At 34.7% G+C, this 135,062-nt stretch overlaps 15 protein-coding genes and 2 long non-coding RNA genes across 26 annotated transcripts; 12 read left to right on the top strand and 5 right to left on the bottom strand.

The window, feature by feature from the left end:
- Positions 1 to 16,533: 16,533 nt before the first annotated feature.
- LOC142533872 (uncharacterized) lies at positions 16,534 to 19,036 on the bottom strand. The gene is made up of 5 exons (XM_075640785.1): positions 18,643 to 19,036; positions 18,293 to 18,357; positions 18,005 to 18,180; positions 17,219 to 17,327; positions 16,534 to 17,073 (listed from the first exon to the last, which is right to left on the bottom strand). The coding sequence occupies exons 1-5, from the start codon at positions 18,893 to 18,895 to the stop codon at positions 16,765 to 16,767; spliced, it is 912 nt and encodes a 303-aa protein (XP_075496900.1). The 5' UTR covers positions 18,896 to 19,036; the 3' UTR covers positions 16,534 to 16,764.
- A 465-nt stretch (positions 19,037 to 19,501) lies between these two features.
- On the bottom strand, positions 19,502 to 24,764 carry LOC142533871 (zinc finger CCCH domain-containing protein 55-like). Its single transcript, XM_075640784.1, has 4 exons — positions 24,568 to 24,764; positions 23,064 to 23,472; positions 20,388 to 22,680; positions 19,502 to 19,836 (listed from the first exon to the last, which is right to left on the bottom strand). Exons 2-4 carry the CDS (start codon positions 23,447 to 23,449, stop codon positions 19,801 to 19,803), a joined length of 2,715 nt encoding a protein of 904 aa, XP_075496899.1. The 5' UTR covers positions 23,450 to 23,472; positions 24,568 to 24,764; the 3' UTR covers positions 19,502 to 19,800.
- Positions 24,765 to 26,177: 1,413 nt separating this feature from the next.
- LOC142533203 (uncharacterized protein C57A10.07-like) lies at positions 26,178 to 29,104 on the bottom strand. The gene is made up of 3 exons (XM_075639884.1): positions 28,098 to 29,104; positions 26,891 to 27,015; positions 26,178 to 26,730 (listed from the first exon to the last, which is right to left on the bottom strand). Exons 1-3 carry the CDS (start codon positions 28,684 to 28,686, stop codon positions 26,410 to 26,412), a joined length of 1,035 nt encoding a protein of 344 aa, XP_075495999.1. The 5' UTR covers positions 28,687 to 29,104; the 3' UTR covers positions 26,178 to 26,409.
- Positions 29,105 to 42,529: 13,425 nt separating this feature from the next.
- Positions 42,530 to 43,614, top strand: LOC142533807 (uncharacterized). Its single transcript, XR_012816814.1, has 2 exons — positions 42,530 to 42,941; positions 43,463 to 43,614. It is a non-coding gene; the product is annotated as an uncharacterized LOC142533807 (long non-coding RNA).
- A 4,610-nt stretch (positions 43,615 to 48,224) lies between these two features.
- Positions 48,225 to 59,660, top strand: LOC142532563 (peroxisomal ATPase PEX1-like). The gene is given in 18 exon segments (XM_075638859.1): positions 48,225 to 48,594; positions 48,676 to 48,849; positions 49,616 to 49,715; positions 49,966 to 50,042; positions 50,044 to 50,419; positions 51,609 to 52,376; positions 53,080 to 53,171; positions 53,925 to 53,998; positions 54,182 to 54,404; positions 54,822 to 54,915; positions 55,022 to 55,176; positions 55,292 to 55,522; positions 55,857 to 56,057; positions 57,699 to 57,824; positions 57,917 to 57,978; positions 58,285 to 58,402; positions 58,970 to 59,254; positions 59,370 to 59,660. Coding segments are annotated over 18 exon segments (3,381 nt in total). The 5' UTR covers positions 48,225 to 48,408; the 3' UTR covers positions 59,409 to 59,660.
- Positions 59,661 to 60,891: 1,231 nt separating this feature from the next.
- Positions 60,892 to 67,570, top strand: LOC142532939 (UDP-sugar pyrophosphorylase-like). The gene is made up of 17 exons (XM_075639492.1): positions 60,892 to 61,087; positions 61,197 to 61,301; positions 61,993 to 62,109; positions 62,467 to 62,607; positions 62,900 to 62,999; positions 63,412 to 63,539; positions 63,616 to 63,687; positions 63,812 to 63,876; positions 64,033 to 64,093; positions 64,186 to 64,303; positions 64,560 to 64,684; positions 65,146 to 65,222; positions 65,780 to 65,885; positions 65,971 to 66,030; positions 66,289 to 66,369; positions 66,685 to 66,927; positions 67,150 to 67,570. Exons 1-17 carry the CDS (start codon positions 60,971 to 60,973, stop codon positions 67,282 to 67,284), a joined length of 1,851 nt encoding a protein of 616 aa, XP_075495607.1. The 5' UTR covers positions 60,892 to 60,970; the 3' UTR covers positions 67,285 to 67,570.
- Positions 67,571 to 69,648: 2,078 nt separating this feature from the next.
- On the top strand, positions 69,649 to 70,479 carry LOC142532959 (putative calcium-binding protein CML44). The gene has a single exon (XM_075639518.1). It carries the CDS (start codon positions 69,749 to 69,751, stop codon positions 70,241 to 70,243), a length of 495 nt encoding a protein of 164 aa, XP_075495633.1. The 5' UTR covers positions 69,649 to 69,748; the 3' UTR covers positions 70,244 to 70,479.
- Positions 70,480 to 72,857: 2,378 nt separating this feature from the next.
- LOC142533796 (uncharacterized) lies at positions 72,858 to 78,363 on the top strand. Of its 4 annotated transcripts, none has more exons than XM_075640691.1 (5): positions 72,858 to 72,983; positions 74,804 to 77,003; positions 77,079 to 77,238; positions 77,494 to 77,576; positions 78,088 to 78,363. In XM_075640691.1, exons 1-5 carry the CDS (start codon positions 72,946 to 72,948, stop codon positions 78,160 to 78,162), a joined length of 2,556 nt encoding a protein of 851 aa, XP_075496806.1. In that variant the 5' UTR covers positions 72,858 to 72,945; the 3' UTR covers positions 78,163 to 78,363. The 4 variants fall into 4 exon arrangements, with proteins under 4 accessions (XP_075496806.1, XP_075496808.1, XP_075496805.1 ...); XM_075640693.1 differs by lacking the exon at positions 72,858 to 72,983 and adding an exon at positions 74,157 to 74,271; XM_075640690.1 differs by lacking the exon at positions 72,858 to 72,983 and having other exon boundaries at positions 74,278 to 77,003.
- Positions 78,364 to 79,198: 835 nt separating this feature from the next.
- LOC142533479 (glutathione S-transferase TCHQD-like) lies at positions 79,199 to 82,248 on the top strand. Of its 4 annotated transcripts, none has more exons than XM_075640275.1 (3): positions 79,199 to 79,531; positions 81,303 to 81,377; positions 81,473 to 82,248. In XM_075640275.1, exons 2-3 carry the CDS (start codon positions 81,304 to 81,306, stop codon positions 82,065 to 82,067), a joined length of 669 nt encoding a protein of 222 aa, XP_075496390.1. In that variant the 5' UTR covers positions 79,199 to 79,531; position 81,303; the 3' UTR covers positions 82,068 to 82,248. The 4 variants fall into 4 exon arrangements, with proteins under 4 accessions (XP_075496390.1, XP_075496388.1, XP_075496387.1 ...); XM_075640273.1 differs by having other exon boundaries at positions 81,204 to 81,377; XM_075640272.1 differs by having other exon boundaries at positions 81,073 to 81,377.
- A 2,201-nt stretch (positions 82,249 to 84,449) lies between these two features.
- LOC142532493 (ubinuclein-1-like) lies at positions 84,450 to 85,584 on the top strand. The gene is made up of 3 exons (XM_075638776.1): positions 84,450 to 84,782; positions 85,284 to 85,382; positions 85,504 to 85,584. Exons 1-3 carry the CDS (start codon positions 84,450 to 84,452, stop codon positions 85,582 to 85,584), a joined length of 513 nt encoding a protein of 170 aa, XP_075494891.1.
- A 155-nt stretch (positions 85,585 to 85,739) lies between these two features.
- LOC142532492 (ubinuclein-1-like) lies at positions 85,740 to 87,235 on the top strand. The gene is made up of 4 exons (XM_075638775.1): positions 85,740 to 86,127; positions 86,231 to 86,340; positions 86,478 to 86,564; positions 87,200 to 87,235. Exons 1-4 carry the CDS (start codon positions 85,767 to 85,769, stop codon positions 87,233 to 87,235), a joined length of 594 nt encoding a protein of 197 aa, XP_075494890.1. The 5' UTR covers positions 85,740 to 85,766.
- Positions 87,236 to 89,852: 2,617 nt separating this feature from the next.
- LOC142532491 (ubinuclein-1-like) lies at positions 89,853 to 92,225 on the top strand. The gene is made up of 6 exons (XM_075638774.1): positions 89,853 to 89,861; positions 90,016 to 90,141; positions 90,351 to 90,485; positions 90,578 to 90,625; positions 91,148 to 91,234; positions 91,691 to 92,225. The coding sequence occupies exons 1-6, from the start codon at positions 89,853 to 89,855 to the stop codon at positions 91,919 to 91,921; spliced, it is 636 nt and encodes a 211-aa protein (XP_075494889.1). The 3' UTR covers positions 91,922 to 92,225.
- A 133-nt stretch (positions 92,226 to 92,358) lies between these two features.
- On the top strand, positions 92,359 to 98,254 carry LOC142533097 (uncharacterized). 3 transcript variants are annotated; one of them, XM_075639722.1, is made up of 15 exons: positions 92,359 to 92,506; positions 92,769 to 93,046; positions 93,129 to 93,163; positions 93,261 to 93,339; positions 93,482 to 93,560; positions 94,584 to 94,667; positions 94,772 to 94,935; positions 95,142 to 95,186; positions 95,630 to 95,786; positions 96,242 to 96,461; positions 96,552 to 96,665; positions 96,993 to 97,118; positions 97,283 to 97,334; positions 97,725 to 97,882; positions 97,962 to 98,254. In XM_075639722.1, the coding sequence occupies exons 2-14, from the start codon at positions 92,789 to 92,791 to the stop codon at positions 97,875 to 97,877; spliced, it is 1,566 nt and encodes a 521-aa protein (XP_075495837.1). In that variant the 5' UTR covers positions 92,359 to 92,506; positions 92,769 to 92,788; the 3' UTR covers positions 97,878 to 97,882; positions 97,962 to 98,254. The 3 variants fall into 3 exon arrangements, with proteins under 3 accessions (XP_075495837.1, XP_075495840.1, XP_075495838.1); XM_075639725.1 differs by having other exon boundaries at positions 97,725 to 97,895; positions 97,974 to 98,254; XM_075639723.1 differs by having other exon boundaries at positions 92,406 to 92,557.
- A 9,752-nt stretch (positions 98,255 to 108,006) lies between these two features.
- On the top strand, positions 108,007 to 110,687 carry LOC142533336 (MADS-box protein defh21-like). Its single transcript, XM_075640076.1, has 8 exons — positions 108,007 to 108,104; positions 108,430 to 108,642; positions 109,329 to 109,416; positions 109,530 to 109,694; positions 109,785 to 109,826; positions 109,928 to 109,969; positions 110,084 to 110,308; positions 110,398 to 110,687. Exons 2-8 carry the CDS (start codon positions 108,455 to 108,457, stop codon positions 110,416 to 110,418), a joined length of 771 nt encoding a protein of 256 aa, XP_075496191.1. The 5' UTR covers positions 108,007 to 108,104; positions 108,430 to 108,454; the 3' UTR covers positions 110,419 to 110,687.
- A 2,070-nt stretch (positions 110,688 to 112,757) lies between these two features.
- On the bottom strand, positions 112,758 to 115,314 carry LOC142533280 (amino acid permease 3-like). Its single transcript, XM_075639994.1, has 6 exons — positions 114,909 to 115,314; positions 114,565 to 114,798; positions 114,383 to 114,476; positions 114,078 to 114,292; positions 113,824 to 113,963; positions 112,758 to 113,710 (listed from the first exon to the last, which is right to left on the bottom strand). The coding sequence occupies exons 1-6, from the start codon at positions 115,033 to 115,035 to the stop codon at positions 113,057 to 113,059; spliced, it is 1,464 nt and encodes a 487-aa protein (XP_075496109.1). The 5' UTR covers positions 115,036 to 115,314; the 3' UTR covers positions 112,758 to 113,056.
- An 8,398-nt stretch (positions 115,315 to 123,712) lies between these two features.
- Positions 123,713 to 125,585, bottom strand: LOC142533237 (uncharacterized). 2 transcript variants are annotated; one of them, XR_012816700.1, is made up of 6 exons: positions 125,357 to 125,585; positions 125,200 to 125,252; positions 124,491 to 124,915; positions 124,307 to 124,392; positions 124,112 to 124,220; positions 123,713 to 123,996 (listed from the first exon to the last, which is right to left on the bottom strand). It is a non-coding gene; the product is annotated as an uncharacterized LOC142533237 (long non-coding RNA). The 2 variants fall into 2 exon arrangements; XR_012816699.1 differs by having other exon boundaries at positions 123,714 to 123,996; positions 124,118 to 124,220; positions 125,357 to 125,584.
- Positions 125,586 to 129,390: 3,805 nt separating this feature from the next.
- On the top strand, positions 129,391 to 134,634 carry LOC142533844 (metal transporter Nramp7.2-like). The gene is made up of 13 exons (XM_075640752.1): positions 129,391 to 129,658; positions 129,971 to 130,049; positions 130,150 to 130,190; positions 130,315 to 130,393; positions 130,489 to 130,593; positions 131,061 to 131,170; positions 132,153 to 132,334; positions 132,419 to 132,488; positions 133,105 to 133,278; positions 133,362 to 133,466; positions 133,688 to 133,819; positions 133,895 to 133,990; positions 134,106 to 134,634. Exons 1-13 carry the CDS (start codon positions 129,512 to 129,514, stop codon positions 134,448 to 134,450), a joined length of 1,665 nt encoding a protein of 554 aa, XP_075496867.1. The 5' UTR covers positions 129,391 to 129,511; the 3' UTR covers positions 134,451 to 134,634.
- The last annotated feature ends 428 nt before the right edge of the window (positions 134,635 to 135,062 follow it).

Below are 135,062 nucleotides of genomic sequence, written 5' to 3'. Positions count from 1 at the left end.
GTTGCCGCGGGCCTGGGCTCAGGGCGTGACAGAATTGTATCAGAGCCGGTCACCAGCATGGAACACCGAAAAATAATTATCATTTTAAAATTTTAAAATGCGTATAGCAACCCATTGTGACGCGTTTTAAAGCTATGAGGCCTCGGGCCAAAGCGGACTATGAAAACCCAAATTTTTGGACAGATAATTATTTAATTATATATAGACATGTATAAGAATTTATTTTCGCGTTATAATAAATTCGAAATATTAAAAATACATGGTATTGGAAATTACAAGCCAATAAATACATGAAATTCAAAATTCAATACAAATCATGTATTAATTTCGAAATAAGACTGAATATCAATCAAATTTGAAAGGAAATATTGCATACAAGGCAGTTTTCTCAACAAGGAAGCTAGCAAATTTTCAGTATTGTCCAGATACATTATGAATCTGTACAAGAAAGTAGTCTACATTCAACCATCCAACCCAATATCAAATTTCAGTATTTGATAATATAATACGTATAGAAGGAGCATCTCGATAATTATGGAATAATTATTCCAAATTATGAAAGAAATATCAACTCGATTATGGTAGGATTTTTATCCACACCTATAAATAAGAGGGCCTATGCATTCAACCAAAACTTCAAATTTTCGAAAATTGCTCTCCAAGTACTGCTGAAATTTCGAAATTCTGCTCTCCAAAATTCTGCACGAGTCATCAAAATTCAGAAAATTATTTCTCTCGCTCGAGTTTTTTGAATCCGATCTCCACCGTTCAAACTATGATGTCATATGTTTTGAACAACATATCCAAATTTCAGCAAAATCCAACGGTTAGTATTTCGTTTATAGCATTCGCAAGAAAAATGCTCAGATTTTATCTAGGAACAGCATACATACGGTTTTTTGTCCATAAGCAGGTCAAAAAGACTTCTACACCCAATCATCCACCGTTCAAAATTTATTTTACGTACTTATGAACGTATTGTAAAAGTTTGAGCCCGATCCAATGGTTCAATAAGGCGCACCGAATTTTACAAGGAGGCTGATTTTTCGGTTAGATGTGCTGCTGCGTTTTCGAAGTATCGGTCGCATGATCCTTATATTCTGTGTGTCAGTCGCATGATTTTTTATTTATACTGTACTACGAGACTTGTTGTTTTCAATTGTGTAGTTGTAAAACAACGTCGGTGTCGACTAACCCCGGTCTCGGGGCGTGATACGGACAATTTCACAAGTGGGCTCGGCCGTGACATTTTGTATGAGAGCCAGCAGTGTGTGGATACCGCATGTTGTGACGCGTTTTAAAGCCGTGAGACCTAGGGCCAAAGCGGACAATATCACAAGTGGGTTGAGCCGTGACATAGAGTTTCTTGGGTTTCCTTCTCACAATTTCTCCCGCGAACAAAAATTCTTAGTTTCTTGGGCTTTTTTGATCGGTACATTTAAAGAAAATTGATTTTAATAGAAGACTTCGAATGGACAGCCCACACAAAAGGTACGTAGGAGTTCTTGATATTAAATTGATGATTTTCTTAGATATTTATTTTCTTGCGGAAGCACTGCACAACAATTGTATTTTGATTAGGAATTTCGAAGCAATGAAATTTCTTTTTTTGCTGTGTAATATTGAACTTGATGAATTGATGTATCCATATGTATACAATTTAATAGCTGGGTCGATAGCAAGAAAAAAAAGAAGCTAACTTGAGTTTTTGAAACTTATTTAGCATATTAAGGAAAAACAACGTAAACTAGTTCAGATTCATATGTCAAATTGTACCCATTTTTACTGGGCTCATTGTCAGTCAAATAACAATAAGATTTCTTGTCTTGATATGGATTTATTAATGCAGTTATACAATGTGGTAGCGAATGAACAATTTGAAGTGTTAGAGTTCCAATTTTTGAATCGCTTTCTGCCCTCGGTCCGTGACCAAGGGTTACTCCATGCATGCTTGCATATTTGAGCCACTGAGTCCATTGAAATGCTCTACCGAATATCAGGTATTCAAATCCAGGGTTTCACTTCCACCACATATCATTTTGATGTGTTAGATGTTTTTAATAACTCTCATTTGGGATCCTCGAGCTTCGAAGAGGCCATGAACTTAAGAGAAAAGTTACTTGGTGAAAATGGAACTCAGTTCCAAGTTGTCGAATTGTTTATCTTGCAATATGGATTGATATGCGTAGTATATTGGCAGAATTGATATGCAGGTAATTGTTTGTGCTACTCTTTAATGATAAAATAGATAATTAAATCATTATTAATTTAATAATTTTTGTGTGTGCAGGAAATAAGATATGACATACAGTCATTCAGAGAATGAAATCCCAAGAAGTGTTATGGTATTCTCAGTATCGGCCCATCATTGCTGGAGTAAAACCTAACGAGAGTTTAAATTTTCTTGATAAAATATGTTTGATGTTGGAAAAAGTTAACAAAAAAATATTATTATTTTTAACTCTTTTTTGGTGAATTTTGATGTACATGGATTGTATGATGGCCCAACTCAAAAAGAAGTGGCAGCTAAACATTCGATTAAAGTTCACCGTGACGTGTTGTTAGTCAGTTGTCAAAGGAAGAAAAGAGAAAAAAAGCCGATTGCATGATTATACAGAATAGCTACGGCTTAGGCTTTGGATTGTTTGGTTTCGTTGTTGTCCCGTTCGATTGTAATAATTTGTTCACGAGTTTCTGGACACTTGTTGTGTCACGTCTCAAGCCCGAGCCCGCGACTGCGTGACTGCACAACGGGTCCCTATAGCAACTACTTCGTATTCGTCCTCGTTTTACAAAAATGCTTAACTCAAGTTGCCATAAAAGTTCATTGTAGCTAATTATAAACTCATTTTAAATATTTAATTTTTAAGATGTGGGACAAGAAGTTTTATCACAATCACCCCTCCTTCAGAATGCGACGTCCTCGTCGCGGCCTGACTAATCGATCTACCGACGCCGAGAATCTAGAGGTGGCTCCTATAGGTTCAAGAGGTGGCTCCCGTTTTGGGGACCCGGACGTTAATCATAATCTTAATCATCATTTGTGACAATTTAATCAATTATAATAAACAGTGTCTAAATTTTTTTTTATACAGTATGAAATGCAGAACGTAATGGAATACATTTTAATATATATGTCAGTATTAAAGTACAAGTCTTGTACTATATACAATCCATAAGCGATATCCAACACAATCTGTAATCAATCCATAATTCAAATCTGTCCAATATCAATCGATATATTCTGAAAAATCATAACAATTCCATAATCAATCTGTTTCTCAATTTGACTTCCATTCTACGATGTTTAAAATGCCAAGAACATCATATATGAAGTGTATTCGATTCCAACAATATCATAATTTCAAATCTAAACAAAACGTAACAAAACTTACGTCCAGTTGAAGCCTGCGTCGATAGGAACACAGTACTGAAGTCGGATTCAAATTCTGATAGACGGATTTGCTAAAATCACAAATCTATGGTATGAAAAGTCTTGAGGGAATTTATTCTGATTCTCTTGATTTTCCTCTGACCTGGTGGAATGAAGTTTAACAAATTTATATATCAAATGCATGGCAATGTACGTGGCACGATTCTTGACAAAACACGTCTCGCGCTCGGGCGGACATAAAGTTCCGCCTGGGCGCGGAACTCTCGGCCCTCTCATTTTATTCAATCGCGCTCGGGCGGACAAACACTTCCGCCCGAGCGCGAGATGCTCGGGTTTCTGGCCTCATTCATTGGCGCTCGGGCGAATAACAACTTCCGCCCGGGCGCCCAGCCTTCGATCCAAAAGTTGTACCTTTCATATACTTGCCCAAATTGGTCTCGGAATGGCCCGGCTATAATCACATCAATTAATCAACAATCACATCAGATTACAGTAATCAAAATCTCGGGCATTATATTTCTACCCCCTAAAATACGGTTTCGTCCCCGAAATCACAGGCAGTCGAATCATATCGAAAGGAAATGTATATAAGAGAATACTGAATAGAAAACTCACATCAGTTAAATAATGATGGGAATTCCTGTCTCATATTTGATTCAGTCTCCCAAGTAGCTTCTTCCATACCATGACGAGTCCATTGAACTTTTACAAGAGGAATAGTCTTCGTTCTAAGTTGCTTTTCCTTACGATCGATAATCTGGATCGGTTTTTCGACATAACTTAGACTTTCATCAAGTTCTGCCTTATCTGGCTGAATAATGTGAGAATCATCAGGGAGACATTTCCGCAGCATAGATACATGAAAGACGTTATGTATCCCCGATAATGAAGTCGGTAATGCGAGTCGATAGGCACGATCTCCTATCTTCTCGAGAATCTCATATGGACCAACGTATCGTGAAGACAACTTCCCTTTCTTGCCAAATCTGACAACTCCTCTGAAAGGCGAAATCTTCAAAAATACTCTATCTCCTGCCTCAAATACCAACGATCTACGTCGAATGTTGGCATATTTGGCTTGTCTGTTCTGCGCTACCTTCATTCTTTTCTGAATCAGTTTCACTTTTTCAATCATATCTTTGATCATGTCAGGTCCAATCTCAGGAACTTCAGAGATATCTTCCCAATACAAAGGGAATCTGCACTTCTTTCCGTACAACGCCTCAAAAGGAGCCATCTCAATACTCGTCTGATAGCTGTTGTTGTACGAAAACTCACAAAATGGCAATGCATCCTGCCAGCTAGTGCTAAAATCAAGCACTACGGCTCTCAGCATATCCTCCAGTGTCTGGATAGTCCGCTCTGACTGTCCATCGGTCTGTGGATGATATGCGGTACTCAGATGTAACTTCGTACCTAGAGCCTGCTGTAAACTCTGCCAGAAGTGCGAAGTAAACCGAGGATCACGGTCTGAAACAATCGACTTCGGCACTCCATGTAATCTGACCACCTCTCTGACATAAATCTCTGCCATCTGGTCATGTCTGTACGTCATCTTGTATGGAATAAAACATGCAAATTTGATCAATCGATCAATCACGACCCAAATCGTATCACAACCTCTGGAGGATCTCGGTAACTGCGTTACAAAATCCATGGAAATGTGATCCCATTTCCATTCAGGAATGGACAAACTCTGTAACAATCCTCCTGATTTCTTTCTTTCTGCTTTCACCTGTTGGCAATTCAGACACTTGGTAACAAATTCAGTAACATCAGATTTCATCTGTTTCCACCAATACTGTGTTTTCAAATCATTATACATTTTCCTGCCACCAGGATGAATGCTAAAACGACTGCTGTGCGATTCTGTCAATATCTGTTGTCTCAAATCTGAAACATTCGGCACAACAATACGATTATTCACATACAAAATACCGTCACAAACCTGATATTCCGATTGATGTCCAGCTCTGACTATAGTAATCGAATTCTGTACATTATGATCAACTTTCTGTGCCTCTTTGATTCTCAATATCAATTCTGGTTCAACTCGAATCGCACATAATCTCAGAGGCTGACAATCTGTTTCAAAGGCTAATCCAGACAAACAGCAGTCTTCTATCAAATTCGAGACACCTATCGTCGATAAGGACAAAGAACATACATTTCGACTCAGTGCATCTGCTGCTGCATTGGACTTTCCCGGATAGTACTTAATCTCACAATCAAAGTCTTTCAATAAATCAAGCCATCTTCGTTGCCTCATATTTAATTCGGACTGTTGAAATAGATACTTCAAGCTCTTGTGATCAGAATATATCTCAAACTTCTCGCCGTACAGATAATGTCGTCATATTTTCAAAGCAAAGACAATGGCCGCCAATTCAAGATCATGAATTGGGTAACGAGTCTCATGTGGCTTCAGCTGTCTTGAGGCATAAGCAATAACATGTCCTCGCTGCATCAGAATACAACCCAATCCTCGGTGAGATGCATCACAGTAAACCACAAAATCATCTGTACCTGATGGAATAGTCAATATCGGTGCACTGGTCAGTCTTTTCTTCAATTCAAGAAAGCTGATCTCACAATCTTCAGACCATACAAACGGAGCATTCTTCTGAGTCAATTGAGTAATAGGCTTGGCAATACTCGAGAAATCTTTAATAAAACGTCGATAATATCCTGCCAAACCCATAAAACTGCGAATCTCGGGCACTGAATAAACAAGGAATCCATCCGCTCCTTTCTGCAATAATTGAGTCATATTCATAGCAGATATCAAAGGAATTCTAGCTCGAGAACCCTTACCATAAAACTTCCACTCATCAGCCATTTCAGGTCTGAATCTCACCATCTTGTGGAAACAATCAATAGTGGCTTTGTACTTGGTTAACATATCGATACCGATAATACAGTCAAAATCAGACAACCCAAGCACAATACATGCTAATTCAATCTCATGCCCATCATACTGTAAAATCACAAATCTATGGTACGAAAAGTCTTGAGGGAATTTATTCTGATTCGCTCGATTTTCCTCTGACCTGGTGGAATGAAGTTTAACAAATTTATATATCAAATGCATGGCAACGTACGTGGCATGATTCTTGACAAAACACGTCTCGCGCTCGGGTGGACTTTAGGCATGATTCTTGACAAAACACGTCTCGCGCTCGGGCGGACATAAAGTCCGCCCGAGCGCGGCACTCTCGGCCCTCTCATTTTATTCAATCGCGCTCGGGCGGACAAACACTTCCGCCCGGGCGTGATATGCTCGGGTTTCTGGCCTCATTCATTGGCGCTCGGGCGAATAACAACTTCCGCCCGGGCGCCCAGCCTTCGATCCAAAAGTTGTACCTTTCATATACTTGCCCAAATTGGTCTCGGAATGGCCCGGCTATAATCACATCAATTAATCAACAATCACATCAGATTACAGTAATCAAAATCTCGGGCATTACACCCGTCATGTAGCACTTTGCCCCACATGTTCAAGATGTGGCTCCCATACACGTAGCATTTTGCCCCGCATAACACTTATTTCTCGATGCTCCATACCGGTGACCGGCTCTGATAACATTCTGTCACGCCCCGAGCCCGGGCCCGCGGCTGCGTGACTGTACAATGGGCCCCTATAGCAACTACTTCGTATTCGTCTTGGTCTTACGAAAATAATTAACCCAAGTTGTCATAGAAGTCCATTGTAGCTCATTATAAACTCATTTTAAATCTTTAATTTTAAGATATGGGACAAGAGGTATCACATGTTGGTCCACTTCCGACTTGTTATCCACAAGGGAAAGAGCAACAGGCTACTCAATATCAGCCGTAAAATCTTTGTCATGCATGTCATTTTATTTTTTCTCGAAATGACAAAAAACAATTCCATCATTTTAAAATCTTAAAACGTGTGTAGCAATCCCTTGTGATGCGTTTAAAAGTCGGGAGGCCTCGGGCCAAGGCGGACAATATCATAAGTGGGTTGGGCCATGACATTTGGTATGAGAGCCAGTGTGTGTGGATGTCGCACGTTATGACGCGTTTTAAAGCCGTGAGGCCTCGGGCCAAAGCGGACAATATCACAAGTGGGTTAGGCCGTGACATTTGGTATCAGAGCGACTCCGCGTGTGTTTTGGATGGTGGAGCAAATCTCAGCGAGGACGCTCACATAGGCAAAACACAGAAGAGATGCTGGGCATTTAAATGAGCGTGTAGCAACCCCTTGTGACGCGTTTTAAAGCCGTGAGGCCTCGGGCCAAAGTGAACTGTGAGAACCCAAATTTTTGGGAAGGTAATTATTTAATTAAATATATACATGTATAAGAATTTATTTTCGAGTTATAATAAATTCGAAAATATTAAATAATACATGGTATTGGAAATTCCAAGCCAATAAATACATGAAATTCAAAATTAGGTACAAATCATGTATTAATTTCGAAATAAGACTGAATATCAATCAAATTTGAAAGGAAATATTGCATACAAATCAGTTTTATCAACGAGGAAGCTAGCAAATTTTCAGTATTTTTTCTCGAAATGACAAAAAACAATTCCATCATTTTAAAATCTTAAAACGTGTGTAGCAATCCCTTGTGATGCGTTTAAAAGTCGGGAGGCCTCGGGCCAAGGCGGACAATATCATAAGTGGGTTGGGCCATGACATTTGGTATGAGAGCCAGTGTGTGTGGATGTCGCACGTTATGACGCGTTTTAAAGCCGTGGGGCCTCGGGCCAAAGCGGACAATATCACAAGTGGGTTAGGCCGTGACATTTGGTATCAGAGCGACTCCGCGTGTGTTTTGGATGGTGGAACAAATCTCAGCGAGGACGCTCACATAGCCAAAACATAGAAGAGATGCTGGGCATTTAAATGAGCGTGTAGCAACCCCTTGTGACGCGTTTTAAAGCCGTGAGGCCTCGGGCCAAAGTGAACTGTGAGAACCCAAATTTTTGGGAAGGTAATTATTTAATTAAATATATACATGTATAAGAATTTATTTTCGAGTTATAATAAATTCAAAAATATTAAATAATACATGGTATTGGAAATTCCAAGCCAATAAATACATGAAATTCAAAATTCGGTACAAATCATGTATTAATTTCGAAATAAGACTGAATATCAATCAAATTTGAAAGGAAATATTGCATACAAATCAGTTTTATCAACGAGGAAGCTAGCAAATTTTCAATATTGTCAAGATACATTATGAATTTGTACAAGAAAGTAGTTTACATTCAACCACCCAGCCCAATATCAAATTTCAGAATTTGGTAATGTAATATGTATGGAAGAAGAATCTCGATAATTTTGGAATAATTATCTCGAAATTATGGAAGAAATATCAACTGGGTTATGATATGATTTTTATCAACACACATATATATAAGAGGGCCTATGCATTCAAAAGTTACACCATACCAAAAACTCCAAATTTTCGAAAATTTCTCTCCAAGTGCTGCTAAAATTTCAAAATTCTGCTCTCCAATATTCTGCACGAGTAATCAAAATTTTTCAAACTTCAGAAAATTATTTCTCTCGTTCGGGTGATCCGAATCCGATCTCCACCGTTCAAACTATGATGTCATATGTTTTGAACAACATATCCAAATTTCAGCAAAATCCAACGGTTAATGTTTTGTTTATAGCCTTCGCAAGAAAACTGCTCAGATTTTATGTGGGAACAGTATACCTACGGTTTCTTGTGCATAAGCAGGTAAAAAAGGTTTCTACACCCAATCTCCACCGTTCATAATTTATTTTACGTATTTATGAACGTATTATAAAAGTTTGAGCCCGATCCAACGGTGCAATAAGGCACAAGAAATTTTACAAAGAGGCTGATTTTTCGGTTAAATGTATTGCTGCGTTTTTGAAGTGTCGGTCGCATGATCCCTTTCTTCACGTTTTCTTCTAGTCTAATATAATTGGGCTTGTTATAAAGTTAAACTTTCGTTATGGATATTTATTTCGTTTTTTTGAAAATGCGGTCGAGTACATGTTCTTCTTCTACTCCGTTCTTGAGTTAGTTGTCATGTGATTTTTGGGCAATGTGAGGATTCAACTCGATATGGGAGGGAATCCTAACCATGATATGACCCTTATGCGGTGAAGATGTAACCTTTATATGGCTTCGCCCCCTTAGAGGAGTAAAAATTAGGGACTAATATCAGTAACCCATTGAAAGTAGAGGACTCTCAGTGTGGGGGCCCGTGCTCCTGATTAATATTTAATGACCAAACAACCAGGATTTATTAATATAAACAGCGAAAGCGATTAAAATTTTCCATTTTGGGCCTACAGAAATTTTGGCATGACCTATTCGTAAATATGACATCCCAAAAAAAATCAAAACATCACAAATAATATTTATATACTCGAAATAAAGTCATAACATCAATTCACAACATATAGCTGCACTGGCCAGGACTAAACACATGTAGAGCTGGCAAGGCTCGTTCACACAACTATTAATTCAAAACATCGTAAAAATAACAGTACAGCTACACGGGGCATTCTCCGGTAAATGTATGACTTCATAATATAGTATATATATATGGGAACTCTCAACCATGACTCGACGACTGGGCACCACCACCAGACGCTCCACCAGACGCGTCAAATCCTCCTGGATAACCTGCTATGGCAACAAAAACAACCACATCATAAAAAGAAACGAGAGGTCGGGCCCCGGTATGACGAACCAGTAATATTACGACAAATATAACTGACATGAAATAAAATCAAGTAAAATGCAATGCGATGCAATGCAATGTAATGCGTGAAAAGTAACAACCGATAACGGATACCAAACGGGGTCCAAATAAATCGCGTCAAACAGTAACAGTGGCCACCCGTGCCAGGAACGTAGCAACGCAACATCAAATCGCCACTCATCCATACACATAGCATCGAGGGTACGGGAGCTACCCGCTCAGTCCTCATGCAAGTCATCAGGAGTGCTAATCCTACCCACTCGCTCCATCGATGACGCAACAACTCGATAGATCAATATCAATATCAATAGCAATCAGAGGAGTCAAGGCTCGAAATGCTATGCACCAATAGTATCAACTCAAATAAATGCATGAATGCAATCACGTATTCACAGAAGCAAATAAAGCACGCCACAACTCATTACAAAATACTTAACGTCATTTCACGTCGCTATAGACGTCATAATAAAATAGTTCATGCGTACCTCAATTGAATACTTAATTTACCACTGAAATTTCTTAAGGATTTCTCGAAGAATCCAATCATGTGGCAAATAATAGATTTCATATCAAATTTCATTTATTTTTCCAATATTTGATAATTTGGCCTAAAATTCCAAAAATCCATAATTTAGGCTTTACAATTTCTAAAACTCAACTCAAAGTCAAATATAGCGATTTATTTAACTTAAATATCTCAATACCGGACAACTTGAAATTTCGAAAATTCAATCATATCGAATCTGAAATTTTCGATATTTACTAAGAATTTCCAAAATTTTTATTTTCTATTTTTAATGCTTTAAACGCATCTCAATAACAATTTAACATTTCAAAAATCATAAATTCCCAAATAATTAAATCAGAATTTTCGAATTTAATCCAAATAAATTTCGAAAATCCGTTAAATACATCTAATTAGCTCCAATATTGCACCTACAATCAATAATACAATATATATTAATTATTGGAGCTCAAATAAATCAAAATACCCAAAATTCGAAACCCTAAAATCTGATTTTTTACCTCAAACACTTCAAATTTCGGGTACAACTATACAATCAGTTGTCCTAGCTCGAAAGAACACGAAATCAAGGCGAAGAGCAGAATTCGAACGAGCCACGACCGAAGGGTTCGAACATGGTTGTTGAAAAACCTTGCAAAATGGGTATCAATAGGTAGCCCTTGTTGGGAGCTTTCCAAATATGTATTTATTTTAATTTTTTGATGATCGAAACAGCCACAATCGATGAAAAGAATTTCGAAATGGAAGAAGAAAGAAACTCGGCCGATGCAGCATACGGGGAGAGAGAAGGGAATTTGATGATTATCATTTCCTTTTTTTTTTCTTTTTATTTAACTTAATTTTTAAATGGGCTGGGCTTTGGGAACAAATAGGCTGGGCTCTCACACTCAGTGTGTGGTCAATGTTATGCATGTGTTATGAATGATGTTATGCAAGTCATGTGATTTTCGAAATTATGCATTTTGTTATGTTGTGCTCGAACTGCCCTCACTTATTGAGTAACGACCATATCACTCATCCCTCACTCTACCCTCCCAGATAAATCAGAAGAATAAATAGAGAAAGAATAATCATACACCATTTTTGGGGCTGATAGTGGACGCATTAAGAATTTTAATTAAGAATATGTTCTTGTGAGTTTTTAATTCAAGTTATAAACGCTTTCACAGATTTTTATCGTTTTCAGAGTTACTATTTAAAAAGACAATTCTATGATTGATAATAAATAATAAATTGGTTTTTTATTTATATTGTACTACGAGACTTGTTGTTTTCAATTGTGTGGTTGTAAAACAACGCCGGTGTCGACTAACCCCCGGTCTCGGGGCGTGACATAGACAATATCACAAGTAGGCTGGGCCGTGACATTTGGTATGAGAGTCAGTGTGTGTGGATGCCGCATGTTGTGATGCGTTTTAAAGCCGTGAGGCCTCGTGCCAAAGCGGACAATATCACAAGTGGGTTGGGCCGTGACATTTGGTATGAGAGCCAGTGTGTGTGGATGCCGCATGTTGTGATGTGTTTTAAAGCCGTAAGACCTCGGGCCAAAGCCGACAATATCACAAGTGGGTTGGGTCGTGACATAGAGTTTCTTGGGTTTCCTTCTCAAAATTTCTCACGCGAACAAAAATTCTCTATAAAAAATTCTTAATTTCTTGGGATTTTTTGATCGGTACATTTCAAGCAAATTGATTTTAATAGAAGACTTCGAATGGACTCTGAGATATTTATTCTCTTGCGGAAGCACTGCACCACAATTGTATTTTGATTAGGAAGTTCGAAGCAATGAAATTTCTTTTTTTCTGTCAAATACTGAAATTGATGAGTTGATGGATCCATATGTATACAATTTAACAGCTGGGTCGATATCAAGAAAAAAAAGAAGCTAACTTGAGTTTTTGAAAGTTATTTAGCATATTAAGAAAAAACAACGTAAACTAGTTCACTTTCATATGTCAAGTTGTTCCCCTTTTTACTAAGCTCATTGTCAGTCAAATAACAATAAGATTTGTTGTCTTGATATGGATTTATTCATGCAGTTATACAATGTGGTAGCGAATGAACAATTTGAAGTGTTAGAGTTCAAATTTTTGAACCGCTTTCTGTTCTCGGTCCGTGACCACGGGTTACTCCATGCATGCTTGCATATTTGCGCCACTGAGTCCATTGAATTGCTCTACCGAATATCAGGTATTCAAATCTATGGTTTCACATCCACCACATACCATTTTGATGTGGTAGATCTTTTTAATAACTCTAATTTGGGATCCTCGAGCTTCGAGGAGGCCGTGAACTTAAGAGAAAAGTACTTGGTGAAAGAGAAAATCTGTCATGTGAACCAACATATGAACATATCCAACGCCGATACACTATGGTATGGCCACCTTTCATCCTATATATCTCCTACTAGTGAGTTAGACTTTAGGGCTTCATAGCATATTCTCTCTTCTCACAAGATCATCATTCCCACCCCGAAGACCGACCCTAGCTCCCAAGGGTTTTTATACTTTTTTCCAACATCAGTTAGATGTAGGTCTCCGCTTTCCTCTATCCGACTTCCTCTAGGAGTTGAGCAGTTATTATCAGGTACACTTAGGTCAACTCACACTCAATGTCTTCCGTTCGATATGCAGCTTCATTGTACTACCTTGGGCTCTAGACTTTCCTTTAGATTGCACCACTTTCTCCTACTTTTTTGTCTTGGTCAAATCGAAGGAAAGGTCCTTCTACGTAACATCTCGATCCAGCCGTAAGCTTTTCGATGGGACTCCTAATAACGTGAAGGGGGCTGTGGCGAGGGCAGATGTACGAGTAGGCGAAGCTGCAGGCTGGAGTGCACGACAGGGGAGGGGAATGGTGATGGCGAGAGGAGGCTGTGGCTAAGGGGCGAAGAGAGGTGATGCGAGAGGAGGCTGTTGGCGAGGGAGAGGGGCGAGCTAGCAGAGGAATTGCAGGCCAGGGGCGAAGCGCGAGGCGTGAGGCGTGGACGTGGGCGCAGGCATGGGAGAGCTAGTGAGTGGGAGGAGAAATATTAAGTAGGGATAGAATAATGAAGGGAAGATGGAACATCTATTTATAGGGGAAGTAGGGAAAGAAGGCATGACCAACGTATTGTATGCCAAGGTTGGCGCAATTAATCAAACCTTGAACCTGCAATTCGGTTCGACTTGGGAGGGAGAGACTGGTGATACCCCATGAATGGGCCCATCAAGATCAGGCCTTTAGATTGCACCACTTTCTCCTACTTTTTTGTCTTGGTCAAATCGAAGGAAAGGTCCTTCTACGTAACATCTCGATCCAGCCGTAAGCTTTTCGATGGGACTCCTAATAACGTGAAGGGGGCTGTGGCGAGGGCAGATGTACGAGTAGGCGAAGCTGCAGGCTGGAGTGCACGACAGGGGAGGGGAATGGTGATGGCGAGAGGAGGCTGTGGCTAAGGGGCGAAGAGAGGTGATGCGAGAGGAGGCTGTTGGCGAGGGAGAGGGGCGAGCTAGCAGAGGAATTGCAGGCCAGGGGCGAAGCGCGAGGCGTGAGGCGTGGACGTGGGCGCAGGCATGGGAGAGCTAGTGAGTGGGAGGAGAAATATTAAGTAGGGATAGAATAATGAAGGGAAGATGGAACATCTATTTATAGGGGAAGTAGGGAAAGAAGGCATGACCAACGTATTGTATGCCAAGGTTGGCGCAATTAATCAAACCTTGAACCTGCAATTCGGTTCGACTTGGGAGGGAGAGACTGGTGATACCCCATGAATGGGCCCATCAAGATCAGGCCTTTAGATTGCACCACTTTCTCCTACTTTTTTGTCTTGGTCAAATCGAAGGAAAGGTCCTTCTACGTAACATCTCGATCCAGCCGTAAGCTTTTCGATGGGACTCCTAATAACGTGAAGGGGGCTGTGGCGAGGGCAGATGTACGAGTAGGCGAAGCTGCAGGCTGGAGTGCACGACAGGGGAGGGGAATGGTGATGGCGAGAGGAGGCTGTGGCTAAGGGGCGAAGAGAGGTGATGCGAGAGGAGGCTGTTGGCGAGGGAGAGGGGCGAGCTAGCAGAGGAATTGCAGGCCAGGGGCGAAGCGCGAGGCGTGAGGCGTGGACGTGGGCGCAGGCATGGGAGAGCTAGTGAGTGGGAGGAGAAATATTAAGTAGGGATAGAATAATGAAGGGAAGATGGAACATCTATTTATAGGGGAAGTAGGGAAAGAAGGCATGACCAACGTATTGTATGCCAAGGTTGGCGCAATTAATCAAACCTTGAACCTGTAATTCGGTTCGACTTGGGAGGGAGAGACTGGTGATACCCCATGAATGGGCCCATCAAGATCAGGCCCAAACTGGGCTTTGGACCCTTGACCCACCCTTAATCAAGGTAGAGGCCCATGATGGATCTCAGGTACTCTCCTATAAATATGGGCCCTAACCAAGATAGGGCTCACGATGGATTCCAGGCACTCTCCTGTAAATACGGGCTGAGGGTCCAAAGTCCAGTTTGGACCTGATCTTGATGGTCATTCATGGAGTGTCACATACTATTTTGCTTTAGAATAAGATTTCTTATACTATCCTCGTAATTTTAAAAAAATAAAATTTATTAAAATTCAAGTGCCTACTTTAAAAGATCAATTTAGATTTATGCTGCTAGTAAGAGAGTGGTGTGTAATGATGAGTGATTTGCATGCCAAAGTGAAAAGGTCATGAAGAAAAAAAGTTTCTTTCTTACGGTTTTTTTTCTTTTACAATCATCATTGTTCAATAAAGTTTAATGAATCGATACAAATATTAACCACAAATAATTCATTAATAATCAATTATAACAAACTATTAATAAAAGTATTATTTTTGTGGAAAAAAATTATTTTTCATTATAGATATAAGTCAAATCGATTAGTCTCATATATATAAATTCTTGAGATCGTCTCAAACTCTCACAAAAAACCTACTCATATGTGTTTTATTTTTCATTATAAATATAAGTTGGATCGACTAATCTCATATATATAAATTCGTGAGATTGTGTCATATATATATATATATATGATACATTGATATATATATGATATGTTGACCGCTTGTTTTTTTTGAACTTGTTGATCTCCGCGAGATGTTTGCGGAAACATCTCGCAGTAATTTAATGCTTTCTGCACAAAAATATCGCGACAGCCACAAGTGCCCAAAAATAAGCTTCATGATTACATGACTATGTAATAAACTAAGACAAAGCGACTTCGATTTAGAAAGTGAATTCACCTCGACTCAAATAGATAATCGTCTATGTGGAAATAGTGCTGCACCAAATAAACCGGTGAGAACCACCTATTTAGATAACAAATATTTCACACCTCGAGTCCTTAGTGTTATTTTTATTTATTATCGGCGGTACGAGTGCTCTTACGTGAATTGAAAAAAACGTGTTACACCAATAATACAACGGAGTCACTTATTTATCCCATCGTAATCATTAATAGAAACTTTACTTTGAACTTTACCTATGATTGTCTCTCCTGAAACTATCATATTACCTGGTTTGACTGAACTGTTAGCTGTATTTTCAGTCTAAATGGTTATTGAAATTTACTTAATCCACGTATTAATCTCATTAAGTTTTTAAATACTTGATACTTTGTTTTCTTTTATCAAAGACCAAATTACAGGATTTGAATCCGGAGGGTAAATACCAGAACTCTTGTTTTTACTATGGACTTCCAGAAAGGGACAAGATGTAATTCATCTCTCACAAAAATCAAACAAGCACATCCCAACAAAATATCATGTAGATGAATTTCTGCATTATACCGATTTATCATTTCTTCACTCCCACCCCCCCCTTCTGTTTTCATTGTCTTAGAAATCAGAGAGGAAACAAGGAAAATATTAACAAAATTTCGTACGTGACACCAACTACGTCCTATATGAGATGAGCAATCACACCATTTAGATTACAATAAAGAATCATATTTTATGTATAATTTATTCAGAAAATGCAGCTACTTCCCACAGATTTTGTGTCCTAGAGCTGAAGAGATATTACAACATTCAGCTGTTGTATAATCAAACAGAACATTCCTGGAGTAAAAACTTATATGGAATGATCATTTCAAATTTTCCAGTCATCGAAGATGTTCATATTTCAGAATAAAACCGAACTAAACTCACACAGTGTAGTGGTAATTCGAGTCGCCACTCTTTCTGCTTTTTGTTGAGTGGCCGGCCTCTACCTGATTTTTCTCTATTTACTCTGACATCTGCTAAGCCCCATGTGCAAGTGTTAGCCTCTGAATCAAAAGATATAAGTCTAAAGATTCCATCATGCTCGGATAAAGAACCAGTCTCCGCTGCTTCGGTAACATATTTTACATACATGTTACGCTCCTTAAACCGGACAAGATCTTGAGGAATTCTAACAACCCTTTCAACACCGGGTGAAGACACCTAAAAATCAAACAAACAAATAGGGTTCAGAGTGAAATACATTACATCGTGCCATATAGAATATAACCATGTTGAGGAATCATCGCTTTAAGAAATTTAATTGATGTAATAAGAGCAATATAAGAAGGTAGATAAGATATATAACCTCTAGCACTATGTTCTCAGGAATAGATCCAGCAGATTCTGCTTCATCGAGCCGTGCTCTATATTCATTTGAAAAACTTTCAATGTCCATCATAGTGGGCGAACCGGACCTGTGAAACATGTGACAGAATGGTGTTACATACATCAACAATATTGTTTTTAAGGAAGCATTTAGCCTTAAAAAACTGTAGACCAGAGATTTCACAAGCAAAGCATAGAGCGAGCATCCAAACACTAGTGGAAAATAAATGGGGAATGAAATTCATAATTAGTGGATATGCAATTACCACAAGAGGACTAGGATTAAGATGTAAAGGACTCTGCATATTGAAATAATACAAGATTAGCCTGAGAATTAGACAAAAATAGGGAAGAGGACGATCATCTGGATGTTGACCTCAAAGCATAGACCATGATGATTGACCTTATTTTTTATTTTTAACAGAAATTACACGTGATTTCCCAAGGCAGACATTGGATTAGTAACTTCATGGAAACCCAAAGTCAAATTTCTCTTGAAAATGTTCGCTCTAGGTAGGGCTGTGTCAATGTGAAAGCCCAATCCTTGTTCGCACAGTGGCTAAAGACTCCGGTCACAAAAAATGGCTACTGGAACAAGAACATGACGAATAGTTAAGATACAAAACTTCCACATGGATCCTCAACCAAGGCTGGAACTAAAGGATATGATTTGTTCTTGATTAAAAACCCCACTCTCTATTTTATTCCATCTACCCAGATTAAATAATATGAATCCTGGATAATCAGAAGAATTGTAGTTTCGTACTTATTTGTGAGCCTCTCGATTCGAACTTGGATACTTGCATTTAACAGAGTCCTAAACGCATATATACCCAGTTCTCCAACAAATGACATGGCAACTTCTTCAGCAATTTCTAAAGCTTTTTTATCCCAGCCAGTCCCAGCTAATGATATCCCACCTCCTCCAGCTCCATCTCCTACCTACAAGCTCTCAAAAATTTTTACAACGTAAATAGGTAGAATCGATCAAACCCCACAAAAAGGAAAGAGCTGATTACAATTCAGATAGAAAGTAAAAGGGTTTGACACTTACAGAAGGTTCGGCCTCTTCTTCAAAATACTCATCCTCAAAATAACCCTCGTCATCTACCATATCCTCTGCATAATCAAGAAATTCGCTCAAAATATAATCATGTGTTGAGCAATAAATATGAAAAAGGAAAAAAGAACTTCACTATTTGTCCTAGTATTTTGCTTTCAAAGTTACGCACAAAGCAACAAAATTATCTTTTGTATGAAAGATCAAGATTAGACCCAAAATGAGCCTAAAAAGTATTAATATAGTAGAATAAAAAAAATCAGTACATTTCAAAGCAAACAGCTCGGTTAACTGAATTTAAAATGAATGAGATAAAAAGAGAGGATTATTATGAATTAAATCACCATTTTCAAACTCATCAAGAAAAGAATCATCTTTTATATCATCGTAATCATCATCTTCGACATTGGATGGCTTTATAACCGGTTCGAACTCAGAATTCTTCTTCGCAAGAACAACGAAGGGCCTCGAAGAAATATTGAGGAATACTGACGGACAAAATGAGGGAAAAATATGACTGAAATCCATGGGTGGTCTCTGTGGTGCTTGAATCATTGCAGAATTAAGAAGAAAGCGAGTTGAATGAACAGAATTCATTGATGTTTTCAGAATATCACTGGAGTGCAGTGGACTGGACTGGAGGTGTGGAGAATTCTTCCAGGATGAAAAACGACATCGCCTGGTTTTCCCTAATTTGATGGGCTCGGTGTCTTGCACTGAGTGATTTCAGCCCAAACCTTTTGATCCATTTATGCTTGCTCAAATAATATTATTAAATATCCACTCAAAAAAATTATATAATTATATATAATACGATTTTTTAACAACCAACCAAAGTTCATATATCACTGTAATAATCCATATTTTACAACTTTTCTTAAAAATAAAAAGATCACATTAAAAAAAATCCACATTTTAACTATACACATATTCCTTCGAACTAGTTCTTGCCCAACCGATCTTTCTTTTATACAGATAGTATTATAAATAATGTGATGTCATTTGGAAGTAAATCAACTGTATATTTTAAGTTCTGAGATTAATTCTCTGCCGGATTTATTCTACTCTTAAGACTGTTTGATCCGTGGATAAGATGACGATGAATAATTTGTAGACAAAAACTCAATATAATTAGATTATCTGATAAGATAATGATACATAACATTCATCTTTTAGAAAATTTAACCAAACATTAAACAAGAATGAGTAATTATTATTCGCCGCAAAAAACGGTACTCCGCAAGTATTTACATGGATTATAAATGAAATATCAAGAAGCTTTGATTTTTTTTTATCACGATTGAAAATAATATTAAGAAAGCTAACATCTGCTAAGAGCTTACACATGCTGTTAACAGGCGTTGAGAGTAGCACAATATATTTTCCTGGAATGAAAGTGCAATCCCAGAAACACCGAGGAAAGAAATCATGCCAGTGCAACATACTGACTACTGGATCAAAAATTCCATGCCAAACTGGTACTTGTTAAGGATTCAATCAATTCAAGACTCCGCCTTTCGACAGCGCTCGACATAAGCCTGCAGAACGACAACAGTTGGAATATCATCATGTGAAACACCAGAGAGAATTTTATTTATTACATTGGGGTGGGGACTTTTTTCTTCAACGTATTTTGAACCAATTTCTCTTCCTTATTCGGACAAGTTTATGACACTACACAGCTTAGGACCCCTATGGCTGAATAGAGAGGATTTTAGGCAACCTCATTACGTATGATAAAACCAGATACTACGATGGCATGTTAGAAGAACGAGTCGAATACAGTAAGCAGCACAGACCATTTCGACTCAAAGAGTGAATTTCAGAGGGCAATGTTAAAGGGAAGAGAGATTTCACTGGAAGGTAACGTGACTCGTGAGGGGAACGATAAAAATAAAAAATGCCGCCTTTTACCTTTTGTCATGTGTTTGGGGTCATGCGCATTTTCTATTTAGGTCACAGTAAACGGAGGGGAACAGGGAAAGACCATAATAAAAAGGTGTGCCAAAATTTTCTCGATTAGGCTGACCAAGTTTTTTCTTCAAAATGACCACATACAACTGTTCAAGAATACATGGCAAGGACTTACTTGCACAAGTTTGGTAATTTTCGGTTTAGAGCATGACAAGTAATGTTCGACTTTTTCCTGTGTCTTTGGAACATGATCAGCTTGAATTGTACCAGTCACTTTGTCAACTACCTTTTTCACTACCGTTTTATGAGCCTCCCGACTCATTCGACCTTCCTTCCATGTAGGCTTCAAAATCTCCTTTACAAATTCTACAAGAGAATTTTTAAATAAACGCATTCCCTTTTCATCCTTCGTAGCATTTCCCACTTCATTTTTCACATGGCCATCCAGAGTTTCTGATGCCTTGTTCTCTTTATCGTCCTTGCTTCGCTCACCAAGGGCTTCATTTTCTGGTTTGGCAGTTACTTCATCTTGCTTCACCGTCACATTTTCTTGATGATTCACCTTTAAATTATCTTCTTCCATGCCAACAGATAAAGGAGATGATTGCTTCATATGTATCTGACTATTCTGTTCAGTTCTCGGGACTAAACGACGACTGCTGAGCTCGCCAGCATCGGTTCCATTTTCCAAGGGATTAAACATATCACGGGAAACCGTAACAGGACTCATTTGTGCATTCATTGTATTGACAAGGGGGGTATGAACCCCGACCCCAGTATCAGAAAGAGAAGGAATCACCCCACTAGAATTTGAGGGATCGATGCTTTGATATGCTTGTGCTTGTTCATTCACAAATCTTTGTCCCAAAAATATAGCAGGATTTTCAGTCACATGACCAACTGGTTGATCAGGGATAAAAATTGGAGAGTTTGTCACTTGAGTAGAGTGCTCATTGGTCAACAAATTTGGAAAAAATTGAAGGACCTTTGACTCTGACATTTTAGGGGACTTGATAGCTTTCTGATGGTTCTGCATCTCAGCTTGCAAATTCAAAGGTACGACTATCTTCATCTCAGGCAGATTCAAGTCGGTAACAACTTCATTTGATGGCATAGGATAGAGCATATTCCGCCCTCTTATAGTTTCATTTGAAATTGAAGAATGCCCAAGAAACATTCTCTCACCCTTTTCGTTCAAGCTTTGGCCCGAGAAAAAATCAGGATGAGTGGTTTTTTGGGAGTTCTTTACCCCATCAAGAACACCAGAGAAAAACTGATTCACAATATCATTTTGTAACATTTCCGGATGCTGCTGTTGAATATGTGAAGTGGAAGAAGAATTCTGTTGCAAGGCTTTGACAGAAAAGCTGTGACGTCCGTGCAGTGAATTTTGTTGTTGGATATTCAAAAATTCATCCTGGTTTTGTAACCGAGAGTTGAGTAAGATGAGTTGTTCTAGTTTGTTTGCCACACTGGCCTTAACCATATATTCATTATATCCTATGTCTTGGTCATGACTGCTACTTTCCCTGGGAGGAGAAGTTTGTTTCTCTCTATTCGAAAGTCTCTCTTTCCAATCCAGTACTCCCCAAGTTTTGTCCTCATTTTCCATCCCATTGCCCATTTCATTACTAAAATCACCAGTACTTTTTGTGTCTGCTACATTCTTTTCACCCCAACCAACAGTGTTCACAGCATTCGAGACTCTCATTGCACCATCCGACCAGTTACTCTTGTCATGCAAACTGCCTTTCTTAATGACTTTATGAGAAAACCTGCAATTATTCCTATCACACTCCCCTGCAGCAAAAAATTTGCAGATGGGTTTCTCGTAATGGTTCGACTGATGACCACTGTCCTTATCAAAAGATCTCACACTGCAACTTCTGCCAAAACTTTCACCAGAAGCAGAATGGTGAGAAAATCTGCAAGAATCTGCCCAACGACAATTCCCCTTCATGAAGTCCTTGCAAGGGAATGCATTTCTATTTTTGGTTAAGAACTGCTCATCCTTTCGACGATTAGGTTCAGAATCATCATCCTGCATTTCATACTCAGGACCTCTACTGTAAGCATGTTTTGAAGTACGGATTCGATCTACTTTACTCCTCCAACTTTCTGCAGGGTCATCTTCCAAGCGATCCCCATCCCTGTGGCTTACATTACTAGGATGAAGAAATCTACATTGGCTGCCTCTCCTGCAACTTCCTGAAACAAAGTCTCTACAATTTTGAGATGATTTATCAGGGCCTCTTGATCTGTCACTCCATCCATAAGACTGGCGTCTATAATCTTCGATTGGACTACGACTTCTGCTCAGACCCCTTGCACTGCCATTACTTCTGCTTCTACTCCTGCTCCAGCCTCTCCCCCGCTCCCTTTCCCTACCTCTACCCCTGCTCAAGCTCCTCCTTCGACTCCTGCCACTTGTCCTGCCTCTGCTCCGGCTTCTGCCTCTTGCTGGGAACCTATTTAATTACATTAAAAGAATACTCGCTTCATTTGAGATCCAAAACATGGAACATGCCTTGTATTTTTGGCTAAATAAGAGCATAAACAATACAGAAATTCAAAATAATTCATTGTTGTGGAGAGCAAACTGAAACTGAAACTGAAACTGAAACTGAAAGCCTCCTGCTATTCACTATTTTATGATTACAAATAACACTTCAGATTTTGGAGAGTATATTGTTCTAAATTATTCCAACAACAATATACATGGTAAGGGGAGCACAACATTACCATAATTAATACAAGCACGAATCATTCAAAGAAAACTCTCTATATCAAAATCACACTCTCATAAATTATTTACTTCAATAATGGCAAAACAAGATGCACTGTCACATACCTACGTGAATGGCTTCGATCATCTTCAAAACAGCTGTTACAGTTATGCATTTCCATTCCATCAAATCCTGGAGACATGTTCTTGAAAAATCTGCTAACCCCACCTATTTCCTTAACTTCTGAAGCATCTTGTCGTCTTTTGACAAAACCATCACCCAATAGTACAGTTGGGTTTTCTTCGTTGGTTTCCCAAGACGCTCGTCCAGAATTATCCAGAGACTTTTTTATGGAAGATGTTCCAGATGAAGACAATCCATGATAATGCCTGTCATCATAATTACAATGGTGTTTCTTTCCAGACCAAGAATTAGGAATATTCATACTAGACGGGAGTTTGGCCTCTTCTTCCGTATCCCAAAATGATTTACGTTTTTTCCTTTCACTCATAGGGAACTTAAACCAACTAATTCCTGCAATATTAACATAAATGTGCGCAGCAGAATCAGTCAAAAGCAACCACCAAAAGCAGCTTTTTTAAAAAAATTCATCACAAGCTTGTTGAAGCATATTAGCAACAGTACAAATTTTTTTGAAGTTATATAGAGGTAACCTAAAGAATAAAATAGCTAATATTGTCCAATACCAATCTAGGCACGAGAGTTGATTATAAAGCATGACTCCAACTACAAAGAGAAGTCAAATCACACCAGTTTCGAAATACTTGAGTTTCCATTAGATGGAGTGCTGGTAAGAAGTGAGTCGTTTAAGAGAGAGTTAAAAGATTAAGACTTCAAATCCTTAACCAATACGACTCTTCACAAACTGACAAACGGGCTCTAAATAATAGTAAACTTAGCCCAGAAGTGCCATCATATGCCACAAACACTCCTACATCACTCATGCTAACTCAAACATATGCAATAGCCTTGTGCCACCTCAAATCAATGAGGACAAAAACTACTCGAGCATGATTTATCAGAAAAATCACAAATTTACCCTGAGTTCACATAAAAATTACTATCAGTGGGTTACATTGGCTAACAATACTGTTATCAGAATCTTGAATCACATTCTTATCGATCAGAGAAACACAAGAAATAGCAAGAACCCTCAAACTCGTGCCATTGTAGAAAATTCATCTTCAACACACAAGAGCAAGTCTCCTTTGATTGCACAGCCAAACAAATTTATCGAAAAATTCATTATCCCCAGCTGCCTCTACATTTACATAGCTGCGCCTAAATACTAACTAAAAATTGTTACTTTGTAGGAGTGCAGCCCCAATTGAGTACCAAATATCACCGAAACGACGAAAAAGAATGAAAAGATGTTCATCACTATCAACAGTAAGGAACACATGGTGTCACAAGCTTCCGTCAATGTTTAACTAAATTGAACACCAAATTCAGCAGCAATCGACGCCAACAGAAAAGTGTAATCTTCCTTCAAAATTTACGATCTTCTTCACTCTAATTTTTTCAAGAAAGGACATAATGAAATCCTAAATTAATGAAATCCTAAATTACATAAACGGAGAGGGTAAAAAAAAAACTGAAAAGGCCAACCTTTAAACTGAGTCGACCAAGCCCGCCCACGCGAATGACTGATGCTGAGCGAATGAAAATAACAGGGAAAAAAAAATAAAAGAAAGAGGGGCTAGGTTTTCACAATGGAGTGGCGATTTGCGAGAATCAGAGTCGCTGGTCTGACGTGCGTGTTAAGCTGAAAATAAATCTGGCAAAAGTAATTAAGATCCGTAAATCGCATGACGTCATAAATCACGTCAGATGTTACAGATTGGTCTTTTTTTTTTTTTGGCGTCGCACTAGTTGATCGATTTCACTAATATATACACTTAATCACAAAAAATAAAATTAATTTAAAGTTAAATTATAAATCTAGTTGTAGAAGTTAAGGGTTTAGAAAAAGTAGTACTCTGGTAAAATAGTTTCGCATATTTAGATTTATAAGATATAAGATGAGTTGACTTAATCATATTTTACTCTCTTTATTTTCTTCGTCCAACTTCCAGAAAATATTCAACACATTAGGCGCCAGCTGGCTACGCCTAGATTTTGGGGATATAACCTCTTTAAGATAACTCAGATGACCACGAAGTTGTTCGACAAGTGCAGATAACTTGTCTTTTTCTTGCTTTAATCTATTGGGAAGCTAACTGGCTGGAATTATGTAAACTATATCTCTATGGGTGTACATTGCTTCTGGTTGTTTCCTCGATATTCAGGAGTTCTATGCAGACTTTGTTGCTGTTGATGCCTACCGTTTCACATATGTACATGCTCCCGGTGTTGTGGATCCATCAAGTTTACAGCATTTTTGTGATAGTGCAGTTGATGGAATCGCCACCATCTTCCTGGCTCTGGAACGAAGGCCCATTATTCGATATTCACGAACATCCGATGTTTCAAAAAGGATAGCACAAGAAGCATTGGTAAGAATTTAACTACCTTGTAGCTTCTTTGATTGTAATTTATAAATCTAATTATTTTTTTTAAAAAAAATTCACTTTATCTAAATAACAATTAGAAAGTTAACAAAAACAATCATAAATTTTTTTAATATAATTATTGGTAGTTTTATATAAAAAGTAACTGAACTCCAAAAATAAAACGAAAGCTCCAAGGTTGTGAAGGTTGAGTTCTTCTGTGGACTGTGACCGTGGAGAACTACTGTCAGGTCTAATGAAAGGCAAGAAATCTGATGAACCAGCCAGCGAAGTTCCCTCTGCTTCAGGTTGTCCCTTCATGGCTTAATCTAGACAGAGTATTTTAGCAGTTCGGGCATGGGCGTATTTGTGTTTCCACATTTGTATAATTATACTGTATGAATAAGTTTGATGATTTATATTTAGGTTGCGTTTACTTTGAATGAATTATGTAAAAATTATACCATGATGGCCGAAGTGATTGGATATGGTGTGAAATAAGCAGCAGTGACAGTGGCCAATCCACCTCACCTGTTTATATATCTAACCATTCTTGGTCCCATTTTTTCTCATTACAACTTGATTTTTCCAGTTATTGAAATCTAGTACTTGTCGACAAAAGTAGTTGGCAAAACAAGTCCAACTCCCAAATTAATTAATAATGGTACGAAAAGATAGCATATTAAAATCGGTGATATTTATCCTATTCATGTTGCAGGAATCCTGTCATTGGAACTACGAATTTTGAGGTCATAAAATTTCAGGCTGCCCTTTCATGGCTTAATCAAGAAAATTTGTCAAAAAACATAAGAAATATATTCTTTACAGACAAGACATCTGAGCAGATTTCGTATTCGAGTGGCGTATCTTCCACGATGATTGCAGGGAAGTGATAAGCACAAGCCTCGGTCCAAAAACAGTTAGAATAAAAAGGGCAAAAAATAAACGAAGTTGAATAAAATTATTGTGCCCAAGGGAGGGGGCCTGGATATGGATCAGTCCCACAATATCTGAACAGTCCTTCAATTTCTGGACACCCATTAGGATAAGGGACAGACCGATGAAAGGGGTCACGGGCAAGTTTTTTCCGGTGCAACATTCCTGAACAACCATAAGGATCTTCTTGAAATTGAGATCTTACCAATGCTTCACCTTTTAATGCTGCTTCCCTCGATTTTTGAGTGGATGGCGTGCCATAATACAAGAACCTCGATTCGGGAAATCCAATTGCCGAGCGGTGAAGATGAACAAACCTCTCCTCCTTAAAATCATATCCTACAACCTGAACATCGATTCAAAAACCCAAAACTAACAATATATAAGACCATTGCTATATGTCACTCTAAACATCAAGGTGTTACGAGTAATTACCACATCCTTAAAGGTACTTGAACTTTAAAATTTGTAGAGAACTGAAAATGCATGTAATCTTGTGTTCTTACTGTTATATTGTGAGGATACATGCCAGTAAGCTCCCGGAATCGACATATGCTAAATATAAGATTCTCAAAGCTGTCCCTCGCATGTTCTTCTGTAAGTGATCTCCCTCTCACTTGATCTTGCTTGCCTGCAGAATTTACCACATGTCCATTTGTATCGAGCTAAACAAACTTCAACTTTTCCTATAATGCCTTCGAAGGTATAAATAAAGAACTTTCGAACTTCACAAATCAGAAGTAGTTTTAGCCAAACTGAGTAAATTATAAGTAGTTCTTCATTCCCAATTTCTCAATTTTATCAATTTCTATCTTGGGAGAAATAGAAATTGATAGAATAAAAAGTGGAGCATTCAGTAAAGCATGCTTGGTTACATAAAAAATTAACTGATTAAAAATTTGGGATATATCTGTAAAAGCTCCAGATCAGTCAGCACCCAAAACAATTGGAGCTAAACTAATGTAATGAAAAATAATCTCCAAACAAATACAAATTTCATTTAAAAAAGTAACCTTTTTACTTGAGTTCAAAATTCAATTTCAGTAAATCACCATCTATGCATCTTTTAAAAGGGGAACTTCCAAGTTCAAACCTACTCATTGCAGGTATGAGGTCTCACAGTTTTTTTTGGAGAAAAACAAAAAAAAAATTATAAGATGCATGTACAATTTTTGTGAAAACCAAGTATGTTGCTTGAATTTTTCTGCTTCACATACCCTGTCCAAACTATAACTATGATCATATAAATTCACAAGACATCCCAAAAGCTAATGATAAAAGTAACACACTCATATCCAACAATGTGGTAACTGATCCTACGTAGTTCAAGCAACAGACCACATGAACATACGAGATTCAGATATGAATGGCTCCAACTGTCCAACAGTGGTCTAAAATTAACTACTACATCATTTAGACAACATAGAGAAATATTTATGGTATGGCAACAACAAAATAGAAACACACAAGTTCATGACTAGATCTACAACAAAAATAACTTTTCTCACTTTCTGTTAATGCACATAACAGATTTCTTGGCTCACATTTTTTGATATTTTGATGACATACATTACGCTCAACTGTCTATTGCTTTTGGATTAAGCCCTTTTACACTAAAATGCATCATATCTCAAAGATGCTACCATTTAAAAAGTTCCGAAACATTTTAAAGCATCAATAAAATCAGGGAAACACAACTGCAAAATCACTCACCAAACCATCCTTTGGACTCTGCAACAACCCAATAACTCTGAGCTTCACTCCTTGGTCCAGCATTCTTCCGAGTCTCACCCCCGCTGAACAAGAGTAATGCCGCATCATCATTGGCCGTGATCTCCACTCCATTCTGTATATGTGTAATAAAGGTAGCAGCTTGACCTGGATTCTTCTGATATAATTCCAAATACCAAGCATCCTCCTTATCAACCTTTTCACAACTACTACTCGTATAAATCGAATGGCCAGCTACCATTACAAGGTTTCTGAAGTTATGAAAAGGATAACTCTCCACATTCTCATTGAATTTGTCATAACCAGGCATCATTCTGAAACGGCCCTCATGCATGGATAATATAATAAGGATTGTAATCCCAATTGACAAGAAAATCAAGAAGAGCATAATGGGGTGAAGCTTTAAATAGTGTTGAATCTTATTCCCTACCGCTTTTAGCATCCTCAAAGGATCGTTTTTGTGCCTTCTTGATTTTTTACCAATCCCAGATTCTAAGTCAAAATCACCCCTTGGATAGGTCTTGAACGACTTGGGACTATTACTATACGAAAATGAATAATTTGTCTTCATAGATTACAGAATCTAACTCAATAATCACAGCAAAAGGCATAGATATCCGACACACAGACCATTGGATCTCAACACCATGCAAAGTTTAAATCATCCCACTCAAAAAATGAAATCAATCACGAACAAGCTGGAGGGATAATCGATGAAAAAAAGCTAAAAATGTCATTTTCAACCGAAAAAAGGTGGACCTGAAGCGAGCCCAGATCAGAAATTCAGCACAAGAAGACGAAAATCCTGTATTAAATTTCGAGCGGTCTGGAAATTTGAAGAATTCCCAGAAAAAAGTACGAGGAACTTTGATTTCCTCTAAACTTCAATTCAAGTTAAACGTAATACTTGAAAATAATACAAATCAAGAGGAAAATGTCAACGGAATCGAGCAAATCGCAGCGGGTAGGACTAGAGACTGGAATTTGTGATAACGGAGGAGTGTGAATGATTTTTTTGTGTGCTGTTGGAGATCTCTATTTACAGAGTAGATTTACAGGTAACAATATCAATAATCATTTATAATATCTTTTCTATAATACTCCCCCTTAGATGATTATCGACTCATTAAATCACTTTTAAGAGATGTGGGAGTTCAAATGCTGTCTCGTTAAAACCTTGTCATTAAAAACCCAATGAAAAAATCTGAACGAAGGAAAAATAGTACAACAATAGATACTCCCCCTGATCTCAATCATCTGAGATCCTTCAACTAATGCATCCCTATCTTGTGCACCAATTTCTTGAATGTTGAAGTTGGTAGTGCCTTTGTAAATAAGTCAGCTACATTGTCGCTTGAGCGAATTTGATGGACGTCAATATCACAATTTTCTCGAAGCTCATGTGTATAGAAAAACTTTGGTGAAATATGCTTTGTTCTATCACCTTTGATGTAGCCTCCTTTTAACTGCGCAATGCAAGCAGTATTATCTTCGAATATTACTGTTGGGTCATCTTTGGCTGTTGGGAGTCCACATGATTCTTGAATATATTATGTCATAGATCTCAACCACACACACTCCCGACTTGCTTCATGCATTGCAATGATCTCAGAGTGATTTGAAGACGTCGCTGTTAAGGATTGCTTCACCGACTTCCATGATATAGCAGTGTCTCCTCGTGTAAACACATAACCTGTCTGAGATTTAGCTTTGTGTGGATCAGAAAGATATCCTACATCTGCATATCCGACTAAAGGAGACTTTGATTTTGTCGAATAAAATAATCTCATATCAATTGTACCCCGAAGGTAACGAAATATGTGTTTTACACCATTCCAATGTCTTCGGGTTGGACATGAGTTATATCTCGCTAAAAGATTAACAGAAAATGATATATCTGGACGAGTACAATTTGCGAGATATGACAGTGCACCAATGGCACTTAGATATGGTACTTCTGGACCAACGATTTTTTCTCCATTTTCAGGTGGTCGAAAAGGATCTTTGTTAGCATCAAGTGATCGAACAAACATTGGTGATGCTAATGAGTGTACCTTGTCCATGTAAAAGCGCTTTAATATTTTTTTTGTATATGATGATTGATGAACAAATATTTCCTCTTGCAAATGTTCAATCTGCAATCCGAGATAAAATTTTGTCTTTCCTAAATCTTTTTGATCTCAAACTCATTTTTCAAGTAATTGGCAGTTTTAGTAAGCTCTTCTGGAGTGCCAATAAGATTTAGATCATCAACATATACTGCCACAATTGCAAAACCCTCATCTGTTCTTTTTATAAAAGCGCATGGACAAATAGCATTATTTGTGTATCCTTCTTTTAACAAATATTCACTAAGACGATTGTACCACATGCGACCAGATTGCTTTAATCCATATAAGGATTTATGGAGTTTTATTGATAACATAGCCTTGGGCGCTTCACCATTTTGTTTCGATAGTTTGAATCCTTCAGGCACTTTCATATATATATCACTATCAAGTGAACCATAAAGATAAGCAGTTACAACATCCATAAGTCGCATATCAAGAGTTTCTGATACTGCTAAACTGATTAGGAATCGAAAAGTAGTGGCATCCATCACAGGTGAATATGTTTCCTCATAGTCAATTCCAAGTTTCTGCGAGAAACCTTGGGCTACGAGTCGGGCCTTGTATCTTACAATTTCACCATTTTCATTCCTCTTTCGTACAAAAACCCATATGTATTCTACTGGGATTACATTTTCAGGTGTTCGTACTACAGGTCCAAACACTTTATGTTTTTCTAGTGAGTCTAATTCAGTTTGTATGGCCTTCTTCCACTTTGGCCAATCATCTCTTCGTTGACAATCCTTAACGGATTGTGGTTCTGGGTCTTCATTATGTATGATGTCAAGGGCGACATTTAGGGCAAAGACATTGTCAACAATTGTGTTATTTCGATCCCACAATTTTCGAGATGATATATAATTTATTGAAATCTCATTATTTTCATGAGAATTTGATTCTTCAGGAATAATATTATCCAAGTTTGGTTCATTGATCTCTCTTACTATATCATCCAAGATTCCTTCTTCGGGAGCTTTTGAATTTTCTTTCTCTTGTACCTTTCTTTTTCGAGGTACAATATCCTTTGAACCAATTGGTCGATCACGCTTCTGGCGTATTTTAGATTCATTTGCAGGTTGAATAATAGCTGGTCCTACGGGGACATCAATTTTTACAGGGGTATTCTCTGCATGTATATGTGACTTTGTCACATTCTTTGTATTAACAAAAGCATCGGGCAATTGATTTGCAATTCTTTGCAAGTGAATGATTCTTTTAACTTCTTACTCACATTGATTATTTCGAGGATCATAATGAGATAGTGTTTTCTCATTCCAACAAATCTTTTGTTGTTCTTCGGGACACAACTTTATTTCTCCTAGATTTGGAAATTCCAATTCATCGAAGTGGCAATCTGCAAATCTCGCAGTAAACAAATCTCCTGTTAAAGGTTCCAAAAATATAATAATAGATGGTGAATCATATCCCACATAAATCCCAAGTCTACGTTGTGGGCCCATTTTGGTTCGCTGTGTAGGTGGGAGAGGGACTTGTACTGCACAACCAAATACTCGAAGGTGAGAAACATCAGGCTCTCGACCATAAGCAAGTTGTAAGGGTGAGTATTGGTGATAATTAGTTGGCCTTATATGAATCAATGATGCAGCATGTAATATGGCATGTCCCCACACAGATGATGGAAGTTTGGTTCTCATCAATAATGGTCTAGCAATTAATTGCAAACGCTTAATAAATGACTCTGCTAAGCCATTTTGTGTATGGACATGGGCAACCGAATGCTCAACTGAAATCCCTATTGACATACAATAGTCATTAAATGTCTGCGATTTAAATTCAGCAGCATTATCAAGACGAATTGTCTTGATTGAGTGATCTGGGAATTGAGCTCGTAATTTAATCATTTGCGCAAGTAATCTAGCAAAAGCTATATTTCGAGTTGAAAGCAAACTAACATGTGACCATCTAGTAGACGCATCAATCAATACCATGAAGTATCGAAATGGTCCACATGGTGGGTGTATAGGTCCACAAATATCCCCATGAATTCTCTCCAAGAAGGTTGGGATTTCAACATCAATCTTTGTAGGGGAAGGTCTTATAATTAGTTTGCCTTGTGAGCAAGCTACACATGGATAATCAGTGTAAAAGAATCTTCTGGTTCTTTAGAGGGTGTCCATGTGAGTTAATTATTATTCTGCGCATCATTGTTGCCCCAGGGTGACCAAGTCGATCATGCCATAATTTGAAGCTCTGTTGGTCAACAAACTTCTGGTTTGTGACAATGTTTGCTTCGACTGTTTTTATTGTTGTAAAATACATTCCAGAAGGAAGTGCACATAATTTTTCTTTTATCTGCTTCTGGCCAGATATAATAGATGTTATGCAAAGGTATTCGAAATTATTTTCATTTAATGTTTCAATATGGTATCCATTTCGGCGGATGTCTTTAAAGCTAAGCAAATTTCTACTGGATTTGCTCGCATAAATGGCATTTTCAATATATAGGCTTGTATTATTTGGTAAAATGATTTTTGCCTTTCCATAACCTTCAATAATTTTTGATGCACCCGATATTGTTGTAACATTATTTTCAGCTAATGTTAACTCCAAAAAATACCTTTTATTTTGAAGAATGGTATGTGTTGTACCACTATCCACTAAGCATTCATCCTGACATTTCATCGTTAATCTAAAATAAAAATATAATTCAATAAGCTAAATTCAATAAATAATGTGTAAAGCTTTCAAAGGAAATATTTTATTGAATAATGAAAACATTTATTGAATAACAAAATAAACCTCCATGACAAATCCTAAACATGAACTGAACATCAAAATAAAAACGAGACCACGATAACCTAATAAACAATAGAAATTCAAAGTAGGAACAAGAGCAATGAAAGTAATTACTTATTATTTTCTAACACACCACCACCAATCAAATTATCTATATTTTCATCTGGATTAGCAAAGAAATCAGAGACGTCCAAGTGAGTTATATCAATTGGATCATCATTGTCCACAAAATTTATCTCCATTTTTCCATTTTTCTTGATTGATTTTTGGTATAGATCCACAAGATGTTTTGCCGTACGAGACCAATGCCCTTCCATTCCACATCTATAACATTTTTCTTCATATACTTTGGAACTCTTCTCATTTGCTTCTTCATTATTGGAATTCCACTGCTGGTGGCTTGTTTTATGTTTCTTTCCATTTTGTTGCTGATAGTATCTTCTTTGGCCACACCCACGCCCACGTCCACGTCCATTGTTATGATTTTGAGTGGAATTAGCATTCGCTTCAGGAAATCCAATTTCATATTCTTCAGGAAATGTAGTTTCATTTGCTTCAGGAAATGGTATGGATCCAGTTGGGCGCATTTGGTGATTTTTCATGAGCAGCTCATTGTTTTGTTCAGCAACTAGTAAGCATGAGATGAGTTCAGAGTACCTTTGAAATCCACGTTCACGATATTGCTGCTGCAGGAGCACGTTTGATGCATGAAAAGTGGAGAATGTTTTTTCTAACATGTCTTGATCAGTGACTTTCTCTCCACAAAGTATCAGTGTGGAACTAGTCTTGAATAATGCAAAGTTATAGTCACTTACGGACTTAAAATCTTGTAACCGTAGGTGCATCCATTCATATCGGGCTCTTGGGAGAATTACAGCTCGTTGATGGTCAAATCTTTCTTTTAGATTTTTCCAAAGCTCTCGTGGCTCTTTCACAGTGAGATATTCGACTTTCAACCCATCATTGAGGTGATGACGGAGAAAAATAAGTGCCTTTGCACGGTCCTGCTGGGACATTTCATTTCTTTCTTTTATTGTATCTCCTAAATTCATAGAGATAAGGTGGACCTCGACATCCAAAATCCATGATAAATAATTTTTTCAAGTCAAGTCAAGTGCTTCAAATTCAAGTTTAGTGATGTTCGCCATTGCAACTTAAAAAAAATTATATAATTAGAATCATGACATAAATAGAGTAAAATTGCATTATTATTATTGAAAATAAATATTATAACAAATTATGCATGTTACTACTTTTACTATGTAATTTTGAAATTTTGTTATTCTATTTGTTAAACTAACATCGATGCAGGTGTACATTGAGATGTGCTCAATTAATAATTTATGTATCTATTACAAATTGCACTAATTACAAATTGTAGTATTATAAACTAAAGAAAAAAATAAAACTCTTTTATGCACAATTATTCTAAATACGTAAAACAAATATCACAGAATCCTGCCCAACTTCGTAAACAAGCCATATATTTCTTGAAAAGGAAAAAATCCAACACTTTGGACTTAAAGAAATTATAATAAAATTTATGTCTTAAAAAAAATTACTCCCACACCAAGAATTTCTCACACCACTGCTGCGGTTGTGAAGAATTATTATTATTATTTTTTTTTGGTCCAATTGATATCAAAAATAGTGTTGTGATTGACTCAAAAATTATCATAAAACTAGTAAATACTAGTATTCACACAATATTTTAGCGACTATTTAAATCATCAAAATCCAAATAATATAAATCTTAAATAAGCAATCAAGATATGAAAAAAACTTAAATCAAAACAACAATACATTTATAATCAATATTCTTCAAGAATATTGTCGAAACATATGATAATTATCTATATTCTTCAGGAATATGATAACATTATATTTTATATCAATATTATTCATAGATATTGATAGATCTTTATGATTTTATATCAAGATTCTTCGGGAATATTGATAAATCTTATTCATCTATATTTTATTCATAGATCTATCAATATCTTCAACATAAAGTTGTGTTGTGCTACTTCAGGAGCATCAACATAAAATTAAAAGTTGTGCTTCTTCAGGAGCATCAATATAAATCTATAATTTGTGCTGCTTCGGGAGTATCAATATTAAATCTAAATATTGTGCTTCTTCAAGAGCATTCATACAAGAATAAGAATAAATTATTTATAAATTTTACCTTGAAGAGCACTCGTGCTGATAACGTGTTGTGAATAGTAGAGAATATAGAGAAGAGAGAATGATTTTTGTGTGTGCTTTATTCATCATTGGAGACCTCTATTTATAGAGTAGATTTACAGAACTTGAATAGGTAACAATATCAATAATCATCTATAATATCTTTTCTATAATATACTCTTCATAATTTAAAATTTTTGTTTAAACTTCTTAATCATGTCAAAAATACTTTTATATTTATTAATTATTTATAAATGAGTTAAAAAATAAAATTATTTCAAATATACAATGATATTATTGAGTGAAATTATTTCAAATATTGAATGATATTATTGTTATGTAATTAAATGTTTGAGGAAGAGAATATTTTAAAAATTATGAATACGGACATATGTTCGAGATTAATTATTTATAAAAAGTATTCCAACACTTTGTAATATTCTTAGGAAGATCTAACCAAGGTTAAAAATCAGAAACAAAGATGAACGTATCAGAATTCTAAGTTAAAATTATGATTCAAAGTAACATGTTCTTAGATATAGTCTCGGATTCTTCTAAACTCTTTGGACATTTTAGAGATATCCAAAAGATGGTGCAGAATATGCCAATCACATATATTATGTATCACAAAAATTGTGAAAATCCTTGAGAAACAAGAAGAAATTTCGCGGAACATTAAATGATATTCAAACAATAATCATAACTCTAGAACAACAACCAATTTCTAATAAAAAGATCTCGAAAGAAAGGTTATTACTAACATTTGGTACCGAACTCTTATTACACCAAAGAGGAACGGCCAAGGTAATTCCAAACCTTTTAACCTACAAATAAAAAATGATAAATCTAATTAAAATTGTCTCTTAAAAGAAATTATGTTGATGACAAATATAGAAATGATGCACACAACAGGGGTAAGCCTCCCTCAATAATTTGGTCATCTTTCCATGAATATGATAGGCTCGTAATAATTTGTACTTTTGTTGTCATATTTCTCATTATTGAAGCTTATGACATGCTAATTGATATACTTCTGTGTTATTTTGTTGTATGATGACTTTTTTTCTGTTATTGAAATAAATATGGGCTAAAAATGTGATTTTATGTCATAATTAAAGTTGTTGATATGAACTTTGTGGAGGACTTCAAGCAAAAAAATTTCAAAAATGGATTTTCCACAAGGCGTGATCACGCCTTGTGAATATTCTTCAGCTATCTGTACAACTGAATCTGAAGTTCGAAAATTGCAATGATAATACCAGATTTTAGACTGCTAATTATGGTGTGTGACTTGTGAAAAATATTTTGAAAGATATTTTGTTATGACAAAAACTTGTGTGAGACGGTCTCACGAGTCGTATTTTGTGAGACGGATCTCTTATTTGGATCATCCACGAAAAAATATTAGCTTTTATGCTAAAAGTATTACTTTTTATTGTGAATATTGGTAGAGTTGACCCGTCTCACAGATAAAGATTCGTGAGATCGTCTCACAAGAGACCTACTCTTTTGTTATTGGGAGAAATAAATATAAGATGGAGTTTTATTCCATAAAAACTCTATACTCCTTTTTGGTATTTTTTACACTAGGTTTTATTTAATTGGTGGGTTTTTCTCCTTGACCCAATAAACACAACACATGAAGCTCAAGGGAGGCACAAAAAACAATTTCAACCAAAAAAGAAAAAGAATTCCTTGAACACACATGAAGACCAACAACCAAGGCGTGGGATTTTCTCCAACAATTCTAATATTTTTTCTTTTCTTTATTTTTATTTATATTTACACGAAAATTGTAAACCGAGCCATGTTCGGCTAAGTTTTGATTTCTGATTCAAGAGATAATTTCGTTACTTCGATTTTATCATTGTGAGGTCTTGTGCTTAATTTAATAGTCTTGTTCAATTCAAGTATTTGTTGATTTATATTTAATTATGTGAAATTTTTATGTCGATTAATCTAACAATTTAATTTGATATATAATTTTTTTATTACTATCCATCAATTCAGTTATCAGTAATTATCATGAACGATTGATACATGAGTAACAATATATTATGTGTGTTGTGCTATCACATCATATTTAATCTAAATAAATCAACGAAACTAGATCTATCAATCGCAGATATCTCGATTGTTAGATTTTAGGATTAACTGTTTTCACAAAACAAGAATGCTATTTTAATTAATACGGAACACTATCTTGCCAAATTAGTAATTAATAAGTTTTGACTGGACGATGAGTTTGATCAATTAAATTAAGAAAACACAAGGATTTTAGTGACTTTCCCTATAGCCCTAAGGTTAATTGCTTGGAAATGCATGAATAAATCAAATGTTAATCGATGAACAGTGATATAATCGATTATTGGAACCTCTTGAATCAGAATATGCTCATATTGAATTCTTCATTTGATTTCATTATTTTTCCTTGCTTGCTAATTTTATTTTTACTATTTTATTTAGTTAGACTTTATCCAACAAAATCCCCCCTTTTATTTGTTTTTATTTTTATTCAAAAAAAAAATAAATTCTCATTTTCTGTAGATTCAACAATATTCACCATTACACTAGTTATATTCGGAAGTAGAAATTAAGTTTGATGGCTCAACGACAGCACATTAGAACCGCCAAAGGAAAATGTGGGATCTCATAATACAGATATGAGATAACCCCAAACAGATTTCCAAGTAGATAGAGAACAACTTTCAGCGGAAACAATATCAAGAAGAAGTCAAATTATCTTGTACCAAACACCATATGGAAAGTCTATTTTAGAATCAACACATCCTTATGAGGTTATGTTTAACCTTGATGCACTAGTCTTAAAAATCAGACAAGATCTCATAGATGACTGGACATCGACTATGAGAATCGCAGCAAAAACACTTGATCTCAACAAAGAAAGATTCATTAAATTTTTAGAAATAAGTCTGATGTGATTATTTTAAGTTTATATTTGTTTATATTGATGATGTTTTAATAACATCTAAAAATATGGATGAACATATTAAACATTTATATATTTTCTATAAAGTTTGTTAAAAAAAAGACTAGTCCTATCCGAGAAGAAGACACTCATTGCTACAAGGAAGCTTGAATTCATTAGAGTAGTAAAATCAAGAAAAATAATATATTAAAAAAAACTAAATATCGAACAAAGTATTGTTTGGCTCTATCGTGGTCTTAGTCTAAAGAGTTATTCCATGAATTCAAAACAGAAGTGAAAACACATATTTAAGTTCATAGATGAAAACAAAATTTAGAATGAGTGAAAAGAATTCTCAGTGATTTGTGGTGTGTGATGAGGAATTCCTCCAGCTTTTGCCTCTGTCTTCCTCCCTGTTTCTTTTCTCTTATTCCTCCCTAGTGTTGTCTTCTGTGTAGTATTCTATTTTGCACTTCCGTTTCTCTCCTCTGCCTCTCTCCTCTGCTGTTACGGATCTCCTCCCTTCTGTTCACTTCCGTTCTCTTTCCTTTCTTCTCTCTCCTCTACCTCTCTCTTCTTTTCTCTCACTGTTCACGTCTCTGTATGCTTCTGCCTCTCTCTTCCTCCTTGCTTCTCTGTCCTGTCCCTTCCGCGCTGGTTTTTTCTTTTGTTTTGCACCTCCTTTTCCTGTTACGCTGCGCCTCTTTTTATTCTTCTCAATGGGCCCTCATCTTTCAAATATTTTAAGCCCATGTCAAGTATAAAAAATGTAGATAAGATATTTATCAAGATTTGTATAGATTTTTCTAAATTTTCAATATCATCAAGGAGTGAAAATATTTTATTTCCTTTCTTTTGATATATCGTTTCCTTTGAAATCTTATAAAATCATCTTATCTCCCAATTTAGACATTTTTTCCTCTTCTATTCAAATTTACAATTATTATAAAATTAATTAAGATAAACACAAAATTAGGGATAATAATTCTAGATAAGTACAAATATTATAATAAAATCCCTAAAATCTCTATATGATTTGGGCTAGAAATAGATGAATCCAGAATAATTTTGCAAGAATACATAGTAGAAAATGTACAAAAATTTTCGGATGAACTAAAAGAAAAAAACAAGTTCAAAATTTCTTAAAAGTTGTTAATTTTGTTGAAATGTTCCTTCATGATCTAAGAAATCAGTGCCTTTGGAGACCAATCTTCCCAATAATGGGGTCTTGGACTATTAATTCAAATTGAGCCTAATCCAATGTACGAAACAGTGCCTTTGAAGAACAATCTTCCCAAGTAACTGAATACACACTTCTAAAAATTAAAGAAGTGTTTATAAAAGACATTTTAATATCAACCACAACTTACACCCCTCAAGAATGATACATGTTTTGAACACCAAGCTCGGACAGCAAGAACACATCTTTGCCTAAACTTTTATTAAATATGTCTGCAAGCTGCCGTGATGCGGAGATATGCGCTGTCTAAATCAGCCCTGCTATGATCTTCTCTCGAACCAAGTGACAGTCGATCACGGATGAGCTAGGGTTGTTCGTGATACATTGGATTAGCAGCTATTTTCATAGTCCCTTTATTATGGCAAAACAAAGTGGCAGCCGTTAAAATTGACTATAAGCTCTATTTCGTCTCAACAGGCGATCAGCTTCGAAACATTCTTGTGGTTTATGTGGGAAAAGGAGACTAGTTTCCTGATGAAAACCTTTATCTCTTGTTCCCGTACATGATAAATTGTTCCTTTTACAAGCTTGTTTTCTCCTGCATCATCAAATTTCCACCAATATACGGTTCCAAAAACACAACTGCTGCTGAGGATTCTACTCTCAGCATTATTATCTGTAGCCTTTTTTTATTCTCTTCTGCTGTAAAAACTCTAAGCTTGACTTTCGGCTGTGTGGAAAGCATGTATTCTAGCATTAAGCCACCGATGCTTTCAAATAAATCGCGTCTTAGTTTGGCTAGTTTCTTTAACCTGCGTCTCCGAAATAACCAAAAACTTCCTACTCCAGGAATCATTGAACCCGTTCGAGGATTTGAACCACTCCTAGTAAATCATATATTAATATTTATATACTTTCCCTCTATTCTGCACCATCAGTACCTATAACCTAAACTCTTCTAAGCATGCCATAAAGTTCATGTAATGTAAAGGGGACTGCATAAATGGTTTCCCTAACAATGCAACAGAAATATGTAAATCAAAGAGAGTTGCACGTATTTGAAGTTCATCATCAAGAAATTTACCATATGCAATATAGAACAACGTAGATCCCTCTATTTCATTTTTCGGGTGGTGACTTTTGCGATGGCAACCAGAACCATTTTTCTCTCCAACACCTTCAAACCCTTCGGGACAAGAACATAAATAGTTTCCATGCATCTTCTAATACACCAGATTAGACTTTTGAATTATACGCGACAATTACTGTTGTACAAAAATTACATCACATTTCACATTGACAATATATATATATATATATATATATATATATATATTATTTATTTATTTATTAATTATTTCTTATGTGTTTTTATTAATATTTGGAATGTTGATAAATACATGTTTAAACCCAATTGTCCCTGTCTCAGTACTGCCTCTATAGTCTTCAGACAGATACAAGGTGAAATCAACATTATACATTAATTAAGCGATGAACCATACATTCAATAAAATTTGTTTCAGTATAATTATAATTAACATAAAATTTCACTGCATATCTATGCTATAGCATTGATTTATATTAAAGTTTAAAGGTCTCACACGCATGGCCGGTAAATAGCAATAGTTAACTTTTGATATCAATAACAGACTGCAATATCCAGATTAGATATGTCAAAACGGATTAGTGAAGCGGGCTGCCTAACAACCTATCATTAGGTTGGAACGCCGGATTGGAGCAACACCAAAGGTTAAAAAAAAAACCATCATTAAGTTGGGTGGAGCGGGTCAACTTATGTGTCATTTTGTCGAATTAAAAAATTATTAACTCAACTTATTTATATGACCAACAATTCTAACTTATTTTGACAACCTCAATATTGATAAACTGTTGTGCTTTTAAGGCCCAAAAGATTAATCGAGTTAGTTAATCTTGCATGATTTTTGGTGTGCATTTTGGGGCTTATAAATAGTGTGTTCATTTCTTCATTTCAAATACATGAAAATCTTATCTCTTTCAAGCATTCTCTTGCATTTCATATTGTTAGCTTTCCATTTGGTCTCCGTTAAATTTTGGAGATGAAGTGAAGGTACATTTTCAGTTCGCAGTAGTAGTGCCTTGTGCTAAATCACTGCCGTTTGTTCCACTGTATCCTGGGAAACAGACGTCCAAGACGATCCTCGAAACACATACAGACATCGATTTGGTTTACTTTAAATTTTGCTCTACTGTGTTTTCTTCAACATTTAGTTAACTGATTTTTACGAAAGTTTGCTATATTTTATCGTTAAATATATTGTTAAACAATAAAGAGTTGACAATTACTATATATTTTACTAAATATTATAGCACATCGAAAAAAGATACATTAATTTCTTATTTTATACTTGTTTTACTCATATATCTAGTGTTGATAAAAATATGTATAGACCCAATTGTCCCCGACTCTATAGTTCTATAGAGATTTTTGGTGAATTGGCATCAATTACAATTAAGATAATTTTTGTTCTCTCAAAACTTTCGTTAAGATTTATTTCAATATAGTTATAATTCCCAAAACTACGCAACCTCATCACAACACCAGCTGAACTTCACACACAGTCATTTCTTATGCGTTGCTGGATTTATAACATTGGGCTCCATGGCCAATCTTGCCTCAGTGAATTCGACTGCCATTCAAAAGCTCGACCAAGTATTTTCCAAATCTCTTACTATATATTAAGTTTGTTCTTCTTAATCGAGCCAAAAAACTTTGTGTCATGATCTGTTTTTATTTTATTATATATTAATAAAGTATCAAGTTTTTAATTTATAAAGCCAGTAGCTGAGTATATATGACTTTATTTTCACGACAAATCATATGTTTCATTCCTTTCACCACGAGTTCTATCATTTTATTTATTTTCCCCTTTTCTTTTAAATTCATTATTTCAAATTATATTATAGCCCCTCGAATTTTTCATAATTATGATATGACCCTCATTTAAGTATAAATCAATTTAATTAAAAAAATTTGTACAAACACGCAACTCACGCCAAATGCCATTACTAATTAAATGTTTGCCATTCAAAATTTTCCAAATATAATTCAGTTCACACTAGTAGTCGTCGTCCATCCTTTGGATGACACATATAGATGCATTGTCCCCATTTTGCAGCTTGCAACAGCTCATATTTACCTGTATGGCAACACTACATATATTTTGTGAGAAACATTCATATTTCCATCGAAGTCTCAAATATTTTTCTTGATAATAATTTGAAAATTAAAGACTAATGATCCTATGACAAGTGTAATCCTCTCGATCCCCCGAAGAAAGCCTTAAGTCCTTAACCCCCAAGCTTCTTTTTTTCCCCTGCTTTATTTATTTCACTGAACCCATAGCACGTAGCACAATCACTATAAATATATATCCCTTACCATAAAAAGATAAAGAGCGGCAGAATGGTGGCGGAGGAGGAGGAGGAGGAGCAAGTCGCCGGAGCTGTCTACGTGATGAGATTTAGGCCTAAGAAAGGGAGCGTATTTCCCGCGAAAAGGAGGTCGGTGAAGTAAATGATGCTCGATTCGATCATCGCATCGTGTTTCAAAACAGAGCAGCGGCAGCCAAGCAGAACCTTGCATGATTTGAAGAGAAATCATGGAGCTGGCAGCAAGGAGAAGAGTACTGCTGTGTTTCCAAATTCTTGAAATACATATATATATATACATATATATATATATGTACATATATATATATATGTACATATATATATATATATAGCTTCTTATGTAGAATACTTGTTACGGTTATGAATTTGGATTTTTTTACTGTCGATTTAACTTGTATCTAAATATCATTACCTTACACTCATGCATCTAAATTTCATATTTGTTTACCAATAATTTTTCTATATACATATATATTCTTATAATTTATCTATACTGTATTTGATTTGTAGCCGGGCGCGGCATGAGTTTTTACCTGCTAGAAATGGTAATAATCTTTTCAGTTAAAAAATCATAACTGTTTAAGAAAAGATCATCACACTTCAGTACCATGTGTGTGTGTTAAAAATTAAATAAATAAAACATTTTACGTACACATGGCCCCACAAAAAATCTGATGGTGGCCAAGTCATGCTGAACAACCGGAGCATATACTTCACACACATGAACAAACCAAGTATCATATCGGCGAAGTAGAATTTAGATAAATGTCACTTTTCTTTCTTTTTTTATTTTTTATTCTTTTATGTTACATGCTATATGTTTTGATTTGTCACTTTTCTTTCTTTACTTCTTGAATGAAGTTAAAATTCGGATTTTTTTTTAATAAAAAAATCATTTGATATTTATCCAACCATTTCCACAATCCTGATATATGCCATCAGATTAACAGAATGGATGTCCAAAAACTTCACACACATATGATATGTTAAATCTAAGAACACAAGATATAGGTTTGTAAAAGTGCTAATTTTGTTGCCTTTTTTGTTTTTACCAATATTAGTACTGGGCTCCAAAAATATCAAAATTTTGACTATAATGACAACTTAAATGTAAGCTAATAGGAGACAGTGCAAAGGCTAGCTTGAATTGGGAATACGTGTTTATTGAGGTGACAAGTTTTGGTCAGTTTCGTAGTACTTATGTCGTTGCTATCTGATACGATAATGTAGGCCACTTTTTGACTCATTCAAAATCATGGTTCGTGGTAGAGCAAACGTCTCGGACACTATTGTTTCAATTTTATTGATATTTCACATAAGTATCGAGATTATAGTCGCAAAATACATTTATAATAAAAATAATAATCATATAATTAAAAAAAAATTAGTTTAAAACAATTAAGAAAATTTGAAAAATTACCGAAATATTATGTAATAGCAGCTGTGAAATCCGGGTTCTGTTCTGCGACGACCGCGAAATCGACAAAATTCAAAAAAAAAAAAAAAGGCTTAACAGTTACATAACCGTTTTAGCATGAAACTTTCTTGCGGTGGCTTCCGTTGTCGTTCCGAAATACCCGATCCGGGCGTTCCATGCTCAAAATATTATAAACTAATTGATTTCGAGGACTCAAATGGGTTCCCTTCTGGATGGATAACGTAGTCACAAAAGCGATTGATTTGGATCAAACCTATTGTCACATGTGGCTGTCGTGAGGTTTATCAAGTGCAAACCCAATGCCACGGTAAGTCCATTTCACTCGGATAGATTGAAATATTCGGATGCAATAATTATCTTGTCATCAGAGTATATAATCACTTATCTTCTATTTGTTTCTCCTTCTGCTGTACGTTATCTTTTCACTCAATTGTTGTAAATCTTTAAACACATTATTTAACCATATATATATATATATATATGCATAAGTATCAACACATATTAAATATGATTCAAATATTAGTTAACGTTATATATAAACAATTTATGTGTCCACAAGGTTCCAGATTAAAATAATGTATCATGTTCGAAATTTATTGTAACAAAATACTCCCTCGAGTAAAACAAATGAGTATTTTTTTCTAAAAATAATGTGCTATATAACTTGTCATTGGACACAAATATAGTTAACGAACTAAAAACAATTACACAAAATATCTATCTAAAATATTAATAAGACGGTTGAATATACGACCTTGTTATTCGACTTTGAACATTTTCAACCACTGGATCCAATGATGATGTTATTGTTTTTAAAAATCAAATTTAATGTCGAATCCAGTCTTATTTATATATAATAACATGAAATAAAATTTTAAAATATTTTAATTGGTGTAGGTCTTGAATAATATCTATATTTAATTGGTGCAGAGAATTTTCTTCTTGTTCTTTGTCACTTCAGTAATTTTTTCAAAATCTAAACTTATTTTTAGGACTGACCAGAGTGTGCTTCAATCAAGTAAATTGGAATGGATGGGGCAAGCATGTACTTCGCAATTAATTATTGACCGACCAAGCTCTCCCAAGTTCCCAACTTAGCTAGCTTATGACATAATATTATATTGGAAAGGGATAAATTAGGGTCAATGCGAATGATATTAAATGCTGGTAAGTAGTGTGAAAGGCGCTTGATTGACACTTAGCGTCGAAGGGGTGGACAATAATACGATTTCTTATTGGCTTCACAAGTGACAATGGGGTGGTTATAAATTAGATATCTCCCACCTAAAAAGACAGGTATATTTGTGGGTTTGATATTTAGAATAACTGGAGTGCTGTATATATACGGTATTAGCATGCATACTAGGTGAGATACCGGCGTTCAAATTCAAACACTAGTATACATTTGCGTGTAGAGCCAACATGGGAATTGTAGCAAGATATTTAATTAATTAGCCAACAGCTTTGAGATGTTGAGTAGAAACTGGGGAAGTGTTAACATGATTCCTTCTTAATGCATGGTTAGAAGATGGTTGATTTTGCTTTTGTATGTTCCCAGGCTTATAACCGCTATCGTTTCAGAACTAGGAGGTTTCTTTGTATCAAGAAACTTGATCCGTATTCTTATTTGGGCTATGTTGGTGTTTTAGATTTACTTTTTCTTTGTTTCCGATTATTAAAGCACCTTTACTTTGCTAATAGGAAAGCCTGAGGTGCAGCAGCTCTATCAAACTGAAAGGGAGGAATTAAAAACAAAGCTAAACATTATGGTAATGTATTAACAGAAACATACAATGATGCAAAGAAAAGCATTCTGAACACGACAAATGGAATTAAGAACTATGTAAGGACATGTAAGTTAGTTACCCTCTTTATATTATGACTCACAAAGTACATTAAAATTACATAGGTTTTATTTCTAAGAAACCAAGACGAGGATAATTTGATTACTTCCCAGGACTTACTTTTTGCCTTTTTTGATCTGATTCTCGAATGCACTGAAAGTAGACTTGGCAGCTTTGCTCCCAACCTCAAGAATTTTCTTGCCCATCATTGTTGAGACGTGTTCCCTATCTTTAGGAAAAACACTTCCTTTCTTGCTCGACTGAGTTTCATACTTGTTGCTGCTCTCTCCGTAGTTGGAATTCATCTTGATCTTGGCTTACAACAAAATTAAACTTCGTTTTATGTTACTGGAGATTTTGTATGTGAGCTTTCTTTACTGTGATCTTCTCTTACTGTGCTTGTGTATGATGGTGCTGGATGAAAGCTACCCTGCTATTTATAGGGAATGCTAGCTCTAGTTTTAACAACTCTCGAAACCCTCGTTTTTCAGTGATTATTACGTGTAATTTTGCAGCTAATTAATTCCTTGTGATTTCTTGCAAGTTTGCCCCAATGTGGTTTATTTGATATGCATATGTAGGGGTGTGTGTGTGTGTGGCCGGCCTTCTCTTCAGATTTTTTCACCTGTGGGTGACATATAATATATTGTTTATATACATATATGTGTGTGTGTGTACACGATGGTTTAGGACTTGTGGTCCTATGATTCTTGTCGTGTGGTTGTATGTGTGTGTATTCTTATTACAACGTTAATGCCAACAAATCGCGTGTGTTGGTGTGTGCAAATGTATAATATTATTATTATATACTGTCATATTTATTTTTATAAACATGTTATATTATTTTATTTTTAAGTTTTGGCAGCGGTACCGTGTAAATTTTCAATTTTGTAAATTAAAGTCAATTTTCCAATTTCCACATTGTTGTTTTGTAATTGACGGCGTATGCATGAGCTCACCCCGTGACGTATCAAATGATCAAATCTCACGAAACCCTGTTTTGTTAAGTATTGTCATGCCGCTTGCAACCGCATTTCTTTAATTTTGTTAAAATTGAAATTATATCCCCGGAAATTTAACGTAACGAAAATTCGAACAAATTTCGATAAAATAACGAAAAAAAATCTATATAATCACTGAGAAAATCATCTCCACTGTATATTAAATTTACAAAAGGTAATATTTAATTTATTTTGCGCGTTGATTAGAAATTTACGAGCATCAACTCTAGCAATGTTTTCAACAAAGAAGCGGCCGTGGCCGATGGACAAAAAGTGGTACCGCATGTTGACGTTATAGACATGTATTAATTTCATGACCACCTACATGCAATTAATTACAAAATCAAAGAATCAAATTAGTTAACGCGCTACGATGATTATTATATGATCGAGTTAATATTTGGAGATGTGAAATTTTTTTTGGGTTTCCAGTACAGATAAAACACACGTATTTTGTTTAGAATATCTGACGAGATGACTAAATGATATAATTATGTGATACGAGTGATAAAAAATACATTAGACATAAGGTAATTTATGTAGTTAATTAATTATATGATGTCTGTTGTGTGGTGTGTATGTTGAATAATGAGTTATGCAATTAGTGATTATTTTATAATCGTTTTTCGGAATTCGTCGTGGTTTTTATGATTTTGAGTTTCTAAATAAACCAACAAAAATTACTAGCTCTCTCTCTGTTCACAAGAAATAAAAAATGTCTTAATGAAAAGATTTTTATCTTTAGCTACTAAGTAATGAATTAGTTTGTAAATTTTCAGTTGTTATAAAGTTGAATGTATGCTTTGACTCTTTTTTTTTTAAAGGCAAAACCTCGTGTGAGACGGTCTCACGGGTCGTATTTTGTTATACGGATATTTTATTTGAATCATCCATGAAAAAGTATTACTTTTTATATTAAAAATAATTCTTTTTATTAAGATTCGTGAGACTGTCTCACAATAGACTTATGATTCTTTAAAAGTTTTATGTTCTAACAAGAAGATTATGATCTTGTGATTTCGAATAATTGAAGTACAAACGTTGTACGTCTCTCTGGACAACTCGAGATGCGTTTGAGTACTCTGCCTGTATTGGGCCGTTGGAACTTGTTACTACCTATGTTTGGGCTATGTACAACTAAATTTCGAAAAAAGAGAAAAAGAAGAGGCCCGATAATTTCTAGAATAAATGGGCTGGCAGCCAAACTACGCTTCCCGGTACGACAGGTATGTAGTTAAATGGCATATGCCTCTCCATTCACGTCGTCTCCATTGTCTCCGGTTGAAACTGAAATCTCATCTATTTGAGCTTTTGTTGCAGAAACGTACAAGTGATTCTGTACCTGTCTGAAACATCAGGGAATTCAATTCTTCAAAGCAAGAAATTCAATTGACTTCACTAACTAAGACACACAGTTATGGAGTTTGAGGTGAGAATCGTCGGAGCAGCAGAAAGCTGCTTCGTTTCGCTTCCCCTTTCACTCATTCAAACGCTTCAGTCCGGTTACCTTCCTCCAGTTCTTGCTCTTGAACTCCGCTCAGGCGCGCGCCACTGGCACGTGGCATGGTGTGGCTCCGCTTCCACCTCACCCTCGTCAATTGAGGTGCACCTACAAGTTTTTATTTTTATTGGCTTAATTTTTTAATGGGTGTTATTTTTATCTGAATTTTTGGACAATTTGCAGATTGCTGGGCGGTATGCGGAATGCATTAGCTTGAGTGACCGTACTTTGGTCAGAGTGAGGGTGGTTAGTAATTTACCCAAGGCAACTCTCGTGACTATTGAACCATTTACGGAGGATGATTGGGAGATTTTGGAGCTTAATTCAGAGCTTGCCGAAAGTGCTATTCTGAAGCAGGTGTGTTTATTTGAATTTATGAGCTTTTGTGACTTAAAATTATGTCAATATAGAGTTTAGCGTGGGTTTTGGCTTGGGGATGGAGAAGGTGAAAATCGTGTTTTGAGAGTTATGCGTTTATATGTGATATATTTTGGTTTTGTAATCTTAATGTAGTCTTGTGGCATAATCAACTGGGATTTGTTTGGTGGTTGGACTTCAAAGTGATTATTTTTTGTCCTTTTAAGCATGATTTTGAATTAAATACACAGCTAGGAGAGCTTAGAAAATTGTTTGTGGAAACTACATTCAGAACTAAAAGTTTGCATTGGATGGAATTCTGAAGTAGCTTTTGGCTGTCAACAGATGAGGTGATTTAGTTGAACATAAAATTATGTAAAATCAATTTTAACGTAATCTTTTTATTACTATCAACTTCTGATGGTCTTCAATAAAACTCACATATAGTGCACCATGGCATGCATTGAAGTAAAGTATTACTTGATTGCCAATTTTTTTGCTTTTGCAATAGCAATAACTGGTGATAATTTGGTTCGATTGGTTTGTTTCAGCATATTAGAGAACTTAATTTGATAAATATGCTTGGAGTAGGTTGGTATCCATTTTTACTTGTTTGTTTTCACCATTTCATGCTTCGAGAAAGATTTCCGGTTCCTTAGCCAGAAAGATATGTGGTTATGAAAGTGGTGGAAATGTCTCTCTCTTTAGACATGTAGCAAATTTCCGGAGTTTTGAGTGGCTGAAATTAATCTTGCGTTGCATGCAGGTTGGAATTGTCCATGAAGAAATGAGATTTCCTTTGTGGTTGCATGGGCAGACGGTTGTTACATTTATTGTCATGTCAACCTTTCCCAAGAAACCAGTAGGTAACAGCATGGCTATTGTTTTAGAGTCCTTCAGGTTATATGCCTGCTGGTACCCTTTATGTCGTGTTGTACTTGTTAAAATGCCGGTGTCTAATGAGCCTTTTAGGTATTTATCACCATTAATAACCCGTCTGGTAATATTCCCCTTTTCTTACAAGATATATTTAGGTGAATTTCATTCAATTTTTGGAAAAAATTTGTTCCTTTCGGCCTCGATCCAATTATATCTAACATGTGAGATTGTTTCCAGTCCAACTTGTGCCCGGAACTGAAGTCGCAGTTGCTCCTAAGATACGTAAAAATCGATCCCTACAATCTTCGGAAGCTGGCTAATTCAAGCTTTAAATTACTGTTGCGAGTCCAAGATTCAGACAGTGAATTCATTTATAAATACGAAGAGAATGGAGTGAAAATGGATGTGGTTTTCACTTCTGGCATTTTCATTCATCCAGAAACAGCAAAAAATCATTCATTTGGTTCTCATCAGTTGGTTGTGATATCTTCTCGATTGCTATCCAAAGAGAGCATGAATAACTTGCATTCTAAAAGCAGCAAGTCTGAAAAAGAAGCCAACAATGGACATCTTAATCATAAGAAGGATCACCATCTTGTTGTTCGTATATTATTGTCAGAGTCAGTGGCTATAGGACACATAATGCTGCCTCAGTCTCTTCGCCTCTATTTGGGAGCTGGATTACACTCTTGTATGTTGCTTTCCTTGAAGAGTTGATTGATTTGCTTTGTGATTAATTTGAGCTAAATTTCTGCAAATCAATTTTATTCTCGCGATCTCCTGCTACTCTCACTATTGTAGATAGCTTTATGTGGTGTTGTGGGTGATTTAGATAATTGTGCAGTAGTTATGAAATATGATTTCTCGAACTTGGACATGTTCATGCCCTAGGCTAGGAGTCACCATCATGGTTATCACGACTGGAAATGTTTGACCTATCGTGATGCATAATTAGATGACAAAGCTCTGAATTTCCTAGCTGGTGAGATTGCCTTTAATTCTGTTGTTTGTTATCATTGAGAATGGTTTGGTGTCTGCCACTCCAAAATCCACTTACAAAGTACCGGTCTGATGATTACAATGTTGGAGGGTATTATAGATTCATATTTTTATACTAGTAATTTGGTGTTATGGATTAGGTTTTGTAATGTTTTGGACATGTAGTGTGAGATACGTTTTTTACTTTCTATACCACCTAGGCACCTAGCACACGGGTTAGTTGGAAAAACTAATATCATTTTGAAAGAATGAACAAATTATTTTAAGTGATTTTTTTTTGATAGGAAATGATATTATATTTATTTATAAAAGTAGTCACAAAAAGCAAACCAGAGGTCCACGTAAGACGAAGTGAGATCCATATTCAAAATAGATTAACATAATACTAGACCTCAATTTCTATACAAATTTTTGACTGAGAAATATTTAAATTCTACAATAAATTTCATTTAAAAGGAATGCTGATGTGGTTCTTAAATCTTTAAGATGATCAAAGATCTGATCACATTCTACTTCTTGCTTTTCCTTTTTTTCTTTTTTTCGGGAAAAATCTGAGGATGTCTGTTTTCATAACCTTCATTTCTTATCCAAGAACTTGCAATAAATGGATGAATTTGACTTATAAGTAGCACTAGAGTATTCTTTTTGCAAGCAGTAAGGCAACTATGTTCAAAGCCAGAGTATCTTACTCGAATTTGCATCTTTCCTGATTTTGATGAATTCGGTGTGTATTTGAATCTAGTATTGGCTAGTTTCTATTCTTTGAAGATCTTAAGTGGCGGTTTATGACAGTTTATACTTCTTGGTGAGGTTGAGACCTAACTAATGTTATCTTTCCTGGGTTATTATGCTTGTGGTGATATTATTCATTTTTCTTCCAGGGGTACATGTGAAAACTTGCAACGTTAATGTCAAAAAAGATATTCCACAAGTTTCAATTTCACCTTGCCATTTCAAGATGTACCAAGATGATAACATTCTTGAGAAGAGCGCTACAGAAATCCTAAACAACCAAAAGATTAAACAAAAGGACCTGCTTCGAAGAATTAGTTCAAACCCTGACATTGGTGTTGGTGATTGGTCAATGCATGAGAAGATTGTTTCGATTCTTTCTTCCGTGTCTTCCCATGTAAAGTCCGGAGAAATAAATGCTAAGAACGAAGAACCAAATATGAAGGTTGGCTATAGAAATGGCGTATCTACTTTATTATCTGCATGGTGCTTAGCTCAGATTGAGACTGTCAAGTCAAATACAACAGAGGAAGTAAGTTCAATGGTTATAGGATGCAAAACTTTAGTTCATTTAAGAATAAAAAGTCCCACGCTGCAAAGACATGTAAAGGTAAAAACACAGAGTAGCAGATTTCCCGCAAACAGAAGTCAAGCTGAAGAACCATCGGTTGATGCCATATATCTTTTGTCTCTTTCTGAAGAATCTCAGCACGATGAAGATATTAATACATATGAACTTGCATTTGACAAAAACAGCAAAGCCAACTATAGTTCGAGTTTAGATGTTTTGCTTGGAAAGCTGCAATTTGATGATCTTGTATCCTTTCATGCATTCCATGAGACATCCCCAGACATCCTTTGCTCTGATATTTCTTCATTGGATTGGATGGGTACTGCTCCAGCTGATGTAAATAACAGTAGGTATTTTCTCACCTAATTTTGTTTTAGTCTGATTTACTGATCTCTCTGGTTCTTCTAGTGGATGAGCTAATGGTAAATAGAGTACATTTTGTCTGTTCACCTATTGGTGATTAGGGAAGTAAAAAATATTTAGTGTGCCAATAAGTAGCATACTACTGATGTTAGATGAAGCTCTAGGAAACAAACAAATCAAGTGCAATACATTATTCACTGATACATGCATAACGGTGTAGATTAGGTAATAGTTCGATGCTGTGAATGATTCAAGGATACATTAGCTTTTTTGTATGCAACACTAATTCTACTCTGGCGACGTCCCTCACTCTAAAACTAATGTATTCTCAAAATGTGAATTAATATTCCCTCGGAATCCTGCTCCATAGGTATAGAGTTTAGCATCCTCAATGCGTGGTAGCTTTCCCAATCTACCAAATTGCACATTACGTTTTCTCATTGACTTCACCTTTGTAAAGATGGTTCCCAACTTCTTAACTACTGAATATGCTTGAATGCAGAACGATATGCGTGAATTTCTTCCAAGCCATCACCATTTAGTTATTGTTTAATGGTTGTTTGCTGTCATTTATTTATGTTCTTCCAGCTTGATCGCAAGATAGTCATTTTCCTTGTAGCTGACTATATATACATATGTGTGTGCGAGCCTGACTGTTTATTTCTAACTTTGCTGATAACGTACAGGGTTGAAAGCTTTATTATCTCCTACTTCTGGAATGTTGTTCAGTAGTTATAATCTTCCGTGGCCTGGGCATATTCTAATCTACGGACCTCCAGTAAGTCTCATTCATTGTAGTTCATTTGTTACTAAGGTCAATGATCAATGGGAATTACAGTTTCTATGTAATCTGATATTGTTATCTTCACTATTTCCTATCTTCCTTGGTGGGTGTTTTGAGTTTATTGAGATAAAGTCAATGATCAATGGGAATTAAAGTTTATATGTAATCTGATATTTTTACCTTCACTATTTCCTATGTTCCTTGGTAGGTGTTTTGAATTTATTGAGATTGTTGTGCGAGAGTGAATGCTGAGAAATGAAGCCGGGGAAAGAAAGAAAAAGTTAAGCAAAGGACAGCTCATGAATGTGTTCACCAAATGTATACCACAGTTTTTTTTAACTTTTTTGGGTTGAACACTGTTTCCTGGACCATATGCAAAAGCAATAACAAATAACTTTTGAGCTCACTTTCTGGATTACATTGAAAGTGTCATGTAATTCTAGTACTTAGGATTTCTCTGTCACTGATGAGATCTGAAAGTTGTACTGATCAACAACTTATTTTATTTTACTTTACTTTTTAAATTTCTTTTTGGGCCAAAAAAATTATTTGGTGCATCGAGCTGGTTTGATGGCATCTGATGAAACAAAAAGCGGTGTACCTGAAATGATGATCATTATTACTCATATTCTATAACATTCCAAATTATAATCTTATCGTAGTGGAAAGAACAAGGATATGACACAGATGCCTGTACATGCTAAGCAAAGCTTTAGGATTTACTATTTAAGTTTTTGTGTTGTGTAGGGTTCTGGGAAATCATTATTGGCCAAAGCCTCTGCAAAATATATTGAAGGATGTAAAGATATTTTGGCACACGTGTAAGTCTTTTTCTGTTTGGGATTTAGACGTTTGTAGTTTGGGAGCATGGTATGAATGTTGAGATACGGCAAATTTTACTCATTTCTTTATGGGTTCTTTAAAATCTCATTTTAATTGTATGATGATTTAATGTTAAATGGTGAATTTGAATATTCTCTCAATTTGAAATTTTTATTTTGCAGAGTGTTTGTATCTTGTTCTAGACTAGCTTTGGAGAAGTCTTCAACTATACACAAAGCACTGTCTAGCTATGTTTCTGAGGCTTTAGATCACTCACCCTCTGTCATCATCTTCGACGATCTTGATAGCATTATTGCACCTTCCTCGGACTTCGAGGGATCTCAATCTCAAACATCTTCTGCAGCGCTCGTAGAGTTTTTTACAGATATTTTAGATGAATACGGTGTAAGATCTTTATGCTTTCACGTTTTCCTTTTGAGTGCTAATGTGTTGTCTTTTTGTTATCATTCTAAAACTTGCACCTGAAAAAATGACAACACTAAATTGTTTCTGGATGGATGGAAAATATCTGTCTGCTTTCCCTATCCTCGTTGGTGTTAATCGAGCAGTGTGCAACTGTCGATGATCTTTGTGACCTTTATGCTTTCTTCTGCTCCATCAGTATTCCATCGTCTCCCAACGCATACATAGTGTCTCATCTGGCATGTAATTTTTGTTATTTACAGCTGTCACAACTTTCTTCGGCTATAGTATTTTCTATTTAGGACATGTACACTGGACAGGGTATGATACAACTCAAATCAACCAAATTTGAACAGAAATTTACGTGTTATTTTAATTCGATTTTTTGGTTTGTATCAGGAAAAGAGAAGGGACGTGTGTGGAATTGGCCCCATAGCATTTATTGCTACTTCCCAGTCCCTAACTGGTGTCCCACAGAGTTTGAGCTCTTCTGGTTAGTTACCATTCATTTTGTTGACAGCAGTAAACGCCATGAAAAGTATTCTGCGAATTTCTTTTGTTGAATCGCTTGACCTTACAAATAAACAAACTGGATTCAGGAAGATTTGACTTTCATGTTAAGCTGGTGGTACCTGCTGCTGCAGAACGTTCTGCAATATTGAAATATGAGATCCGAAAGAGATCCTTGCAGTGCTCTGATGATTTGCTATTAGATATTGCGTCCAAATGTGATGGATATGATGCTTATGACCTGGTACTTGGTTGATACTTATTGGAAACAGCTTATATTACTGTAGTGTTTCTGTAAAATTTGGATTTGGAATTCTTACGAAAAATTATTTTACCGAACTAAAACTTTTCCACTGCAGGAAATACTGATTGACAGAACTGTGCATGCTGCCATCGGTCGATTATTGTCTGCTAACTCGAATTCTGTACAAAATGAGAAACCTTCTTTGGTCAAGGAAGAATTCATGCAAGCATTGCAAAATTTCCTTCCGGTGGCCATGCGTGACATCACTAAACCGTCTTCTGATGGTGGTCGCTCTGGTTGGGAGGATGTTGGAGGTCTTAACGACATTAGAAATGCTATTAAAGAGGTATATCTTTTGTACTGGTGGTGTAGAGTAAAATTGATTTTAATCCTGAAGTTGTATTCGAAATACTAGAATCATAAAGGAATCTTTTTTTCAGTCAGTATTTTACCCCTAGAAATTAAAAATTACAAATGAATATTTATCATTCTTCTTTCAGGCTACTTTTATCAAAACTTTTGGATCGTGTATAGAATTAATTTAGTCAACGATTTTAAATAGTAGTGGTGCAGTGCGTAGGTCATTACATTTTTTCAAGCCATGTGCTTTTGTTCAGAATGACTTTGAAAATTCTGAATTAATTTAAAGCATTTATAATGTTCCCTATTTCTGTCATCAGATGATTGAGCTACCATCAAAATTTCCGAATATCTTTGCACAAGCTCCATTGAGAATGCGGTCCAATGTTCTATTATATGGCCCCCCTGGTTGTGGTAAAACACATATTGTTGGTGCTGCTGCTGCAGCCTGTTCACTACGCTTCATATCAGTGAAGGGGCCTGAGTTACTTAATAAATACATAGGTGCTTCTGAACAAGCAGTAAGACATTATTTGCATAGTAGGGTTCCCATTATCTTCTTTAAGGCTATATTTTGAAAATTCTCTGGTAGGCATTCCATTTTTTACCTTCTGTCTTTTATTATTCATATTTCTTTATGTATTCTTTCTTCCAATGGTTTATGGGTTGACCATCAGCCACTGTGAAAAAGGTGAAGTCATTTCTAATAGAATCCCAGAAATATCATAAAACTGATTGTAGAACAAGTGTAAAGGAGTTTGAAAGACTGATTATGTTTAGTGATGATGATTTATTGGAGGGTGTTCCCCTGAAGTTTCCGGTGTGGAATTTGAATTGGCGATGCCAAGTCTAATCTAGTTACCATGTTTGGTAACATAATAATAATCCCATAGACCAAAAATAAGTGAATGTCATGCAAGTCAATTCTAGTTTTCTGTTTAGATCTTAAATCAGTTGGTACTGGAAGATATCGACTGTACTGGCTGACTGATGTGACTTCTGAAACTGTCTACAGCCAATATTATAAAATATGCTCTAGATCTCATTTATCACATATAAAATCATTTCGAAGTTGATCATGCTTGAAAGATGCAATAAACACAAAAACATAATCAAGTATGCTTAAAAACAAAATTTAATTTTACAAAATAAATCAAAACATAATTGTTTGGGGTATGATCACCTAAATTCTAACTAAAAAAATAGATAAAAAAAGAAAAAGCGGTGTTGAGTTCTAGTTCTTTGCTTGCTCTTCCCTTGTGCGATCCTTCCTCTTCTTTTGGCGTCTCTCTGTGCGGCTCCTTCTTCTTGTGGCTGTGTATGGTGTATCTCTTTCCTCTGCCAGGTCTTCCTCCTTTTATATGTGTGTTAGAGTCCTTAAAGTCTTCTTTCCTCGCCCAAAAGATCTCGTAGATTTGTTTTCTTCTTCGTGTCGCGCTGTCATTTCTCACCGTCCTAGTGCCCCCACTCTGTCCAGCACTTGTTTTTCTTGTGTGATGCGCTGGGGCGGTCATTTTTTGCCGTCCTAGCGCAGCCTATTCTTCCCGCAGAAGAAATTTTCTTCAGGTTGTGTTGGGCCATCATTTGTGACGGCCCTAGCACGACCTTTGTTGCACGGTTTTTGTTTCTCCATCTCGAGTTCGTCTTCTTGTCACTTTTGCCTATAAACCAAACAATTCAATTGAGGAGTGATCTAAACACACAAACTATGAAATAAATGAACACAATACGGACATGATTGGATAAAACATGCAACAACAGACTCAAAACAATGCGAAATGACTCGTAAATTCGGCACCTATCAATGACCTTATCTTAAAAAGAGCACCGAGAGGCAGAAAAATGCTTCGAATGATTTAAGAGCTAGGAGCCTAGGATATGAGGAAAACACAAACAATGATAACGAGCCAGTTCCTCTTTCCTTGTTTTCCCACAAAACTTAAGGATCGAAAGATTGATTTATGATTTGGAAGGAGAAAGATCATGTTTGGTGACTTATTTTGGTTATGGATGGACCATTTAGCATGCTTGTTCTGATTTGCTCTGGTTGAATAAACTTAAAATACCTTTTAAGTAGATTAGTTTTTCTTACAAATAGCGGCAACAAAGCATCCCATGTCACAATCCATAGGCAGCTGACTGAATTCTGTTAATTGTTGCAGGTTCGAGATATCTTCTCGAAAGCAGCGGCAGCAGCACCGTGCCTTCTTTTTTTTGATGAATTTGATTCTATAGCTCCAAAAAGAGGGCATGATAATACTGGAGTGACTGATAGAGTAGTCAATCAAGTTAGTTCTTTTTTCTCCTGTCTATTTATGCCACACTTTTCTGTCTATATTTTGCTTCTTTTCATTGACCTCATCATCGTACTTTTCACCAGTTTCTGACAGAATTAGACGGAGTTGAAGTCTTGACTGGAGTATTTGTTTTTGCTGCAACAAGGTGATCTTGCTACCCACTTACTGTATTCCATGTTTTTAAACCTTTCTTTATAGACTTTCCACAGGCAGGATGAGATCATTATTTGAAAATCACTTGCATTTTTGTTTTATTCATTTACTTGTTATGAAAATACACCTCCAGGCTTCAGTCCCAAGTTGAGAGTTATTCTCTTTATGTTGTTTGAGATTAATTGTTACGTAAATACATATTGAAGCTTCGATATCTGGTTAAGAGGTCTTTTTACACTGCTTTCTGATCGACGTTGACCCTTTTCACTTGATTAATCACTTGATTAATGCCAAACAGTCGACCAGATTTGCTTGATGCTGCACTTCTACGGCCTGGCAGGCTGGACCGCCTCTTTTTTTGTGACTTTCCATCACAACGAGAAAGGTTGGATATCCTAACAGTTCTCTCAAGAAAGGTCAGTACCTATGCTTGAAAAAGTCGATATACTTTTCTTCATTTTTTTTGTGTTTGGAAATTCAATTTTCATTCTTGGATCCAACTTAATTCTTATCCTCGTTGTTTGCCTACTTTCTGAGTTAATTTCTACAAATTACTGAGGTTTTTGAGCAATTATGGGACAAGATCATCTGGATGTTTCTTTCCTTTCTTTTCTTGCCAATCCAAGGACACGGACAAAATGTAGAAAGGGAAAGCATGGTTCGTCAAAAGCCATCTTTTTCTGGTGGAAATTGTTTATGCTGGCCTCTTGTCGTAGGAACTGAGTTATTGCCAGTATTTGCAAGGTTACCGTACCATCGAAGGCTCAAACAATTAACTAATTTCATGGATATGATCTCTCAACTCGACATCTTTGCATAGATGCCTACATAATGGCTTCATCAAGTGCTAGCATCATATGATGTTTCTGCACTGGGCATTAGCTTTCACTAGATGTTATGTTAAATAAGTGACGATTGCCTTATATTTAAACCGTTACAACCCCATTCTTCATGATCCCTGAATTCCATTTTCTCGATTGCAGTTACCAATGGCTGGTGATGTGAACTTGGAAGCTATAGCTTATATGACCGAAGGTTTTAGTGGAGCTGACCTTCAAGCTCTTCTTTCCGATACACAGCTTGAAGCAGTCCACAAGCTTCTGGACAGCCAAGGTGGCAACACGTCTGGAAGTTTGCCATTGATCACCAATACTCTTTTAAAGTCTGTTGCATCCAAGGCTAAACCATCTGTTGCAGATTCAGAGAAGCGGAGATTATATGATATTTACAGCCAGTTTCTTGATGCAAAGCGATCTGCCGTGGCACAGGTCTTTCTTCTCTTCCCACTACTCACACATGCACACACAGTGTGTAACATGCGGAACAAGTGCTGGTTGTGCAACCACAATTTACATGATTTTTCATTTGTCGCATTTCATGCAGTCGAGGGATGCGAAGGGCAAAAGAGCAACCCTGGCTTAATTATTTGAAGAACTGGGGAAACTAGAGCGAAAGTATATTTTGTTTATCCACATCCACATCCAGTGTAACTCGAACCGCCTATCGTTGTGGTAATTTTATCTTTGAAGTGCATGTATGTAAATTATTTTCGGTGGTTTTAGATGGGTAATTTTGGACTTGGGCTAAAGTATTGGTTGGGTGAGAAACTGTGTGAATTTGAAAATCATTCGTTCGAGACGTGAATAAAATATCACTAGAATCCCTTTACAAAAGCCGGAAATTGTGAAACTGTGAAAATTCTACTTTCGGGCAAAGCCACTTTTTATCCAAAAAGATAATAACAAATTGATGGCATAAAAATTTTGTAAAGAAGGGATGTTCCGAAGGAATATGCCGATCAGGAGAGGGTTAGTGAGATCCTATCTATGTGGGTATTACCCTCACTTCATTTCAACGGGTAAGATTTTATCACACATATAATTTCAAAAAAAAAGTGGGTCCTATATATGCATGTGTAAATTTTGATCATCCATCCTATCATGAGGGTAATGTCTACATGAGTAGGATGAAATAAACTCCAGGCAGAGGAGGGTTAGGGACTGTAGAATCCCAATCAATCTATTGTTACCTGTTTATTTTTATGTAACTTATTTTTCAAGTGGACCTCTTGTTTGGTTAATTATAATAATAATAATAATACATAGGGTATGGTAGGCTACCCTATGAGAATATATTTTTGAGAAATATGTATCATGATTGGTTATGTTTTCAGGTAAACATTTTTCATAATAGATGCCATTTAACCTAATAATTTATTTATTTAAATTGATAGATTCGGATATTAAATAATTATAAAATTATTATTAAGATGTATAAAGATAAGTCTGTCGATGATATACGAATCTGAAATTTAAGGAAGAGGCTTCGATTTCAAGATCTAATTATAATAAACTGGTCTTTGCACGGACTATATAAAGGCTAAATGAAATGCATTTTGGCAAAGATGATAAAATAATATAACTACTTCGGATTGTTGGTGTTTTCTGGAAATAAGAATAAATAAGCAATTTTTATTTTTTTTTAAGAGTAGGTCTTTTGTCAGACGATCTCACGAATTTTTATCTGTGAGATGAGTCAACTCTACCGATATTCACAATAAAAAGTAATACTCTTAGCATAAAAAATAATAATTTTTCATGGATTATCCAAATAAAAAATTCTTCTCATAAAATACGACCGTGAGATCGTTTCAATCAAATTTTTACTTTCTTTTAATTAACAAAGATATGCAATGTACCTTTTTACTACGATCTGATCTTATTTTAATTTTACGATTTTTTTTCAGAAAAAAAAGTGATGATTTTTTTTATTTAAAGAAACCATTTATATTTATCATTTAATTTTAATTTTAATTTTAACAAATACTAGGTACTTAAATGGCTTTACATAAATAATAATAATTAATATAATAAGATCCGCGCGACTATTTATTTCCGGAACAGACGTTTAGTCAACAATCACGTATATCAACCTCAACAATCGCGTACATCAACCTCCTCTCAGATTCACCGTGAAGTGACGTCATGGCATCCTCCGCAGTCGAATCAGCTGCCGGTAGCCTTTCCAGACTCAACATCGATGACTGGGTATCCGCTGCACCTAATCTACACAAGAATATTTCTCTCCTCTCCCCTCAGCAGGTTCTCATCTTTCTTAACTGCTGAAGTTTTAATCGTATACGTGCATGAGTATGTATGATCGAATTGTATTAGAATTGTGATTGGTAGCGTTTTGAATGTGTGTGGATAGGTGGAGTTAGCGAAGATGCTGCTGGGATTGAATCAGAGCCATTTGTTTGAACACTGGCCAGAGCCTGGGATCAGTGATGATGAGAAGCTTGCCTTTTTTGATCAGGTGATTTTCCGCTATTTTTTTTACATTAATTGCGCGAGGTCACTCATGTGAGCATCTGTGCAATTGCATCTATGTTTCAGTTGCATCTTGGTTTATAATTCTAATGAAACCTCAATGCTGATAAAGATTTGGAGAATTAATTACGTTTCTTCATGAGAATGCACTATTCTCTATCTTGTTTATTAGAAGGAAAAAAAACTGGAATTTAGATCAAGTGCGAGATCTTTGGTATCACCTCAGATCCATTGGATAAAGTTTCAATTTTAATTTTTGTGTTGTTCTTTTATTTTGAATATTTTTGATGGATTTTGTATATGTTTCTCCTCCTCCATTTCATTCACGAAATCGAATACGAGTATGAGAATAAAATTTCAGATATTTTCAATAATAATTTTATCGATGACTTCATAATTCAATAGTGTGTTGAATGGTCTAGGATAACGGAATCTTGATTACCATGGGAAAATTCTTTTGTGCGGATAAATCCGGTCACTAAGTTGATGACTTAGTGCATAGCAACCTAGCTTGATAAATGCGGCTTTTGTTTCATTTTCTCTGCGAGAATTGAAATCCTTATTCTTTTGTTTTCCTGGCAATTTATTTATTTTAGACGAAAAATTATTTCCACTTTGAGTAATGCGAATACACTTTTTGGCATGTGTTATTTTCTTTTTTCTTGTACTTTTTCAAGATTGCTCGGCTTGATGCAAGTTATCCTGGAGGCCTACCATCATACATCAAAACTGCCAGGGAACTTTTGGCAGATTCAAAAGCTGGGAAGAACCCATTCGATGGATTTACGCCTTCTGTAAGTTAGTGGTCTCTATGAGCTTCTTCTAATTTTCTAATAAGTTTATCGAAATACCTTGGATGACCATTTGTTTGTTTCTGAGATTAGAATTTTTAATTGTATCTCTCCCTGTTTTTTATCGACTTTAAATATCTTTCTTGAAATGAGTTTCTAGATTTTTAGAGAATTTTTTCCTGCTATTAATTTACTCCACATTCTTTTGGTGGCGTAACCTAAAATATCAATTATTCTGCAAAGTATTTGGTTCCATGGTTTATGCTGATTTCCCTTAAACGCATTCATATAAGATTTGCTCACTTCTTTAACTTGACCTACAGAATCATTTCAAGTGGAGTTCTGTATCATTTTTAACAGGTTCCATCTGGAGAAGTTTTGACTTTCGGTAATGATAGTTTCATTCAATATGAAGATGCTGGTGTCCATGAGGCAAGGAAGACTGCCTTTGTTCTTGTTGCTGGGGGCCTTGGAGAAAGACTAGGCTACAATGGTATAAAGGTAAGACAGTCTCTTGCATGAGTAGGGGGCATTTTTCACTGTAAAAATAAACTGTGATTGTTTTAGTTTTGATCTGATGACATGTTGATATTTGTGATATTCAATTGGTCAAGAATAAAATAAAAAATAACTAAATAAGTAACTGGTCACGAGGACCTGTCAGAATGTAGACTGTGTGGTGTGATAATTTATACAGCAACCTATCTAACGTCTTATAGCAGTAAAAGAATCAACTGTAGTTCAGTAAAAGAATCAACTGTAGTTCTTTGACCTCTATCCTTCCGCTTTGCAGGTGGCTCTGCCTCTAGAATCAACTACAGGAACATGTTTCTTACAGCACTACATCGAATCTATTCTAGCCTTGCAAGAGACTAGCTGTAGGCTTTCCCAAGGTTCGTTTATTGAGATTTTTATTCCGGTAACTTAAGTTGCCCATGAACTTCTATTAAGGCATGGAATGTTACTTGGAAGCATCTTTGGTGCTTGATTTGCATCTTGTATTGATGCCCTGCAATAATTTTTCCCTCACGCAGCAGTGTCACTCTCTGTACTTCTCATATTCTGAACTTCTTCAATAGTTTATTGGTTCTCTTTTCTGTATTTCATATCTACAGAAGCTCGTGAAATATAATACGATCATATCACAGAAAATTGGGTGAATCAGAGATTTCAGTCCTATAATGTCACTAGGAGGATCAGAACAATGTTTTATTTTGCCTTGAGTTCGATCATAACAGTTGTTCTTTAGAAAAAAGCAATTGATTTGGTCATATTTCTTTCTTTATCCTCTCTCCACAAATGTAGGTGGAGGACCGACAGAGATTCCTTTGGTCATAATGACATCAGATGACACTCATATGCGTACCTTAAAGCTATTAGAATCAAATGCTTATTTTGGGATGAATTCCAGTCAAATAAGACTGATAAAACAGGTATTCAACAGATCATGTTCTGGAATTACTTTAACGGTACTAATTTGACTACAATATGGCCTTTGCATTTTTACAGGAAAAAGTTGCTTGTTTAGATGATAATGATGCCAAGCTGGCCATGGATCCACAAAATAAGTTTAGAATTCAGGTAGCTTTTGTTGTCAATAGGAGATATGAACTCTGTCATATGAAGTGGTTGGTGTGAACCACATAGTCTCATCGGTGCAGAAACTCAGTCTGATTGTATGTTCTTGGTTCCCACTTTTCTGCAGACAAAGCCTCATGGTCATGGTGATGTTCATTCACTTCTTTATTCCAGTGGCATCCTTAAAGAATGGTAAGTTTCATGTTTGGATTTCTTGGCTTTCATGCTGTTAATTTGTTTAAGATAACTGGTTTTTGTGGTACTCCGCAAGTTATCATGCTATTTGAAGCTTGTTATTTTCTGCGAGTGTATCATGGTGTTATGATTTATATTCTGCTCTACATTCAGGCTTCATGTTGGTCGAAAATGGGTTGTGTTCTTCCAAGATACTAATGGTCTTCTGTTTAAGGTTTTGTTAAAACTCAATCATCCGGGATTCTAAAATTTAACATATGTTCCACAGAATTGCCATTTTTCATCCTTTTTTATGCTTTATAATAGGGAATTGCAGCTTCATTGGGTGTCAGCGCCACCAAAGGCTACCAAGTAAATTCTCTTGCAGTTCCGAGGAAAGCTAAGGAAGCTATTGGTGGAATTACCAAGCTTACTCATCAAGATGGTGTGTCTTATTGACAATAAGCCTATCCTCCATATAAATTCATGCACATTTGCAGAAAATTCTCCTTTTCTGACTTAGCCTTGAAGTTGCTAAAATTGTTTCTCACTTTCTTGTCACTGGAATATTCTTCTAGATTGATGCCACACTTTTTTGCAAGTCAGTAGCAGTTTCGATTTGTATTAGCTCTTCTTAACTTTTTGAAGAAGCTGTTTGTGCTATTGTATTTAATTTGTCACTTAGAAGATGTCTTGGTCAGGAAGGACAATGGTGATCAATGTGGAATACAATCAACTTGACCCTTTGCTGAGAGCTACAGGATATCCAGATGGTGACGTCAATTCTGAAACAGGCTTTTCTCCTTTTCCTGGAAACATAAACCAAGTACAGACTTTACAAAAAGTTGTTATGCATTTGTTTTGAATTTTCCCATTTGGTGATGTCCCATAGTTATTTTATTTTATTTTTGGTTCCTTCCACGCGCTAGTCTCGGGCAAGAGAGTATAAAAAACAATATTATATGTTTGCATCAGCATGTCCATATAAGTTCAGTGCATCTTTCGAACTGGAGTGGGTAATGCTTTTAGTTTGCATATCTTTATGCTGAATCACTTTTAGTTTCGTAGCTTTTTCCTCTCCGTGGCCCCATTTTATTGGGAAAAATTATAGTCTAGAGACTACTGCAGCAAATATTGATCCTGTAAATTTTTTTTTTTTAGATCATGGATTACAGGTTTTAGTTGATAGTATGCAATGAATTTACAATCTAACTGTTGACTGAACTGTTTGCATATATGAAGTTACATATTTTATAGGTGACTATTCCGTTTTTTTTTTTTTTGTAGTTGATTATTGAAATTCCACCTTATTTGGATGAACTTTCAAAAACAGGAGGTGCGATAAAGGAGTTTGTTAACCCCAAGTAAATTCTCTTTCATTGTCTCTGCATTTCTGTATGAAATTCATGTGCTGCTATCTGGAATTGAGGCAAATCTATCTGGAATCTCATGTGATCACTCTTTCTAGATCATAAGTCATAAGTAATGTCACATCGTTACAAAATGTTTCTCGGGAATTTTAACTCACCGCATTCCTTAATGATGGTACCTTTTTTTTCGCAAATCGATGGAAATAATATTACCTTCAATCTGAATCAAGTAGAAGAGTTTATATCCAATAAAATATGGGTTAACCTGATTTTTCATTCTGCTGGAGCGGGTAAAGCAGAATTCAATTCTTCATTTTTACGTTGTTTGTCTATTCTTGGAATACAAGCTGAATGATGGATGGCATTTATTCCCAAAATTAATAGAAGAGAAAACTCTAACAGCAAATGATTGCTAGTGATTCTTTTTTCAAGTACTTTGTTAGTTTTCATTTTCCTTAGGTCACCCCTGGTTGCCTAGGAATTCAGATCGATTTAGTTTTTACTTTGACTTATTACTTCGATTGCTTGCTAAAATTTCTCTCTGTATGCAGATACAAAGATGCCACCAAAACCGCATTCAAGTCATCTACTAGACTTGAATGCATGATGCAAGATTATCCTAAAACTCTTCCTCCTGCTGCTAGAGTTGGATTTACTGTAAGCAGAAACTGTGGTTTAATTTTTTAGAATATTTTGAATATATTTTTATAGTTATGAAAAAAATGTTTGGGTAACCACTCAGGTGATGGATACTTGGTTGGCTTATGCACCTGTGAAGAACAATCCTGAAGATGCAGCTAAGGTAAGGGTTGATGAGTTGGTACCTTGAGGCAAGTGAGCCCCTGAGATATTTTCTTATTTGGAGAAACCCACTCATGCAGTGCATGTGGATAAACATAATCGATCAGCTTTTATCAATGATCTATCGCAACATATACTGTTTGCGTCCTACCATTTTTCACGTGCCTGGGGTTTTGTAATGTCTCGTTTTGCATTTCATGAATATAATGTTTCGTAATACATTCTGGATCTCACATGTACCTGCATTCCTATATTGAAGGTTCCTAAAGGCAATCCATATCATAGCGCTACTTCTGGGGAAATGGCCATTTATAAAGTGAACAGCTTAATTTTGAGAAAGGTATTGTTTAAAACTCTATCAAGTTGAAGCTTGCAAGTTCAATCGAAGCATTTATGTGCGACTCTAATGGATTAATAACATGACTGAACTTGTATCAAGGAGAAATTGGGAACCAGTGTTGTTCTATCTTGAAAAGTAATGGGGAATCCATTTCGTATTTATAAAGAGAAATTAAACATCTGTTTGAAGTTGAAAATGAACGTAGAGGAGATGAATGAGGACGTGGTATACTCAAGTGGATTCATAAACCCCTACACCACAAATTCCTTACTGTTTTACCCAACCTAAAATCATTTCCTTTTTGTGTTATCACAGGCTGGTGTTAAGGTAGATGATCCAGTTCATCGCGTATTCAATGGACAGGAAGTGGAAGTATGGCCTCGTATCGTGTGGCAACCCAAATGGGGGCTCACGTTTTCCGACATTAGAAGTAAAGTCAGGGGGAACTGCTCCATTACAGCAAAATCTACCATTGTCATTAATGGCAAAAGCGTCTATCTTGAAGATCTTGCCTTAGATGGGGCTCTTGTTATAAACGGGACCAATGATGGTGCAGAGGTACTCTAATTATTTGCAATGACAGTTTGTGATCTGGTTAACCCTTGAACACGTGACTTCATAAAATCTTCTTTCTGAAATTTTGATCCTAGTGACCTGTTTGATTGAATCAAAACACATTTATTAGTTGTGTTTCAAAAAATAAACAAGCCATTAATCACATTAAAGGGCTTCTCTCTTCATTTGTATGTAATTTTTTTTTTTTTTGCATTTCATTGACAGGTTAAAGTTGGGGGTTCTGTACAAAACAAGGGATGGATCTTTGAAGATGTTGATTACAAGGATACTTCAGCACCAGAAGAAGTGAGAATCCGGGGTTTCCGAATAAAGAAAGTTGAGCAACTGCAGAAGCCATAAAATGAGCCTGAAAGTTTTTTGCTAAAGCCATAAGGTTGAATTTCGCAATAAAGATTGGTTCTTTTCATTTTATATTTACATTACAATAATCAAAAACTGCGAGGCAGCCCATGAATCAATAATGAGCAATCGATTGTTTTGTAGAATAATATAAATTCAACTTACTTAGGTAGTGTGAAATCTCTGATCAATGGAGTACTTGTGTACACAATGGGATTGATCGATATAAGTATTTACTAATTTCATTATCAATAATAAACGAAATTGAGTGGATATTGTTGATTGAGCATCGGAAACTCGTTCGGTGTTCTCTTTCGTTATTGATTACATATTTTTTAAGGATAAGTAGCAACTGACTTGTCATTTTTAGCCATTTGGTGAATTTATTCGAGTTTGTAGGTCTTGCTCGTTTAATTTCTTAATAAATTATCGTTTCTTGTATTTATAATATAGGTGATAAGATATTTAAAAATATAATTACAAAGAAAATCACTCGAACCAAATCGCACTACAATTAATTCACAATGCTGAAAACATATATTAAATCAGAATCCTATATATAAAATTTTTTTTAAAAAAAATATGGTGTCCTTTCTTCTTGGTTTGTGAGGTGGAGAAATGAACACCAAATTTTGGTGTCATGGTTTGATTTCCCTACTTCATTATGCCAAGACTCAAGAGCGGGTCTGAATCTAACAAAAAATAGACAGGAATGGTGTGAAATTTTTAAATATATTTATTTTAAAATATGTAATCATATCTCATTAGTCATAGATATCTTGTATTTAATTTTTTATACAAATTTGACTGTTGGTTTTGCACCATTCATGTCAGCCTCGGTTTTTATACCATCTCTGAAACATGTTACATTTTCCGAAATATTCCTTCCACATGATATCTTTATTTCCAGGAAAAAAACAAAACACGGCAAAATGGAAACTCGGAACTCAAGAATAACGTGAGAAAATTACTGCAACATAATTATATTTTAAAAAATAAATTAAATAAAATTGTTGACACATAAAATAATATTTGATTTTAAAATTTATGCATATATATGGTATATCGCGTGTCAAGGCCTTTAGTTTTTATTATTAATAATGGTGGTCTTGATTTTAGCTTGCCTGTTATGCTTGTTTGTTAGATATTGATGAGTTGTGAAATATATGCAAAAGATTTAAAAAAATTATATTACACTGATATAATTTTTATAATTCAACCGTGATTAATTAATTTTAATATAAAAAATGGCAAATATAAAATCGAATAAATCATTATCCAAGTGCAAGTTGAGGATTTGAATAAAGTTTCATGTAGATTTTGCTGTTTTAAGAAATTATTTTATATTATATAAATCGACTTGTAGTAATAATGGGATAATTAAATGTACACGAGATTAACATGCCGACCACTTCATACCGTTGAAGATATGGGAAGTGGAAATTAGATGGAAATTCAATGTAAAATAATTAAGACTCCATCGTTCCATTTTCTTTAATAATTACTCATTAACTACTTTATTGCCATATATTTTCCACTTTAAATTATTTCCTATCTAATAATCTATTATGTCAAAGCTAACACCTAATTAGCTGGATTGGCATGAACCTCGTTAAACAAATTAGAAATCCCTATCCCTACCCCCCAAAAAAAATTTATTATGTCAGAGAAAAATGAAATTAAAAGAATATAAGAAAGCTCTCAACTAAAATAGAACACCAAAAATTTAGTATATTGATACCCTTTTTTAAAAAAAGGACCGCGAGAAATTATTAATTTGAATTTAATAAATATTAGCGGCCGAAACACACACGCAAAACAATGATTTTGAACTATTGATCAAGAATTTGATTTTTCCTACTAATATTTTCTCTGACGATCCTGTGAGTCTGTCACACAGGGATTGCGTCGTGTTGTTTAGCTGATTAGCGTGTTTGCAGACCAATGCATTAGTCCGGAAGTTTATCCAGAACATAACGAAGAGTAACAACGGTGATTTTTATCGTAATAAAAAAACATTGAATTTGAAAAAGGAATAGACATGAAAATAAAATGGAAATGAAGAATGAATAATGAAGAAAATATGAAAAGATTAAAAAAAAATCTAACATTATAAAGTCCCTTGCCAAAGGTTATAATAAAGACTAAAAACACGAGCCATGGAATCTTTTTAAAAAAAAAAAAAAAAAACAAGAAGAAGAAGAAGAAACTTAGAACCCTCGCTTGTATTCATTTTCCAAACCATATGCTCTATTATTCGTCTTATTTAAAAAGAGTAATGGCCCTCCATTATTCTTCATTTGACCGTTAAACACACGCTTTCAACACAAAAATACCCTTCAAATACTCATCGCATACGAAATTAAACTCAACAAACACGACACTAAAATCAAATTTTCATATTGTATATATTTCCCCTCTTCTTCTTTTATTTCCTAACTAATAATAGTAAAATTAAAGTGAAATGTCTGCTATTACCATAGAAGACCTCCACAGGATTTTCGAGAATTTGGACAAGAACAACCATGGCCGGGTAAGCATACATGATTTGCACCATCTTCTTGAAAACAGCGGCATCCACGCGACGTTGGAAGAGCTCGAAAAGTTTGTCGGTGACACGAGTCTCGGTTACATGGATTTCTTGTTCTTTTACGAGGCAATAGTGAAGACCAGGATCGCAGAAAGTAAAGATAGTTCTTCCGAGGATCATATCGATCACGACATGGATCATAGTACTGACGTTCTTTTGAAGGCTTTTAAAGTCTTTGATTTGAATGGCGATGGATTCATTTCAAGCGAGGAGTTGCAAAGCGTGCTTTCGAGATTAGGTTTGTGGGACAAGAAACGTGGACAAGATTGCAAGGAGATGATTCGTGTTTATGATCAAAATCTGGATGGGGCACTTGATTTTGAAGAGTTCAAGGTTATGATGTCTCCTACATCGCATTCTCAAATTTAAATTCATTCTTTTATTGATTAATTAACTTTCCACACATATACCTGAAATCCATTCTCAAATCTGTATAATTTATCGCTCCACTTTGGGATTTGATTTGGCCACATTTGACCACTCATTTCTCGAGGAATGTTTATATATATTCTATTTACTGCTCTAGTTTTATGAGATGTGTTTATCTTGTTACATAAAATTTTATCACCATTTTTTATAGATGTCATTGTACGATTTTACGGATTTATATATGTGGTACATATTGGTTGAGTTTGATAAAAGATTTGTCTCACAAAATAAAATCATTAGTCGAAACAACTATAATATTTCTATGAACAAATCAATTCACTGTAGGTGCACCGACAAAAGAATTATTCAAACCGGCTAGATGAAAATGTCTCCTCCTTATTTTGTAATGTAATATCTAAGTGCACAGTCAACCTTTAATTTATTAAAAAAATAATAGAAACTATATATTTTTCTCATATATCATATATGTGTGTGTTTCAAATTAAATAAAAAATGATTAGTCAACATATTATGTCTAACCACGCATATAAAATTATGCTGACAATATAATTAATGAGAATCAAAAGTTAAATTGTTTACACCGAATCCTTCTGGAGAATAATTTTTGGTGCAAACCGGCGTATAATTTGTAATATATACAAATGAGGATGTAAAGCACGTAGAAGAATCATATCAAAATTTAACTATCAATTCAAGTACTTTGTGGGGAAAAAATAATTATCTCTATATGCAGAGAAATCGAGTGGTTTTTGAGCTGTATACGATTTAAATGATTTAAGTTGCACATATTACCATCAACTATAAATTTTGATAAAACGACAAGCTTTCGGTCCTACAATTGGTATCAAAATCAATATCACATATTCGATTGGTATTGATTGCAAAGAATATAATTATTGGGATGAAGATTCTTGAGTGCAATAATTGTCTCTGCTGGGTACACCAATCAACCTTATGTTTTAATTGATGTACGATTTAAAATATTTGAATTGCACTATTATCATCTTCTACTATTTTTAATAAAACAGCCAACGCATGTTTCCTACATCCTTAATTTCTCCATTTGCTTAATTATTTCTTATGGAAGTTTCTCTTTCCTATTTGCTAATTGGTCGACAGAATTCGCATTTACTGTTAAAAATCGTTGGAGGTGCTTATTTATATATATTTTATTTTATTAACGCGATCAAAATGAAGTCGACCTAGACGACAAGACCAGGAAGAAAAATTATTTTGGATATCAATTTTTTTAAAAATAGTATACATCATTATCGACAGAAAAATAATATTACTGAGAAATATCACGTATGACAAAAAACACGGTCTCACAGGTCGTATTTTGTGAGACGGATCTTTATTTGGAATAATCCATGAAAAATATTACTTTTTATGCTAAAAGTATTACTTTTTATTAAGAATATGGGCAGGATTGACCCATCTCACAGATTGAGATCCGTGAGACGGTCTCACATGAGACCTACTCCTCACGTATTTGTATTGTGAGACAAGTTAATTATGTTTATATTTACTAAAAAAGAAAAATTTTCATTTGTGACCAAAATAAAATATTTGTCTCATAAAATTGATATCTGATATCGTTTCATACGAGTTTTTTTAAATAATATTGTTTTTTCTAATATTTTTCTTAAATAAAAATATCCAATCAAATCGATGCTCTTAAAATATAAGAAAGAACTTCTCTTTTTTAATTGGCAAAAACTTGCGTGAGACGGTCTCACGGGTCGTATTTGTGAGACGGTTCTCTTATTTAGGGTAATCAATGAAAAAGTATTACTTTTTATGCTAAGATTACTACTTTTTATTGTGAATATCTGTAGGGTTGACTCGTCTCATAGATTAAGATCCGTGAGACGGTCTCACATGAGACACGTTCTTTTTAATTACATAGGCTGAGAATTTTCCGTCACCAGGGATCGAATTCAAACATATTCTCTATGTTGATAGGATTATATCTCAATCTGGATAAAAAATCAAATAAAAGAAAGTTCCTTTTCTTCAAAATAAAGAAAAAAAACTTGTGTGAGACGGTCTCACGGGTCGTAGTTGTGAGACGAATCTCTTATTTGGGTCACCCATGAAAAAGTATTACTTTTTTATGCTAAGAGTATTACTTTTTATTGTAAATATGGGTAGGATTGACCCGTCTCACATATTATGATCCGTGAGACGGTCTCACATGAGACCCACTCCAAAATAAAATGTACTCTTGTTTTTACTCATCCAATGCGTTTGGTCTATTTTTAACTAATAAGAAGCATTTCAAGAATCACAGAGTTGATTTTATTTATCTAATTTGAATATATCATAAATAGAAAATTATTCAAAATTCGTATATAGCAATAGATGAGATACACGTCTTCGTGTATATATTATAATATACAAGTTACGATTATATTTTGACTTTTCATGATTAATATAATTTTAAATTACTACAATTCATATGCATTTTGAAATTATTGATTAATTTTACAACACCACCGTCTCTTACTTTTAAAAAGGGACGCCCATTTTTCTGGATCGGAGAGTGGTTTGGATTGGTGACCTTTGAGACCAGTTTGCACGGTGGAACCGAAATCGAATTAGGATCCGAAACCAGATTCGAGTTCGGTTTTAAAAAATAGATTTATCGACGGAAAGTAGTTGCACATTATAGCCGAGCAATGGCGACTCCCAACGGCTATAAGTCAATAAATTGCAGGTTGATCCCATTTGTTCGTTGCCCATTATAGACGTTGGGTGACTATTTTCAGGGTTGGTCCAATTTTTCTTTTTATAAATAGTTCATTTCTTACAAATTTCACACCTCCCCAACTTTAATTCTCTTGAAAATTTGTTTAATAAACTCGGAGATATCAAAAGAAAAAAGAGGGGATTTTTTCATTCTGTTCAAAAAAAGAGGGGCATGCGAACAATTTTCAAATTACTATTTTACGTCTTTGAGCCCGCATAGAACCTTTGATTATACTTCGTCGAAAATCTGATTGTTGTGAATATCGCATTTCTACTATATCATTTATTTATTTGTTTTTTTTTTTTAATTTTACGGTGTTGAAGTAAGCATTTTCAATCTTTTTTGTGCAAAAAACTCCACACTGCAGAGAAATGTAAGAACAAATGTGAGTTTCTTTAATTCTTTGTCCTTCACAAAAATGTGTTCATTTATGTCTTCATTTGAATTCTCCAATCTTGCCCTTATGCCATTTTTCCCTCCTTTATTGATGTAAATTTGTTTTTTTTTTTTGCTGCCATATTTCCTCCTCAGCATCGGCCTCACATGTCCTCCAGCTTCCACTTTGTTCGTTTTCGAACCACACCGTACCAGGAGAGATCTGCTCTGATAACAAATGTAACGTCCCAAATTCGATGATTGTCACCATTATACCTAAACGAGTCTTTCTAGCGTGCTTATATCCTCACTTACAAGCACTATAGAAAACTTTTCAGGAGCCACCCATTCCAAAATTTTCTCAAGTCAAGCACGCTTAACTTTGAAATTTTTGTGTAATGAGCTTCCGAAAGAAGATGTATCTTCTTGATTGCACAGTCTCATAACTGATCAGTTTTGGAATCTCTCTCCTTCTGATGTAAGATCGGAGATCGGTTTATTTATGTTCTTTTCGCCTAAAAGTTTGTCAGGAGCTGTTCATTGTCCGTGCAACTTCATTGCACCGGCGCACTCCCGCCCTCTTTGGCCTTGGGCTTCACATGCATACCAACTGTAACTCCCTATATTCGACGATTGTCCCGAGTCTTTCCAACATGTTTATGTCCTCACTTATACACACCGTAGTAAACTTTCTAGTGGGTCACCTATCCTAGAATTGACTCACGTTAAATATGCTTAACTATGAAGTTCTTATGTGACGACCACTGTATCGATGATTCGTGATATTGTCGATGTCCTGGATCTCAACTTAAGTGATGACCAACACACACAGATGCTATGGAATACACATGCAGAATAAGGATTTCAAAACATTTACGTGGTTCGCCGACTTTATTGTCCCTTGATCTTCGCAATCTTTCTCAATCCCTTGTATCTCTTCTTCCCTTTTTTGTGGAGTGAATTCTCTGATGCAGATTGTAATTGAATGAATTCATCCTTCCTGACTCTTCCACATATATCTACATATACGTGTTACCGAAGCAGCCATTAACTTCCCTTCCAATCAGTTAACTGTTAAATTCCATCCCTTCTGCACATCACATGTTCGACAGAAGCCTATTATGATTTCTGGAAAAGGGCCAAGCTTTTAGACAGCATTCTAACATATTGCACTGAATGAACGCTTGCCATTCTTTTGTTTACAGCCACCAAAGTATTTTTTAATATCATTGCAATCATCTCACATGCATATTAATATGCCTTCACATTATAGAAAATGCCTTTGATAAATTTTTGTGTCTGTTTATTCTTCTTGTTTTGGAATGCCAATGAATGTCTATTAATCACACAAGAGAATTAAATTAGCTGATCATGGTTTGTGATTTTCGGTATCTAACTTGTGCTCTTGGCAGAAATGCTTGTGGTGCAGCACAGGATTTCAAAAGAACAATGAGTATGTGTTACGGGTTTCAGGATGAACAGAATGATTTTAGAAAACAATTGGAGGCTGAGAGTGTAGATCCTGGTTACCGACAGTTTCTGCTTTTCAACTTGAGAGGGTTAAAAAGATACAAACCACATAAAAAGGAGGTTGATGGCGAACAAATTTGTGGGGAGAATGATGATTCTGATGAAGTCAGTGACCCTCAGTACGAACTCTTCTTTGAGAGCCTCAAGAAATATGAGAAGTCATATGTGCTCGAGTGCAGGATTAATGATGTATCTGTATGTGTCAAATACGAAGGAGAAAGTAAATTTGGTGGAAAACGTGTACCTGAGTGTGCAAGGAAGATGAGGAAAGATATTGGACGAGTTGATGGTGCTGCTGATCAGAGACCCAAGGTTCCAAATGAACAGGCACCTGTGAATCAGCATGCATCTGACAACAGAAGAAATGAAATTTTGAAGGAGAAGCCTGATCTTAGGAATAAGGAGGTTGGATTTTCTAAACGAAACTGTAAAGTATTAAAAAATATGACTTTTGTCCAGGAAGATAATATTGTAACAGATAATCAGAGTGAACCTCATGGCCAAGCTCGGTTGAGAAAAGCTGACGAGGGAGAGGAGGATGTGGCCAAGGCATATTATGTGCCCCACAGTGAATCTGTGATACGAATTAGCTGTGATGGGAATCAGTATCAGAGTCCAAATCCGAGAAATAATCCAGAGTCAAAGAATCAGAGTGAACTTGTTGGTCAAGATCAACCAATCAAGAGAGAAAAAGTTCTCAAAGGCAAAAATGTGGTTCTAAGCAAGCACAACCTGGATACAGAGAAGCATTTATATATAAAGCCTGATCCAAAACATAATTCGGCGACAAAGTATAAGGTTGATCGTGCCAATCAAGTCGTACCAAGTGGGGAAGACAAGGAGGTCCAGAGCAAGACAAATTTGCCGAAAGTGATGCAGGAAAAGAATGTGGTGACGAATGACTGTGTGGCCAACAGAAGAAAGGCTGTGAACTACAGAGACAATGAGCCTTTGTATTCGAAGCCTAGTCCAGAGAAGAATCTGGAAGAACATCAGCATGAGGATGTTGATCAAACTCAACCAGGTATGAAATACAAGGTGCAGAACCAGAGAAAATTAAGGAAACTGGTCCATGGGAGTTACGAGATTAAAGTAGATGATGCAGCCAGCACTGGTGCCGCTGATCAGAGTCCCAGGCTTCCAAATGAACAGGCACTTGTGAATCAGCATGCATCTGACAATAGAAGAAATGAAATTTTGAAGAAGCCCGATCTTAGGAATAAGGGAATCATCAAAGAATCAGAGGTTGGAATTTCTAAAGCTCTATCAAAAAGGATGAACAATTTGGGAAGCTGTAAAGTATCAAAAAATACGACTTTTGTCCAGAAAGATAATATTGTAACAGATAATCAGAGTCCTAATCCGATAAATAATTCAGAGTCAAAGAAACATAGTGAACCTTTTAGTCAAGCTCAATCAATCAAGAGAAAAAAAGTTCTCAAAGGCAAAAATGTGGTTCTAAGCGACCACAACCTGGATACAGAGAAGCATTTATATATAAAGCCTGATCCAAAACATAATTCGGCGACAAAATATCAGGTTGATCTTGCCAATCAAGTAGTACCAGGTGAGGAAGACAAGGAGGTTCAGAGCAAGAGAAATTTGCCGAAAGTGATGGAGGAAAAGAATGTGGCTACGAATGACTGTGTGGCCAACCTAAAGGCTGCGAACTACAGAGACAATGAGCCTTTGTATCCAAAGCCTAGTCCAGAGAAGAATCTGGAAGAGCATCAGCATGAGGATGTTGATCAAACTCAACCAGGTAAGAAATACAAGGTGCAGAGAAAATTAAGGAAAGTGGTTAGTGGGAGTTACGAGATTAAAGTAGATGACGCAGATAGCAGAAATGACGTGGCTCAAACAGAAAACAAGCCGCTGTTTCACAAGCCTTGTCAAAGGAAAAATCAGGTGACAAAAAATTGTGCTGATCAAGCTCATCCAAAACAAAGCCATAGCATGTTCATGAAAGAAATAGTCATCACCGATGATAGTGATTCTGATGTTGAAATCCTAGACAGTGCATTATTTTACAGGGCTGGGAACCGAGGCTCAATCGTGACTTCAAAGAAATTCCACAAAAGTGTATGCTGTCTTTGCTTTTATGAAAAATCTTACAGAAAAATCATAATTTTGATTTCATGTTGATTTTATAATCAGGTGTTAGAAGATGACGACGTCAAGTTACCAGGGAGGACAAGTCCGCGATTTGATTTTAGGAGACAGATCATGAATGTTCTCCAGGAACCATATGACAAACAGGAGAGCAAGAGGCTTCTGGAAGCATTCAAGGCTGGATCTTATGTCAAATTCCATTCAGGTCAGTCCACGGACTTATATGCTAGAACAAAGCAAAAAGTCACACAATTATATCTAATTTAAAAATTCCAAGAAAAAAACAATACATTATGATCTTTTTATATTTTGGATTTTATAGTTTTACCTGTGCCTCAATTAATGTAGCACTAAGTTTATTACTACATATCTTGTTTAATTCTGCTCTGTGCTAATCCTAATAAATGCAATTTATATGGATCCTCTGACTAACAAGGCATTCATCTTTTATTGCATGAAGAGTTGGTGAAAACACTGGCGGCACAACGACAGAGAAAGGGAAAATGTTTGGCCATTTTACGTGGATTTTTCTTTTGGCTTGAGGTTAGTGAGTTTTCTGATCACATTCTTTGCCACAACTCATTTTGTTAAGATTTTTAAGCATCTTCGTTTGATTTCCACAATACTCGATCACTTATTTGTGAGCATAAATGAAAGCTATTATTGTTTTCGTAAAATCACTTCTTGTTTATTTCTGGTTGAGTTTTGTGATGATCGTGCATACTTCCAAAAATATGTATGATATGGCTCCATAGGTTAACTTTCGCTTCATAGATGTCTCAATATGCTGTACCACCCCTGATATGGGACTTCCTTCTCAAAATATCGAGGAACCAATTGTCCAGCTTCTGCAGAAAGACTGGTTTTTGTGAAGGAGGATACATTTTAGCAGTTTTATTTGATTTAAAGATTAATTCTTGTTTGTCTATACTATGATTCATATTTTTTTTTCTCTTGCTGTTGCATATTCTATTATTTATACATGTGATATCTTGCCTTTTCCCGTTTTAGTTTCCTATTTTTCTATCTGTGAACTCAAGAATCCGTTGATCAGAATTTGACGCAAGAAGGATCATTCAAACCATGGGAAGACGAAGAGTGCCTTCGAGTGGATCCAACTTTACTTTGATATATCTGGATCAGCCCAAAGGCAACATTCGGAAGTATTCCTTGCTGGTTTGCTGCTTGTTAATTCTGTTGTTGCTGTGAGGAATATTTTAGTTTTAGACAAATTTGATCATATTTCATGTTTTTTTCTCGTAGACTACAAATGATTTTTCTGAAGATTGTACTAGTTATTTACTTATTGCACTTTGTATGATTTCATTAATACTAGTTTTTAACTGAATTAGTTTTTTTTTTTAAATAATATTTTTTTAATAATCATTATTAAAGTTAAAGAACATGTCTTCACGTCTCACGGATCTATATACGAGTCGACCTGATTCATACCTAGAACAAAAGTTAATATTTTTTATATTAAAATAATATTTTTGTGTAAGATTTCCGCAACAAAATCATGCTAAAAAAATATATGTGAATTATTTCTATATTTCATATTTTCCAATTTTCAATATCATTAATTTATTTATTTTTTAAAAATAATAATATTTCTCGTTATTTATCATATATTTATTTAAATGTATTGATTTTGAAATAACATTAAACAAAAATATATTAATATATTAGGCATTGATAAAATAATTTGTTTTGATATCATTTTTTTCAAGCTTGATTTTGTTACGTAGAAAACTCAGTTCTCTCGTAACATTATTTTAAACCCGATTTCAATTTTTCATCGCATTAACAAAAATCTCGACAGTTGATTATTTTTGTCTGAATGAAGAATAGACTCTCACTTAAAAAAAATATAATTCAATATAAAATTATTGAAATTATAAAAACTCTAACGAGACAAATTTATATTTCAATTTTACGATATAAATATTTGATTTGACTTATAAAATAAATATTATTTTTTATTACAAATATAAATCAAATAGATCTGTCACTGTATATTTATGAAAATGTCTTAAAAACCTACTCATATAAAATTTAAAATTCTCAAAAAAATTTAATAATAAAAATGGTGGGGGTGGTGGGAGTCAATTTTTAGGAAATTAAGAATCAATCGAAGAGTATCACGGTTAACTTCCCGTGCAGAAACTGTCGCCGTTCGTTGTCAAAATTTTTCCAATTCCTTTTATTCTCAACTTTTTTATGTACCTTTAAACGTGTTGATGCAAATCCCTTTAGCTTTTTGATCATGTGTTCATGTAAAAATACTGCCTTTTTAATTCTGATCTCGTTTGCTCCTCAAATATCTACAAAATAAATCCATATTTTTCTGAAGAAAGTGTCTTTTTTCCCGGAGGTCATCTGGTTTTCCTCGGATTTTCTTGGTGCAATCAGTATCCGTGTTTTTGTTTTGTCCCAGAGTTTTAATCTTTTTTCTATGGCATCTGGCAGAGTCTGATTTGTGGTCATCTTGGTTTTTGGTGAGTGCTTCAGTTAGTTACTTTTGTGTTTATACTGTTACGAATCGTGTTGATTAAACTATGCTTACTGATATAATTTTATTAAATCGCGAAATTTAGATATTAAGATTAAGAAAAGAACACTGTTTTTTTGTGTTGGGGGGAGGGGGTTGGGAGAATGGTTCAGACCTGGCTGACCTGACCTCTATCTTGGTAGTGAATTCAGTGGTTTGTCAAGAAATATAGTTTGTTGTATTATTGTTGTTTCTGTATTTGTTGTCAGTTTTGGGGCTTTGAATTAAGGACGTGACTTATTCTGTTGTTCAGTACATTAGCTATACTTGTTTTTTTTTTTTTTTTGTGTGTGTTTCAATTAGTCACGTTTGTGTTTATAGTCTTACGAATCGTGTGGATTATACTTGAAACTTAGATATTATGAAAAAGAACACTAATTATTTTTTGGGTGGGGGTGGGGGGTGGGGGGGTGATTCAGACCTGCCTGATTTCTATCTTGGTAGCGAATTCAGTGGTTTGTTAAGCAATATAGTTTGTTGTATTATTGTTGTTTCTGTGTTTGTCGTCATTTTTGGGGGGGTTGAATTAAGGATGTCGCTTGTTCAGTACATTAGCTATGCTTTTCATGTTGATTTTCATAATCCTATTCTGCTTATTAAATACAAGAACTTGGTTTGTTTGTTTGTCTTTTTCAACGGCCATTTGGGAAAAATATGAGCAAACCAAGAACTTAGAAAGAGTCTGGTTTGCACTTTGCACCAGGCACCTATTCCTTTCAAAGTTGTTACTTGGTTGATGTGGTTATGCGGTAATGATGATGGTTGATTGGTGTTAATAAGATGTGTTTTGCTCTCACTGGAGGACCATAATTTCGGAAAGAGAGACTTGTGTGTGGCAAAAGTTATTTATTTCAGTAAAATTACACAAAATTTAAAGATTTTTTTGAAGAGGAGTTGTGACACCTTTCTCTGATTCCTATGTGGTCCACTTTTGGTTGAGCTGATTACTGAGAGCTGGCAATTGACATGTCGTCTAGAGCGAAGGAGAATTAACATAATGATAGCAGGCCGAGAAAAGTTGTTCTCTCTTTCTTTTCATTTTCCCTTCTGATTAAGTACTGTAATTTCTTCTCCTTTAATACAATAAATGAGTCGTGTGTGCGTGTGTGTGTGAATATGTTCAGCAATCCACTTCGCTGTACCGATCTACCTCATATGAACATATTTGACCTTTCTGCTTCCAAACTAATTTTGCCTTTTGTACTAAGTCAGCCAGCAAGCTTACTGCATAGCTAATCTGTAGCTTCCCGGTTGATATAACAAGGATAAATGGCCATAAACGCCAGAAATAGAACTATTGCTGCCTTTTCATGCAGGACCAAGATAAATATAAAGTTGATTCATGATTTGTTAACAGTTACACTCCGTGGTTGAAGATTCCATGAGAAAGAGCATGCTTAGTATTTAACTTGAGACAGAAGAATAAATTTTTTTAGCCTTTTATCTTGTGCACAGTTTTAGCCATTGACTTGCCATGATTAAGTGCAGGTTTTTCATCTCAAATTGAGGCGAGTATTTTTCATGAGCCACTGCTCGAATACTGAATAATAAAGTGCACATTCAAACAGTATAATTTATCACATCATGCAACTATATCATCATCCTTATTCGTTGAACAGCCAAAGAGTGAGGCTTGCATTAGAAGAGAAGAACATTGACTACACATCGTTCCACGTTAATCCCATCACTGGCAAGAATTATGATTCCCGTTTTTTCAGGATGAACCCAAGTGGCAAACTTCCAGTCTTCCAAAATGGTTCACACGTTTTGTACGATACTGTAGATATCATCCTGTATGCCTTCTCCCTTTTTCCTTTAGTTTCTTGATCAACGCTTTACGGGAACAGTTCATTTTATCCTTTCTTGTTTTTTTCCACTGTTATTACAGGTATATTGAAAAAATAGCAATGGTCTCTTCTGGGGGTGATGACACAGCTCTTAGCAGCAGAGAAGTTGTCGAATGGATTCATAAGTTACAAGAGTGGAATCACAAGTTCTTCACCCTCTCCCACCTTCCCCCAAAGCATCGCCTCTCTGTTTCAAGATTCCTGAGGCGCGTGGTAATTGCCAGGATGGCTGAGTGCCCAGAATTAGCCAGTGCATATCATTATAAGCTCAAAGAGGAATACGAAACGGAAGCTAAATTGAAAAAGTCAGACGCAGTGAGATTGTGTGAAGAACATCTTGAAAGAATTCTTGATGAAGCAGAGGTCAAACTTAGTGAAACGATGTACCTGGTTGGAGAAGAGTTTACATCAGCAGATGTTGTGTTTATTCCTATCCTCAGTCGATTGTTTCTGATGAATTTGGAAGAAAAATACATAAATAGCAGGCCAAATTTGTGTGAATATTGGGATGTGATGCAGAAGAGGCCTAGTTATAAAATGGTGATTGGAAAGTACTTTGATGGTTGGAGGAAGCTCAAGACACTGCTCAAAACTTGGTGTTTAGTGCAAATCAGAAGTTTACTCAAACGATATTAGTAAAGCTTCTGGGAGAAATTGGTGGAAGATTGAAGGAGTCCAATCCTGTAGTGAAAAAATGAAGTCCTATATCTGCTTGTATATGATATTCCTTCTCTCTTTTACATTTTGGAAAAGAAGAATACACGTATGATTCAATTTCTCCTGATCTATTATTTTATTTAGATTTTATTGCCTTCAATGTTATTCATGTTTCAGATTCCATTACTGAAATTCCAATTTATATATAAAATAATAATGATTTTATCCATATAGTAAAATGGAGTGTCAATATCACATTGATCTTTATTATAATTACTTTATTAATCTCCAATCAATATTATATACTTACAAATCAGCGTCGTATGCCAACGGAGTGGGCTTTGTGGTTCTATAATGATTTCTAATTTCTATGCTTGCCACTTTTCAATTTATATAAATTTATCAAGCTAATATTATTATTTCTATCCACTTAACTAGAGTTGAGTTAAGAGTTTAGATTTAATTATTTTGCTACGTTAATGATTAAATTAGCCAGGGAAATTTTTTAATTTTATTGGAATTTTTTAGCACAATTTAATAATTTCCATTTTTTTCACTCCATTAATATATCAACTCTTCAACAATACAATTAGCGCAGTACAGACAGAATTGAGCGTCGCCCCGGAATATGAATGAATGAAGGAAAGATGCATTAAATAGTTCGTTGTACCTTTAACACAACAAATAAGGTCGATGTGGACACTGAAAACAAACAAATGTACGCATGAAAACTATGTTGATGACACACACGATTTCACATATATTTATTCATGTAACGAATCGAATTTGTTCATATTTACAATAAAAAGTAATATTATTTTATGAGTGACCCAAATAAAATATATCTCTCACAAAATTAACCCGTGAAACCGTCTGTTTTTGTGATATATTATATACGTGCTTCGATTTATTTAATATTCTAATTTCTTCCTTTAGTTGCATTTTTTAATGTTCTTTAATTAATATGTATAAATTAACTAAATATTATAAAACTTTTAATTATTTTTTATATGAATTAATTAAAGATTAAAAAAAAAATAGGAAGTTTGTTTGTGTAGAAATACAAACAAATAAACTTACATATTTGAGACTATTAACTTTTCCTTCAAAATAATAAGTCTCTACAGAGAATATATTTATAGAAAGTGATATAAGTCGTAATATGATTTTTACGTTTTCAGAATAAATTTTAAATTTTCACTATACATATATTTTTGAAAACACAAAGATAATTTTATTTTTTCAAATAATAAAGAATAAAAAAGACTAAATGCTTTTGGTGAACAAACTGGCCATATATATGTCTTGTCTGTTTGAAGTTGTTGATGAGCTATATGCATACTGACACGATAAAACTTCAAACTAAATTATAAGAAATCTTAATGATTTTAAAAATATAGTTGTATTGATTTTTTTATTAACAAAAAACGAAGAAAGATTATATTAAATTATAGAAATAAATTATTGAATGGAAATTACGATAAAAATATTTGAAATAGCGATTTCTAAATTAATCTGGCGAGATCTCATTAATCAGATGACGATTTATACTCAATAATAAATGTTATGCTTCATTTGATGAGATTTTGTTTCCTTTTCTTTTTTAAAAGTAACTTTTTTTCAAAAAGAAAAATGTTCGGTTGGATGAAATTTGTTTACTTTTTCAATAATAAAAAAAAAACTAAGTGTTGACAAAGCCGCAACATGTGAATATTGAACTTCTATTAGTTTTTTTTTTTTTAAAGCTCACGAGTGTATTCAAATTTAAATTTAATTTCATTTTTCAAAGAAAAATACTCAAAAAATTATTTATTTAGTACAAAAAAGAAAATGATTTTAATAAAGTGTTTTCTAGCTAAGATTTTCATATATAAAGTGAATTAAAAATGAATCTGATCAGGTAGAAAATCTTTATCACAAAATTGTCATGAGACGATCACATAAAAATTTTTGTGATTAAAAATGGAAGGCAAGTTTTTATTTGAGTGTGTAGATTAAAATAATTTTAAATATTTCGTTAAAAAATTTAATCATATATATACACACACAGATACATTTCTTGCATAATTCTGTATTTGATAAAAAAAAAAATTAATCATATATACACACACATACATACATTTCTTGCATAATTTTGTACTTGACTAGAGTCATACTCAACGGAGATAAGTTGGTATTAATGACGCTATTACAAGAATCCACAACTTTTTCGATTCCTTCTTTATTATTTGGTGAAATTGGGTTGAAAACTAAAATAATAATAATAATAATAATAATAATAATAATAGTCTCATATGCAGCCGTTACGTTGCAAACAGTCTTTTCCCTCTCCCTCCCTTTGCACTACACCTTTCATCACCTATGGAACAAAGCGGTGGAAGCTCTTCACCTGAGCCAGTTCGCCGTTCTGAAGCGGCTACTACCGTCGAGTCATCCGCTGATCGCCTACGCTTCCGAGTGGAGCTGATTCCTGGAGAAACGACTATTGTTTCCTGGAAGAAGCTTCTAAAAGAGGCTAACTCCAGCAACTCAAGCGAGGCTGGCGCATCAGATTCAGCTCCTCCTGTGGAAGCCCAGCCTCCGCTTAGTTCAATGGCTTCGGCTTTTGCGAAGCAAGAGGTTAACGACTCACAACGTCAGGCTGGGTCGAACCGTTTGAACAATGTGATTCAGAGAATCGAGCGCATGTATGCGGTATGTCGAACTGAATTGAACGATTTCAAGTTAATTTAATTGTATCGCGTCGAAGTTTTTATTTTGGCGGTGCTTTTCTTTAATGCATGTCTTTTTTTTAACGATGTATGCGTGGCACACGGTAAAGATTAAGTTTTTTTTTTGCACATTTAATGTCGGTGTTTGAAATTTGGACAAAAAAAAATCATGCTTGCATTGTTGATATAGATGCATGTTCATTGAAATCGATCTTTGCTAACTGGGTTATTTTGCTTTAATTTACATGGTAAATCACACCGGATTGGATTCTGCAGCTTAATGATTATTCATATCATTAAGCTAGATTTCTGTTAAAAAAAATAACGTTTTTAACGTTCGTGAAAATTTATTTACCAACTTTCAACCTCGATTGGCAATTGACGAATACTTTGTTTGATCCTGTTAATGTTCAATTAAAAAAATAATCCATGTGAACAAGGTAATTTTTTATTTCCATTTCATGTGCTATTGTCGAATTTACAGGGTAGTGGAAGCAGTGATGATGAAGATCCAATGCTAGATGACGTACCTGCCGATGATGAGTACGACACAGATGATTCCTTCATAGATGATACTGAGTTGGTAGGTGTTGCACGACAATCCTTTAGCTATATTGCAGATAGAGCACTTAATCTTAAGGGACAGTTGAAAGTAGATTTTATGCATTATTTGCTAAGCTCGTTACAAGTTTCATTTTGTGCAGGATGATTATTTCAAGGTCGATAACATGGAAACAAAACATGATGGCTTTTTCGTCAATCGTGGGAACTTGGAGCACATGTGAGTTTTGCGAGGCACTCTGTACTCTATTCAATCTTCACTTTATGTGAAAGTTAGCCTTCAGAGTTTTCCTGCTTCAGACCACTTATTTGATTAATGGTTTACCCTTACATTGATGCAGTGACCCCACCATAGCACATAACCCGCAGCCAAGAAAGAGGAGGCACACAGACTTGGCAAAAGTCCATGGGCGGAAGTGATGATGGAAATGATGGGAATAAACGCATGAAATTGGCTGTCAAATGTGCAAAGGAGTCGTCATCAATGAATAAAAACTCAACAAGTCACTCACTCACAGTGGCTGTGACAGATGTGCAAGTTCAGGCCTTTCCGACCAATTCTTCTGGGGTTTCATATCCATCTAAGAATAACAGTGCTGGTACAACTATAGCACAGGATCCTGCAGAACTGTATGCTATCAGGCAGGGAAAGAATATTGACCTGCATAATGTACCCCTCATACTGGGACTAGAAGGATCTGGTTTCGATGCAAAAGATGAGCTGCTTGATGAGGCCATTACGGAGTTGAAGAAAATAGTTGACGAATGTATGTGATTACTTCCGTTGTTATTCTGGTTTTTTTTTCTCTTTTACCATAACTTGGCCAGAGTTATTTACCTTTGTTCTTGTATGCCTTGGAAAATCAACAGTCCCACCACCGGCAAAAGAAATCCATATTCCTGATAATTCTTCTCAGGTGGTCAAAAGGAGGCTTCCGCGTGAAATAAAGCTTATGCTTGCCAAAATTTCTAGATTGACGGTACTCAACGACCAGCAAATGTCTTCTAATTGGTTCATACTTGTTTTTGTACCTAATTGCTTACTTTATAATCCTGTGTATTTGTGCTTCCATTTGGCTTTGTTCGGGAGAAATGATCTTTTGTGTTTATGCTGCAGGAAGATATTTACGGTAAGATGCCAAAGAATGTGCTTTTTCGTCTGATGGACATTGTTGGCCACTTAATGCAGCTCAGGACTCTTAAGGTATTCTTTTAGTAACTGTTAAGATTGAGACTTGAACCTAACTCAATCGCAAAAGTTAGTTAAGGGGAGAGGATGTAACTCTCAGGTTATTTATCCAACCGATGTGAAACAACTAACACATCCCCTCCCCTCACGCTCAGGAATGAACATCTGGAGCGTGAAGTTTACAAATGATCCAACTATGGGCAGAACGGATGGCCTAATTATGGACAGTCCAACACATAACGGTGGAACCTGAGCTCTGATACCATGTTAAGATTGAGACTTGGACCTAACTCAACCTCAAATTAGTTCAAAGGGGGAGGATTGTCCAAATCTATATATGTAACTCCTAAGTTATTTATCCAATCGATATGAGACAACTAACAGTAACAAATTGACAAATGAGCAATCATCGAGTCTTGCATTTTTCTGTTGTACTGCTCCCCCCTTTCTTCATTGGTAGCTATAGCAATGACACTGAAGATACGGTTTATATCATGATTTTGCTATCTTGGGTATAAAGATGCAAAGTTACTGACAATGATGTTGCTGTTGGCAAATTTCTTCACAAGGAGTACTTCATTAACGGGCTAGAACAATTTAAAACTTCACGAAATTTGCTGTTTTAATTACTTATATTTTTGTGATGACAGAGATTTCTCACGAGGGACAGGGTATGTGGTGGCTGAGAGAAAATCCAATGTTAAAGACCAAAAAACGGAATGACATTTCTTCTGAAATGCTTAGCTCCGAAATAAATACTTGTTTGGGCATGATTGGTAGAAACGTCAATCAATGCAGTCTTAACTTTATGATGGATTGTGGTGTTGAACATAATTTTATATGTTTGCCAAAATTTTATTAATTTTTATCTAATACTTCATACATCTTTTATGAAGCAAGCTGATTCTGCCATTGCACAGAATCACGGGAAAGTGATAGTGACTTTTCTCTTGACTTCTTCCATTACATGTATATTTCTCAATCTGAAGTGTTTGACTCATCTAGAACCCTTATAAAGTGTCAAGACATTTTTTCCTACTCAAGGTTTTCAAACTCCATATTCATGCAAAATGTAAATTGATGCCGTCCTTCATTTTAGAACGAAACATGCAAGGCAAGGTGGGCGATTACCCCCACTGGCTTGGAAGTTACTTATTACTTTTTTTAAAAAAAAAAAACCTTCCAACTTTAGTTTGATATCGTCTCGTTGCACACAGTACACCTCAAAAATTATGAAAATGGTTTATTAGAAATGTCGTCCTCCCTGACCTCAGCTCCCTGGCTCTACCCCATGTTAGATCCATCCCTCGTAAAACTCGGATGATTAGTGCTAGTTGGTATAGGTTAGTCAATCAGGCTATTCTTACAACTGAATTATATTCTTTTTATTGTTTTCATGGCTTTCTCTAAGAAGTATAGAGTTGTGGTTTTGGTAACATTTACTAGGTGTTTGTTCACAAGAATGAGAAATTTTAGTTGCAATATGGGTTTCCGTCCATGTCTAGTTGAATGAGTTACAGTTTTTTAATCAATTGGAACACCACTTGACTAGTAAAGAAACTTAAGTATTGGGTGTCCAATGTAGCAATGTAGCAACACTGACCATACTCATAGTCCTAGCAAGTACGGTCCATGGAACCGAATACTAAGAAAATTTTAAGGCTCGAATTCTAGCTGAAATAAGTACATCCAACTTTAGTTTACTATTGTCTTGTTGCACTCCTAAAAAATTATGAAAACGGCTGTTTAAAAATCTTGTCTTCCCTAACCTCAGGTCCCTGGCTCTACCGCATGTTGGATGAATCCCTCATAAAACTCGGATGATTAGTTCAAGTTGGTATAGGTTATTCAATCAAGCATACCATTCTTACAAATGAATTACATTCTTTTTACGGTAAAGCTTTCTGTAAGAAGGAGAGAGTTGTGGTTTTCATGACATCTACTAGGTGTTCGTTCACTTAAATGAGAAGTTTAAGTTGCAATAAGGATTTCCATTAATCAAATGAGTCACAGTCTCTTAATCAATTAGAACACCATTTAACTAGTAAATAAACTTAGATATTGGGTGTCTAGCTGTTGAACTCGGCACAATGCTTGATCAAAAAGGTGGGTTGTCCAAAGTAGCCACATTGACCATTTTCATAGTTGTAGCAAGTACGGCATGTAGAACCGAATCAATCAAAACATTAAGAAAAATTTAAAGCTCGAATTCTAGCTCAAATAAGTATATTTGAACTTTGAGTTCAATATCAAGCTCGAATGGTTAAGTATATTAACTCGAATTAGAGCTCGAGTTCAAGTTTGGCTCGAAATACACTACAAAAAAACTGTGGAATTTACAACGGCCAAAACTGTCGCAAAAACCTTTGCTAAAATCGATTAGCGACCATGGTTTTGAAATGGATCCTTATTTGCACCGGTCATGTTTAATTGGAATCTGTACGGATTTAGAAATGGTTTTGTAAAAAATGTTGCGATTTTGCCACGGATAGCAACGGTACAGTTTTTAAAACCTAGCAACGGTTTTAAAAAACCTCCGCTATCCACCTGTTTTTCTTGTAGTGATATTCGAGTATGTTCACGTTCGAAAATAAAAACTCAAAAAACTCGAAATATAATTATACTATATTACTAATGATTAAAGCTCACATACTATTGAAAATAATAATCTAGACTCAAAGTCAACTTGAAAACGTTCGAACATATTTGAATTCGATTCAAATAGTTTTCGAGTTGGCTCAAAAATTCGAGAGCATGCTTGATTCATTTACATACCTAGTAGAAAAAGGACAAAAATAGTAGGCTTATTTACTATTTATTGCTACATCTCCATACTTGGGATGCATGTCGAACAAAATACATTTTAATATCTGATTATAACATAAATGAGATGTCAAAAGCGGGTGAACGTTAAATTATAACTAGGAGTCGGAAATGTCACATATTAGCTATCTAAGAAGAAATAGATTTCATGGTAAGAATTGGTTGTCGTTATGTATACCTTTATCCACAAAACCATCCTATTTTTTTCCAAGTTGTATCATGGCATTTAAGGGTGAAATATTTTCTTCTTTCTCTGTTTAAGCCTTGATTGTTTGTTGCATTGTGAACCTATGACCCAATACAGAAACAGGAAATCTAGGATAGCAATTGTTACTCCTCGTTTTAATTATAAGATGCATGTTTGGTAAACATTTACTCTCTCAAAACAAACTCATGCTAATTTATTTTCCATGCTTTAGCCTCGTCACTTATATTTTTGTTTTACTTTTATTTTGTGATGTGGTTTTGGGGGAGCTGCAAATGGTATATGTAAGCACCTAACTGTATGATTGTTTTTTATACTTGTTGGAATCTTATTTGTCTCATATATTAGGAACTAATTGCATCTAACTGTTGTATATGGTTGATTCACTATAATCTCCATCTTTCCTGACTAATCAAGCGTACTTCCTTGGTCTGCTAGAAACACCTTAAAGTTGAGGCTGAGTCGGGCCTATCAGCCAGACCAGAGACAGATGAACGGGTGCGGAAGATCAAACAAGAAGTTGAAGAGATGGTTAAGCTGTGGATTCCATTCATGAAATACAAGGTATGCCTTTTATTTTGAGCTTGTTATTCAAGAGTTGAGATTTAGTCGGTATAATTGTACCTATCAGATGAAGATATCTTATTTTAACAATGAAAACAAGCAAAAACTTAAAAATTATGTACAATAATGTATAATTTGTGCTTGTGAGGAGATCTGAGTGTCAAAAATTCATTTTTGTTTCTTCATTTGAATATCCACACAATTTGCAGGTTGAGAAGCTAATAGTGAATTCAAATGATTTTCACGAATCTGGTCCTGCAGAGAAAGAAGCTTTGATACGAAAATACAGCATGGATGATGCATTGGAGGATAAAATTTGTGACTTATATGAACTTTATGTGGAGGTAATTGATGTTTTTCCCTTCTTCCTTCAAGGGACTTTCTACCAGTAAATTTTGATCCTATATACCTAATTTTTTTAGTTCTTTCATTCCAGAGAAAAGAAGATAATTCAGGTCCTCAAGTCGAAGTTTTGTACGAAGAGGTATAACCTATTACAAGATCCTATGCTTTATTGCTAGATTTTTGCAGAATATCGTTTATAGTTAAGTCACTCTCACGTACAATTTGTTCACATGTTCGTTTTATGAGTTAATTTTTGAACTGTGAGCAATTAAATTGCACGAACCAGTATTTTTGTCTGGTTTTCACATGAGCATTGACACTGAAATTATTCCTTCCATCCAACATATTCCCCAATTCACTGAATTAATACCATCCATGCATGTACCTCACATTATCTCAAGTATATGTATAATAAAAGATCTTACATGGTATTGTGTAATCTTTTTGCAAACATGAGAAATGACATGAACTAAACACGCAGCAGAGTGTTGAGGATTTATGCTGCAACGATTTTAATATCTTCTCTTACTTTGGTGATAGTCAAGGTTACTTGGATAGCTATCAATTCTAAAATATTAAAAAATGGACACCATCACATTAAATCAGCCAGTTTTCATAAATGCTATAGATTAAAAGCTGATGTTTGCCCTTACCAATGCAGCTTGCAGCATTGTGGCCCAGTGGATTCATTAGGTATGCAATATTAAGAGCGAAAGAAAGGAGAAGTTTGCCGAGCAATTTGATGAAGGTGTGAAGATATTTTCTTTATTTCTTGGCTGCATATTGTCCTGTTTTGGCATTTTAAATAAAAGTCGTTTACTTCATGATACTCCTTTCAAAGCCTTAGTGAAAGCATGCATGCATGCATACTCAGAAATAATGAAATAACGGGGAACAGTTTTTACTCTTGTTATATGATGGAAAAATTCGAATCTCACTAATGCATGAATATATTGCTGGTATAGGTGCAAGTGCAAGATCATTTCGACAATAACCTATAATTTTTACAATTCGAATCTTGTTGTTACTGAGCTAACTCACATATCATTGAAATTGCTTATCATATGGTAATGAGAGTAAATTGTGACATATAAAACTGTTAACGTAACCTTTTGAGATGTATTTCGAAACCTTTTAGTATAGGCTGAAGTAAATGTAAAACATGATTTCAAAAATCATAAATTTATCTTCCCCTGTTTATCAGGATCAAGCAAATATCAAGAAGAAGAAGAAGAAGAAGGCGTTGGAACAAACACCAGAGGATAGCAGTCGAGCAGTAGCTATTAATGATACTCAGACACTCCTCCATACTCGAGAGAAACGCGGTGAAAAGATGGTTCACTCTGCTGCCCCCATGTACATTGCCTGCACAAACAAGCAGAAACAAGAAAGAGCAAAGGCAAGCTCCAGCAGCATGAAATTTATTCAAGGCTAATGGATATATCACTAAAAAATAAGGTGAAAGGGAAACCAAGCACAGGGGTGGATGAAGCTCAGTTCCGGCTTGAGAATTTGCAAGTTTCACAGGCGGAGGGCAAGCAGAAACACTGCAAGTTTTCGGATGTTTCTGTCCCTAAATCGTTCCTTGGACTAGCTCCACCTTTGGAATGAGCACCCGAGCTGATATGATCCATATAGGGCTGAACTACAAAACTATATATTTACCGATAGAATTACATGTGGATTATGCAAATTTGATATCACGTGTTTTTCTATTCCAATACTTTTATCACTAATGGGCTCCCAGAAGTTCAGTTTTGGGCTTTAATTAATTAGATTGTCCAGTAGAATTCATCATGGACTAGAAAGTAGAGGTTTTGGCCCACCACAAACAGATCCTTATAAAGTACTCTGCGTTTCTTCCCCTGTACATAATCTAGGTGTTTTATATGGGGTTATCTAAAATTTCCTCTGTTTTGCTTCCCAGTTGTGCCAACCTACAATCGTCAAATTCCTCTTCGAAGTTTACCAGTTTGAAGATATATTGAAGCGCGTATATGTGTTCGGAGAGTTGAAGCAGGTTCAATTCATTCTGATTGTCACTGATTTTCTTGTAATTGCTGCAATCTAGGTGTGCACAAATCGTTATTGTAACTTTTTTCTCGATGTGTTCGTTATTGGATTCTTTGAGTGTAAGCTAGTTGTGGTTTTTGTGTTTGAAACCGTCAACTTCGAAGATGAGCATTTCTGCAAGTATATTGGGGATGTTAGTATTTCATGTGTGGGATATTCCTCATTGTAAATTAATCCTGAGATTATCTTGTAATTTTTTTAATTTTCAGAGATTTCTGCACTAAAGCTTATGGGCGACGAGCCTGATCAGCTGCTTCCCCAGGGAACACAATCCTTGCAAAATATGTTACCAGTACCATCATCTAACGATGTGATCTCCCTATCAGCTGCTGACTCTAGGAGTAATCTTTTTCCTCTTCCCCACTCAAATGTACCCACACAAACTTTTCCATACCAGTATATCCCCATATCCAATGGTTCTCAAGCAGAATTTGAGAATAATAATGATATTGAAACTGCGGCTCAGCATGTTGTGCTTCATGAACAAGTATGTCGTTCTAATAATTATTCTTTAGTGTTGGTATCCCACTGATGCTCTAATTATATTACTATTGTCTGTTACTTTTCAGGAAATTTCCACGCAAAAGATTATTCAGAGCCAGAGGTTTGTACCAAGATTTCATCTTATGGGTTTAAACTCTCTGTGGGGAATGGTACGATGAAATTAACAGTAGAATAAATTTGTGCATGTATGATTTCAGAGAATCAATTGCTGCAACTGCTCCTTCTGAGTACAGTAAAGATTTTTTGTCTGAACACCATGACCCAAATGCTCTCAAGGTTAATTGATCTGCCACCGCTTTACTTCCTTCGTTATTAATTTCATTTTGTGTCATCTTCCCATCTGATAATTCTGTATGAAAATTTATTTCTCTACACCTGGGCGACTTATTTTAGTTCAATTGACTATTTTACGTCACAGGAGCATTTACTTAAAATGGCCACTCATCATCGATCAGAAATGGCTTTAAAACGTGGCAAGCCGACCTTTACGGAGGATGGTTGAATACTGTACTTTATTATTTTCATCAATTTTTATGCATTTATTTTTGCATAATCGATCCAATATGAAAGACCTGCAAAGCTTATAAGAAACAAAGTTGAAAAATGCTTGAGAAAGCTTTTAAAATATTTTCCTGTCCTAAATCCACGGAATAATAAATCTGATTTGGATGTTAGCTTGTACCGATTCCCTTTGTTGGTTCAGTAAAGTGATTGCCCACAACACCCCCCCCCCCCCCCCCCCCACACACACACACACACACACACACACAAAAGTAGTAACGATGATAATCTCATTATTTTGGACTCAATTGCAGGGCAAGGTATTTTTTTGTGTTTTCTTTAAAGGCCTTTCCCTGTCTTGCCCTGTATCCTGATCATAACAAGGATATTGTGTTAGTATTACATTATTAAGTGGAACTTGCTGAACGCCCTGATTAAGTTTCCTGCTCACACAATTCACATATATCACTGCTGAAGTATTCTTTTTAAAACTGAATCTGACAGTGCGTTGTGAACTTCATTATCGTGTGACAATGGCATCCTTGACCACAACTGTAGTTGGTATCTGGACAATTATATGAAAATGGTGATAGTATCATCATTTTAGTTAATAAGTTAATGTTAAGAGTCATTATGTTTCAACATGAACGGTGAATTTTAGCTTTTGTCTCATACATGAAGGATGCTAGACAATCTCTGCCTAATAATATTTTTTTAGTATCGCATTTTGAACTAAGTACTGTTTTGGGATTTTCTGCAATATGATCTGCCGTAGGATTTCATTAAGTAAACTTTGAGCTTTTGTGAAATCAATTCAGTAATTATTTTTTATGCTCCAAAAGAAGAAGCTAGGTTAGCAGTTTGTCCTTCCCTGCCTTGTACGGCAGAGGAATATGATGAACAATAAATAAAAATCCTGAAAAAATTCTTTTTATCTAAAGATATCTAGCTAAAATATTGGGTATTATAAATTAGTAAATCTGATAAGAGTTTCTTTCTTTTGTTTTTCTTTTGGCTAGGCAATTCAGAGATTGGAAATGGATATGGAGTTCCTGGTGGAGGTGCTTATTATGGTGCTTCCATTCCCAACGTTGTAAACCATGGTGCGAATAGTTCTCTTCCCTGAATCAGTACACTGAAAAATAGTTCTCTTCCCTGAATCAGTTCACTGAAAAATAGTTGACATTAAGCTTCTCTGAATCATTAGAAAAAGATGCCCAGAAAATGAGCCAAAATAAAGCAGAGCTTGATTGTGAGTCTGGACAGAAGTCAATGGGTAAAGAATTACCTGAATATCTCAGGCAAAAACTTAGAGCAAGGGGTATCCTGAAAGATGATCTGAATGCAGCGAATTCTGCCATGTCAGACCATGTTAGTTGATCCTTTTTTTATTGTATTTTTTAATCCTCCTATTTAGTTTATTTATCCAGAGTTTTGAGTTAGAAACAAACTCCTGGTTACATTTTTATCCTTTTGAGTTTTGGGCTGTATAGTAATTTTCTAGTAGTTTTAATTTATTAAGCTTCCTTTTGATATCTCCATGGCTATTTATTAAACTGTGAAACTTTGGATTCTAGAGGTTGGAGACTCGGTCACTTCAGTCAACCCTGCCTATGGGATGGGTGAGCATCAGTTTCTTGTCTTCTGATATATATTATTGTAAAATGATGACTATTGTTTCTTGGAATGAAATATAGCTGAAACATGAACCATAGTGTAGCTAGTTGAAATCCCCTTTGGTAAAAGATCAATCCATCTTCATACCTGCGATTCTCCCTTTGTTTACCTGTTTGTTGGAACCTTTTGATGTGAATATGATATGCATATTCGCTTTTTATGGAAATTTAACAAGAGATTAGTTTTTTGATCAATGATCCATGCTTCTCAAACGTATCTCTGATATCACCAGAACTCAAACTCTCTGAAAATCTTCTACTAAAATGTATAGCATTTTATTTTGAACATCAGAAAATATGTTAATATGCGGTCATTATCATGAGTTACCTTGTAGCATCGTTCTATTATTTCATCGCTATTAGTCTTTCTTCTCCAAATTATTATGTAGATTGAGGGAAGGGACCCCCAAAGTGGTGCTGTATTTTATCATAATCAGAACTCAGGGACAAGTCAGTGGGAGAGACCTCTAAATACTGCTTCAATTTCTGTATTGGCGACCCCTCCTCTACCAGAAAATTGGTTAGAGGCATTTGATGAAACGACAGGTACCGCCAGTTTAAATAATTTCAAAATCTAGATATTGTATTGTATAAATGATTCAGGAAAAATTGTAGAAGCTATTGTATTATTTTATAGTTTCAGTATTGATTACTTTTTTTGTGCATGAAAATCAAGTAATTTGATTTCTTTGTTTATTTTCAGTTCAGCTTGACAAGCATTCTTCAATATTCTCTACTTGTTGGGATTTTGCATCTGATCCATAATATATGTGTGCTTATATGATTCTAAGCTCATCTGTTAGCTGTTTCTTAGTATTGACTTTCAGTTGGAAATTTATGTGTGCCGTTTATTTTTTGGTGGATATCATTGTTTGAAGCATCGAGTGATGCTCATGTTCTCGACATTGCATCCATGCAAATGTTATGATATTCATTAGTCTTCTGTTGTCCGTTATCTTAAAATTAAAGAATTCCCAAATGTAAGATCACTGTTTTCTCAGGTCAAAAGTATTACTACAACCAAAAGACTAATTTGTCGCAATGGGTGCATCCAAGTGGACAACAGCAACCCAACTCACAACCTTATGACAGAATACCCTCGGCTACTGCAGTGGTCGGAAATTTGGGAGATCAGCCATTCAAGTTTCCCAAATGCATGGGATGTGGTGGATGGGGAGTGGATCTTGTCCAGTCTTGGGGCTATTGCCGTCACTGCACAAGGTTTGTGTAGTGGCATATAAGTGTGCGTTAGTTTTGTTTCTTTTTCCTATAACGCGAATCTAAAATCTTAATTTTGCCTTTCATGTTCAGACTTCACAATCTTCCACAAGCCCAGTATTCATCAGCCCCCACAGGCAGCCAGCAGCAAACCACCTCTGTTGCTAAAAGAAAAGAAGACTTGGACAAGAAGTCTTCAAAACACAGGTATTCTTGTTTAAGTCGTCCGACTGATGAACATTCTCTTTCACTTTGCTTTGTATCATTCCTGTTTTTACATGGTGAGTTTTTCGCTGACGTGTTTTCTTAATTTTAAAAGGACAAAAAAGTGCGAACTAATAATGATAAAGTAGAAAAAAGCGAAGGTTTGTGTGGGTACTTTTTGCATCTCTAATATCCTTGCATTCTTTTAAATGAATATCATGTTTGTTGAAGTCTCAGTGGAAATATGATTTTATATTTTCTTTAAATTGATAGCAAAGGCCAGAGACTTATATTACCTCTAGTTTAATTGTGCCATATTTGGAAGTACAGATCTGATCTTAAGCCACCACTTAGTAGAGGCTATAAAAAGGACGGGAAGAAGCGAGCCCATGCCGAGGATGATGAGTTGGATCCGATGGATCCCAGTTCCTATTCAGATGCTCCTCGTGGTGGCTGGTATGATACTAGTTTCATGTCAAGCATTGCTACTGATAATCTTTGATGCTTACTTTATAGGGCTACAAAATACTCTCTTCAAAATCACCCGATTTAGTTGTTTATTCGAGATCTTAAAGAAGTGCACTCCCCACTTTTGAATTCGCATACTGCTAAATTTACAGGGTTGTTGGACTTAAAGGAGTACAACCAAGAGCAGCAGATACCACTGCCACGGTATGTAAAACCATTATTTTGAATGGATACCTTCCTTCAAAGTGTACAAGAAATAAACACGATAAGAAAAATTGAAGAAAATGGAAAAAAAGACCAAGTCCTAAAAAATATTTGTGAGCGAGAGTTTCAGTATGATGCCTTATTGCTTTTGATGCCCGAGTAGCACATGACGTAGTTCATAGTTTCTCTGACCCAGTGACCCTGACTTACATTTAAAGCTGCGCATGTTCCTTAGAAAGCACAGGGTCTTGAATACACAAATTTTTATTCCCTTTCTCGATCATTATGTTTCTTACTAGTGGCATCTGATGCATGTCCTTACTGGGATGTTATCATCAGTATATGATTCCTTTTGTTGACATTGTTGTGCTTCGAAACTTCAAATTTCAGGGTCCTCTCTTTCAGCAGCGGCCTTATCCGTCTCCAGGGGCTGTCTTACGCAAAAATGCTGAAATTGCTTCTCATAAGAAAAAGGGTAATTCTCATTATGCTCCTATATCCAAGAGAGGGGATGGTAGTGATGGTCTAGGTGATGCCGACTGAATGAGGTAAATTTACGTAGTTCACGCACATAATGTGACTCAAACCCAAATTTTGTGATGTCGCTTATGCTTCCTTTTCCTTTAGATTGGAGCAAAGATCGTGCTTAATGGTTGGATGTGTAACAAGCTCATCCGTACAGAAGATATGATCTCATAATTTGTTGCACGATGGAATTAGATTTCTTCACTAGAGGCAACGTGTCCGATTTATAGGTATTGGATTGCGCTGTCGGGGAAATTTTGTTATCCAGAAGTATTCTAGAAAATTTTGTGTGTAAAAATTCCAAGAAAATTGCTCGCTTTTGCGGACCCCTTCTTACCAAATATTCCATTCTAAATACAATTTTCACTTGCTATCAAGTATATATCTCTTTGTAAGCTTGTCACACGTACAAATTCAATTGTCGTGTTTTCAAATTACAGCGGACAGAAGTTGGAGAACCACCGTCGACCCTTTCGAAAAGCGAGAAAAAATATCTTTGGATAAGGATATTTTCTGCTTCTTCTCCCACAACTTTTACTGAAGAAAAGGCATAATGTCACATTAAAAGCGAGTCTTCATTCCCAAATAAACCCTACTTTTTGATGACTTCACCCTCACCATGCCTTGGCACATTAGGATATTCTATATCATATCTTTGATTAAAATCTTTTGCTCACGTTTGGGGTATTTTTTTCGAATACTTCATACTTCCACAAAAACACAGCTTGCTCATATATGCGAACAAATCATATTCTCTTCACCGTCAGAACATAAAATTTCTAAATTAAACAGGAGTTCGATCCGGTCTATGAACTAAAAAAATTACACACGAATTCTTTAAACATTTGTGTTTTTATGCAAATGTGGTCTTAAATATCCCATTGATAAACTGACGAGGGTAATCAGAAACAAAAATTTATTGAATTCTTATTTTGTTTGACTTAGCAGTACGAACCGGCTTCTCGGTTACTAACCAATTGAACTACAATCCCAAGAAAATAAGGATGTAACATAACATTTTCTTCTTTTTAGCTTTCTATGTGATATTTATGAAAGACAATGTGAGTTATATACCATAATTTGGCGAATTATTATTAGCAATCTTTTTGAAACCAAGTGTAGGCTTTCCAAAGTAAACCGTCAAGCTTTCGAACTCACAATCCACCATGTGGCTAAAACTCGAGCCCATGCATGCTCTCTCTCTAATGAACTCGAGCTCGGGTCAAGATCAAGTGTTCGAAAGCTCACATTCAAAATCCCGACTGGAAATAAAAAGAGTCTTCCCTGGCCACCATATGGGAGCAGGTTCTGTTTCAAGTAAAAGTTATAATAATCTTTAAAATCCCATCTGAAACTTTTGCATGATGATATATCATGATCATGACTGAGAATTGAGTCAAACATCATGCATGTGTTTTCTGATAATTCAGGATCGACTATTAATTTCATGAGAGAAGACCCTTTTGTGAACCGTTAACCTCGAACTATGCATGCCCGTCACGTTTCATCTTAATTTGAATTTCACATTGTCACTATTATTATTAATATTTGGAATTTTGAAGCTTCTAATTGTGATTTGATAATGAATGAATTTAAAGACAATTCAAAACAGTCTGATTTATTATGATACTACTAGAATCATCACTTGGGGATACATTGGAGTCGGATTCATTAAGATAAGAATATCATGTACCAACCATAAATTCTTGAATGGGATCCTTCTATTTTTATTTTATTTTTATTTAGAGCTTTGCTACTCATCTATAATATTAATTGACTTAAATGAGAGGATGGTGGGAATAAAATGATCACATTTGTCCCGCCTATTTATGACAAAGGGTTTTTAGCCCAATTCTTCCCTTTAAAAGAAGCGTATTGAATTTTTGGCGTTTAAAAAACAACCAAAATGGGGAAAATTCAAGAATATTTGGTAGCTCGGAGGAGCAGTGGTGGTTAAATGTCAACAACGATGTATTTCCTCAAACACAGAGGAAGACATATTCCTTGCAAGAATTTAATTGCACTATTACAGCAAAAGAAACTTTAACTGCTAAAAGTCACAATATTATAATTATTACCGATATAAGTGCATGAGAGGGATGGAACACCAAAATTCTTAATTTCCCTCATGCATTAATTTATATATTTCTTCATTTCTCTGTCACTTTCTTGACTATATATATATTCTTGTAGTTACTCGCCCTCCCTCTCAAATATTTGTATTTAATGTTGGATCCCGGTTTTCTACACGCCCAAACGCAGCGGAAGTTTTAAAATTTTTATTTATTTTGACAATCAAAATATGTTTGGACGTCCGTATGATTTTAACAAACATTCATAGGGCGTTAGAATTTTATACCTTTGGTGATTAAATCACACGGCTCCAACTATTCCGGGTTTAGCGGAGATAGCTCTTGATGAAAATCGCTACGAACTTTCTTCAATTCTTCTAATCAGGTCCAAGACCAGAAGATTTGTTCCTCTTTCAAATAGCACTAGAATATTTGAAAGAAGATTTTACGTTGAGATTAAAAATTTGAGAGATGACTCAAATCTTTTTCTCTTGAAAAATGGTCAAAAATATTTTTGAGAATTTTCAAGTGATTTTCGTGTATCACCCTTGGGAGAGATGGAGGCTACCTTTTTTTTTTTTATTTATATATTAAAAACAAGAGCTTTTAACCTAAATTTCATAATTATGGATTTAGGTCCCTTAATTAAATCCAATGGGCTTTGTTAATTAAATGCACTAGTCAAACTAGTTTAATTAATTATATTAAAGTCCATTAAGAACTTTAATCATTTAATATGTTGGACTTGTACTACTACAAGCCCATAAAACATATATCTCATCATATTTAATTTAATATTTAATAAACTCAACCTTTGAGCTTAATAAATTAAATATATTATAAATTCAATATTTGAATTTAATATTACAAATTCAACTCCTTGAATTTACCACCTCCAAAATTTAATATTTAATAAACTCAACTTTTGAGTTTAATAAATTAAATCCTCAAATTTTTTAAATTCAACTCCTTGAATTTATTCTCTCCAAATTTCATAAATTCAACTTCTTGAATTTATTATCTTATAAATTCAACTCCTTGAATTTATTTTCTCAAAATTTAATTATCATAAATTCAACTCCTTGAATTTACTATATCATAATATAAATTCAAATCATTGAATTTATTCTCTCAACGGGAACAAACGATCCAGTGCTTGTGTGACCCTCAATGGTTCAGGGATACAGCTAGCCGTGGGTTCACAACTCTTTGTGATTCAGGACATAATCTTTTATCCGGGCTTACCCTAGTTAGCCCCATTCTTTTCATCAACGCCTTGATCAAGAATGTCAGAACTCATTTCTGATTGCACCCATCGGATCATGGTAAGAGCGTCTAGTAGCATCGCCTCATGATCCCCTAGGTATCACTGATAGTGCCTGCAAGAACCAGCCGATTATGATTAACGTACAGTACGGTCCCTTCATCTCATATATCCCGATCGAATCTGCAACCATTGGTTCATCGAGGGTTGCATATTAATTCGATGACTATGTGATAACTATAATAGTGGCATCGCGTGTACTATTGGAGAACTCCTTCTCCTACGTACATCTCATACTCTGGCCAGAGATTCCATGCACTATTATTTCATTAGATCACATAGGATATCCACACCCGCAGGTGAGCGGTGAATCCCCGACTACAATGCACTGGCTCCTATATGTGTCGCAACTATACCCAACCTTGCCACCTGATGACTCTCCTGGAGCCGGTAAACGAGTCAAAGCACAGCCCTAGCATATAGAGCCTCAGTGTTGTCCCGGGTCGTAAGGACTAATGGTGTACAATCATAACCACATACTTATCCTCTCGATGAATGATAACCACTTGGAAAGTCCGAGAGAGGGTTGTTCGGTATAATCATCGTATGACTACCCATCTGTATGTTTGGACATATCTATGCCCTTACCAAGAAACGCAGTACACAACATCACAGATGCTAGTCTCGAGCTCAAGCGGCCTTTATCCCTGTTTTAGGCGGCTGAATCGACTAGGAACGAATTTAGAATATGCAGTGTTTACAAATGAGTTTCAACATCGAATTACGATTCATTTGTATTAAAGCATAATCAAGGACTTTATCTATGCTGTTTGCATGGTTGTACAGATAAAGTATAACAAGACCATAAAAAGTTAAATTATATTAAAATAAAGATTGTTTATTACAACTGAGTCAATAAAATCCCTAGCCAACCGTTGGCTTGCAGGGCATCTACTCTAACAATCTCCCACTTGCCCTAGAGCCAACTACCCTTAATCCCATTGCTTCGCGATGCTTTTCAAACAATGGTCCTGGCAAGGGCTATGTAAGTGGATCAGTAACATTATCTGCAGAGGGGAGTCTTTCGACTGATATGTCTCCTCTTCCCACAATCTCCAGTATGATGTGGAACTTCCTCAGTAATATTTGGATCGCTGATGAGACCTTGGTTCCTTTGCTTGCGCAATGGCACCAGTGTTGTCCCAGTACAACGGGACTGGATCAACTCAATTAGGAATAATGCCCAACTCTTGAACAAAATTCCTCATCCAAACTGCCTCTTTGGCTGCATCAGATGCAACAATGTATTCGGCTTCAGTGGTGGAATCCGCAATGGTGTCTTGCTTGGAACCTTTCCAAAAGACAGCCGCACCATATAGCATGAATACAAAGCCAGAGGTAGATTTCGAATCATCTACGTCACATTGGAAGCTAGAATCCGTTTAGCATTCCAATTTCAATTCTCCACCCCATAGACCATGAACAAGTTCTTAGTCCTTCTCAAGTACTTAAGAATATCTTTCACGGCCTTCCAATGCATTGGACCAGGGTTCGCCTTATATCTGCTTGTAACACTCATAACGTAAGCAACATCAGGACGTGTCGATATCATACCATACATGATACTACCAATAGCTGACGCATATGGAATACGTGTCATCATCTCTATCTCTTCATCAGTTTTGGGACACAAAGCTTTAGATAGAGCAATATCATGACACATTGGTAAGTATCCTCTCTTGGACTCTTCCATAGAGAATCGTTTTATAATGGTATCAATATAGGTGGCTTGGGTGAGTCCGAACATCCTCTTTGATCTATCTCTATAGATTTGTATTCCCAATACATAGGATGCTTCACCCATGTCTTTCATGGAGAATTTTCAGGCCAACCAAACTTTAGTTGATTGCAATAATCTCACATCATTCCCAATGAGCAGGATATCATCAACATAAAGTACTAGGAATGTCACTACACTCCCACTAACCTTCTTGTACACGCACGGTTCCTCAGGATTCTTAGCAAAACCAAACTCTTTGATAGTGTTATCAAATCTGAGGTTCCAACTCCTTGACTCCTGCTTGAGACCATATATTGATCTCTGAAGTTTGCATACCTTATGCTCACTTCCTACTGATGTGTATCCTTCAGATTGAGACATATAAATTTCTTTTTTTTTTTATGTCTCTATTGAGTAATGCAGTCTTTACATTCATTTGCCATATCTCATAGTCATACTATGCTGCTATGGCTAGTAGTATTCTAATGGACTTAAACATAACAAGTGGTGAAAAAGTTTTCTCAAAGACAACTCCTTGCCTTTGAGTATAACCTTTTCCAAGTAGTCTTGCTTTGAAGGTCAATACCTTCCCTTTCGCCACAAGCTTTCTTTTGTAGATCCATTTGCACCCTATAGGAACGATTCCATCAGGTTGATCCACCAATGTCCAGACTTGGTTTGAATACATAGAGTCCATTTTTGACTGCATGGCTTCAAGCCATTTGGTTGAATCAGTATCAGATATTGCTTCCTTAAAGTTCATTGGATCATATCCAACACAAGACTCATCATGGTCTTGTTCATGAAGAAGCATATATCTAGCAGGTAGTCTAATAACACTATCAGACCTCCTAGGAGCTTGTACTTCAACTAGTGGTTGTTGGAGATTAGGTTCAACTACTATAGTTGAGGGAGTATCTTGAATTTCTTCAAGTTCCATCATCTTGCCTTTTTCTATCTAATAGAAATTACTTTTCCAAAAAAAAAGGTGGCATTTTTTTTTTTTTGAAACAAACATTTTTGCTTCATTGGGACGATAGAAATAATACCCAACAAAATTCTTTGGATATCCTACAAAGTAGCACAAAGTGGATCTACTATCCAATTTGTCTCCCACTGTCTGCTTCACGTAAGCAAGACATCTCCATGTTATCTCGTAAGAATATTTGGGAGTTTTTCTCATCCATATCTCATATGGTGTTTATCCACTGTTTTAGTATAGACATTATTCAACAACATTGCCGCAGTTTCAAGCGCAAAGCTCCAAAACGATGTAGGCGATTCAGTGAATCTCATCATTGATCGAACCATGTCCAACAAGGTTCGCTTATGACGTTCAGAAACACCATTCAATTGTGGTGTTGCTGGTGGAGTCCACTGTGAGAGAATCTCATTCTCTTTTAGATAACCCAAAAAATCAGCACTTAAGTATTCTCCACCTCGATCAGATCGAAATGCCTTAATACTTCTTTCTTGATGATTTTCTACTTTAGATCTGAATTCTTTGAACTTTTCAAATGCTTCAGATTTGTGTTTTATCAAATAAACACACCCATACATCGAATGGTCATCAGTAAAGGTAATGAAGTAGGATTACCCATATTTTGTGCTAACACTTAGCGGGCCACAAACGTCTGTGTGGATCAAATCCAGTAGACCATGTGCATGTTCCACGTTTCCATTGAATGGAGTCTTAGTCATTTTTCCTTTTAGACATGACTTACAAGCATGTAGAGAATTTATGTCTGACAAGTCAAACATGTCCTTCTCCCACTAGCTTGTGCATCCTTCTTTGGGAAATATGACCTAGTCTAGCGTGCCATATTTGTGTGGGATTTGGATCATCTAACTTTCTTTTGTTTGTTGTTGAAATCATGTTTACTCGGACATTCACTTATCATTTCCAGAACATTTCTGGCGCATATAATTTCTTATGTCCCGACTTCTTGCAGTGAAATAAATATGTTCTGACTTATCGGGCTTTGTAGGCCTTTTAAGTTTCTTTCAGAGTTTGCCTCTTATTGAGATTGTTTTTCTTGTGAGGGGCAGAACATTTCTTTCCCTTACCTTGTGGGCCATTTTCGTCTGACGAGATGCCCATAAGAAAAACAATAATTTCATGTTTTATGGTGATCTTATAAGTTATAAGCGTATTGACTAGCTCATCAAGGCTATCATCTATCTTATTCAATTCACCATAACCCCGTCAAATGAGGAAGAGAAAGACAACAAATTGATGTTATCTAGTAACTCGTTAGGAATCACATATTCCAGGCCCACCACATTCTTAGCAAGCCCAGTCATACGTACACCACGCTCATGGGCCAAAGCCCTGTCTTGCGTGCGTGTAGTCATGAGCTCCTTGAAAGTGGTGTGCATAGTTTCATGCACCATGCAACTCTTGCACGAACATTCGAATGTCAGCAGCATTCAAAATTTCCTCAAACTGTCCATACAGTTCATTTGACGTAAAAGCGAGCATGTTACACTTTAGCTTGCATACTATGGTCCTACCATCTTGCATGCTTTGTCAGTTCAGCAGGACTGACATTAGTGTGTATGCCATTTTCTCCGAATTCAGAACAATTTTCCCAACCAGTCTTGAAAATTAGATTCGGTTAGCTTGTTAATAACAAAATTGGATTATGTGACGAAATCGAAAAATATACTGATATGGAAACAGAATAATTGTTGCTGATTATTTTAAAATAATTTTAAGATATAAATATGGATTTCATTTTATAAATTACCCTCCTACTATTTTGACATTTCCACCACCTTCTGATGAAAAAAAGAAATCGTATTTCCTTAGTAGGCACGTAGAGTCCAATTAGCCAATTATAATCCTGAATAATATCAGCCAATTATAATTTCTAAAAGGTAGAGTCCAATTGCATCCCTATGCAACCTCCGCGTGTTTTGCCTCACGTTTAATAAGGACCCAATAATATGACGTCGTTTATTTTCGCGTGTCAAACAAACCCATCAATATTGAAATGTAGTAGACGGTCGCCATTAGTTCCCCCAATAATATGAGCCGAAGTCATGGGAGTTCCACTCAATTCACATCATATGTCCGGTGGAAGTCACAGCTTTCCGGCGTACAGGCATCCCCAATAATATGAGCAGACACTGTCCGCGGGTAGCGATCAACATGCAACCACGGTTGATGGAAGGCAAGGAAAAATTAAACTCTTTTAATTTTTACTTTTCCGGCTTGATATAAATTTTGAATCATATTCAAAATGAGGGATTTTAATTTTAAAAATGTCTCATCATTTTAATTTAAAATCGCTTGCCACGAGTTTGTATGTTTGCCGGATTCATGCAACTATATTATATAATAATATACATACATGCATACTACTATATATCACATATATATCATAATATGACATTAAACAATAAATAAGGATGATCGATCGCCAACACTATTAGATCCATGTGAGCCAGACATGGATCCAGGTCCAAAACCTAGGTGAATGCAGGGATGCAAATGCAACAATTACAAGAGCTTCCAATATTTTACATGTCTTCATCTTGATCATCGGGCCCACCATCTTCCAGTCTTGATCTCCCACTATTTCTAATAATTACAATTAAATAGCCATGGCACATAAGGGATACATCTCATGGGGTGAGTACGGGCCATAAATCAGGCCCACTTTAATAATATCAAATATTAATAAAAAAAAAACCGAATAAAACAGTAAAATATCCTAACATACACCAAACACATTGGTCAATGCTCTCGATCATCCTTCATGCATTTAATATCAAATATTAACATCAATTAATTAAACAAATTTAATTAACTGTTCAATCATATATCTAATAATTTATCACTAACCACCACAATTATTAAAAAATTTAATAAATTAAATAAACTCCTTTATTTAATTTTCAATTAAATCAATAATAATTGATTTCTTGTAAGAACTCATTTTTACCATAAATAATTAAAATCATATTCTAATTATTTATTTCACAAGAAAATTATTAATTTTTCAAAAATTAATTTCCAAAATAAAAATTGAATCAATTTTCAAAAATATCAATTTTACCCAAAAATTTGAAAAATCAGAAAATCGCACCCTAGGCCCAAACAATTCAAGCCCATTATTCAGCGCGCTTCCCGAGACGCTCCCGGGCATCCGCCCGCCCACTGCCCGAACGTTTCGGGCAGCGGCAGCGGCCCTGTGCGCGCAGAACGCGCACAGGCGCGCCGACGCCGCGCGCAGGCGTCGGACGCCTGCGCTAGCGCTGTGCGCGCAGGCGTCGGACGCCTGCGCTAGCGCTGTGCGCGCAGGCGTCGGGCGCCTGCGCTAGCGCGGTGCGCGCAGGCGTCCGGCGCCTGCGCGCACGCTTCGCGCTGCCGTGCGCGGCCCTGCGCGCACGGACTGCCCGGAACAGTTCCGGGCAGATTTAATTTTTTTTTTATTTCGAAAATCTGGAAAAAAATAAATTTTCGTGGTGCTAAATTTATGAAAAATTTTATTGTGTGGTTAGAAATAAATTATTCAATATCAAAACCATACGATTTAGAAAAACCTTGGTTCTGATACCACTGTAGGATCCCGGTTTTCTACACGCCCAAACGCAGCGGAAGTTTTAAAATTTTTATTTATTTTAAATCTCATGGATGATTATTCGGAAAATTCAATTTAATTTTCTAGCTAAAAATCATTAATTAGCACTCTTATGTATGTATGAACCAACACTTCAGAGTATATATCTATATCTTGATTTATGGCTGGAGAAATATTTGCTTGTACATGTGAAAATCAATGTTTATTCAGATCAAGAGAACTCCCATTAAATTTTAATTTTATATATATATATATATATATATATATATATATATATCGTGTGTGTCTAGAGGTTGAAAGTGACATAGACGCACATGCATGCATGACAATCTTATCTTGTCTTACATATATAATACACGCAATAATCAAACTTGGCGTATATCACACGGTTCAACCCAAATCCCAAATACCAACAAATTAGAGAGCACAGAAGAACAAGGTAAAACAAATTTTAAGCCCTCAGACTCTCTTTCCATCCCCCTCTTCTTTTGCCCCCACTAAATTCTACGTTCTCCAGTTTAAGAATTTGTACAGATTCCAGTAAGTTTCGTTCAGCTTCTTTTTGCCAAAAATCTTGAGTTTCTACTTCAGATTATCGCAGTTTCGAAAATATTTTTTAGCCTCTTGAGTATACATTTATATATAACATTGATCACAATGCTTCAGCCATGGGTTAATCAAGATAATTATTTTGTAGTAAATTTTACCAAACTAGATCCTTTGTTTATTCTTGTCATCGTTCTAATACTGGAGTTGTTTTGCTTGATAATCACTGCTAAGTGCTATCTTTATCTTAAATCAGAAATTATATTCCTCCCTTCTGATTGTCGCTAATACCTTTGTTTGTTTTGGATATTTTTCTAAGAATATATATAGTTTGCACGTTAGATATGGGAAGAGGGAAGATAGAAGTGAAGAGGATTGAGAACAACACGAGCAGGCAAGTCACGTTTTCGAAACGGAGAGCCGGGTTGATGAAGAAGACGCATGAGCTTTCTGTGCTATGTGATGCTCAGATTGGACTCATAGTTTTCTCTAGCAAAGGCAAGCTCACTGAATACTGCACCCCTCAGTTGAGGTAAATTTATTTAAGAAATAATATTATCATGAAACTCCCCTTCTTTTTTTCAAGTTATGAATTTGTTTTAGGTTTTTTTAAAAGGGTTTCTTGAAATATATATTAGGTGGATATCTGTGGTCATGATTATGATTAAGTCTTTTGAATTTGATCTAATATTTTTACCACGCACACACAAAAGTGAATTAGCCCTATTAATTATTTTTTCTTTGTTTATTCCCTTTTCTCATTAACTATATTATTGAAGGCATTGATTTTGTTGTTTAGGCCTAAAGTAACAATAGTCTTCAAGGGTTTCCTCATTCCTGAATTAGTTTCATTTGATTGTGGACTATACAATTTCATACATGGTGGATTAGTATATAAAATATTTCGAAACCACCAAATTAATGGTCTAAAAAAATGTTTTCAAGAGAAGGCAAAATTGTTGATTATACCTTAGCTTTTAATCTTTGTATTTGATTTAAAGGACTAGCTAGTCAGTCAAAATTAAGAATTATTATTCCAGTTTACTCACCAAAACAAATAAATTCTACATGTAAAAAGAATTTTCATGAGAAAATAGACTAAATTAAATTTGGCGTAGAAAAGTTAGGGATTTGGAAGAACTTGAGTTATGATCAGGTGTGTGTACGTGTGTGTCACGAACTGATGTCTTCATTTTAATTAAATATTTTTTTTTACAGCATGAAGCAAATGATAGATAGGTACGTGCAGGCCAAAGGGATTTCTTTGTCAGATGGAAACAATCGGACAGGACCAGCCCCGTACAATGTATACAAACTTAAGTATATCATAACTATTGTTCGTGTGTCTGAACACAGATAATTAATATTTCTGTGTCGTTTATAATTAAATAAATTTATATATACATATATTAATTCCAGGATCAGATGTTCAAAGAACTAACACAAATGAAAAGGCAAACTTTGAATCTTCAATTAACCCTTCAGAGATACAAAGGAGATGATTTGAGCAGCGTGCAATTCGAGGAACTTCGCCAACTCGAACAGCAGCTTGAGCACTCAGTCGACAAGGTTCGCGCCCGGAAGGTAGATTTATTTATATTGGTTTTCGTGATGATCATTTTGGTAGTGTACATATATTTATCATCAATTGTTGGATTAAATGCATGAACGCAGTTTCAGCTACTTCACGAGCAACTGGAAAATCTGAAGAAGACGGTAAATAAATTTTGTTTAATTATCAATCTCTTTTCCCTGTAAATAATATTAAGTCGATATGCATCATTTCAGTAACTTTTGTTCCAAATAATCTTCTTCAGGAATTAATGCTGGAGAAGGAAAATCAAGAAATGTACCATTGGGTACTGTAAAATCTATCTTTTAATCAATACCCTTTAAATCAAATTAGCTTCTGAGTCGACTCAAAAACTTTGACAAAATTTTATTTATTGCGATGTATATATATATTTCTACAGTTAATGGGCAGTCAGATTCAGAAACAAGCAGAAATAGAGCACAATCAAGAGGCCATGAAAGAGCTGAGATTGATGGAACAACAGCCATTATTGAACCAGTTTCCATTCTTTGGAGAAGATATTGTGGAGCAGCCAAGTTCTGAGCTACAATTAGCAACTCTGCAGCACCCACAACCCTATAGGTTGCAGCCCACTCATCCTAATCTTCAAGATTTCGGCACGTCGGTACGTACGTAACACGAATACATCATTTTTGTATGAATTTGGTATGACTTTTGAAATATATATATCCTTTGTTGGATATTATTTCGCAGAGTGAATATGGCACCACTTGAGAGGGACTCGTGATTTCACGGGAGATCATTTAATTTCTTCAAGGTTCTATGATGGGCTTGTGAGTAAAATCTAAACGTAGGATTATATATGTTTGCAATTAATCGTTTAAGAAAATTTATCTTGAAAGTTTCAGGCAGGTGCGTGCATTAATGTAGTTAGTAGTAGTAAGTGTTGATCACATGTGAAAATTTAAGTACTCTTTAATGTAGATGTTCCTTTAATATCCCTACATGTTATAACATAAATTCAAACTAGCGATTCGATGAACCCGTGCTTATATAATATTTTTTATTATTGTTATTTTTTAGAGTTAAAATAAGTTATGTTTTAATTTATATTCATGCAAAACAATATATAACATTAAAAACACAAAAAGATAATGTGACAGAATAATTATTAAATTAATTAAAAATAAAGGTGTTAATAGTAATTTCGAAGTGGAGATACCAAGTTAGTTAGTTATTACAAGGGGCTCTATTTATAATAAAATACTAGTACATCGATAATATTTTTTATAATTCATTTAATTTATATTTAAATGAGGCTCAAAATATAATTAGAAAAAATAATGAGGGACTACACTGTAATTTTGATATATAAATTAAAAAAAAAATTGAAAAATAAAAGAATAAAAAAATGAGCTCAATAAAAATTGAACATATAACCTAAACTTCAAGAAACAATTACTCTATCCGCTGAACTACATATAATTTAAATTAAAATTTTAATTATTAAAAGAGACCATGACACCAAAGTTAGTTACTCTAAGTGTCTCAAACTTAATAAAATGATATAGATATGAGTATGTCTCTTGTGAGACGGGTCAATCTACCGATATTCACAATAAAAATTAATACTCTTAGCATAAAAAGTAATACTTTTTCATGGATGATCCAAATAAGATATTCGTCTCACAAAATACGACCCGTGAGACCGTCTCACATAAGTTTTTGCCAAAATTATATATAGTATATATACATTTATATACACTTCAATAATATGTAAACCATTCTCAAAATTATATTTTAAAAGATGAATTTGAGAATGTAATAATTATGTGATTATTTTTTATGAAATAAATATATATTTTGTATCATAAGCATTTAGGGGAATTTTTTTTTAAAAAAAAATGGGAGGGTTATTTGCACATAATTTTTTGTTAAATGTGCCCAATATATTAAACATAAAAAAGTCTTCAAGCATATAAATAACTAACATACTTAAACTATAATTTGGTATTTAGTATGCATTTGTACAAAAGTAATTAATAGAGTTCAAAATAATATGTTTTTTTCCCCTTCAAACTGTGAAGTTAATCTCGAGAAGACATATCAGTAAGTTTTCAAACTTAAAGAAAATATATTTTAGGTAGCGTAACTCTTTGAAAATTCTTGGATATGTTAGAAAATATTTCTACCGAATAGTTTTTTGGGATATTTTCCATTAACTAATGAGTGGCAATTGCAAGTCAGAACCCAAAGGTTTCAAAAGAAACATAATATTTCTCAGCGTAATCATTCTTTATTGAATAATAATTTATTATATATATATACACACACAGGTGCTTTAGAATATATTTTGTGTCGAAATTTTTCTTCACGAGATTATGACATAATTCTGCATACAGATGCATTTGAAATATTTATAATCCGAGTCGCAAGAGACAAGTAAAAGCGTGACAAATTTTCCAAGCTCTATATTTCAAAGTCAAATTTCACTTTTGTGCCTAAATATTCAAATCTAACTGAAATAATTTCCCAAAAACAATATATAGATTCAAATTTTCAAAATATATTTATAAAAGTACAGTTCAAGCTACAAAGATATATATAATTCTAGCAACATTTTTAGCAAAATTATTTTCAAGTAAATATTTAGAGGGTGGGAAAGATATTGTACAAACATGGTATTGACCCCCATAAATTGATGGGGGAGCTACCATGCTTAATTTTGTTTATCCAATGGTTATGATAAGTGTAGCACATGACTTGATGGGAAAACATGAGTATAAATATATAAAATCAGTTATTTTTAAAACATGATAACTTTTTCTATTGTATTTCAAAAAAACCATGGCTCTGTTGTCTAGATCTGTTGACTCAACTGACGTAGTTTGTAGGTTACTACGTTAAATTTGAAAATTTACCCAATACGTATCCAAAATGTAGCAATTCTAAGTTCTCCATCACAAATAATAAAAACAATAATGTTGTTGATTCCATAATCATTGATCATGGAAAACTTAAGGACAAGATTGGAAACAATAGCCTACAAGTAAAATTTATGGTAACATACATTATTTAATTAAATGGCAAACATAAACAAAATTTTATTCAGGTTGAATTTGGAATTCTAAATAAGAATTATTAGGTAAAAGAAAAGATTTTATAGGACTTACATCGACTGTCGCAATATTTCATAAACAGAGATGAGATTACATGGAGAAAAATCTATACGCGTTTTTTGACTCACATCAAATACTTAAAAATGGGCAGTTTTCTCCCCTTGTCACGCGATATTCATAACTCTGATAAATTCTTGAATGAAAAGAAACTACTAAAATTAAAACCGGATTCCTTCCATGAAAGTATGTTTCTCGAAAATCATCGAATCAAATCAAACCTAACCAACCAATGATCAAGAAACAGTCTTGAAGGGCTTGTAAACCTTAAGATCAGATACTACTCCTGCAAACGAGCCCACAGCAGCAGCAATCGAAATGATCAAACAAGCAGCACTCAAAATCTGCAAACCGATCCATCTTGAGCTCCATTTAGGAATCTTCTTTTGTGCAATGTACATCTCCACTGGAAAATAAACGGTCAGTGGCCAAAACCCGAACGCACCAAGGATCCCCACAACATCGTTAAAGAAAGGCATCAACATTGAAATCACAGTCGTTATGATCACGAAAATGGTCCTCCATACGAGCCTGAATAAGTTCAGTTTAAACGATTTGAATCCTGGAACAGGGACCGCGATCTCTTTCGTGATGAACTTGCTGTTTGGGAACCATTCCGCCATAGTTTTCTCGATGAACGCGAAGAGGGGTTGGCTGTAAACTTGGTATGCGCCGACTAGGTGAACAACTATGGCTATGTTGGCAATGTCGAGAAGCCAGTAGGGGTTGTAGAAGCCGAAACCGGTGAGGAGGTTTCCAGGGGAGCTGTCTCCGAATGCTGCATAGCCAAAGCAACCACATAACATGTAGAAAACTGTTGTCACGGCTACGCTCAGGAATGTGGCTTTCTTCATTGTTTTGTGCTCTGATGGTGGAGATTTTATTGTATCCTGTAATGAAAGAAAGTAGATTACATGATTACTAAAACCATTAGAGCAAGTGAATTGATAATGATTTCATATTTTGAGGTACACAATGAAGTTTTTAGTTCAAATAAATATACCTGAATTTCAATAAGAATGAGGGAGTAAGAGTAGGCAAAAGCTATGGCTCCAAATGCTTGAAAACTCCTCCAGATCTTTTGAGTTTCGGTGACTGTTCCAATACTTACTCCAGTGAGACTTCCTCGAATTTTACCATTTTCTGTAATTAAAAAATTCGATATTGATAAAAACAAATATACTTCTTTATGAAAAAACATTTCTAAAATCCAACTAGGGAAAAATTTTATTTTTATTTTGTTGAAAAATAAATCACCTGCAACTTTGCCAATTCCAAGGCCTAAACCAATCGTAGAATAAGTGAAGGACATTATTGCAGCAACAATTGAAAGCCACCAAATCTGATTAAAATCTGGGATCTGTGAGAAAAATATTTCTATCACGCCAAATGCAATCATATAAGGATTGCTCGAAACTCTGCAAGGGCTGTCATCTCCTTTTGAGTGGAAGCAATTAGACTTCTGAATTGCCCTGTTCCATTAGTTCGCATATAGATTAGAATACTAATATCCTGAAAATTATATTTTAAAAGAAAATCTTTAAATGTTGTTTGATTCTTACATCATGCTTATAGATGATGCAATGGTGTAACCAACGGCAACTCCAAAAAGATTCAAATACTGAATTGCCCCACAAACTTTAACCTGGAACCCTCCTGCAATTCCAAGAAAATTCCAAATAATCTTCTGAACTCATATTTTATATTATATAAGACTACAAGCTCCTGTATCGAGAATATATACCCAAATTGGCTCTAACAGCATCCATGTAAGTGTAGTTTCTCTTCCCGTTGTTCAGGTCGCCGGAGCGGTAACATGACGCCAGAAGGGTAGAGGTGTAATAGGTCACAAAAGAGAACAAGAACAAGACAGTAGGACCAGCAATCCACCCCAATTGAGCAGTGGCCCAAGCCAAGGACAAAACACCAGAACCAATCACAGCTGTTATGATATGAGCACTTGCGGTCCAGATAGTACCTGTTCACAGCAGATGGAGAAAAAGTTCAAGAACATATATTTACCTGATAGAAAATTGAAATCTTGACTGAATAAATCACATATAAATTAATTTTTTTTATAAAATATACCGGTTCTTTTGAGGCGACCGTCGTCGTCGTAACACTTGAACCCAACCTGATCAGTAGCTACATTAATGGAGACGTCAAAGGCTTGTCGTTGATGATTCTGCGTCGATCCTGTATTCTCAGCAGGCATCTTTTTAATTTTTTTTTTTTTGTCGAGAATCCGAAAAGAAAGAATATATTAAATTTATTTTCAGAAGATATATAGTTCCACGGAGGGAGACAAGAAAGTGCGAAGATCAATCAGAGTATTGAATGCTCTAGTTTCTCTTCAGAAATTCTGTGCATGGAAACGGCACCAGTCCAAACAAATCTCTCGACTGTAGTTTAATTTAATCCACTCCAAGAAATTGTCACGCTTTTCAAGAAAATATCAAAAAAGGAGTGGATTCTCGAATTTGTTTGAAGATGGAGAGCGGAGTGGGCGGTATATATAAGAGAAGAAAGAAGAAGTTGGCTGAAGCCAGGTGAAATTATAATCACATCTACACTAGGACAAAAGAAACCCGTGTTGTCAACGAGTAGACTGCCCCACTAAATTTGAGCCTGGAAAATGGATTATATAAATATTGTAATTATTTGATTCAAAAAGGGTTCCTAATATTCAATTTCTCCTGATCAAAATATTAAGTTTTGGAATAATTTTTTGTTTAGTACGTTTCTTTACAATTTTAGTACCATATGTTATAAAATTTCAATTTTAGTATTGCATCTTACGATTTTTTGTAATTTTAGTCATTTTTTCATCGAGATTGTTGTTATTGACATTGATCAACGTCATATCAGCGCTGCTATTGGTTCCCATCAGTGCCACACTAGAAAAATGATTAAAATTGTCAGACAAAAAACAAAAACTGAAATTTGGCTACATAAAATACCAAAATAACACCGAGAACAATTACCCAAAAAACAATTTCCCCTTTACATTTTATGTAGTTTTGTTTCTAAATTTTAGATTTTTTTTGGAAGAAACTTTTAAAAATTTAAGACTCCTGATTAAATTCAAAGTTACCACCTTCCTTTAATCAACCCACCCCCTCCTCTTCCCTACCCACTCTATCTATCTAACTAGTAATACATATCGTGTCATATTCAATAAATATCATGCAACTAATGTTTACAGAATAAAGGTCAGATTATGGAGAGTAACTCTTTCTCCTCATGCTGAGGAACATACTCATAATTAGTGTAAGAGATCCATGTATTTTGGTAGTAAATCATATTCTTATAGAAGAAACAAAGTGAGAGGTGAAATTGGATTTTGCGATTGTTTTTGTTGAGGCTAATTTTCAATTGCGAGTGCGCCTTATCATTGGACTAAAAGTGGCAAAGCAGAAAATAATGAGATTCACTTTTACAAGCCATTACACAATGTCATAAATAACATGTGTTTTGATCCGAAACTATCAAGTTGATTATTACTAGACATATATACGAGTAACTCTCGTGAGGATCCAAATTCGTGACGTGACAAAAAAAATAATATTTTTGACATAAAAAGTAATATTTTTCATGAAACGAGTTGGATTAGATATTCGTCTCACAAAACTGATATGTGACACGATCAAATAGAACCAAATATATTATCAGTGATGAATGAAAGTATGTATTCAGGAGAAAATCTTCAATTTCTTTCTCTACTATATGTTTTGAGTGGGTAGTTAAAATAAATATATTTTATGATATACGTGTGCATCAGTTTGATAATTTATAAGCATATTATAATTATAAATTAAAGTAACTAAAATTATATTGTGAATATGTCCTATTAGAACCTTTGAATCAAGACAAATTACATGTTACGGCTTCTCCGGCATCCTTTCAACCGGAATATGGATCTTCATCGTTATTAATTATTCATCCCTAAATAATAATATTTCCAAATTTTATACTGTCAGGTATTTATAACTTATACGTCGCATGCACTACTATAAATTTATTTTAAATTAATAATAAATGCGCAAGCAAGTGGCATCATAATCCTTATACATTAATAATTAATTAAAAAAACAGTTAAAAAGAATCATAGTCTGCGTTAATTAAGAAATTAAACCTTAAAAAAAACGTGTTACACTACAAAATAAATTACCTTAATCAGTGGCACTAATAAAAGGTTAATTCGAAAAAACTCTAAAATATGTAGCATTATATGGATATGAAATAAATCTAGTTTGGGTCATATCCATATCTTGCATGAATGATTTATTTCAATTAAATGTGAGAAAATTTATTTAATTCTACTTGTAAATTTAATAATAATCAGTTTATTTTGTTTGGTCCACTAGATATAGACAAGATTTTTTTGATTAACTTACTGCAATTTATGTATAAATTAATTAATTTATTCACTTATTTAATTTTAAAAAATATTTTATGTGGAGAGATATGATTCCACCGATTCGTTAATTTTTTCACAAAATACGAATGGTACAGCAATATTAATTCGATAATGTTATAATAGATCAGTAATAATGGTTGATAACCTGATTTAATTTATTTTAATTATATTCCATCTAAATTATTTATAAATTTCAAAATAGATGGATATATATCGACCCCGCATAACCATTAATGTTACGTTCGTCAAAAAAGTGATGGAGATTTACAGGCAGGCTGAAATAGCTGACTCCAAATTTTCTTTTCAAGGAGTATTACGTACTTAAGATATATTAGAATCTTGTGCTTTTTCCTAATCTATTTCTTTTACATTCTCACGATAAGCATTCATAGGCTACTTGTTATATTATATTATACCCTTTCTTAAATATATATGATTAAATACTCGTATAAAATCTCAAGTAATTATCCCTAATATTCGTGTTCGAATCCACGAAGACTATTTCGAACCCTAAATACTGATAAATATATAAAAAAAAAATATCCAATAAAATAATTAAATTTATCTTATAAACACTTGTTTTAATTTTTCCACGTGTGCCCGCAATTCAAGAAACAAATAAACTAAACTTAGATTAGTATAATAATATTTTTTTATTAATTTATAAAAATTAAGTCAGTGGGCAGGTTCTCTCCTCTTTTTCTACTCGTAACAGTTAATATACCTGCCGTGAAGGGAAAAAATTATCCGAATAAAATATTTATCTACTTTTTCTTCACCCATGCTTGAATTTTTTAGCTAATGTTTCTTCTTTTGATTCCATGAGAAGTCGCGAATAGACGCTGAATTTGAAAAACATGAGCTTGAAAACTTTAGTGATTAACTATGTTTAAAATTCATTTAAATATAAAATTATATAATATACTTTGACAAATCTTGAACAAGTTGATTTCTTATTATATTATATTATATATATTGAGGGGAAAAGTTTGGTTCACTGTATCTTGTTCTAGATGCACTGTTAAAGTTTAAAAAATTATTTATTTTCATAAAAAAGATAAAATAGATTAATCAAGAAAAAAAATGAAATGAATTAAAGTTGTTCTTTTTTTTCCCTATAATATAATGATATGATCGATACAGGGTCTCCTTTTTAACTACTTCGCTGTCAGCATACTTGGCTAGTCGGTGCAAACCTACTCGAATAAAGTATTAAATTACAAGATTCAATTGATACATATTTTCGATTATCAAATCTATTAGTCAATTTTCAAAATATTTCCCTTTTTTAATTAACAAATTACCTTTTCACCTGAGTAAAAATGTAGCCAAATTCCCAATAAAATAATTATAGTTGGACTAAGTTATTAATATCGAAAAATTTACTCTAAACAAAATCTAAATATAAATATACACAGATGATATTTAGGTATGCTCTGTTAATATCTTGATAATGTTATTACAATTATATATATATAATTAAAATATTATATATAGAAAAATATAATATACCCTTGTAATTTTGACTATATTTTCGAACATTTTTTCAATATTTTTACTATTTGTTATTACATATAACAAATATCAAATAACAGGCTAACCAAAATTTAAACTTTTTAATTTATGATTATTTTTTGTGAAATTTTTTTGCGGATATAGACATTTCTCTTGTTTTCTATATTTGTACAACACTACAAAGATGAAAGAAGATAGCCGTAATTTTTAAAATTTATTAGGATCTTTTTGTAATGGAAGAAAACCTCAAAAGAGGTGGACATAATTAACCTTAAAATAAACATAAACCAATATAACTAGGATTCGAACCCAAAATCCGCTCCACAAGTGAGAGTATTTGGGGTTTAAAAAATTTCAAGGGGTAAAAATAAATATTATAAAAAAATATAATCAATTTTAACCTCTAATAAATAAAATTTTAAAATTATTGGCTCCGTTTCTAGTAGTCAACCGGGCACGTTAACCAAGTTGTGGGTTTCCCTAACATGCACTTTTTAGCCACGCCGTGGTGTCCACACAATTAATGTATCAATCGAGAAAATAGATACATCGGTGATATTACGTGAAAATGACTCGTTTTTGTTCATTTTTAATGTGAATGCAAATAAAATCTTCCTAATATTCCAAATTCGAATCAACGTGAAATAACTTCTAAACTAGGGTTCAATACGTGTACATATTAGTTTTCGAATTTATTGTACGATAATGAATCAAAGTTCTACGTAAAAATGTTTTGTTAATGATCGATTGTAAGGACTCGACCTTGTGAGAATAATACAATTTGTCGAAGTATGTTCCATTGATTTTTGAGTCGTCAACTATGATCAATTATGTATGAGTATACAAAATATATAAAACCACCGAAAATTTTATTGGTAATAAAAGTTTAAATATTTGATATGATAAAGTTAGCGAATTATTAAATCATTTTTTAATTTTAGATTTAAATATATTTATAGCGAATAATAAATTCAAAAAGTTTGACATAAGATTAGTTTATCTTCAGTTCGTCGGATTAATTTGGTTCTCAAATGATTTTTCTAAAGGTAGATTCTAAATGAATTAATCCGAGAAATCCATTGAAATTATAAAGATAAAGATGTTAGTTAAGGAATTTGAATTCAGAAAGAAGCTATATTTATGAAATAAACAAATACACTTGAAATGTTATGATTTCTAATCAATAAACCAAATTAAAATTTAATTAAATACTTGTTTTTAGTTGTAAGTTTTTTTAAAAAAAATAAAGTTAATTGGTCAAACATAAAAATTCATACCAGTGCAAATTAATTATTATTTTTTTCTTTTTAAAGAATTAAAAACAATTGTGTCTAATTTGTAATTATGGCTAGAGAACTTATATTTATTATGTCGCATTGAAATCTGTTGATTTTGACATATGAATTGACTTTGATCAATACGACAGTACCGTAATTAATTGAACCAGTAATTAAACAATATTGTACCTTATACGTTGAAATTAAATCAAATCAAAACATGGCTCAGGTCAATATGATATTAAAAAAAGGTAAAAAAAAAAGACTATTTAGTTTTGAGTTCTTTGTTTGATTATCAAAAGTATTATGTAAGGAATGAGACATGAGTAGCTTAATCAATTGTAAATTTGTAATACTTTAATTTCATTTGCTAACTATATATATATATATATATATTAATATTAATCAAAATAAATTTGATCTTTAAGCTCCGAAATTAATATTGTTGGGATTTCGTAAAAAAAAATTAACTTTTTCGATATAACCTTGAACCGGATATGTCCCATCAGCCCGTCCATATTGAACGGTGAGAAAAAGGTCAACCATGAGAACGGTGGGGTCCAAAAGAGACCATAAATCCACTACGACGGTCAACTGTGGCGGTCTCTAAAAATATGAAACAATTGCAAGTTGCCGCCCGGGAACAACGGAAAGCAACAAGATTTTCAACCCAATTTCCTACATTATTTAAAATCAATTGAATGTGATGTATTTTCACTACCATATCATTAGGGATGTAATCGAGTCGAGTCGAGCCGAACTCTTGAATGTTTGAGCTTGGTTCGTTTATAATCGAGCCGAGCTCGAGATTTATTTAACGAATATATGCATGGCTCACGAGCTTATTCAAGCCTTTATCGAGCCTAAACAAGCTTAATAAATATGAATTATACATTTAAATTTTCATTAAATTAATTAAAAAGTAAATTATATATTTAAAGAAAAATATATTATTCTTATTAAATTTTGTAAATTTATTATAATAAATAAATTTAATAGATTTTTCTATATATTTCATAAATAATATGCAAAATCAATAAATCAAATATCAAAACTATTATTTTTTCATCTAAAAGATTACTCATGAACTTATTAACGAACATGTTCACGAGCTAACGAGCCGAATACCATAAAGCTTGAGTTTGGTTTGTTTATCTTAACGAGCCTCATTAAACGAGCTCAAACGAGCTTTTATCGAATCGAGCTTCGAATAGCTCACGAACGGTTTGGTTCGTTTACATCCCTACGTATCATGCAACAATATATTGGTTTGATTTATATATATATATATGTGTGTGTGTGTGTGAAACTTCTTAGCTAACTCAATAATCTGCAAACCATAATAATCGGATAAATAACATTGGACAAGTCACGTATGTCAGATTCGTTTGAGAAAGTGTTGTTAAGAGAAAACAAAATCATAATTGTTGACTGAATACTTACATACTCCATCAACTCGAACATCATTGAAACTCATTCGGTTTTTTAAAATATTATGTATCTAGTTGTGTTATAAAATTTAAAATGAATAAATTATTTTTGTTATATTTAATATAACAATAGAATTATTTTTGAACTTCTGATTAAAATTAAACATATATATATATATAAATAAGAGAGATATAAGTGAGTGTGAAAAAACAATTAATTTAGATGTAAGCTGAGATGGTGCTCGGTGATTTGCAGGGATAATATTTGACTCGTTTGAAAATTGACGTGTTGCGTATTGGGTATCACGTGTGGCGGAGACTGGGTGGTTGGAACGCGGCGACCATGTGTTGCGCTGTCGCATCCGACTGGCCCCATCTGTTCGTTCTCATGAGTCACGCTGGCCGTTCAAAAAAATTAATTAAATTAAAATTGCTAAATTATTCATGAACGGCTTTGTGTCTCTGTAATAGTATACTAGGGCCAAGGCCCAATCGAAGCCCAATCTTGCTTTTTTTAAAAGTAATATAACAAAGTACCTCAATCTTAATGAAGGCCACCCTGCCTTTTTTATTTTGACGAGTTCAAAAAAAAGTAGCCCAATCCAGTTTTAAGATAAAACCCAACCTTTCGAATCCCTAGCCCAAAGTTCAAATCCTTCCCCGCAAATGAATATATATCAGATAATTCATTCGATAATCAGCATATGAATACATGAAAATGAAATTGATTGAAATAAGATGGAAAATGAATTTCATGCCGATTGCATATATTGAGTGAGATTGTACTAACAACACGTTGTAGAGTTTTTTTTTTACTTAAACATTGATATATCAGGTTTAAGTATTGTATATTATTATTGACGTACGTAGTATTTTAGATGTGTTGTTTATTTTAATCCATTAATTTGATATATTTAGGTTATCCTTAGTTTTTAGAGCCATGTATATTTGACGCTGACTAATTCGAAGTGAAGTTAAGTCGGACACTTGTTTGAAGAAATTCTTCCAACATTTCGTTCAACCGTTTGTGAAATTTCAACGAAAGTTCAGAAATACTGAAAATCATTATGTATACTAGCCACCGAGGCACACACGTTATGCGTGTGTCATGAAACGTGTGTCATGAATATATGAGGCTAATATATTAAACATTCATGATATTACAACACTATGACACCAAAATATTTTGTACTTGATCCATGAAAGTCAAATGACCCCAAAACTTAAATAAATATTTTGAAGCAGTAATATCATCTCATGTGAAATAACGATAAACTTCAATGTAAAAGAAATAAACAAATAGTCAAAAGATTATCCAAACAATATGAGAATATCATCAAATAAAAATTTATTGAATATAATAAATAGAACAAAAAACAATTAAAGTTGTAATTATCTTTAAGCATTTTATGCATAAGTTAAACCCACTCTGGTCTAACGTAATAAAAAAATATTCATTTTATCAAATCATATCATGGTACAACATAAACATACAAAATAAATAGAACAATATATTAAAACGTGCTATAAAAAATTGATATGACAGAAAAAAATGTAAATAATTGCAAGTATTTTGCTAAATACATGGCAAATAAAGTAGAATTGATATAAACTCCTTTTATTTGATCGTTTGTAATGTTTCCAAGCATTATAAATTAGAGTATTTGATAATAAAAAGTCTCACCAGAACTCAAATATTAACCTAAAACAATAACAAACAATTATAAAGCGTTGTAATGAAATTTTTTTAAAACTAAAGGTTGTCATTAACATGTGAAAACTGAATTTTAAAAAAAATTAAAGGTTGTCATCAACACAGTCAAAGACAAAAATAAATAAAATAGGACTATTTTGATCCATTGAATATGATGAAAAAAATATGAAAAATTGATGAAAAAGATATGAAAAATTGTAAATTAACCTAAGAAGCCATACTTAAAGGTCTCAACTTTGCATCATTGTCAGACTATAAATGAGAAATGAGTTTTTTAAAAAACTAAAGGTTGTCATCAACACAGCCAAAGACAAAAATAAATAAAATATGACCTTTTTGATACACTAAATATGATGAAAAAGATATGAAAAAATGATAATTATGAAAAACTGTAAATTAACCTAAGAAGTCATACCGAAAAATCTCAACTTTGCATCAATGTCAAAGTATAAATGAGAAATGAGTACAAACTTTAGAGCACCATGCTCAATTCGCTTATTGCAATTGCATATATTATCACAAATAATTTGCTTATTGCATTTGCATGTATCAAAAAACCCAAGGTTTGAAGATGTTCAATTCCAGAATTTGAATACCAGAATGGGTGATGAAAAAATAGACTATTACAACAAAATTTCCTGACCAACTGATTCAATTTCATCTGAATCAAAATTTAGATTAGAATTGAGGGTGATTAACTTTTCTGCTGGTTCGTCTCTAGGTACACTTGGCACATGCTGCTCATCTACTTCTTGGGAGTATAACATTATCATTTTCAAAAGACACTGATGGGTAGCGGTGCCTGTAGTGATATGACTTCCTGTCACAGAATCATTTGCCAGTCATGCAGTTGTAAACTTTGAAGTCAAAAGTCTCCGTAAGATATTCAATCAACGATGAAACACATCTCAATCAAGATGAGTAACAAAATCTACGCATACCCCAAGATTCCTTATCGACGAAGGCGTGGCTTTGTTGATGGTTTGAACTCGTTTACATTGTCCATACTGTTACCCAACTGTTTTTGTATTTCTTTTTTTGCCTCTGAAATGATTTATAATGATATCATGATTTCCAAACAAATGCATGGCACATGGGAATAATTAGAGAAATAGCATTTAAAAAATTACCTTCCAGCCTCTCGTATGCATCAAAAAATTCATCTGGGTCTTGGAGCTTATCGATGTCCAGAGATGGTTACAGGCTTACAGGCTGACTGTTAATGTAGAAAAATTACCATTTAGTCAATCACATATGAATCAAATGAGTCTCTCAGAACTTATGTTATTAAAACTCATAAACTACAGTCTTTACCTGAGACTTGTCTTCAAAGAAAATGGTGCTCGTTTTCGAGCAAGGCCAAGACCTTGCCTTCTATCTCGAGGCATGCCCTTACCCTTTTTAGAAACATCATCACTTACGTTTACATTTTTAGCAAAGCTCGCCAGATTGGAGTCCAAAATCGCTGTTCTGATGTCCACAATTCTCTTCGCCTCAATCAAGAGCTTTTCCGGACTCCTTAAGCCCTAATATACATATAGAGCACCGCACCGATTTTTTATTCCCTATTTGCGAATAAAACACTCAGAAAAAATCATGAGCTAACTAAACCAACTTCAAGCAAGATGGAAGTCACAAAATCTACGGCAAATTCAACGTAGTCTTGTTTTCATCCTTTCTGCACATTTCTCCTCCAAGCCACAGTCATTCGCACCACAATAGTTAGTAATACGGTGGAGCTGAACCCAGAGGGAAGGAAAAATCAAAATGCAAGTAAATGGTTTCTGCATTTCTCATCTTATCAATACAAATTGTAAATGCAAAGTAGTTTACACAGAAAATTAGTCAAACAATTAATCTTTGTATGCTAATATCAGCATTCAAAAGCATAAAATTCGCACAAAAATTAGGCAAGCCTTTTAGCTGATGACTTCAAATAATCGAATAATATAAGCATTTTCTCTCCCAATAAAGCTAGTCAAAAGAATGCATAAATTAAACAAATGCAAAACATTAAAAGTACCCGAGATTTCATAAACTCATTGATAGAATCTATGTCCTCAGAGTCGATGGGCACTGAAGAGGAACAATTTCCCAATTCAAACGATGAATAAAAAAATTGGAAAACAAATATAAGGTGTAAAAATATTACAGAGTAGAGAAAGAGATAAAAATGAAACCTTCAAAAAGTTGATGGGTTTGAAGTGGGATTGAAGATCGGTCAAGTTTTGAGAAGCTTTAATTTTCACGGAAGAGAAGGATCTTTCACAGAAGAGAAGAAAAAAATATTAGTATGAGATTGAACAATCTGGGTGGGAAATTGAAAATGGGAAAATCTAAGCGATGCGTTTAAGAACGTGGAGTGATGAAGTGGGGGTGAAGGGTATTTTAGGTAGTTTAAAAAACAGACCAAGACACAATTTAGTTACTCTATTACGCTCAACTTTAATAAATAGTAAAATATATATTCAAACCAACAAGTTTTATCACAAGAAAGGCAGAAATGACCAACCACCTCTTAGGTGGTGGGACGCTTTGGACCGAAGAGGGCGAGGGTGATCGCTGGTGCCATGAGGTTGCACGGACAATAAGCGGTTCTTGTCAGGATTCTAGGCAAATGGAACATGAATGAACCGATCTCACACCGGAATGAGAGATATTCCAAAAATGTTCAGGTATGAGACTCATATCTAGAAAGTGCTTTTTTTTTAGTGTCCATCACATAAGAACTCCAAAATTAAGCGTGCTTGATTTGTGACAATTTTGAGATGAGTGACCCTCTCATAAATTTCTTAGAGTGCGTATAAGTGAGGACATAAACATGCTGGAAAGATTCGTTTTAGTACAGTGAAGACAATCGTTGAATATGAAACGTTATAGGTCGTGTGGCAGAAACCTCACACTACTAGGGAGAGACATGAGTTCTAATCCCACATACCCCAAGTAGTTGAAAATTGTACTAAAAAAATGAAAAAATGAAATAAAAATAATATCTACTACCCATATATACAAACCCTAATAACCATTCATTTACGACCGGCTTTGGTATAGAATATGTAGTCCAACACAAAGAATTCGAACAAAGAAAAAACTAAGCCAAGGAGAAAACGTAAGTCCAGAGCGATATAGAATATTAAAAGGGATATGAGTTGTACCACAAATAGGTGTTTTGCTTTTTTATGGGATTAAATAGGCCGAGCAGATCAAATAAAAAGTGATAAAATCATCCATCTCTAACGAATAGAATCGATTTTACATTTATTTTTAAAAAAATATAACTTAGTTCCTTATTTTTTTTCATTCAACCAGTCTTCCATTCCATCCAGGGACGGAGCCACCACAAAGGCTGGGGTGGGCTCCAGCCCAGTCTATTTTTTTGTGTCTAATTAGGAATATGGATTGAGTTTTTTTTTTTTAAATTTAGCCTTGTATTTTCAATTTTTTGTCCAATTTTTAGCCCAATATTTAGGCCATTTCCTGAGGGTTTTCTTTCACAGCCGTCCTCCCAAAATGAAAACAAGAGGATGAGAGCTGCTAGTTTTCCTGCTGGTTGAAAATTTCATGTGAAAGAACTTTTAAATATTTGATTTATATTATTTAATGTTGTTTATCGATTCATTCAGCTCATGATAAAATTTTTTCCTTGCTACGTCCCTGATTCCATCTATCAGCCAATTGCTCCAAAGTTCCCGGCATTCATTAGTGTAGTACTGAGACAGAAGCTATATATTTGAATCTCGATCCAGTTTCAGAGCTTAAGAAGTCGACGAAATATAGGAGGAGATATCCCCTTGTTACCTTGTAATAGCTAGACGGGAGTACATTAATTCTGGTGTCCAAACCCAACACATTCCAAAAAGGTCTGGGAACATCCATGAAAAAAATCATTCATCTATCCTATTGGGATGCAACCAAAGTCTCACATTGGAAGATCTAGAGAAAAATCATGGGTTAGTAAAGATGGAATGATATCTCCATTGGTATGAGGCCTTTTGGGTGGTTCCAAAAGCAAAACCATGAGGGTTAAAAACCCAAAATAGACAATATCATACCAGTGTGGAGATATCCGGATTCATTAGTTCTAACATATCCTACGCTACCTAAAAGCTGTAATGGTAAGAATCTGCATCCACATGCACAGATAGAAAAACCTCAACTCTTTTCCGTAGCTTTCGGTCGGAAACATACAAAAGGAATTTGACAATCAGATAACAATTTAATTAAGTATTTAAATGAGATAAAACTTAAATTTTAATTAAGATATAAAATAATCAGTCCGGTTTGCACCCAATAGATTCGCTGTCGCTTTTAGCAATTCTATTTTCAGTAGAAAGCAGGCCCTAGCTAGTTATCAAGATAGCGCACAATTAGGATACCGAGAACCATTTCCAAAACCTTCTAATTTTTTTTGGCACCACTCGATAAGCATAATAGATTCGAAAGACATATATAATTTTGTGCAAAGGGGAAGAATTTCTTACCACAAAGTGATGAAGGCCCGCCAAACATCCCATTTGAGTAAGTACTGATCTAAAAAAGCGGGAGCATGCATGGGTCTAAAAATTGGTTTGCTAACGCATTCTTGACAATTGATTGGCCACCTAAAGTTTGGCCTAACTAATGGTTTATTAGAGCTGAATGCCCATTCATGCCTTCTTCAAAATATTTATTTTATATTTTTTTGATTGTTTATAACTTATTTGACAACAAGGTCTTAGGTCGAGAACGTTATCTGAGTTCGAAACTCTATTGTAATAAACTTCCCTCAAAACTCAACAAATATACAAATATATATGTATGTGTTTCAAAATGTATACTCACTCAGCCACTCTCTTCATTTTTTTAATTGACATATTTGTTATGATATAAAAAATAATTGTGACTTGTTTAATTTATTGATTTCTATAATATGTAATAAAACTAATTTTTCAATATTAATCAATATTATTTAATAACATTAACTCACATTTTGGATTACAATTTAATGATTGATTTATATTTGTTGGTCGATTGGCCAAAGTGATTTCAATTCAAACTCCTAACCATTGGTCAAGCGTTCACCTATTTTACATTTTGAGAGACAATTTACATTTTCATTCCATATATTTGGCTGGAAGGAAATTAACCAGCCAAACGTCGATTCACAATTAATATACCTGATTTGATTAAAAAAAAACAAAACACAAATCCAATCAATTGGAAACGTATCTTAAATTACTCATTACCATGAATTACAGTAAACAAAACAAAACTACAACTTTTTCTGAAAGCGTGCTTCTTCTTGTTCTTTTTCCAATGTTGTCATTTAGTCTGTATTCACGAAAACGTTGTTTAAATAGTCATAATTTCACAGTATAATTTTCTCAATCCGGGAATATGAACGAAATATCTCTCTAGTGGAAGAGTAAAGCGGAAAAGATAGGGCATCTTTTTTTTTTAGCATATAATCAATAGTAATTATCACATGGGGCCTCGGATTATATTTTTAAATTAAAAATAATTACGTACTCTCTTTCTCTCAACTGTGACTAAAAAATCAGTTCTGAGGTTCTTACTTCCAACTTAAGGGAAGATATATACTAAATATACAAAGAAAGTTAAAAATTCCGTATTTACAATAAGAGAATTATTATCTCAGAAAGAAAAATGTTATATCGTTAATAATTTTGAATTTCACACAGTAGAAAAACCACACCGAGGAAATAAAACTAATTATCTTAATTATAGGTATGCATATAATAAATACTGGTTAATAATGAGGAAATAAATTAATTATCTTAAAACTGTTAATGTTTTAACAATTTTGATTATAATATAAGTAATTAAATATTTTCTAGATATTAATAAAATAATTATTTTAACAGTTTTATTAAAGTAAACTATTTAAATGTATATTTAGTAGAATAAAAATGCGTACGATTGTATTAGTTGAAAAAATTGAGATCGTCTTATTAATTATCCTTGGTTTTCATCAATAAGGTGGTCTTGGTCAAGAAAGTAAACCTTTTTAATTACCTAGGAAAAGTACCGCGATCTTTTACCAGATTTTTTTAACTAAAGTTCTGAAGCGTAATTTGTGTGGTATAATATCTCTAAAAATCCCGACAATTAAGCTTTAAAAAATTAAAAATCTGATTCCAAAATGAGTAAACAAATAAATGAAAACAAAAAGGAAAGAGAGTAGGTTTTTGAACAGGCGGTATTGTAATTCCATGAACTATAAATAAAGGGGGCATGCCAGTGAAACAAATAAAAAAGGTCCAAAATAAATCAATCAATTAAATATAATTAGGAAAAAAAAAGTATTTTAAAATTGTGATATTAGGGAGAGGAGAATGGTAAACTTGCAAAAAGAAGAGCCGCAAAGTGGTGGGAGGAACAGCCACGGCCTTGTGGTCTCTGTGGTGGAGACACAGCCCGCAGGTGGCGTGAGCTCCGGCAGAAAACATTTTGATGTTGAAGAAGAATACCATCTGGGACGGGTGCCTTTCTTCTCTCTCCACATTTAAGATTATTTTTCGCCTTAATTTTCTATTTTTGCTTTGGTGATTTCGTCAAAGAAATTCCGAGAATAATTTTAGTGCAATGAGAACTTTACTTATGCCTTTGAAGAATAACTAATTAATCACGTGGAGACCGAATCCAAAATTTAAAGGAAATCTTGAGGAGAAATCTGGATAAACAATTAAGCGATGGTTTGTGGAAATAACAAAACAAATTTATTTTATTATTTAATTTTACATATGTTATATTGAAAATGAATATTGATTTATGTTTCGGAAACTACGATGCAGAAACCAGGATGGAGAAACTTCTTGTTATATGTTGGCCCAGGTTTCTTGGTTTCTCTAGCTTACCTCGATCCCGGAAACTGTAAGTCTCACCAGCAATTCAGTGCTCTCTTATTTAATTATTTACTACTTGCTAACTACAATAATTCATAATACTGCATGGAATGATTTAATTGTAACAGTGGAAACTGATTTACAAGCAGGAGCAAACCATGGATATGAAGTAATTACTCAACTCTGTACTCACATATATATTCAAATAAATACACACGCATTCTAAATTAAATATAAATGATGTATATATATGACATATCTTATTTGTTTGTATCTTTTTAATGGATTTGCAGTTACTATGGGTGGTCCTTATCGGATTGATTTTCGCTCTCATAATTCAATCTCTTGCTGCAAATCTTGGAGTTACCACGGGTCAAATTTAAGGATTATGACTTGATATTTAATTTCATACTAAATATACATGCTGCATGTTTTCTGGGTTTGATTTTATGTTCCTCGATCTGCAGGTAAACATTTGTCTGAGTTATGCAAACTGGAGTACCCGACACTAGTGAGATATTGTTTATGGCTCTTGGCTGAGGTTGCCGTCATAGCTGCAGACATTCCCGAAGGTACTTGCGTAGATAAGTTGTAAATTAATCACTCCATCCGTCTCAAATATATCATAGGTTTTTTTTCTTTCGTACATATTAAAAAATAAATGAATTTTTTTTACAAACAAACTTCTTAATTAATTTATCTCGATTTGATTCAGTCATAAAATGAGTGTATGTTTTTCAAGAATTGGTTAATAAGATTATCTTAATAAAAAAATAAGAAAACATGATACTGTATATAGAAACTTGATTATATATTTGGGATATATGAAAAATATAATGTAGAGTGTATATACAGCTCATACTCACTATATTGTGCAAGGTTTTAGGCCTTTTCGCTGTTTTAAGTCGTGACATGAAAATAAATTAAATATTTTTTTTTTGGTAACAAGCAACTTTTACAGAAAAGATGCATGAACCTTCGCAAAATGATAAATACTATTAATGAATGAATCCATGTGATAATTTATTAATTTTGACAGTGATTGGAACGGCATTTGCTCTGAACATATTGTTTCACATCCCACTTTCGGTTGGGGTGCTGTGCACCGGCTGCAGCACGCTGCTCCTGATCGGACTCCAAAGATATGGGGTAAGTGAAGAATTCAAAATTTTGGACAAAGTGAAAAATATTATTTATAAATGAGAACTTATGTACACATTATTTTTTTAAAAAAATTAAATTTCACTGAGCATATATATATATATATATTATATATATATATATATATATATTAGTTTTCAATCCAAAATTTTGATAAGATAAGCGCGTTAGATATCGAAGCATCACGGACTCGTCCTCAATCGCCATGCCAAAGACTTCAATATTGAATTTTTCTTCCTACCTATGTCAAGTACACAGGACACCCCCCCTCCAATCCCCTCCAAAAAAATACCAAATATAACATGTGTGTCTATATATAAGAGATCTCAAAGTGGATTGGCCCAACCGAGTTGGTCCGCTCCACCGCAACAAATAAATAGATTGATTTGACAATTTTTTAACCAACCAAAATGACGGGTCAACCTTCTCCGACCTGTCACGCAAGTGGTGGGTTGTCGTCTAATTCTCTCCACCAATAGGCTAGTTGGGTTGGTCATTTTCTGATCAACTCACAAATGGAGGGCCGTCACGTCAATGGCGGGTTTCGATGGGTCTTGGGTTGACCGGTTATTGATCTATTTTAACAGCTCTAATTTATATATATATAAATTAAAAAAACATAAAAGAACTAAACAAACACAGAGAATATTGTAAACAAAATTGGAAAATAATTTTTTTCCACTAACTTGTTTAACTTTTGATTTTGGTTAACTAAGCTTACAAAATTTTGTTTAGATACATTAACATTTAATGGACGTAAAACCAAATTTGAAAAATTAATGGAAAAAAATCATTTTCCCAAAAAAAAAAATGTGAGCAACGAGGAGGAAACGAATAGTAAAAAAATCTTTAGAACTTAAGTTATTAATATTTTTATTCTGGTCGCCCCTTAAAACAAATTTCAAATCCACCGAATGATTTAGTCAAATTCAAATGTTATCGCCTAAAATCGATTTGAATATTGAAACAGGTGAGAAAGCTGGAACTTTTAATAGCAACGTTAGTATTCGTGATGGCTGCTTGTTTTTTCGGGGAATTGAGTTATGTTAAGCCTCCCGCAGCTGATGTGATGAAAGGAATGCTTGTACCTAAGCTTAAAGGCCAAGGTGCTACTGGCGATGCTATTGCGCTGCTTGGGGCTCTGGTCATGCCGTACGATGAAGTTTCTTATTTACTAAATTCCTTCTGTTCTTTAGTTACTTTGATATTGATTTATTTAATCAATTTTATGCGCAGGCATAATCTTTTCCTTCATTCTGCACTTGTTCTCTCAAGAGAGAAACCCAACTCAGTCCGAGGCATCAATGTAAGTCAAAATTTATAAATTATTCTCTAGATAATAGTTTGATCCATGACAAGTACTTGAAATCACTTGTATGGATTAAATATAATTTTTTGTTTCAATTTCAATTTCACTATCAAATTCAATCATTTGAAATTCTTCCACACATTTTCAATCTAAACACAACATTATCATATTCGACAGAGGTATAAATTTTTGTTTTATAGTTCGAGTAGTTAATTATTCATAATCAGAATCTGAAAACTCCATTGTTATTTCATTTATAAGTAATTACGAACCTAACCTATGTTCTTAGAGATAATAGTAGGTGAATAACGGGAGACCATGCAAATCCTTCTCCCAAAGTAAAAAAAACAAAGAAAAGAAAGAAAAACTTCACATTTTTTTTTCATTAAATAATTTCTTGATATGATGTAATGAAATTAAATCTAACCATCCTTTTTTTTTTACCGACGATCAATTAAAATATTATGTGAATAACTTTCTTATCGTTGTTGACTTCTCAAGATAATTATGACACCACCCTCGTTCAATATTAATTGTAACAAAATTGTCAAAAGTCAAAATTTGGCAATGATATGAGCAGATGGTGGATTTGACAATTGCCCATTAATGTCAGGATGCATGTCGATACTTTTTGATGGAGAGTGGATTTGCACTCTTTATAGCCTTTCTGATCAACGTCGCAATCATTTCTGTATCTGGCACGGTTTGCTCAGCCGATGACCTCTCTCAGGATAATACAGATATTTGTCAGGATTTAACTCTCGATTCTGCTTCATTCTTGCTCAAGGTCCAATCTATTTTATTCCATTCAAGATTTTTAACTAAATGGAAACAAATAATATGACTTTTTTTTTTTTTTGGTTATAACAGAATGTTTTGGGCAAATCAAGTTCAACAGTGTATGCAATGGCATTGCTTGCATCCGGTCAAAGTTCTACCATCACAGGCACTTATGCGGGACAATTCATCATGCAGGTACGTACGTACAAAATATAGGATTGCATCACAATTAGCAAGAATACTACTATAACTTTTTTACTAAAATAATTAATCTATTAAATTAGTCTGGTATATGTCTCCCCATCAATACCCACTGCAAGAAATTTGTTGATTGGCTATCAGTGCGTATACATGCAACTAATATATTGAAAGAATTAAAGATACTTTATTTTTCACTTTGAATTATATTCCATTAGGGTTTCTTAGATCTCAAGATGAGAAAATGGCTTAGAAATTTGGTGACGAGGTGCATTGCTATAACACCCAGTCTAATTGTTTCAATTGTTGGAGGATCTCAAGCAGCTGGCCGATTAATCATCATCGCATCGGTTTGTACCCAAATTTATTTAACAAATTATGTAATCTTCTAATTCAAATTATGTAATTTTCTATGTATATTGCAGATGATACTATCTTTTGAACTTCCGTTCGCTCTCATCCCGCTTCTTAAATTTAGCAGCACATCCACCAAGATGGGACCTCACAAGAATTCGATTTATGTAAGTTTATCATAGTACTATAAATAACATGCATGTGTGTTCTAAATTTTTGCGATATTCATTTTCCTAAGATTTTATTTTAATCGACTGAATCACGTATAAATATTAATGACAGATTATCGTGATATCATGGATACTGGGGCTCGGAATCATAGGCATCAACATCTACTATCTAAGCACAGCATTTGTAGGTTGGATCATCCACAATAGTTTGCCCAAAGTAGGGAATGTGTTGATCGGAATCGTAGTATTTCCGCTCATGGCGATCTATATAATATCGGTGATCTATCTGATGTTCCGAAAAGACAAGGTCTTGACGTTCATCGAGCCGTCGAAGTTTGACCCTGTGACCCAAACCCAAATGCAAGTGGACGGTGGACACTTGAGCGCTAGTGGAAGAGTTGAGATGCAACAAATTCCATTTAGAGATGACCTTGCGGATATCCCATTACCCCGATGAAATTATTTTTCCCAAGTAAATTTACAAGAAAATCTGTGCTTGTTTTCGTAAGAATTCAAAATTGTAGTAGCCCAATGGACCATGATGTAGTATATTGGGACATAGCGATATTAAGTCCTTTTGTAGGCTGTGCATTTACTTTCGATAAAATAAAATTAAGTTTTAAATAAAAACTTCACGTGTGAATTAATTTCATTCTGTTTCACATAAGCTTAGTTGTAAATTAAATTTATTTGTGGAAAAAAAAATTATATTATACGCCCCCGAATCCTATTGTTGCAAGTTAATAAATATATTATTACTACACTGGGAAAAAAATAAAATACTTAATAATATTATCAGAAAAAGGATATATAGATGTAAAATTAGCATTGTACCGGTAGCCCAACCATAATGCTGAGCAATGAGATGTTATTCTCTCCACTGGTTAAAGGGACACTGACCCGTAATGTAAAACCCGGATTTTGTAATTGATTTATGTAGAAACCAAGTATATTATTGTTAATTGATTGCTAATTTCTTCGGGTTACAATAACACACGGCCATTCGGTTTAATTTGAGCCTACCTTAAGAGTCACATCATTTTTTTCATATGATTCAATTCTTTGGTCC

Source organism: Primulina tabacum, chromosome 18 (assembly GCF_025594145.1).
Source record: "Primulina tabacum isolate GXHZ01 chromosome 18, ASM2559414v2, whole genome shotgun sequence".
NCBI classification, from domain to species: Eukaryota; Viridiplantae; Streptophyta; class Magnoliopsida; order Lamiales; family Gesneriaceae; genus Primulina; species Primulina tabacum.
This window is presented reverse-complemented; position numbering and strand designations above follow the sequence as displayed.

Excerpts from the sequence above, each read along its gene's own strand:
- LOC142533872 (XM_075640785.1), bottom strand. The coding sequence starts at position 18,895 with ATGAATTCTGTTCATTCAACTCGCTTTCTTCTTAATTCTGCAATGATT. Across the intron at positions 18,181-18,292 it reads AAGAAGAGGCCGAACCTTCT|GTAGGAGATGGAGCTGGAGG; the intron begins GTAAGTGTCAAA and ends GAGAGCTTGTAG. Across the intron at positions 17,074-17,218 it reads CTGAGAACATAGTGCTAGAG|GTGTCTTCACCCGGTGTTGA; the intron begins GTTATATATCTT and ends TTTGATTTTTAG.
- LOC142533871 (XM_075640784.1), bottom strand. The coding sequence starts at position 23,449 with ATGAGTGAAAGGAAAAAACGTAAATCATTTTGGGATACGGAAGAAGAG. Across the intron at positions 22,681-23,063 it reads GATCGAAGCCATTCACGTAG|GTTCCCAGCAAGAGGCAGAA; the intron begins GTATGTGACAGT and ends GTAATTAAATAG. Across the intron at positions 19,837-20,387 it reads AAATTACCAAACTTGTGCAA|GCTTATGTCGAGCGCTGTCG; the intron begins GTAAGTCCTTGC and ends GTCGTTCTGCAG.
- LOC142533203 (XM_075639884.1), bottom strand. The coding sequence starts at position 28,686 with ATGAAGACAAATTATTCATTTTCGTATAGTAATAGTCCCAAGTCGTTC. Across the intron at positions 27,016-28,097 it reads AGAGTCCAAAGGATGGTTTG|GCAAGCAAGATCAAGTGAGA; the intron begins GTGAGTGATTTT and ends TAAATTCTGCAG. Across the intron at positions 26,731-26,890 it reads TGTATCCTCACAATATAACA|GTTGTAGGATATGATTTTAA; the intron begins GTAAGAACACAA and ends ATCGATGTTCAG.
- LOC142532939 (XM_075639492.1), top strand. The coding sequence starts at position 60,971 with ATGGCATCCTCCGCAGTCGAATCAGCTGCCGGTAGCCTTTCCAGACTC. Across the intron at positions 61,088-61,196 it reads CTCTCCTCTCCCCTCAGCAG|GTGGAGTTAGCGAAGATGCT; the intron begins GTTCTCATCTTT and ends GTGTGTGGATAG. Across the intron at positions 64,094-64,185 it reads CTAATGGTCTTCTGTTTAAG|GGAATTGCAGCTTCATTGGG; the intron begins GTTTTGTTAAAA and ends GCTTTATAATAG.
- LOC142532959 (XM_075639518.1), top strand. The coding sequence starts at position 69,749 with ATGTCTGCTATTACCATAGAAGACCTCCACAGGATTTTCGAGAATTTG.
- LOC142533796 (XM_075640690.1), top strand. The coding sequence starts at position 74,763 with ATGGTTTGTGATTTTCGGTATCTAACTTGTGCTCTTGGCAGAAATGCT. Across the intron at positions 77,239-77,493 it reads TTATGTCAAATTCCATTCAG|AGTTGGTGAAAACACTGGCG; the intron begins GTCAGTCCACGG and ends TATTGCATGAAG. Across the intron at positions 77,577-78,087 it reads GATTTTTCTTTTGGCTTGAG|AATTTGACGCAAGAAGGATC; the intron begins GTTAGTGAGTTT and ends TCCGTTGATCAG.
- LOC142533479 (XM_075640272.1), top strand. The coding sequence starts at position 81,169 with ATGCAACTATATCATCATCCTTATTCGTTGAACAGCCAAAGAGTGAGG. Across the intron at positions 81,378-81,472 it reads GATACTGTAGATATCATCCT|GTATATTGAAAAAATAGCAA; the intron begins GTATGCCTTCTC and ends CTGTTATTACAG.
- LOC142532493 (XM_075638776.1), top strand. The coding sequence starts at position 84,450 with ATGGAACAAAGCGGTGGAAGCTCTTCACCTGAGCCAGTTCGCCGTTCT. Across the intron at positions 84,783-85,283 it reads GAATCGAGCGCATGTATGCG|GGTAGTGGAAGCAGTGATGA; the intron begins GTATGTCGAACT and ends TCGAATTTACAG. Across the intron at positions 85,383-85,503 it reads TCATAGATGATACTGAGTTG|GATGATTATTTCAAGGTCGA; the intron begins GTAGGTGTTGCA and ends CATTTTGTGCAG.
- LOC142532492 (XM_075638775.1), top strand. The coding sequence starts at position 85,767 with ATGGGCGGAAGTGATGATGGAAATGATGGGAATAAACGCATGAAATTG. Across the intron at positions 86,341-86,477 it reads CCAAAATTTCTAGATTGACG|GAAGATATTTACGGTAAGAT; the intron begins GTACTCAACGAC and ends TTTATGCTGCAG. Across the intron at positions 86,565-87,199 it reads TGCAGCTCAGGACTCTTAAG|AGATTTCTCACGAGGGACAG; the intron begins GTATTCTTTTAG and ends TTGTGATGACAG.
- LOC142532491 (XM_075638774.1), top strand. Across the intron at positions 90,626-91,147 it reads TCGAAGTTTTGTACGAAGAG|CTTGCAGCATTGTGGCCCAG; the intron begins GTATAACCTATT and ends TTACCAATGCAG. Across the intron at positions 91,235-91,690 it reads TGCCGAGCAATTTGATGAAG|GATCAAGCAAATATCAAGAA; the intron begins GTGTGAAGATAT and ends CCTGTTTATCAG.
- LOC142533097 (XM_075639722.1), top strand. The coding sequence starts at position 92,789 with ATGGGCGACGAGCCTGATCAGCTGCTTCCCCAGGGAACACAATCCTTG. Across the intron at positions 93,047-93,128 it reads ATGTTGTGCTTCATGAACAA|GAAATTTCCACGCAAAAGAT; the intron begins GTATGTCGTTCT and ends GTTACTTTTCAG. Across the intron at positions 94,668-94,771 it reads TCCCAACGTTGTAAACCATG|AAAAAGATGCCCAGAAAATG; the intron begins GTGCGAATAGTT and ends CTGAATCATTAG.
- LOC142533336 (XM_075640076.1), top strand. The coding sequence starts at position 108,455 with ATGGGAAGAGGGAAGATAGAAGTGAAGAGGATTGAGAACAACACGAGC. Across the intron at positions 109,417-109,529 it reads CAGGACCAGCCCCGTACAAT|GATCAGATGTTCAAAGAACT; the intron begins GTATACAAACTT and ends TATTAATTCCAG. Across the intron at positions 109,827-109,927 it reads TGGAAAATCTGAAGAAGACG|GAATTAATGCTGGAGAAGGA; the intron begins GTAAATAAATTT and ends AATCTTCTTCAG.
- LOC142533280 (XM_075639994.1), bottom strand. The coding sequence starts at position 115,035 with ATGCCTGCTGAGAATACAGGATCGACGCAGAATCATCAACGACAAGCC. Across the intron at positions 114,799-114,908 it reads CGGTCGCCTCAAAAGAACCG|GTACTATCTGGACCGCAAGT; the intron begins GTATATTTTATA and ends TGCTGTGAACAG. Across the intron at positions 113,964-114,077 it reads TGGAATTGGCAAAGTTGCAG|AAAATGGTAAAATTCGAGGA; the intron begins GTGATTTATTTT and ends TTTTAATTACAG.
- LOC142533844 (XM_075640752.1), top strand. The coding sequence starts at position 129,512 with ATGGTAAACTTGCAAAAAGAAGAGCCGCAAAGTGGTGGGAGGAACAGC. Across the intron at positions 133,279-133,361 it reads CTGCTTCATTCTTGCTCAAG|AATGTTTTGGGCAAATCAAG; the intron begins GTCCAATCTATT and ends TGGTTATAACAG. Across the intron at positions 133,820-133,894 it reads GATTAATCATCATCGCATCG|ATGATACTATCTTTTGAACT; the intron begins GTTTGTACCCAA and ends TGTATATTGCAG.